At 34.9% G+C, this 144,179-nt stretch overlaps 2 pseudogenes; one reads left to right on the top strand and one right to left on the bottom strand.

Moving 5' to 3' along the window:
* Positions 1–1,410: 1,410 nt before the first annotated feature.
* On the bottom strand, positions 1,411–1,557 carry LOC150020077 (U1 spliceosomal RNA; annotated as a pseudogene).
* A 38,259-nt stretch (positions 1,558–39,816) lies between these two features.
* On the top strand, positions 39,817–82,548 carry LOC150020076 (small ribosomal subunit protein eS27 pseudogene; annotated as a pseudogene).
* The last annotated feature ends 61,631 nt before the right edge of the window (positions 82,549–144,179 follow it).

Genomic DNA, 144,179 nt, shown 5'->3' with positions numbered 1-144,179 from the left:
ATGAAAGAATGCTCAACATCACTAGCCATCAGAGAGATGCAAATAAAAACCACAATGAGATACCACTTTACACCAGTCAGAATGGCCATCATCAACAAATCAACAAACAACAAGTGCTGGCGAGGATGTGGAGAAACGGGAACCCTACTGCACTGTTGGTGGGAATGCAGACTGGTGCAGCCACTATGGAAAACAGTATGGAATTACCTCAAAAAACTAAAAATGGAACTGCCTTTTGAGCCAGCGATTCCACTGCTAGGATTATACCCGAAAAATCATAAAACACTAATTCAAAAGAACTTATGCACCCCTATGTTCATAGCAGCCCTGTTTACAATAGTTAAGTGCTGGAAACAGCCTAAATGCCCATCTGTAGATGAGTGGATCAAAAAACAGTGGTACATTTACACAATGGAATACTATGCAGCAGAAAGAAAGAAGGAACTCCTGCTATTTGCAACAACATGGATGGAACTAGAGAGAATTATGCTTAGTGAAATAAGCCAGGCAATGAAAGAAAAATACCATATGACTTCACCTAATACAGGAGACTAAGGAACAACACAAACAAATGAACTAAATAGAACAAGGAACAGAATCACAGTTATTAGGGGGAAGGGGGGAGGGACATAGGGGGGATAAGTAAGGGAAGGGTTTAGTTAAAGAACACATATAAATGACTCATGGAAATGGACAATGGGGGGATATGATTGAAGGAGAAGGAGTGGGCTGGGTAGGGGGGTAGCAATGAGGGAAAAAATGGGACAACAGTAATTGAAAAACAAAAAAAATAATTTTTGTAAAAAAAAGAAATTTGGCATGTAACATATAAGTTAAAGGTGTAGAGCAATTTACTTTGATACACTTATGTATTATATGATTATCATTGTAGTGATATTTATCACATTACATATTTATAGTACAATGAAAAGATAATTAAAAATTAAAATAAATAATTATCTAGCAGATATAGGAAGATAATTGATAAATAGAAGAAAAGAATCATAATTTTATACTGCACATGTAAAATTATTTTTTAAAAGACTGCAGTTTCAAATGACTTTAAAATATAGTAGTTTTATTGTATATTCCTCACCGGATATATACTACCAGCAAAACAATTGCAAAAAATTACTTTTTAGTGATCATTAAAAAATACATTACACAAATCTAATTTCTTCCTTCGGGATTCTTAAATATCAGTGTTAATCGTCATTGTTAAACAAACGACTTATTTAATGAGGAACTTTGTGTTGTTTAATTAACAATATGTAACATTTAAAGACCAAGACTGATAGCAATAAAAGCACAAAAGTCAAACTCATGAGTTAAAAAGAAAAATTATATATAGATATTGTTGGTGTTCTAGTTCAGCAATATACACTATTTTTATTTTATTTTTTTTATTTTTATTTTTTTCACTACCACAAATTATGCAGTTGAGTTTCCCACATTTGGGGAAATCGCAGGGGTCAGCACATCCGGAGTGCAATGGATAAGCCTCGCCCTGGGAAAACCACCTTCGTGATCATGGTATGTCCCCTGCCAGGTAAGTATAGCAATATACACTATTTTTAAACAAATGGAATCCTTTCTTCCCATGGATATTGTTAGGTGGGTATGCAGCTGGTTCCCCTAGAGATATTGGGGCTTCTACCATTTTCATCTCTTGGAGCTCATGTACCTCACTAGGTGCTCAGGAACCAAATGAACAGGGAAAAAGAAAAGTGAAAATATAGAAAAACAGATTCATAAAACAAAAATATATCCTAGCCACATCCAGTCTGAATGACAGATAAAAGCAGAACTCATTTGCTCTTCTGAGCACCTTTCCCAGAAGTGTCACATATCAACACTTTAGAGGTAATTTGGTGACAAGACAGTTATTAAAACTATGAAAGTAGAGGAAGTGTGTAAAAGTGAAACCTGGGGACTGTGAGAGGGTTGTGCTATTTGCATCTGCTTCTTCCTGGCCAATCAGTTGCACAGGCCCTGCTGAGATCTCTCCCTTGGCTCGATTTCTCTGATAATGAGACCTGACTGTCCTAAATCCATCACTTCTCCCCAGCCAAACACTGCAAAAGAATTTGGTGCCCCATGGGGAAAAAAAATCATGGTTAAAAACAAAGCACAGAAATCACTGTTTAAATTTTAGGCTTAGCAAATAATAGTTTTCTTTAATTTTTGGTGTTTGGAGAAATCTGAAATTGCAAATGTTTACATAACATATTCTTTATAAATTGTTCTTTAATTCATATTATTAATATCTTATTAAATTAATAATTGGGTTACTGATTCATTAATTTGTGTATCTTTTCATTTATTTAAAATTTAGTTATTGTATTAGAATTCTTAAGACACATGCACACAGAGATAGATACGGAGGTTGTGGGGAAAAGAGAGAGAGACAGATGGGTTTTAAGGAATTATGCGATTGTGGGAGCTAGCAAGATTGAAATTTTTTTGGCATCCGGCAGACTGGAGACCCAGGGAGAGGTGATATTATAGCTCAAGTCTGAAGTTAGTCTGGATGCAGAATTCCTTCTTCCTTGGGGGGCATCAGTGTTTTTCACTTCAGGCCTTCAACTTGTAGGACAAGGCTCACCATCATTATGGAAGGTAATCTGCTTTACTCAAAGTCTACTGTTTTAAATATTAATCACAACTAAAAGATTACCTTTAGAGCAACATCAAGTCTGGCATTTAACCAAACATCTGAGCCCCATAGTCTATCCAAGCTGATACATAAATGTAAACGTCACACTGAGTTTCAAATACAAAAAGCTTAAAAATCTGTTGAGCACATACCTTGTGGTAAAGATTGAAAAGGAAGGAAATGGAGACAAGGGACAGACATAAGGTCAAGTAACTAAATTGCAAGAGGAGAAGCAAAGTAACAGATACTTACAAAATGTCCAGGGAGCTGAGAATAGGAAGTGAATCATTTCACCTGAATCTAAGAGGTTCATTGATGCTCAAGATGCCTACTTCTTGTCTGGAAATTTGGCCCAGAAGAGCAATTGCTATAGTTAGAGAGAAATTTAAAGAGATGTGTGAAGCTCCACCTTGGGGCTCATGTGGAACTTGTTCTAGGCTCAGTTCCAAAATATTTGCAAACTTAAACTGGGATTCAATTTTATAGTGAAACCTAATATGCATTGGGATCTTTCTTAGTCTCAGGCGTTGTCTTAAAAAAATCTCTTTCCTTCAGAAAGATTTTATTTTATAATCATAATATATGACTATTTGTTTGATTAAATGTGCAGAGATATGGAAGACTCTTTTTAACTGCTTTAAACTGTGAGCTATGCAGTTTTTCCATTTGAAAATTTCATAGTAGAATCTTTGCTTCAGCAAATCACAAAGCATTTTTGTTGCAGAGTTTTGGCAGTTAAATTCACTCTGAGCACAGTGAGCTTTCTTCAGCACATTGAATTAGAGAAACAGCTCTATATCCTGAGGGTTTTTGGAGTTTCTTTGTTCAGCAAAGAATTAAATCATATTCCTGAAAGTGGATCTATTTCTTTCAAGGTTTAGTTTAAATGACCATTGACAAATCAAGCTAGACACTAATTAGCTCTCTCATTGAAATTAACATATTTTATATGCATTAATGTGCATATCAGAGGAGACAGGCTGTCAATCTCGATTTTATTAAGGAATGTTACATACCTTCCAAATAAGTTGTACTGGCAAATGATTCTGGAATGCTATCTCACCCTGAACTAGTCTCCTTGCTATTTGTTCACACTAGTCTTCTAAGTTCCTTGATCTCTTCAAGACTTTCCATCTAAGGCCTCTGTACTTCTGTTCCATTGAGCCTGGAAAACTACTTTCCTGATTCTCCTACAGCTGGCCCTCCTAAAAGAAGCTGTTTTTGGCTATCCATGTGTAGCAGGTTTTCTTACCACACATTTTCCATCTGAGGTCCACTGCTCTTTATCATAGCACAGTCTTTATTTCCATCAGTGTCCACATTATGATACTAAATTATTTTGTTTATTTATGTACTCAAATAGAGTCTGTTTTCTCCACGAGAAACTATGCTTCGCTAGAACAAAGAAAACCCTCCTTGGTCTTCTTTTCATAGCTGTATCCTTAGCACAAAATATAAACAAATTTGTGTTTCTTGATGAAAAAGTAGAAACAAAACAGTGTGTTCAAGATGGTCAAACAAAATGTTATTAGAAAGTAAAATTCTTAGAAAAAGCTAGGTATGTACTAATATTATAGTTTCTGCTCTATTTTAAATTAGATGTCAATAATGATATACATCAGTCTCCAAAGTAAATGTGAATTATGTGAATTAGAAACCTGACGTAGAATTTACAAAAGAGAATTGTCTATATATTTAGACCCTTTTGCCTGTATCCAGGGTACAAAAAAAAAAAAAAAAAAAAAAAGAGTTAGATCATAGAACAACCAGAAAGATTTTTTGAAGTTATTTCTTTAAGGAAACTTGTTTGCTCTACTGGTTCTTTGACCTCTTAACTCAATTACCTTTTTAAAGCTTAGATATGGACACGAATAAGATCATTTTGAGCATGGAAGATACATAAAACCAGAATTAACTTAGCACAAGAAATCCAGTCTCTGGGGCAGCAAAATGACAGCTGATAAAAATGACAACCTCAAGAGTGACTTACAGTCTCAGAAATTTTCATTCTAGAGGGGAATACATATCCCTAGGAGCTTAGAACAAAAATTACAATCATTAAGAATTAGATATACTTGCACTGAGGTCAATGAATTGACAGAAGAGTCCTTAAACATGGAACTCTCAGAAGGACCCAAGAAACCCCACAAAAGAAGGTGTCAGCTTTAAACATCCACTAGGTCCACAGAGCATAAAGCCCATCATCCAAATAAAAAGATGAGGATGAAAAATTGCTTTTCTATCCAATATCTTTTCTTAGCAACCCCCGACCCTGTGCACTCTCCTCACAACCTTTCCTTCCAATGCTTCTTTTAGCTTTAGCCAGGGTCAATCATATAGGCTAGGAAGAGGTAATGTGATAGGTCAAGGAGAGAGTGGAAATGCTGACCTTACCTCTTCCCCCCAAATAGGCAACGCCTATTATAAATCTTAGCTTAGAAGATGTTGAAAATTCTAATTTTGAGTAGAGATTAAATCATTTGAATAATAGCTGAGTTGTATTGCAAGTGAAAAAAATGTCTATTGACTCAAATGAATCAGCAATTTAATGAAGTATGACTAAATATGCAGCCATGGTGAGGAGAAGATTACCCACACTGAATAAAGTTTTTAAGAGGGTCAAAGAGAGAAATTTGTGTGTTGATCTCATCTCATGAATCAGGTATTCTGACATACCAGTTACAGGAAATTTTGTTAACCAAAGTATTCTTTTAAATTTATAGCCTAAATTTGTCTCTCTTTCAATCCATTCCCCACTCAGCAGCCATATTTTAAAAACTCAAATTAGATTATGACATTCTCCTGCTTAAAACCCTCCAATTGCCCTTTAATGCCTTTAGAATAAAATTTAATCTTTTGACCATAGCATAAGGGATCTATATATTTGGCTGTTGCCCAATTCACTGACACATTTTCTTGCATTCACCACTCCAATCCCTGTTTTTTAAACATATTCCTTACTTTTGATCCTTAGAATATTCCAGGCTCATTTCGGTGACAGAATACTGTTTCTCCACCCGGAAATGATCTGGTCCCAGCTTTTATGGCTGTTTTCTTGAACAACTCAGATCTCAACACAAATCATCCCTCTGTAGTTAGGCCTTCTCTGATCTCATAATTTAAATGTGACTCTTTATCCCTGGCCTCTGAGGGCCCACTGCACCCTTCTCCGCTTCATCAACTAGTTCTGTTTTCTTCGCATGATGTATCATTATGTAAGGTGATTTATTTATTTGTCTGCTTGCTGTGGTCTGTGGCTTGCATCAGATTATAAATTTCATGAGGGTAGTGAATTAGTTTACCACTGAAACCCTGGTACCTAGTATATGTTCAATACATTTATTGAATGAAGAATTAAAAACAAAATATTTACTTAATTAAATGTGTAATTATCATATAATTGAGTTTATTTCTTTTAAAACAATTTATAATCTTTACAAATCCATGCATGCAACTCAGTACTTCTTTTTGTTGCTATAGTAGCTTTAATTTTGTGTTTTTTAAATTTTTGAGATAGTTCAATTACTCATATAAGCTATGTCCAACATATTGATAAAATATTTTTAAAATCAAACAACTGATTTTCATAGTGTCAAAATTTTAAGTATTCTTAAACAGAGTAGACTTATGTTTAGCTAATAAGATAGGCTAATTCATAGAATATTTTGATAAACTAAGTGTTATCCTATAGTAATGGCATTCATGAATAACTTCTCTGCAATCAGATTAAAGAAATCAATTTAAAACTAACTGCATGTTAGTCTGTAGTTTTGACAACGCTGAATGCTGAACAGAATTCCAGAGTGCATTTAGGTATGCTGTAGAATCACAGGCATTGGTGCTGGGTAGGGTAGTGGGGTCCTCTGCATCCCTAAGGGATCACTTGTTTCTATTTCTCAACTTCAGATAAGTAAAACCTTACCACATGGGTGGCATTGGGGTAACACTACATTCCATCTTTCCTATCTTTACATTGAAATTGCTATATAATCTTAACAAAACAGCCTGGGAATATAAAGAAACGATTCTGCATAGGCAAATTTTATCCTTCTTTTGATTTCTTGATAGAAATTACTTAATATTAGTTCCCTCCCTCCAAATCTGCAAACATGCAACTGATAGGATGAGATATGAGTGTGCCTAGTAAGCATCTAAGTGGAAGTGCTATTAGTGTTCTAACTTGCTCTTGTCATTAATTAAATGATAATCTCATAAACTTCTGTATATTTATAAATGTCTTCTTAATATCAATCAAATAATGTGGCAAAAACATTATAAAATGGTACAGTGGCTCTCTTTCTATCACTTTATGGTTTCTATTATTTAAGTAAAAATGGAAAAGAAAGCACCAGTCTCCAACGTGATTTTGCATAAGGATCAAATGAGATAATTGTGTAATGTTTTGTTATTATAGAATGTATTTTCATTTAACATGCCTGCATTACACTGCACTTCAATTAATTTTTTTATTTAGTTTTCCAGTGCCGAATGTTATTAGGTGAAGTAAAAGCCCCTTTTATTAATGAATAGAAGATGTTATTATTAATAAATGGTTTTATTAATGATGTGTTCCTTAATATTTAACAATGGTCTTGGCCTGATATTTGAGAGGTAAGAGAGCTGATAAAGAATGACAACAGATCCAGAGTAGCCTTTAAAGAAAAAATAAAATACCCCCCAATTTTTGTAGGGGTGATAAAATATGAGTGGTTCAATATTATAAAATATTTTAAAGTATACTTTATTTTATTTTCTTAGAAAGTTGGATAGTGGGAAGCAATTCTGTCTGTAATGGGCTGTAATGCCCTCAGTAGTAGTATAGATACACGCCGCCACAGGAAGGGAGAAATCTGTGCTAAAGGGGAAGACTGGAGCAGAAAACCTGCACCATCTGACCTCCTGATAATTGTGAGTACAGGGCAGGGAAGTACCTGACAAGACATTTTTTGTCGTGATCCTTCTGCTCTGAGTCAAATTTCAGTTCCCATGTGGGGCTCTGAAGGGGCCACCAGCTCTGAGTGTTCCTTGGCAGAGCCTGGGGCACTGTGTGTCAGGCAGCGGGCATGCAGACACAGCAGGTTAGCGTGCCTAGACTGCCCTTGGATTTCAGGCAGTGTGAAGAGTCAGAAATTCCTCCAACTCCTGAAAAAGGATGAGGCAGTTGCTGAGTCTGACTGAGTAGATAACCAAAGGGAACCACTGAGAGGTGGGGAGTCATCCTGCTGCTGTGGCCTTTAAAGATGATCCGTTTTGCTTGGATAAAAATGAAAATCACAGTCAGTACTTGAGTTGTCTGTGCCAGGGAGTACCGAATAGATCAAGGGAAGATTTAAAGGAATGACAAGAACTTGTTTTGATCCATCTAAGATTTATCTCACTTGTTAACCAGTCTCAGATTTCAGCCTTGGATGCCAGTGTCACACTCAGTGGCCAGGTGAAAAGTGGCAGCTTTGGATGCCAGTGTCATACTCAGTGGCCAGGTGACAAGTGGCAGCATCATGGAAATTAAAGGAGCCATAGGATAGTACAAGCTCTCTCTTATGTACACTTGACACACATGCTCCTTACATAGGAAGTTGCTTAATTTTTATATATGTTACAAATGCCATCTGGTAAGACTACACAGAGGAAAAGGAAACCTCAACGATTAAACATTTATCAAGGGAAACAAAAAAGACTGGTATCCACAGTGACTACATTATTGAATGAGACTATGTTTACAAGATTGGAATACCTATCATCTATCTATGTATTTTTTTCCACACTACCCCTCCCCAGTGCCTAGTATAGATTAATATTAGCAAAGAAAATAAATGAAGAAAGATTATCTTTGATTATTTAAATGCTTCCCTGATTAATGTATTATAGCAAATAGATTTGTATTAGAGTAGTCTACCCAAACATCCATACAAGACATACAAGAATACTTGTTTGTATTTTTGACAATTTCTTATTAACATTAAAGTTGAAATTAGAATTGATTTGATGGAAAAGAACATTTTAAGAAAAGATGGTTTTGAAGAGCACTTAAAATTGAACATAATCTCACTATTTGTAAACTATTATCTCTTCTTATTTGTTTAAATTTTTAATATTTACTTTTTCAAAAATGTGCTGCAGAATAGGAATTTATATTTGCTGTATACTTTTATAATTTTCTGGTTATGATCACAAGTGGAAATTATTTAGTTTTCCTATTAATCAGTCCACTTGCATGTATTATCAAGAAAGATACAGTTAATAGTTTATAAAAGATGCTTCCAAGAAAGGTACTCTTTGCAGTGTTCAAGTGTAGTTGAGAAAGTTTGTGGATTTATTGTTAAGTTTAGCAATTTAGTAGCTTGGCATTTTGATTTTTCTATTCTTTCCTTGCACAACAGGCTGCTGTATTTGTGATACTTTTCCAAACACTGGAGCAAAATCCTGCTATCCTGTTAATTGAAAAATCTCCCTCATGTCACATCTCAGGTCATTTATCTGATATTCTCAATTCAACTTGCAAAGGAAACTGCAGTGATGGTATGCATATTTGAAAACCACAGACAAATGAATTAATATATTTATTCAATGATTCAATTTCTTTCTTCATTAAGTCAATTGCTAGAAATACTAATAAAGTATCTTTGAATTTTGTCCCTAAGCACCTGAGGTAGATGCTAATATGAAAATAAGCAAAAGAGCAGTTCCCAAAGGAGAGCAGTGGCGACAACTAAGAAGAAGATGCATCCGTGCATAATGAAGAGTTGGATGCATCCTATTTTAGCTGTAGCACAGAAAAGCACATCATAGGTCTGTGAGTTTGAGACAAAGGAAAGGTTAATTCTCATAAGGTCATCTTTCTCTATACTAACTGACTAATAATAAGCTTCATTAGAATTATTTAGCTACTGGTTATACAAAATTTCAATATTGTATTTCTCCTCTATTATAATTTGAGAATAATCTTATAGATGTCACAGATGGACCTCTTCTGTATAAAGATACTTAATTTAAATTAAGGTATTTAATTTAAGTAACATTTCTACTTAATAATTTATGAAATGTAGATTGGTACTTTTAAATGCTTGAGAGTAGAGAACAATAGAGAAAAAGAAAATCCAGGGGAGAAGATAAGAGACTACAGAAAACAATACTTGTTTTTCTATGTATGTTTGCTGCAGTAAATTCTCAATAACTGTTATGAAGCCAGAACACTAATATAAATTAAACACAGCCAAGAGATGAACTTGATAGGACTTTCAGTTTTGGAGAGACACCAGATTCATCAATGAAGCAAACTTTTTTAATAGCCACTATGGACAAATATATCAAGTTCAAGGAACTGTAGTAGAGTAGGGGAGAAAGACCTATGATAATGCTTACTCAGCATCAGGTATTGTTCTTAAAGGTTTATGTGAATTACCTCATTTGATTCTCATACTTATTCTAGTTTCATGAATGAGAAAAAGTGTCACACTGATCACAGAGGTTAACTTGTCCAGGAGAGTTGAGGCCATGATGCTATAGCCAAGAAATACAAGAAATGAAAGAGCTTAAGAGAATAAAGTGTTTTGGGCCTATTTCTTGCTCGTGTTCTAGTCTCAGATGGATCCGGAAGCCCTCCTTAGTGTGGTGGCTCAGGGGTCCAGGTTGCCTTCATCTCGCAGCTATCACTGTAACCACATTGTCAGGAATACCTACTTCTTAAGGTTGTTATGGAAAGGTCAGGGAGAATAAGGAATTGCTCAGGAAGATTATGACCAGATATGGAAATGGCAAACATGTCTTTCCTTATATCCATTGTCCATATCAATCACATTAAAGGAACCTGGGAAATGTAGTTGTCTGTATACTCACAGGAGGAAATAGATTGGTGAACATCTAACAAGTCTACCAAAGTTAACATGCAACATAGTCAAGATTTTAATCTAGACAGACATACAGGGCCCACCCTCTTAGCTACTAAATGATTTTTATGAGTAAATATTTACTATGCAATATGGTAAATAATGCTAAACAAAGAAATAAACATGGGAGAGCAAATGAGAGTACCTTGTAGTCAACATGTTCTCATTAAAAATATTAAAATTGCATGTAACACAACAAAGTTTGTCTTTCTGAATGAATAAGATGACATGTTAACAGCAAACTTTGTTATAATAGTGTTTCTTTGTAAAAAGAAGTATTCTTGCCAATACTTTTTATTTTTAATTTATAGGGTGATATTGATGAATAATGGTTTTGTTTATACTGGTGATTATATGTCTAACCTAAAAAAGGGGATAAACTCTTCATACATTTTCCTTATTCAACTTTAAAATAAAATGTACACATGAAATATAAACATCTACAAAACCAATAAAATTCAAATTAACAGTAATTCAATATGACAGATAAGATTATTTTGCTGAAACTAAATTGCACTTCCCATGGTGACTATGATTTTGATTGTTATATTGCAATTTTTTGATTTTCAAATGACTCAACTGCTCTTGGCCTCTGTGACTTGAAATTTCCTATCCCTTTTTTCCCCCTACTTAAACAAGGGAAAAACATTTGTCCATGGAGCACTTTCTAGTATCCTTTTACCTTCAATTAGCTTTGGTGTAAAATACAGTATTTATGTGTTAAGTTGTGCTCTGTCTTGTATATCCCTGTGACACCTAAAGTTGAATTGCCTGGAGGCAGTTTAATTATAAATATAAATGCAAATATGGGCACTAAAATTGTCTAACAATTCACAAATGCAGTGGATATATTTTTTTAATACGGAACTTGAATATTTCTAAGAATAATTGGGGACATACAGGACCTGTGAATAAACTGATAAGAAATGCCTTAGGGCATGGGATTTTTAAAAACAAAGAAATAACTTCACTTGTTTTTCTTTTCTTTTTTTTAAAGAAATCATGGGTAAGTGTCTCCACAGAAGACAAGGAACAGGGCTCTCTTTTTTGGTCCATAGAAGCAATGTTTAATAGCTGCTAGTTTGGAATTAAATTCTGCATTTCATCTTTTTGGCACCTTATTGCACCTTATTTATAATCTTTATGCTTATTTGCTATAAAATATTTTCTGGAATACATATGAAAATGTGAAATATGGGTTTGTTGAGCAGGCATTGTTAAAGTTATGTTATATACAATGCTATAATCTGATATTTTGATGGATACCTGAAATAATAGAAATTTCTAGTCTAATAAAAACTCAGTCTTTTATTTTTAGAAGTCTGAATTTCCTGAAATCAAACTATTATTTAATGAAATAAGAATTGAAGCCTGAATGAGAATTTAAACAAAGTACTTTCATTTTGTTTTCTTTCTTCAGTATCTTTTCTACATTTTTTGATATCTCTCCCTCATTTATTTTATTTATTCTCTACTCCTTATTTTCTCTTCCCTCATTTGATTTATCATTAAAAAAAGGTTATGAAATGCATACTGATTTTTAGCATTTTGCTAAGTACAGTGGATTCACAGATGTAGAGGAAGCAGTCTTGGTTTTCAAGGAGATTTCAGTCTATGAGGCAAAGTCAAAAGAAAAACAGTCACTAAAGTATTGAGGTGATGGGCTAAGTCTATACTGACTAGAGTTAAATGGAGAGAGGTTAGTGAAGGTCAAGGAAAGTCTTGAGGCTAGATAGGGGTGAAAGGGCTTCTAAAATCCCCCTTTCAGATTGAGTCTTTAAGGATGTGTAGGCTACGCAGGTGGTCATGGGACCTTGGGGAGAAAGACATTGCAGGCCTGTGAAAGGTTAAGAAGTGAATATATATGCTATATTTTATAACCTGTTAGTTCTGTTGGGCCTATATTGATGGCATTACACCAAGCACGTGAAGTGCTTAGTAAATAAGGAGTATCTAGATCCTCTCCCCAAACATTCAATGAGATCTGTATCAGGACTGAGGTGTCATCATTTTCAACAACACTTGTTGTTTCTTAAGTAGATGGTCCAAGGACTGTGGTTGTATAAACTCTGCCACATTTGGTTTGAAAGTATAACAATAGGTCAGTTGTGTTTGGGCATGAAGGTTGAATAAAGTAATTGTTCTTCATAAACAAGTGAGAAGAATTGTTGGGGTACAGTTGATAGGGGGTGTGGGAATACATTTATGGAGAAACGCCTGTGAGAAGGGAGAAATCTCTAAGAATATGAAAAGTAGGAGCGCTTCCTGAGGTAAAATGAATTGTAAAAACGTGTGAAAGTTACAGTAGTGCAGGAAAACAAGAACAGTAATAGATAATAGTCGACTTGAAGTGTGTGTGTTGTTTTATTTAAAAAATAATAATCCTTTGCTCCACCAAATCTTTAGTGGAAACCACTGCACAAAAAGAGTCTTCTTTGCATATGAACATTTTTGGAAGAAATTTAAAAAGATGCTCTGCCAGCGATGTGCTGGAACCAGACTGTACTTAGCATGAAAGAGCCAATTAGTAAATTTTCAAGGGTTTTCTGAGACGGTGGTTGAACACAGCAATCATTAAAAATTAAATTACATAAATTTATAAGCAAGTAAATCACATTCAAAACAAAGCTAAATACTGAAAGCATAACATTTTCTGATTCTTTTACCATTATTTTTGCTATTATTTAGTACTATTAATCATCATTGCTTTTGAGGCTATTATTGTCGATTGCATCTATGCACACGTAGATACAGTGCACAATAGCCCACCTCTTTAACTCTGCATTCAGTGTACTGATATATTGAAATTATTGTAGTGGGAGAATTTGGAGAATGAAAATTGTCAAACACTACAGAGAAAGACTTCATTATTTGTTTGTTTAGTCGCTTGTCAAACATTTATCTAAACACAATTATACTACTAGACTATTTTCTATTTCTTTCCTCCCTTTCTCTTTCTCCCTTCCTCCCTCCCTTTTTATTTCTCATTTTGCCTCTCTTCCCATCCTTCCTCCCTTTCTTTCACTGTCACCTCCTCTCTTTCCATCTTTTTGGCCCACCCAATATCCATTCTCATCTTCTATTGCTATAAAATGCCCATTTTGTTTCTGGGAACCACCGTCATGTACTAACGGCCTATCTACTTTAGATGGGGTAATTCAGTAGAGCATAGGATTTAGGGTAAGCCAATCCACCCATCCACATATTTTATCCTCAGCCACAGCTGATTCAGGACTTGACTGGACTCATGTGAGGCACAGTTGAAACTTCTGCTTAAAATTTCAGGATTTCTGTTCTGAAGATTTAAGAAACAGTCAATTTCTTTTCCTTGTATGTGATTCTCCAGGGTAATAGCTTGGGGATTGCTGCAAATAATTTAGTGGCTAAGAAGAAAGATGGGTCGAGATTAAAGCCAACACTGGAAAAAGAACTAAGAACACAAGAAAGCAAAGTAGGTACTGATTGCATCATTTGAGCCCTAGATTAAGCTACATCTGGATTATTCACCTCCTTGAGCCAATACATTGCTTTTTTTTTCATTAAGTGCACTTGGAAGAGCTTTTCTGCCTTAGTTATATAAAACCTTCTAACTGAGACAGATTGAGCCTATGTCTTAGTTCAAATAGCACAAAGCAGAGATCATTCCTATGGCCTGGTGGCATAGTCCAAAATCTGGAGGAGCAAGAGTCCAGACAGAGCCTGTGCTGATGGCAAGGATGCACACATGTGGAAAAAAGAATCTGTGCTCTCAGAATTGGCACTGGTGATGATTACATTACTTGCTGGGTTTAACTTGACTATCTATTGGTACTTGGCTTTAAAAAAATGATTACTTTTTATTTTATTCTTATGAAGTTATAAAACCTCTATTTCTTGATTTGTTTTATGTATTTTGTCTGCAAATTAGTTAAAATAGAAATTTATTGAGGTCAAGACCATGTATGTTTTCAACTTCACATCACTCAATGTGTTGCTTTGAAATATCGAGTGTTCAATAGTGTTGTTGACTGACTAATCACATCTTATTGCATCTTAGGTAGAAATATTATAATTTCAAATTTTTCCTCTATTTCCATTATTTATTATGACTTTTGAAAATTATTATATTACTCTAAAGTGTCTCAGCTAAAAAATGTATAATAAATTGGGAAAATTAGATCAATAACCTCTACCTGTGATAAATTATAAAGAAGGCGATTAAAGAAAATGATATAAAATAAATTTTCCTGTTAAGAAATTTATGCATTAACTAGACTTAAAACAGTTTATTCCTAGGGTGACTATACATTTCTAGTTTGTGTTTTTGGCTGGTGAAATTATTAATAGTACCATCTTTAATTCTCAAAGATGTCCCAGCTTGGATGATAAATTACTTTGCCCAGCTATTACTCCAAAAGTTCTCAAACCTAGATGGTGATTTGAATGATCTGGGGACAGTATTTTAAAATATTATAAAATATTTTAAATGTATAAAATAATATAAAATAACAGTAATATATATATCCATGATAAAAATTTGACAAATGTTAACGTGTTGTTAACGTATTTCCTTTAACTCTTTCTTTTTAAGCAAAACAATATTGTTACAGAAACAGGGTGTTCCAAAAACCCCAGAGTTTGTGGCTGGGGGATGGGGAAAAGGAAGCAGCTTTTAGAATGCCTGCACATGCCTGAGGCTGGTGGCTAGTGTCTTTTTTTATGCAAAATGGCTTTAATGCATCCAAAGCCTCAGGCAGATGGGAGGGGACTTGGACTAGGGGATGGTATGGAGAAAGCACACAGAGCCTGCGTGAGGTGCTGTGAATGGCCAGAACTGGTTACCGCACCCACTGCCTCAGAGAACGTAGTCAGGGATTTAAAAATAAGCGGCAGACATTTTAGCGAGGCTGACTGTGCGGAATTGATGGAGGCTGAGGCTGACTGTGCGGGTTACAAAAGGACTAACTATGCAGTTTACAAGTAGGCTGAGAATCCATAAGGTTCTGGATTAAAGCTGGTGGACCCCATAACACAGACAAGGTCTCCTCAATCAGGATTGAATGACTGGCAGCTACTGGTAAAGCTGAACTGTGTTTGGAAAGTAGGGAAAGGGTTTCTCTAACTTCTCTAAAACTAGCCAGGTTTGGTAGGGGGGGAGGCAAGGATATTTGTTTATAGGTGTTTTAAAGAATATAAGACTTAACAACAGAAATCCGCAAATAACTAAATCTATATAACTGTTAAATAAACAATTCTTTTTCTTTTCACTAAACTCTGATATGGAGAGTTATAATTTTGGCAGCGGGCAATCGGGCCCCTAACTAAAGAGCCCGTGGGTTTGTTTTCAATTGGAGCAGCCCAGGGGTTCTGTAACAATATTGCAGTTAGAATTAAAGGACTCCCTATCCCAGTCCTATTTCATTTTCACCCTCACTAGAGGTCACCATTAAAATGTTGGCATATGTCCTATCTCTGCATGCATTTATTTATATTTTAATTATGTTTATCCAAGAGTTAGACTGTAGTAATTTGAATATAGTAGTACATTTATATATGTAAAAGTTACCAAAACAAACAAATATGTATATATTCTCTTGGAGACATTTAAAAAATATGGAATTCTCTAGTGTATTAACTCAGAATGTTTTGGGGTTGTAGCCAGAAATATATGTTGTGCTGTTAAGACTCTGCCATTCCAACAGACTTGGGAAATTTGATTATTATCAAATCCCAAACTAATTTAAAATGCTTATTTAGATTTAAAATATCTGTTTCATGAGCTAGAGATTCATTATTGAATATGAGCCATAAATATCCCAAGATGAAATCTGATAATATTAAACAGGTCAATATTTCAGTAATCTTTTAAAATATAGCCTGGTATATTTTCCTTTTATAATATTAGTATATTAGTTTTTAGGGTTGAGAGAATCATGGAATTTGCTTCGATTACTTTAATTCCCAAATAAAAGTGAGCCAATTAAATCATGCGGTGATCAGCATAGATAATATATTAAAAATTAAATGTAAGTAATATGTGAATAAAAAAACAATGCTGATACATAACTGGATTTCAGGACAGGTCAAAAATATTTTAGAAACCATTAATGGTTTCAGAGACTAACTTTAGAGAAAATGCCCTTAAAATACTGAATAAAGAAAGAACATTATGGAAAGTACCAAAAATGGGTTTTCAGGAAAGTAGAATATAAAGGTACATACCTTAGTAGATCACCGATTCCTGTACACACTGGAATATATCTAATTTCAAAGAGTTCATTAAACTTATTGAAATACTTACTGTATAAAATATTTGACTTCCTTAATCACTGAATATTTGGTCTCTTTCTAACCAAAACCAATTGATCTGTTGTGCTCTGATTATATGGTGTTTATACATTTGTTCTTCAGTCCTAAAGTAAATTGTATATTCATTTCATACAATGCTACTAATGATAGGGAACAATTTAGAAGATAAACTTTTAGACTCTGCCAGAACATTTCAAGTGACATATCTTAAATATTCACATGTGTATTTATATGAGACTTCATTGACAGAGTCTCACTATGATGCTTCATCAACTAGGCACCAATTAAAGTTAATTGGAAAGACAGGGACACATTCCCTAAATTTCATCCAAGATTCATCAATGTCTCTGTTTCTGAAACTTACAGTGGATTTGGCACCTCATCTTTTTACTTAGTTTTTCAGAGTCCCAAGATAATAGAAAGGGAATAATGGAATGGATAGGGTAATTTGGGAAGGAATTGTGTTTGCAACTGAACTATCAAATAAATCACCCTCTCAGGAAGACAACAATAGAAAAGATTTTGTCTTTAACAATGGGATAAAGGTAAGCATTCAAAATGAGCCAACTAAGGCTAAGGGAGATAATAGCTTGTCCATCACGGGCAATTTTTGCCAATTAATGCTAATAGAAGTGTATAGAATTTCACAATATTGCTGCTAGCCATGGCTAGAATATTGTTAACCTTAGCATATGTATCCTCTATTAAACACCTAGAATGAAAAAGTGGGGAAAATTAAATCAAAGCTTCTTTATTGAAGGTAAGGGAGATCTTAATTGAGACTCACTTTTTAAAAGAAGTGTTTTAGGAGAAAAATAAGTGGTTTCACATTTCCCTTTATTATCCAGATGGTTCTCGATTGTGGTCCCACAAAAGTTTTGACCTCATTAATCTTCTAATTAAATATTACAAGTGCCTGGATCTGTATGAAGCACTGGAGATATAGAAGTGATTAAGACAGTTGAGACCACTGCCAATTACAGTACTTCATACTAAGCATGCTTCAGGGGAATTACAGGGTAATGTGGAAACTTTTAATAAATTTACTAACTCAGGCCTAAGGGTCAGGATATACTTGCTGGGGAGAGATAACTAAATGAAGAACTGAAAGAAAGGTGGGAGTTAAGCTAAATGAGTAGGGAGGATGACAGGGATGTGCGCGTCACAGTTCCTGGTAAAATTAAAAGCATGTGTGAAGACCTGTAATAAGGATAATATGTATAAATACCTAAGAGAAGTTTGCTTTGATTGAATCTAAAGAGGAGCAGACAGTGAGAGTGATCAGAAATATGTTGCTGATAAATTATGCAATGGTAGGTATTTGAATTTTATTATAGAACCTGTTAGTAGTTACTGAAGACCAGGCATGATCAGACTTGAGTTTTAGAGATAGTTTCAAATCATTGTGGAGAATGGTTTAAATGAAAGCATAAATGGAAACAGAGGGATCTTTCAGTACTCCAGGTTCATTTAGATAAGGGTATGACTGATAAGAGAAATAGGCAGATTTGACAGATTTCAGGGACAGTACTGACAACCATTGGGGATACCTTTGACAACTAATCAATTTGGTGATTAACTGGATGAGGTTGATGGTGAAGGAGTAAAATAAATTAAGAGTAACATATAAGTTGAATATTGCTATAGGTGAGTGGGACCACAGTATTGTGGTGCCGTTGAATGATGTAGAAATCATTGGAGCAGAATATTATGAAAGAAGATACAAACTGAGTAAGAAGTGAATGTTTGACTTAGGTGATTGCACATGGGATATCTGTTTGTGGGAGTTTCTTTGGCTGGGATTATGTTTATGGTGGTCACTACCATTTAGTTATTAACTAAATCTATAAAAGTGAGTGAGATTTCTTAGTACATGGAAAGGAAAGAGATAACAGCTCAGCATAAAGTTTTCCCTGGGAAAAAACTTAACAGAAAAGCATATTTCAAAAAGGAAAAGCCAGGCATGTGAAACAAAAGATAGCAAATAGAAAATTCTGGAAGAATTAATACACCTAGACAGGTCTGTTATGAGTTGGGGCTTCCAAAGAATGCGGTGGATGACACAGACACTTAAGTGGATCAAGGTTTTTGTTCTTCTAACCCTGAGACTGAAAAATTTACAGCACAATCTCCCAATCTCATCTTCTGGAAAGGAAATGACTTCAAAGCAAAAGCAGCCCTGAAGGTAGAGCTTGCTCTACTAATTCTTATGAGCATATTATTTTACAGTACAACTAAGAATTTTTATATTTAATTTGTCTCACTTTTAAAGTGAGACAGTTGGTCAAAATTATCTAGACAATCATTACTGAAAGTGGAATTATTCTGGATTTTTTTTTTTTTTCTTTAGCAGATTGATTAGATAGTATAGGGACCCAGTTAGATCTAGGGATGTTAACTACAATTTCTATCCTTACAGGCTCTTAAGTGCTTAATTTCTGAGTCCATTGACCAAGTAAATCTATCCTCAGGCAAATTATTGAGTTAAGATTAGATTTTGAGGCCCCTAAAGCTATAATGGCTTTGCTTAGTGAATTTATATCCCTTGCTTGATATTCCTTCTTCATTCACAAGGGAAATCTTTCTTCCCTTGCTCCTTCCCTTCCTCCCTCTTTTTCTACATTTCTTCCCTCCCTCCCTCACTCTTGTCTTCCAAATAATTCATGCCCTGGGCAAGTATATTCTTAGAGGTCAAAATAACCAGATACCTGCGGAGTGTAGCACCCTCAGGAGAAAGATAGCAGCTGTTGGATTCTTACATCATCTGAAGATGAATTTTTGGAATAGATGTAGTATTTGTGATATCAGTTAGAAGATTAAACTTCTTGTCTTTTTATTTTTGTAGTGTAACTCCAGTGCTTAGTATATTTGCTATAAGATTGAGCACTAGAAAGTAGTATGTGTAGAAAGAAAGTCTTCATTCAATGATGATGAGTTATCACTAAAGATATGCCTTGATGCCATGAATGCCATTGTTTTCATAGAAGTGTCTGTGTGTGTGTGTCGGGGGGGAGGGTGATAAAAAGAGTTACCTTATATGGAGTGCTCATGTATCTGGCATAGTGCTAGTGTGATGGTACGTATCATTTTAATCTTTATGTAAGTATTATCTGTTCAAATCAGGAACCTGAGGTTAAGAAGTTCAAGTGACTTGTTGAGATCCAAATGAAAAAAAGGGGTTTCTCATTTATCAACCTGGTCAAAGCAATTCTTAGGGAAACTTTACTATTACCTCAGGCTAAAAGTTCAGTTTGCAGATTATGAATAAGGTACTATTATTTTACTGTTACCTGGTAGTGATGGAAAATAGACAAAAAAAGAGGCTTAGCCTATCGATGCTAATAAAACAAAAGACCTGAAATACGCATAATTAAAAAACTTTCTCTATCGCCAAGCAAAGTCTTCCATCTGATCTTTGGCTATATAGTCCATTCTTGAGAATTTTCTGACTTCCAAACTTGCCTTTTGTATTCTTTTAACTTGCATTTATGACAGAGTCAAATTTTTTCTGGGCCCTGCATCCAACTAGAAACAATCAGTGATTTATATTTTGTTCACAGGAGTCTTAGAACTGTTGCTATTCAGCCTAAAGCTTAGAGTTCTACGGTGGCAATGGGTGTTGTGAGAAATGCTCACAATAAAAACCGGGACACAGGACTTGAGCAGTAAAGTGAGGCCTTTATTCATGAGTCTGCAGAGCCGGGCGCACCTTCACAGCCAGGAGAATGTGCGCGCCAAGTAGACAAAGGAAACTGGTTTTATAGTCTTAGCTTCCCCACCCTGAAATTGCCACCCTAAAGTGATTATCTTTCTTGCCCTAAAGTGAGAGCGGTTAGCTTCCGCGCCCTAACGCAATTAGCTCCCCCTCCCACTCCTTCTTCCCCGTTTCTCCATTTCCGGTTACTCCGGAGTTACAATCTAACATGGTTATCTAATTGCCCCTTCTGTGGTTTGTAGATATGCCAGTGCTGTCAGCTCCCTTCTCAGAGACCCTTTAATTACGTTTGCCCTTTGTTACTAATGACTTTTTACTGGTTTGGGAGTCACTATGTCCTTATTTCTAACAATGTGAAGAGATACTACTAACAAACGATATAAAAAAAATTAGAGTATTTCTGGGTAATAACTGTACATTTTAACCCTCTGGCTACTCTAAGTGGTGAAGGTAGACCTTAGCATGCAGTATGAATTCCTGTTTATCTTAATCTTCTTTGACAGCACAATATGTGTTTCTCTAGGCTATATACTACTTGTATTACCAAAAGTTAATTTCATGCCAGGAAACAGGTATAGTGATCAAAAGCAGCGTTACTGTTTTTCACAACTTTTGTTTAAAGAAATGTAATTATAATTTTAGTAGCACCAAAATAAGTTTGCAAAGTTTAAACTTGCCTTTGAAGACTTAGATTTAAAATTAAAATAAATTCTATATGCAATTAAAGGTTTTAGTTGAAAAGATGTTGTTGATAATATGTTGTCATACACTCCTAGCTGTTTATTTTGAGTTAAGTCATGATTTTCATGATTTAGCTTTGGAAATTAAACATTTATTTTAAAGGTAACATCTCAATTACATTATCATCTATAACAAAGTTTAAGGAAAAGCAATGTAAGGTGAGAAACACTGAACTATTTATATTAGACACTCAAAAGTTTCACAAAGAAATCTCTAAGGACTGCATACTTGTAAGACTGTATCCCTGAAACAATCCTTTGCTGTTGTTACCTGGGGGAATTATTTGTTCTACAACTTCAGGATTCAAGGATGGACAACTTTTTTGGTAAACATCCTCTGGCAGTTGATGTTTTGGAGAACAAATAAACCTATCTTTATATATTGCTTTATTTTAACCCCAGGAGGATATTAAATAGTATTGTAACAATCTGCTTGTGTTTGTCATCAAGTGCTTGCTTATATGATACCATAATAGTTGTATTAATAATGGCTAAGAATGTGATCACATTAAATTGTTTGTATCAAACTATGGTTTGTCCTACAGTGCTACTATTGTTTCCCTTTTTGTTATGTGTACGAGGTAAAATAGTCTCAAGCAAGCCATTGACAAATGTTCTTAATTTCATTGCTGGGATTGTTTTATTAAATGTCTCAAGGAAAATGCACACATCATGAGTTGTTCATTTCAGTAGCCCAAGTTATGAAATCAATTATGAATTGCTATTAGCTATAAGATGGTTTGATTAAAAAAAACTTACATGGCAGATGACTTAAATATATATAACTAATAATTTATATTTATATTTCTACTATGGGTGGAAATTCTCCCATCACACCTGTCTTTTGGAACCAGTGGTGAAAATGAAAAAACTGAATACAGTCCACCTTCATTCTGTAGCTGACACAGAGAGTTAAATTTACCTATTCAATGTATTAAAAACTCTAAGGAATTAGTTTGCTTTGGATTTAAGTCTTCTAATTAAAATAGGTGGTAACTACAGGGGGAAAGAATTTTGCAATTCCATCCTCATAATCCAGTAACCTCTGAACTAAACTGTAACATTTACTACCATTAACAAGAAAAGAAGAAAGAGAGAGGGAAAAGGTATGTGTATACTCTGTATATTGCAGTAATTTGTGCTGATTGTCATTATATAATTGTAATTAAAATACATGTAAAAAATTTGTGCATGTGTGAGTATGTCTTTTAATTGAACCAAAGGAAGTGTCCTTCTGTTTTAGTAAAGAGACTGAGATTTCAAACAACAAGACTCCTCTCTCCTTTCCTTAGACCAAAGAGGCAAATTAAATGAAGTAATAGATAATTTTTTCCCATGCATCTTTCAACTTTTTGATGTTGTTCCTAACCTTTGTAGTTCTCCCAGAAATGGGGTGTTTTTTTTTGTTTATTTGTTTTATTACTTTGGCATAGACATGTGGTTGCAAGAGATTCCACTTGCCTTTTACTTTGAAAATAACCTCCACTTCATGGGTTAAAGAACCAATATGATTATATCACCAGCCTGCTAAGATCACTGTGAGAACACATTAGACCAAACTCCATTAATTATTTGACCTTCATAAATTCTCACTCTCACTGCTGGATCATCATAACAGCCTATGTGGCTGGAAATGAATTGTTCGTTTAGAGCCCAGTGGTAGGCTGAATAATGGCACCCCCATATGTGGCCACACCCTACTCTCCACAACCTGTGAGTATGCCAGAGAATTAAGTATGTAGGTAGAATAAATGTTGCCAATTATCTGACCTTGGAATAGGAAAAAGTACTATATTATCAAGGTGGGCCCAATATATCACAAGGTTCCTTGTAAAGTGGAAAAGGGAGGCAGAGGATTGTGTCGCAGTGGTATGATGTGAGGAGGACCTGACCACGCATTGTTGGCTGTGAAGACATAATTGGGCCAGGAACCAAGAAATGTGGGAAGCTTCTAGAAGCTGGAAAATCAAGAAATATTCTCTCTTAGAGATTTCAAAAATGAAGTCCCTCTCACATATTTGTATTGTATTTTATTTTGCTACTTTACATATAACAAATATTTAAATTTATTTTAAAATTTTATTGAATTCAATATTATATTAGTTTCAAATGTACAACATAGTGATTAGACATTTATGTACCTTACAAAGTGATCAACACAGTAAGTATACAATATTACTGATGATGTTCGCTGTGCTGTACATTATGTCCCCAAGGCTTATTCTATAACTAGCAATTTGTAGTTTTGAGTCCTCTTCAACTTGTTTTGTTCCCTGATCCCCACTTCTGGTAACCATCAATTCGTTTCTGTATTTATGAGTTTGCTTCTGTTTGGTTTGTTTTACTTTTTTAGATTCCACATATAAATAAAATCATATGATATTTTTATTGTAGCCCAGTAAGAACCATTTCAGACTTCTGATTTTCAGAGCCAGAACTTTATGTAATTTCTTACATTAACAATAGAAAATTAACACAGAGCCTGTGTCAAATAAATCCTGGAAAGTCTAGACATTTTTGTTTTCCCAAGGTGCAGTTAGCTTGGTTCAGGTCGGCAAGTTCTTTTGTGAAAGAAAATTTACAGCAAGAACTTATGATGCTGTTTATTTCTTTCTCAGCTCTGGGTCCCAAACTGATTTAGGGGCTTTAGTTCTCTATTTTGACTGCTCAAATCAGGCATTGTTCATCTGAACTAGAGATTTTTCATATACGCTGGAACAGTGGGGCCTTGTTGGGTTTCTTATCTAGGTTGATCTTAGAAACCAACAAATATGCCTTCATGTCAAACAATTCTCTTAATGCTCTGCCCTTATTGTTTATAACAGTATCAGCACTCCTTGCCTCCACAGGTAAGTGTTGCTATTTGGCATCACCATTGAAGTCCATGATCCTCATGGAATCCATTTCAATGACACTATTGCCCATCTTCATCTATTCTGGAAAGCCATCCTGGTGCTTTTTAAGAACGCCACCAATATTATTCTTAATGGCTTTATGAAGTAAGGTCTAAGGTCTTATGAAGCCTTCGATTAGGCTGCTATCATAAAATACTAAAAACTGAGTGGCTTAAACAACAAATATTTATTTCTCACAGTTCTGGAGGCTGGGAAGTCCAAGATCAAGATGCTGTCAGATTCAGTGTCTGGGGAGAGCTCTTTTCCCAGCTTGCAGGTAGTGTTCTCTTGCTGTATCCTCAAATGACACAGGTGCACATGTGCATGCCCCTGGAAAGAGGGAGGGAGAGAATGGTATCATACTCTTGTCTCTTATAATGCCACTAATCCTATCATAAGGACCACACCCTCATGACCTCATCTAAACCTAATTATCCCCCAAAGGTTCCATTTCCTAACAGCATTTCAGTGGGGTTAGGGCTTCAACATATGAATTTTGGGAAGCACAAATATTCAGCCCATAGCATAGCCTCTATGAGGACAAGGCTAAGTGCTGTTTGTGTGTATTCATGATAAATCTCTTCCAACAATTCTATATCTATGGACCTCTTTAAAAATGTAGTCAGGCACCTCAATTTCATTTATAATAGAGCTCCTCAAGAACTTCCTGTTTCAGTTTTCTTAATTCTGCATGTTTCTCTTAGTCGTTTGTTATGACAGGCTCTTGGTCCACCAGAACTTTTCTTTAAGTCATCTATTTCTATGTGGCCACAGATTTAATGAAATTAAATAACTATATATAGTTTTGCATACTGTTAGTTAAGAGTCCCATCTTCTAATGTCAACTGGATCCTAACTACCTTTAAACTCATTTGGGCTAGAAAAATAATGCAAGTTTCTTCATTGCTTGATCTGTTGTTGGCAATCAGTTTTGTTCTTCATTGTCTTCTTGGTCTCTATTTATACTACAGCTAGTTTTGTCTGTAGGAATTGACCAGGAATTGAGTTACCTGACAAAATTTCTAGTAAGATCAAGGAACCACGTTTTCATAGCGCAGGAGCACTGTAGACACGAAAAAGCATCCAAATGTCATGTGATTGATTATCCAGACAAAATCTTGTTATTACTGCTTGCCTTTGGGGACTCATAAAATAGAGGGAAAATGAAAAGGTCACAAGGACAAAAGCACCTCAGTGCAACTGCTGCAAAATAATTAATTGCCTCTCCACAGTGCTCATCAAAAGAGCCACTTGTGATTGACTTGTTACCCTTTTGCCTTCTAATTCCCATGTAGATACATTTGCTTAATAAAACTCAAATCACCTATGGATATTGAGTTTAAAAAAAAAAGCTAGGAATTTAATAAAACAATTTATTTGAAAAAAAGATTGTTTTATTTAGGGGACTTCTGTTAGAGTAGCATAATCTATTCTATCCTAACTATAATAGAGTAATATATATGTTTGTGCATGCATTTATATACATACACAACCAGGCAGACATGCATAGACTGAAGGTATATAAGTAATATTCTTTTCTAGCCTATTTCATTTTTTGCTAAGGAATGTGTTTACTATTCAAAAGTTGTTTATTGAGTACTTACTACATCTTTGTATTTTTTAAATGCTGAGCAATGCCCAATCATATGAAGAAAATCATACATATATGTATCAAGTCAAACAGCTAAAATTAGATTAAGATATTCTAATAAAAAATGACATTACAAACAGGAACAGCAATTCAAATTTCAAGTGACCACTAACCTCTCTTCAGAGATAATGGCAATGTATGGCATGAAGTAATATCTTTAAACTGGAAAGAAAAGAAAAAAAAAAAAAAAAAAAAACCAAAAAACCTGTTAAACCAGACTTTTAAAACCAATGAAAATGTACTTTATAAATGAAGGAAAAATAAAGACCTGTGAAGGACAACATAAAAATATTCAAATGGTTATGTTAATGTGAGATAAAATACATTTTAAGATAGAGTATTATGAGATATAGAGAAACACTTCATAATGATCAAAGGATCTATTAATAGAAAGCCTTATTATAAAACTGTGGATGCACCTAATAACAAAGCTTCAAAATATGAGCCAAAATTTAACAGAATTAAAAAGAGAAATAAAATGTCATCCACGATAAGAATAATTAATTGCTGAAACAGACAGAAACATAATATGATCTGAATAACACTTTTAATTACCTTGACCTAATTAATGCTTATAAAAAATCCCACATTATAATTGAAATTACACATGTTTAAAGTGCACATAACACTTCTACCAAGACAGAATATATGCTGGACTATAAAACTGGACTCACTGAATAAAAGATTTAAAATTATATAGAATATGTTCTCTGATCTCAAAGAAATTAAATAAAAATTAATAACTATAAGATATCTAGGAAAACCTCGACACATTTAGAAGTTAAATAACATAATTCTCAATAAACCATAGATTAAGGAAGAAATCACATAGAAATTTATAAAATATTTCAAACTCCATGAAAATGAAAATGGAATGGAAGAAAATATGTCCTGCTGCCTAGTTTTCAAAACACAATCACTCTCACTTGTTTATGTATTTACTGGCTGCTTTCCTCCTGATGAAGAATAGAGTCATTGAGACAAAGGGCATACGGAACAGTCACAAAGTCTAAAGTATTTACCATCTGGTTCTTTACAAAACTAGTTTGTGGACTCTTATCTTAAGCCATCACTCAGAACATGTACCCCTTTTGGTGGGATGAGGATTTTAGCATACTGATTATCTTGTTTCCACAGCTGTAATATTTAAAAGTCACACATGTCAGTGTCAGTTGGGTGAAGGTTGTGGGTTTCAGGATGTAAGAGATCAAAAGAGTCATTAATATGTGCCAAGTACTAATATTGTTATTGATTGGGTTCTGAGTACAGACAGCATTGCTGCATAGAGCAACAGTGGGGTTCAAGGTACTAGCCATGCCTTATCTGAATGTTTTTGTTAATACAGATATAATTCTTATTTTAATTTAGAAAATACAAATATATATATAAACACAGAATTAAATTTTTTTCATAGAAAATGGTTACAAAAGGGAAGAAAGAGAAATTCAAAATTAAACTTTATATATTACGAAATATAATTCACATTGTTATTATGCTTTATAATTTTTTTTAAAGGTTGTTTTTTTTTGCTGGAGTTTAGTTTCCTACTAATTGATAAAACAATTGAAAATAAAATTACAAAGCCAAAGCAAAGTTTGATTTTAAAATTTACATAGCCAGTATGATGTAACTGGCTAATAATATTCTGCACCTAAGAGAGTCCAATTCAAACTAATTTAGATATCAACTACCTATGTATGATTTTTGTAAGACTTTGAGGTTATAGCATACTTGCAGAGTAACTGTTTGGCATATGGTAGGCATTCAATAATTATAGAAGTATTTTTATTGTAATTATTTGTATTTCCCTTCAACATACCAAGTCATTGCTACCATTCCCACTATTGCTACTAAGAGATGGTCTCATCAGTAAGATAGACTTTGTAAAGAGTCTAGAACAACAGTACTTGGTATGTATCAAGAATGCTTTATAGTTCTTTTAGTTTTGTCTTTTTGGGTTTATTCCTAGAAACAATGAGATATTTATGAAGTCTCAATATAGTTATCAATTGGCTTTATATTGACCCATCAATGAACTTTCATAGAGAGAATTACCCATTTGCATATATGTGTGTGATAGAGTCATGGTTCTTCAATATTAGAAGAACTCTCAGGGGAAAAATGGTAAGCACTAAATTTTTGTGAGAGTCACACAGCTTTTAGAAGACAGATTTTTATTTTATTTCACCATAAGGACTAATGTAGTGTTAGTGACATTTTGGAAACAAATAAACAATGCTTCTTCTGGGGCCACTGAATTTGATATCAGAAAAGAGATGATAGGTTGCAGTCATCATGTAGTCAAATTATGTTTACAAGCTATTGGGTGATAGAATGTAGTTTAGGCAATCAGGAAATTTTGCAGCGTATTTTAAATTTATTCAGATATTTGTAGGGATTGATGGCCATTGTTCCATTAGGTATCGTTGCATTATTTTAGGGGTGATATTATTAGCCACAGGCACAGGCAAAAATGTAAGAATTAAATGTTAAAAGAAAAGGTGACCTTCCTTCTTAGAACACATATAAATAGTAAATGAGCTCTATACCCTCCAACATTGATGTTTCAAGGTAATTTAATAACAAGACCCTTAACTAAAATACTGAAGTGTGATACTATATATCACACTTAGAAGCATTCACTGCTTGTAAGGCAATTAGTTACAGTGACTTTTCCAATCCCACCATATTAAATTCAATTAATCTATCATTGGTTGAAAGATACCTCGGTTTTATTAGACATTTTCTAGACATTTGCAGTCATTAATAACACTTGTATATTCAGAGTTGTAGCCTGGAGAGACAGGTGTTTATTCATTTCCAACACAATAGTTCAGACATTATATTTTGTTTCTACAATAGCTGTCTGTTGGTCAAGGTCAAGTGTGTGTGTGTGTGTATGAGAGAGAGAGAGAGGGAGGGAGACAGAAAGAGGGAGTAGGGAAGGGAAAGGAGAGAGAGAATGATGGAATGATGAATGGGAAGAAATAATTTTATTCTAAAATCTTTTTGACTTTCAGAATAATCCCTCCTTTTTCTGCCTCAAACCACGCTGGATTTTCATGCTAATGTGCTATTTCCAAGAAGGCAGAAACTAGATTTTTGTATTTATAATACACAAGGCACTTTTAACAGCTTTATGTTCTTATAGGTATTCTGATTCCAAAAGAACAGTAGTTGATATTAAAACTGTTACAAAGTAAAGATGGGAAATAACATGGAACAAGAATTCATCGCAATTATTTTAAACGGCAGTCCTCAAGTGACATTTAGGTATTGTATGTTAGTCATTAAGAACTCCATCTTTGGAGTCAGGGAAACATGTGCCTGAGTCCCAGCTACACTCAGGTTCTTTGCTGAGATGGCTGAGATGGCTGAAATTTGCTGATATTGGGCAAGGTAATTATATTCTCTAAATCTTATTTTCAGCACTCAGTAATGGGAAAACCAAAAAACCTATTGCATTGGGTTGTGTGAATTATTATTAACATCACCATGCATTTGTTTCATGGTGTCTAAACAAACAATTATATACATTATTGACAGTGTGTTGCATCTCTAAGATGTTTGAAGAATGTACAGCACTCTGCCTAGTATATGGCAGAGAGAGAGAGTACTAAGGAAATACCACCTGATGTTGCTAGTTGCCTACCAATTAGTCATTTCCTCTTTTAGTTTTGCAAACAAAATTCTGATTTTATTCACATTTCAGGGAAGCAATGTGCTCTGCACAGGATATAACTAGTTGTAGATTGGTCAATATATTAATCATGTGTTGTTGTTGTTGTTTTTTTTAAGCTCGTTTAGGATTAAGCATGTAATCTTGTTCCAGCTAAAATGACATAAAAGTAACTCTGTTGAGGGATTTTGAAAGAAAAAGTTTCCTGTCTAATTAAAAGAGAGAGCTGGCCCTTCCTACCTTTGCCTTCAAGCACAGTTATGTGCTACTGTGGAGTCTGAAGCAGCCTCTGGCAATCATGAGGGAAGAGTCCAGAAAATCATAAATGACAGAAAGGCCTGACATGGTTGAGCTACTGAATTAACCTCTGAACTTCTTGCTATTCAAGATTTATTAATATAACCACATTTTTAAGTCACTGGACAGTAGGTATGCTACTAGTTGAAGCTAAGAGCATTTTAAGGCTAGAGCTATATTTAAAATGCATGATTGTATTAACTTCTTTCTTTGGGAGGTCTCAAATGAAGAAAGAAGAAAAGAATACCCTAAAATGCTTAAATGTAATAATTGATACATTTCATTTATACATGTATTCAACACATGTTTCTAAGATCTAAAAGGGAAACAAAACAAATTAGGCACTGGATGGGGGCAGATGCTAAACAAATTGGGAGAGTTAATGATAGTTCAGCACCTGGTTCCAAAATCCCATGGGACTTGGAAGTTTGTAGAAGAAAATGTTAATCTGGTGTTGCCAGAACAAGCTTTCTCAGAGTCTCCGAAAAGTGAGGGTAAAGTGATCCACACCTCTAGTATTTCTTCAAAGATTGGAGATTAATGCTATTCTTTATTATTTAGTCATTATCTCTGGCCCCAATAAATGATAGCTGAATGAATGAGCAAGTGGTATATTTTCTCATTGCAACTAATAGTGATATATTTTATCTAAAGTTTAGTTCTCTAAAGAGAATGGAACATAATTCATTTTAGAAGACATCGCTTAAAAACCAGTTATAAGAAATTTAAATAACGTTGTTGAAATGTTTGTGAACCGAAGGCCCTTGGAAGAATAGCATTGATGTTTCACTTATTTTCTTGTGGATTTTCTATTCTGCATTATATTGCAACACTCATAATGTGTCTTTTGCTTCAACCATTTAGACCCAAATGAAATTTGTTTGTTTAAAAGTAGTAGCCAAGGATGATCAAATAAAATTTCCTCACTTTAAGAGTGTCAGGTGAGTATAGCTTCTCATACAAATGATAATCAATGCACATAGAAAATTTTATTGACATAACATACAGCGTATATAATAAGGACTCTTAGAACATCAATATATCTGTGTCATTATTAATTTTCACTGACATGTACACAAAATCATATAGGAGAAAATTAGGAATAGCTAATGAATTTGCAGCCATATTTAATTTAATCTGAAAAATAAGGTATATTCTCAAATCACTTAAATAGTTATTGACAATGATAATCAAAGTTAACATTTATTGAGCATCAACTATGTGCTAGACCCTGTTCTGAGCATTATGTGTATATTAAGTCACTTAAACCCATGATGTTACTCTTATTTTTTTACAGGGGAGGAAACTGAGACAAGGGCAGGTATATTAACTTGTTTAAATATACACAGCTAGTAAGTGGCAGATCTGGGATAAAATCTGGGATATATCTAGATACAACTACTCTATACATTCCATGCTATTAATCACATAACTTATTTGGAGGTGGTGAGATTTATATTAGTAAATCATTTGTAAGTGTTAATGGTGCTGTTCTTAAATACTTAGGGATTCTGAGAAATAAAAAATCAATAATACTTTGAGTAAATATTAGTAGTTTCTTGTAGGAGGAGGGACCTTCCTAGGACCTGAACACATTGTGCTTTTTAAAAAATATGTATTTAAGTTTTTTAGAGAGAGTGAAGGGAGGGAGAAATTGCAGTTGGGAAACATTGATCAGCTGCCTTCTGCATGAACTCATAACCCAGACACATGCCCTGACCGGGAACCGAACCTCTGATCTTTCCCTTTGTTGAATGACACCAAAACAACTGAGACACTCTGGTCAAGACTGAGAACATGCTTTTTATAAGCAGTACCTAATGGAGGGTGTGCATTTGGGCAGGACAAAGATCATGAGAAAAGACACCAGTGCCAGAATAAGCATGTAATATATATGAAACTTTAAAATATGTATAAAAATGGTCTCAGAAAAAGAATATTTGTATCACTTTTTTGTCTATTCCTGTTCTTTGTTGTCTACATGCTTCTCTGTTTCTCTCAGAAATTTCTTCTAATTAAATGATGTGACATACTTAATAATGACTCCCTAAAGATGTCCACATCCTAATGCTTGGAAACTTTGAATAGGTTATGTTACATGGCAAAAAGGACTTTGTAGATGTAATTTAGAGTATAAACTTCAAAACAGGCAGATTACCCTGGATTATTTGTGGGGGCCCAATCTCATCCTGAGCCCTTATCTCTGATTGGAATCAGGAAGATGCAAAGCAGCAGAAGGCAGATGAGATGCCACAGAAGGGAAATAGAGAGACCCCAAACCTGAGAGCAATTCCACATGCTGTTGCTGGTTCTGAGATGTAACATGTAAGGATTGGAAAGAGGCTTCTAAGAGTTCACGTGTCTCTGGCTGACTGTAAGCAAAGTAAGGGAACAAAACCCACAGTTTTTTTTTGTTTTTTTTTTTTTCAGATTTAATGTGTTTTATTGATTAAAATATTACATTTGTGCCAATTTCCCTTCCCTCTGCTCCCCTCCACCCGGTGGCCCCCCTCCCTCCAGTTGTCCCCCCCTTTTAGATTATGTCCATTAGTTGTGCATACAGTTCCTCCCAACCTCTCTCCGTCTATTTCATTCCCTCCTACCATGATCCCCAATTCCTATATCATCTCCCTCCCTCTCGCCACTCCCCCTCCCTGTTGACCTCTCCCCAATATGCTTCCCGTACCCACAGTTCCTTTTCCATTCTCGTTGCCTGTTTAGTTTGCCTTTGTTTCATCTCCCTAGCTTCTGTTTTTTAAACCAGTCCCTTTAACATCTCATATAACAGTGGTTAGGATCTAATGAACTCTTTCAGTTTTATTTTGTCCTGGAAACATTTTCTCTGTCCTTCTATTCTGAATGACAATTTCGCTGGATAGAGTATTCGTGGTTGTAGGTTTTGGATTTTCATTACTTTGAATATTTCTTGCCAGTCCCTTCTTGCCTGTAGGGTCTCCCTTGAGAAGTCAGCTGATAGTCTAATTGGGACCCCTTTGTACATAATTCTTTTCTTCTCTCTTGCTGCTTTTAAGATTCTCTCTTTATCTTTAATTTTTGACATTTTGATTATAATGTGTCTTGGAGTGGTTCTCCCTGGGTCCAGTCTCTTGGGAACTCTCCTTGCTTCCTGGACCTGCAAGTCTATTCCCTTCCCCAAGTCTGGGAAGTTCTCCTTTATTATATTTTCACTCAATTTTTCAAGTTCTAGTTCATCTTCCTCGCTCTCTGGCAAACCAATGATTCTTATGTTGGGCCTTTTATAGCTGTCCCAGAGGTTTCTGATCCTCTCATTGTTGCTTCCCATTTCCTCTCTCTGCATTGGTTGACTGCTTATTCCTTCTCCATATTCCAGTTTGTTGAAATGAACTCTGGATTTTTTTTCCTCATCATCTGTCTCGTATGTGGTTTTGTTCCTTTCGTTATGAATGTTTTTCGCTTCTTTCTTATCTTTTTCCTGCTCTTTTGTGAATTCTGTAAGCCACGTGATAACAATGGCCCAGAACTGAGCCTCTGACAGGTTTCTTATCTGTTCATCTGTCAGGTTCTCTATCTGTTGCCTGGTGAGCTGTGCCACCGGGATTTCTATAGTTGTCTGCCTCATTTTGACAGATGCGTTTTGTTTTCTTGGGCCGGCTGTAGGGGGCAGTGCCTGTGTACGCGTCATAATTCAGCAACCGGCGCCTGTCCGCGACCTATTTCGCAGCCCTGTGGTGCTTTCTTTGGGGGCGGGGGTCCAAGATGGATTCACACAGTTATTCAGCTAGGAGACCGGGATCCGTCCTCCCGCCCCCCCTGGGCCTCACTGTTCAAGGCGATGCGGTGGCCGCTTTCCCCAGCGCTGGGGTCGCGCACTGCCAGGGGCTTGACTGCCGCCGGGATTTTTCGCCGCCCCGCCACTCTCCCAGGTGCGAGCGCAAACAGCGCTGCCCTCTTTAACTCTTACCTGCCCAAATGGCACCGCTGGTTTATAACTTCATATGTTGGGCTTCCGTGTAGTTTTATTTTCTGGAATTTCTAGTTATCCTTTGTTTTGAAGTAGTTGTATTCCTCTCTAGTTGTAGAGGGAGACCTAGCGTGTCCGTCTAAGCCTCCATCTTGGCCGGAAGTTCAAAACCCACAGTTTTAATGGAACAGAAATGAGCCAACAATATGAATGAGCTAAGTGGCTTCTGCATCAGGACCCACAATAAGGAACGCAGCCCTGTGAACACGTAACTCCTTGGTTTTCTCCCTTTCAGGTTTCTGACCTAAAGCTTACAAATGTTGTAAATTACCAAATTTGTGGCAGTCTGTTACAGCAGTAATAGAAGATGAATATAGTTGATGTGTAGATTATATTTGGACTATTAGGGAGGCAAGGAAGGAGAAGTGGTAAAACTTCTATCACTTTCCTTTCCACTTCAATCCTGATAACAGTAGGAATATATGAGGTCTGTTTGGAAAAAGCCCAGCCATTTTTAATATGATGAGAACTGTTTGCGTGACATCGATGTAACCTGGCAGCCAGGCAGAGTGGACTGGAATGGGTATGTGTGAACAATGATGACTTCACTATGCTAGTCGGGGTGGGTGGGTGGGTAGTAGACACCTTTAAGTGAGCATGTGCACTGTGTGGCTGTCATATTCAAAACTACTGAGCAAGTAGAGCAACAAATCTGCATCAAATTTGCTTTAAGCTTGAACATTCTTCCGTGGAAACTATCTGGATGATTCAGAAGGCCGCAGCTGTGGGCAACTGGTGATTGGCAGCTTCACTATGACAACACACCCGCTCATGCATCATGTCCCACAGGGGGTTTTGGCAAAACATCAAATTACCAAGGTGATTCAGCCCCACTACAGCCCAGATTTGGTGCCCTGTGACTTCTGACTTTTTCCAAAACTAAAATTACCTTTGAAAAGGAAGAGACTTCAGACAGTTGATGATATTCAGGAAAATATGATGGGGCAGCTGATGGCAATTGGGAGAACTGTGTGAGGTCCCAAGGTGCCCACTTTGAAGGGAACTGAGGAGTCCTTGTCTTATGTACAATGTATCTTGTATCTTCTTTCATAAATGTCTCTATTTTCAGTATTATGAGGCTGGATATTTTATGGATAGACCCTGTATATAAATCCAAAAAAAAATTTTTTTCATATTACTATGGAATCTCATGTTAAAAATTGTCCCGACCAAGTTTTCTAACCAGGTTTTTAACTAAAGTCATTATTTCTTAAGGTGCTTTTAAAAATGGTTAAGTAGATTTTCTTTCTTAATTTTCCTTTCTGTTTAGCAGGAATTTTCATTTAACTGCAATATTTTTTTATTTTAGACAATAGTTACAGGAAAACAATGAAAAAAGGATTGTGCTTACTTTAAAAATTCTATATGATTAGATCCTTTACGGCCTTTTATATGAAGGGATGAGAGAAAACAGTTTTGCTCACTTGTATGTTGAAATATAAAACAAATTATTTATTAGTCATGAGAAAACTACTAGTAACTCAGGTTAGTTGTGGTTCTGAAATATAATGTTTATGCCTCTTTCCAAGGGAAAAAAATCCAGAATTGAATATGCTTTTTCTCTTGGTGCATCTCTGTATTACATTTCATATTTCAAGCTTTATCATAGTCTACTGCCCTCATGTGGACTGAAAACAACTGCTTAATTAAAGATAATACTCAAGTTAATAACTTCATCTCTTCTCCTTTTACCAGTAATATGTTTAGTTTTGTGTCTATGAAGAAAATGAAAAGAACACTTAATTTTTGGATAATTCCTTTTCAAAATCAAAGATGCAAAATTTATTTTAAAAAAGCATTCCATCCTAGACTAATTTTCATCAGAAATTTAAGAAAATAACCAGCAATCCTACTGAGCTTAGAGCAGAGGCTGAATTTTCTTTTACTGATTGAATTTGAATACTTTTTGTTGATTAACTAGTTTTGTTGTTATTACATTCAAATAACTGAAACTGTGTTAAATAGAAATGTTCTTATTACTCAAACTGCTAAAATTACTTGGCACTAAGAGAAATATAGAATTTAAAATGTTACATGCTTAATTTGAAGTAAAAAAAAAAATACAGAGATTGTCAGGGTTAGCTGAATTCTAATGATTTAGCTTATGCTTATCTAACTTCCTTTGAAAATAGCTTTCATGTTTTATTTCATGTTGATTCCAGAACCTATACCACTGATTACCTCAGTGTTTAAAGAAAAAAATTGCCTAAATAAATAAATTTTATTCTATTTAATTGTTCTATTTCAGAACAAATTATTATAAATCCTCAATGTTAGCTGCAGTTAGTGCCTCTTTATGTGACTTCATGGTTTAAACTATAGAACCCAAATCTACACAGATATACTAAATAGTTAGTTTCCAGATTTTTAGATTTTATAAAGTATTTTTATTATTTTTAACCTGGTTGTAAGCATAATACATTGTTATTCTAAGATGGTTGGTAAAACTTGTATAAAAAGGTAATAAAAATCACCTATGACAACACCATCAATATAGTGTTCACATTTTGGGGGAATGCTCATTTTAAGACATTTTATTATGTGAATGTAGTGAGATAGACACATTTTGAGAGAAAATTAGTATATTTTGTGTCCTTCTTATCACAAGAGCTTCCTCTTTGTTGACCCAAGAACTTTTTTTAACTGAGGGAAATATACAGATTGTTACAGATGGTGTATAGAAAAAGAATGAATAATAATAAACTTTTGACATTCAAAATAAAATTTTCAGAAACTCTTCAAAGTCAGTCTTCATAAAAGAAATTGTTTCTTCTAAATTTATTTTAGCTTATATTTAACCTATCAGGGGATAGATCAGAATTTTTATTAATTTGAAGAAGATACTTAAGTCTTCCATTAAGACAAGATTTTAGAATTGGGAAGAAGTTGGAAATGTGACCCAGGAAATGTGGGAACATGAGAAGGACATGAGAAGGACATGAGAGGAAATAAAAGAGGAAAAAGAGATTGAAGTAGTCAGGACCCAGGGCTAATTATGTCCCCTTACTTCTTTGTCTCCAATCAAAGCCAAGGGTTAATCTCAAAACGGGTAGGGGCAACAGGGAATTGGAGATGATGAGGGCATTGATTTAAAACAATATAAAGTTAAGGAAAGCACTGAGGACAGTTGTAATTGAACTAAGGTGGGGTGATCATTTAAGGAGACAGAACTGTGAATTAGACAACTATCAGCTTAGGCAAAGAGAGAGGGAGTGTACATAATTCATATGTAAAACTTCCTTAGTTTCTCTATGGTGCTGTGCTGAAATGAGTGTCAGCATGCCAATAAGGGCAGCACATTTTCGTGATAAACTAGACTCATAGCAGAGGTTGCAAGTGGGTCAGAAGGTAGATGTAACATATGGTAAAGCTTCAAATATCATTTTAGCCAGTGAGAGTTATGTGGAGGCAACATCAACAGGAAAGGCTACTGAGAAAAGACTGAAGGAGTAAAAAAGTCATGAATTACATCTGTGGTATGAGTTACATTGTCTGTTGACATCAACCTTAAACATTAACATGAGAGCCAAGAAAACAGGGGTGTTGTTAAGCCCAGAGTAGCCACTGAGCATATTGCTGATCCAACAACCTGCTTGTTCTAGTCAACAAGATTACGTGAACTTTTTGTTCACACTCTTCAGGACACCATCTTGAAGGGCAGCAGGAATTTTATAAAGCACATAATAATGTATACAAAATATTAATATATCTATTTAAGTATAATTTTTATATAAGTGTATGTGAATACACACACAGACCCATGTGCATGCATACAAAGGAAATGCTGCTATTTTATCTAATATTATGAGTTATATTTTTTTTTCAAGTTTAATATTACACATTTAAAAGTGCTATGTTTGTATTGTGTAATATAACATAGATAATTATAAAACAGACATTTTTGTAATAAATTCACAGTTCAGAAACCTATCTTACATTCTTAGTTATAACCCTCTCTCTACTCCAAGAAGTATTCACTAACATGCCTCTTATGAAAATCATTCTCTTATTATGTATACTTTATCACCTTTATATATTTCCCTGAACAATATGGTGTAGTTTTGCTTTCCTTGGTCTTTACATAATAAAATTATACAGTATGTTTTGTTTTGTCTCTTTTTTAATAAAACATTTTAAAACATATTTAATCTATTGTATTGTATAAAGGTATAATCATTTTATATGTACATAGTATATCACGACTATATTTCAGTTTTATATATTTACTATCTTATGGATAATATGTGGGTTATTTTTAGTGCTTTGCTATCACAAACCAAACTGTCCTGACTATTCTTGTATCTTAAGCATAACTGCATGTATTTCTATAAGGTATATAATGTGGGTGGAATTGCTGTATCACAGAGCATGCATATTTTTCACTTCATTAAGAATGCCAAATTATTTTCCAAATAGACTAGACCAAACAAATAATTTTTAGTAGTCTTTTTTTTTTACTTGAATATATAACCTATTGTTTTGTATCTATTTTTTAGTGGAGCATTTAGGTTGTTTTCTTTATGATTACATATAATACCACAATAAATGCTTTTGTCCACTTTATTATTTGTTTCTCCATTTTATTTACCTATTTTTTCTATTTAAAAATCATTTTTATTATTCAGTCATAGTTGACATACATTATTATGTTAGTTTCAGGTGGTGTATACCTCAATGATTAGACATTATATAACTTACTAAGTGATCATTCTGATAAATTTCACACTCATCTGACACCATACATAGTTATTACAATATTATTGACTATATTTCCTATGCTGTTGCTTACATCTCTATGACTATTCTGTAACATCCAATTTGTACTTCTAAATCTTTTCACTTTTTTCACCTCTCTCCCCAGACCCCTTCTCATCTGTCAACCATAAAAATGTTCTGTCTCTATGAGTCTGTTTCTGTTCTGCTTGTTCATTTATTTTGTTTTTTTAGATTCAATTGTTGATGCATATGTATTTATTATAATTTCATTGTTTATATTCTTCTTCTTCTTCTTCTTCAAGAAGACCCTTTAACATTTCAAATACTAGTTTGGTGGTGATAAATTCCTTTTTCTTATCTGGAGGCTCTTTATCTGTCCCTTGATTCTAAGTGATAGCTTTGCTGGGTAGAGTGATCTTGGTTGTAGGCCCTTGCTTTTCATCACTTTGGATATTTTTTGCCATTTCCCCTGTCTTGCAAATTTCTCTTGAGAAATCAGCTGACAGTTTTATGGGAGCTCCCTTGTAGATAACTAACTGCTTTTTCTTGTTGCTTTTAAGATCTTCTTGATTTTAAACTTCTGTATTGTAATTATGATTTTCTTTTTCCTTTTCTTTTTTTCTTTTGGTGTGGATATCTGGGATTATCTTGTTTGGGATTCTCTGAGATTTCTAGACTTGTATGTCTATTTCCTTCACCAGGTTAGGAAAGTTTTGTGTCATTATTTTTTCAAACAGGTATTCAATTTCTTGCTCTCTTTCCTATCCTTCTGTCACCCCCATGATGCAAATGTTGACACCTTTAAAATGGTCTGAAAGGCTCCTCACACTATTTCCATTTATTTGGATATTTTTTTTCTGTTTTGATTTTTGTTTCTTTTCTTTACATTTCACATCACTGATTAGATTCTTGACTTAATCTACTCTACTCTTGATTTCCTGTAAATTATCTTTCATTTCAGTTAGTGTACCCTTCATTTTTGATTGAGCCTTTTTTCATGCTATTAAGGTTTTTACTAAGTTCATTGAGCATCCTTATAACCAGTGTTTTGAACTTTACATCTAGTAGATTGCTAGTCTCTATGTTGTTTAGTTCTTTTTCTGGAGTTTTGTTGTGTTCTTTCATTTGGGACATATTTCTTTGTCTCCCCGTTTTGTCAGCCTCCCTGCCTTTGTTTCCATGCATTAGGTAGAGCCGTTGCATCTCCCAGGCTTGTTAGGTGGCCTGATGTAGTAGGTGTCCTTTAGAGCTCAGTGGCACAGCCTGGCATGAGTAACAAAACAATTTGAAGATGGCTGCTACTTGTGCTGGGCTTGAAGGTTCTCAGGTGAGGCAAAGTTGTAAACCAAGATCAGTTGCTACTAATATCAGTCCTGAAGCCTATTAGCAAAAGGTATGGGCCAAGTTGAGCCCAGATGTGGCTTGTTTGAGAGATTTTAGGAAAATCTGTAGCATAATCAAGATAGTTCATTTGTATAGAAAAGCTACTGGAAACAGTTTGGGTGGGCCTGCAAGTTAGTGTGGTAGGGCCTTAGGGAATCACCAGGGCAGGGCAAACAGTATCAGTCAGGTTGATAGAATCTCTATATGGTGCTCACTTGCTAGCTCTTGACAGGAGGGGTCTCAGAGAAGGAACAATGACCTGTGCCAGCACTTCCTTCTGGGGGAAAGCTGTCTGCCCCAGTGCTCACCCTGATGTCAGACACTTCAGTTCCTCCTCATATATCTCTGGTGCTTTTCCAGCACCCCAGTGGTGGAGCTCAGAGGGAGTGAGTCTGAGTAAGTCTGTGCATGAGCCATTTAAGAGAAACTGCCTGGGACTCCATAAACTCTCGATTTCCCTTGCCTCAGTTCTAGCTGGTTTTCATAGCCAGAAGTTATAGGAACTTGTCTTTCTGGCACTGGAACCCTGGGCTGGGGAACATGGTGTGGGGCTGAGATCTCTTGCTCCTCAAGGACACTCTGCAACTGATATATTCCTCCTAATTTTTATCTGCCACATGTGAATGTAGGACCAGCCTTGTTCTGCATCTCTGCCCCTCCTACCAGTCTTTATATGGCTCTTTTGTAATTCTCTAGTTGTAGGACTTTCATTCAGCCAGGTTTCAGGTGGTTCTGAATGATAGTTGTTTTGCAGTTTAGTTGTAATTTCGATGTGGTTGTGGAAGTGAGTGCCACATTTACCTATGCTGCCATTATGCCCAGAAGTTTGTCTTTAGCCACTTTATATACTGTGTCAAATTTTCTGTTTTTTCTTACAACCAGTTCTCAGATTTTTGATTTCTTTAGTCAAGGGTTTGATCATTGTTGTGGTCCCTGACATAGGTTTATGTTTAAATTTAGTCTTTTTAAATAACATTTTACATATATCTCAGCCACCTTGTAAAGTGTAGTACGTTAATTGAAAGTCAGTTGTGCCCTGGCTGGCTAGGTCAGTTGATAAGCGTGTTGTCCTGATATGCCAAGATTGCAGGTTTGATTCCTGGTCAGGGCACATACAAGAAGCAACCAGTGAGTGCATAAATAATTAGAACAACAAATTCTTTCTCTTGCTTGCTCCCTCTCTTTCTCTAGAAATCACTAAATAAAAATGTTTTATTTATGTGTAATAGCATTAAAAATAGATTTGTCAGAATCAAGTATATTATTCATATTTATATTATTTTCTTTTGCATATCAGCTATTTCTTATAAATAGAAATGTTTCTTAGTTTTCCAAAATATTAGAAATGCTTTTTGTCTTTAAATTATTTTCCTTATAACATTGAAATTATGTTAGTTTGAAAACATTTTTTTTAATTTTACATAACTTTTGAGATTATTTTTTGTTAAAGAAAAACTCTCATGTTAAAAATTCTCAGAATCTTGTTCTGGTGCTCAGAAGTGTCAAGAGTTTTTGTTCTTATGACTAGAGCTAAGCAAAATACTAGATGTAAAATATGTTTATATAAATAATCACATTTTTATGTGAAATTTTTAGGCTGCCAATATAAAAGTATACCTGGAAAAAAAAATGAAGCTTTATTTCTAAGAGAACCTCAAATATATATCAAATATACAATTGTTTTGTATTGATTTAAATGACATTGGCTATCCTTAAAAATATTTTAAAAGTTTTTTAATAACCACATGTTTTTTATAAAATTCCCTGAGGTTTTTTTTTTTTTCAAAGTATCTTTCCCTTTGGATGCAGTTAATTTTAAAGGGTTAACTATGCAGAAAAGTAGGCTGTGACTCAAGAATGACCATGCTGGTAGTTAACCTCCAAGGGAAAAGGTAAATCTATTGAGACCGTACAAGACGGAACTGTGCTCTTGCCAGTGCATTTTAATTGGATTGAATTTCCTACAACTAGAGCTGAATTAACCAGAGCCCTCAATGTTTTTTCCCCTTTAGTAGAGGCCTGACTGATTTGATTTCAAGTCACTTGGGGTTTTAAGAAACAAAGTCCTTCCCCCATTAAAACTGCATGGTGTTTATGACCACCACTGGGATGGTTTAAAAAACAATGATAAAAGTGGACTTATGAAAAATAAAGCTGGCTAATTACAGCAAATGGGCTTAATTTAAAAACCACAGGTGCCTCTTTTATAAGCTTTGTTGAGCTCCTGCCCAAGGCATGTTTATATGACAAAACTCGATCTGAAGTTTTTGCTGTGGCTAGTTTTAAATGGGAAACATTTGTTCACCTCTATTTACAGTTTAGACCATTCAGACCACATATGATGTCACAGAAATGATAAAACCTTGGAAAGCTTGTTTCTGCCTTGAGGAATATTGTATTTGATTCATTATTTATAGAATTTAAGTAAAACAATTTCAATTAATGCCCTGGCAAAGAACCACTTTGCTAATATATTTTATTTTAAGTAGAACTATAAAGGTACTTGCTCCATAGTTCATCATATTTTACTATTAGAAATCTGTGATATGAGAAGCATTAACATATATTTAATGAAAATATTTTTTGCTGAAATAACTTTTGGTAAAGTGGATATCTATAAGATTATAAATAAGATGTGTGTCATTTTATATTCTAGGACCTAAAACATTTCTTCAGGTATATGTACACATTTTTGCACTGGCATTTCATTTGCAAGTTTACTTTATTTAATTTGGTTATGTTAGTGATGTTCAATGCTTATAAGTGCAATATATTTTATTCAGAAGAACTTGTAATCTCCAGAAATGAAAATATGTTTTAATCTTTGCCTAACTCCTGACATGTATATTTTCTTGATATATTTTTAATAGATGAGATCAGCCTTTAAATCTTCTATTCTAGGTGGTTAGAGTTTAGGTTAGTTATTGAGGTCCTTGTGCTTCTAAAACAAGGAGGCATCTAATCTTGTTCATGAATAAGTTAGAACTTCTGGGCTATAATCAAAAGATTTAGACTAGAATTACTTAGAGAGGACCAAAGAGGAAACCAATGAACCCCAAAATATACCCCCTTGAAATTGGCCTAAAGAAGTAGAGAGAACAGAAAAAAAAAATTAAATTTTACCAATTACTTTTCAATACAAACATTATATCATAAGCACATCACCTAAAATTCAGTAAATGACACCATTTCAGACACCAAATTGAATTTGTGCATAAATTAGAATGAGTTATGATATCCTATATACTGAATATAATTATAGATGTGTATCTATTTGCTTTTTATATTTATCAGGGAAAAATTCATGCAAGCCATTTTGGTTTGATTTTCTTTTATATTTGTTTGGAAAGCATATACTATGTCCCAGAACAAGCTCTTGAGTTCTTTATCTCTTCAATCAAGCTGACAATCCTCTCTTGTAGAATTCTTGGTAGAATTTCAGGGACTCAGTAATTGGTACATGTATGTTGTTTTTGCATTAATATATACATTTATAGCATTTTTATTTAAAATATCGCTCTGCTTTACAAAATTATTTTTTTTTATCAACAATTACTAATTAAACAGGCTTTGAAACTCACTCACACATGTAGGTCAAACATGAGCATATATCAATAGCAAGTAGTATAACCCAGAATTACTGTTCTTTAAGGAAAATTATATGTAACTTTATTTCTATCAAAAGATATTTCCAGGGGAAGGGTCTGGTTAAGGAAATAGTATAAATGACTCATCAACATGGACAATGGGGTGGGGATTGACTGTGGGAGAAGAGGGGGCATGGGTTGAGAGGAGACAATGGGGGAAAAATGGGACAACTGTAAAAGTAAAAGATATTTCCATTTTATCATTATTTTATATTTTTTAAAGGACAATCCTGACTGTTGAAGAAAGACAAATAGGCAACTTCCCCATTATTATGATTAATTATTATCTTAATAATAGCAGCTTATTTGGCACATATTACATTGAAAATAATATCCATAATAAATATGATTACTAATCTTTGCAACATAAATATTACCTTAAATTTTAATAAGATAAAGGAAGAGTTGAGGAGGTTATGTATTTTGTCCAAAACATGAAGTAAATACAGGTTTCTCTGACTCCTGCTTTCCCAGTTTTTCTAGAAATTCAGTCACATTTTTCCTTGAGGAAGCTCAATTGGCCAACTAATGTGTATAGATTTTTATGTCTAGAACTAGGTTACCTTTATTTGCAAAGTTTAAGAATAACAATATTGCTTAGTCTTTTCTGTACTACTGTTGCTACAAAAATATTTGATTCAGTTTGTTTACACGACACTTAAACACAAATTATAAGGCAATCATAGAGTAAGTAAGGTGAATATATTCCTGAAGGACATTCCAGGCAGAGAACCACTGTATGTACAAATGCAGTGAAGTAGGGATAAATTTTATGTATTTTTTCCTCATTTTGTTATAAAATGAAAAATAAGAGTTAGAATTTCAGCTTTATACATCTGATCTATATTTTTGATAGAAGTACTCATATTTATATATTATTATATATATGCATTTATAATTAAATTTATAATTTAAAAATATATTGCAAAAGTTTTAGTCACTGTATATTATAAGGTCTAGTAAACTTTGAAAAAGGACACTACCATTCTTAAAGTGGAAGAATTACAGTAGTAATTCCAAAATTCTGCCAGATAAATGTTAAGTTGTACCTCCGAACTGAAGATAAGAAATATTCTTTGTTTAGGACATATTTCTGCATCTGCCCTAGCTCTCCAATCCATTGTTTTCCATGGATCTTGGCTCCTCCTTCTAGAAATTCTGTCTTTTTCTATTATTCACTTTGGACTCATCTAAGGAGTTTACTGAAGAATATCCCTTCCTCAGAGGCTGAAGAATATCCTGCCCATAAATGTTTGGGGTCTCAAAATTCCTCTTCAAAGAATGAATGTTTGCCATTAATAATTTAGTTTTACTATAGTGAGTAATAACTAACATTTTGGTTTTATTATTTATGTATCAATCTATGATTAACCTAATATTTCCATGTTTTTATTATTAGCTAAAATATTTTTCCATAAATATGCATATTTAAGATTAATTAAAGTTAGCATAGTGGACACAAAGTAAAAGACACATTGAATATCTCAAAAATATTCCATGAAGGAGATTGATAAGAATATTAAGAGTTAAAACATTGCATAACAAGTATTGTACAATTGTTTATATTTGTTAAGCTTTGGGAAAGTGGAGGAGCACCAGTCTAGCACCGTAGTTCAGAGACAGGTTCTTACCTATGGTAATTTTTTTCTGAGACCCAATAATAAAGATTACCATATTTTTCACTCCATAAGACACAGCTGACCATAAGACACATCTGACCATAAGACTCATCTAGGTTTAGAGGAGGAAAACAAGAGAAAAAAAAAAATTCTGAACCAAATGGTGTACAAAAATATTTTAAAAAATATAACAGGATGATACCTCAACAATGCAACGTGAACAGCAGTCAACAGCGGTATTAAGAACCATCATCTTTGTCATTAACAAATGAACAGAGACTTTAAGGTTCAAGTACTCTTGTTTTCTGGAAACCCCGAGAACTCGTCCTCGCTAGTGTCAGAATTTATGAAGCTCAGTTGCTCATAATCACTGATATTATTTTCTTCACTATCTTCATACTGACCAGATGCCCTGAGATTCAGCAGCAAAGTGGGACACTTACATTACCCTGTCCCCAGGGGTTTCACGTGGGTCCACCGCTTCCCCTTCTAACAGCTGTTACCACCGCTGACAGGTCAGGTAATACACATCATGGTCTGTGATGCAATATTTACTCCATAAGATGCACAGACATTTTTCCTCCACTTTGGGAGGAAAGAAGTGTGTCTTATGGAGCAAAAAATGCAATAATTAGTAAGACAATAAAGGATGTTCCAACAGAGAATGTGTAAAAGTGCCCTAGGAAACAGACATTCATTTGAGAAAAAGCAAATGACCTTTCATGGCTGGCCCACAGCCTGTCCACTGGGAAGTGAAAGGAGGAGAGTTTAGCTGACATAAGTATGTTAAGCAATTTGAATTTTATCTTGATCATAGGGAAGACAAATATTTGTTGAAAATAGAGATCAAGTTTAAATCTGAATAAAGAATTTTCAGGTAATAATTAAAGGAAAAAAAATGGTCATATTGGAGCCTGAAGGTAAAGGTAGAAATCTAGATATTTAATTAACTGAATTTAGGTAGAGACAATAAGGCAATGTGGAGAGAGACTGAGAATGTAGAGTTTAGAAAGCTTTTTGACTAAGCGATGATAGGGGACAAGGACCAGAACAATTCTTAGCTCTCTTATTTCACAAAGAATATTTGAAAAGGAAGAAATGATTTTATGTGATGAGATTATCCATACCGAGACTAAATGGTCTGTTTTATCTAAATGATTAGGTAAGTATAAATTTGGATATGTTTATACCTAAGGTTCAAAAAAAAAAAAAAAAAAAAAGAAGCAAGCCACCTATATATGGGTGTTGTGAGTCCAGGGAAGAGTTAGAAAGAAAGGAACTGGTAGAGAAGCAGAAAATGGTAGTGAGATAGCAGCTGTGAGTAAACCTTTTCTATGGAAGTGAAGAGAGGAACTACTGTTAACAGAAAAAGTTGTGAATGGTATTGAAGTCAAAGATAGGTCAATCAGGAAAAAGACCAATCCAATGGGCCACTGGGAAATAATTAATGACTTTAGGGGGAGCAGTTTTAGGACAATGTGCCTACCTAGATTCCTGGGGAATGAGATGGGAGTGTAAGGCAAGGAAATGGAGACATGGAATATTTATGTCGTCATACTAATACTAATAACTGGATTGGGGTACTAGTCAACTGGATAATGAAAAAAAGAACATGTTAGGGTAAAACTAAAATTGTTTATGTTTTTAAAATTTTTTAACTTATTTTTTATTGTTTTTCTATTACAGTTGTCCCATTTTTCCTCCTTTGCTCTCCCCTGCTCCCCCCCAACAGTCCATACCCATTTAGTTGTCCATGTCCATGAGCACTCATATTAGTTTCTTTTTTTTTTTTTTTTTTTTTCAGATTTAATGTGTTTTATTGATTAAAATATTACATTTGTGCCAATTTCCCTTCCCTCTGCTCCCCTCCACCCGGTGGCCCCCTCCCTCCAGTTGTCCCCCCCTTTTAGATTATGTCCATTAGTTGTGCATACAGTTCCTCCCAACCTCTCTCTGTCTATTCCATTCCCTCCTACCATGATCCCCAATTCCTATATCATCTCCCTCCCTCTCCCCACTCCCCCTCCCTGTTGACCTCCCCCCACTATGCTTCCCTTACCCACAGTTCCTTTTCCACTCTCGTTGCCTGTTTCGTTTGCCTTTGTTTCATCTCCCTAGCTTCTGTTATTTAAACCAGTCCCTTTAACTTCTCATATAACAGTGGTTTGGATCTAATGAACTCTTTCAGTTTTATTTTGTCCTGGAAACACTTTCTCTGTCCTTCTATTCTGAATGACAATTTCGCTGGATAGAGTATTCGTGGTTGTAGGTTTTGGATTTTCATTACTTTGAATATTTCTTGCCAGTTCCTTCTTGCTTGTAGGGTTTCCCTTGAGAAGTCAGCTGATAGTCTAATTGGGACCCCTTTGTACATAATTCTTTTCTTCTCTCTTGCTGCTTTTAAGATTCTCTCTTTATCTTTAATTTTTGACATTTTGATTATAATGTGTCTTGGGGTGGTTCTCCCTGGGTCCAGTCTCTTGGGAACTCTCCTTGCTTCCTGGACCTGCAGGTCTATTCCCTTCCCCAAGTCTGGGAAGTTCTCCTTTATTATGTTTTCACTCAATTTTTCAAGTTCTAGTTCATCTTCCTCATTCTCTGGCAAACCAATGATTCTTATGTTGGGCCTTTTATAGCTGTCCCAGAGGTTTCTGATCGTCTCATTGTTGCTTCCCATTTCCTCTCGCTGCATTGGTTGACTGCTTGTTCTTTCTCCATATTCCAGTTTGTTGAAATGAACTCTGGATTCCTCACCATCTGTCTCGTACATGGTTTTGTTCCTTTCGTTATGAAAGTTTTTCGCTTCTTTCATATCTTTTTCCTGCTCTTTTGTGAATTCTGTAAGCCACCTGATAACAATGGCCCAGAACTGAGCCTCTGACAGGTTTCTTATCTGTTCATCTGTCAGGTTCTCTATCTGCTGCCTGGTGAGCTGCACCACCGGGATCTCTATAGTTGTCTGCCTCATTTTGACAGATGCGTTTTGTTTTCCTGGGCTGGCTGTCGGGGGCGGTGCCTGTGTACTCGTAATGACCCAGCGACCGGCGCCCTTTGGCGTCACAAGTCAGCGCCCGGCGCCTGTCTGCGACCTATTTCGCAGCCCTGTGGTGCTTTCTTTCTTTGGGGGCGGGGGTCCAAAATGGATACACACAGTTATTCCGCTAGGAGACCGGGATCCGTCCTCCCGCGCCCCTGGGCCTCACTGTTCAAGGCGATGCTGCGACTGCTCTCCCCAGCGCCCGGAGTCGCGCACCGGCAGGGGCTTGATTGGAGTCCCGCCAAGCCTCCGGGCTTTTTCGCCGCCCCGCCCCCGCCGCCGCTCCGCAGACAGCTTTGCCTTCTTTAACTCTTACCTGCCCAAATGGCACCGCTGGTTTATAACTTCATGTGTTGGGCTTCCGTGTAGCTTTATTTTCTGGAATTTCTAGTTATCCTTTGTTTTGAAGTAGTTGTATTCCTATCTGGTTGTAGAGGGAGACCTAGCGTGTCCGTCTAAGCCTCCATCTTGGCCGGAAGTCTCATATTAGTTTCTTGACTAGACCCTTCCCCTTCATTCCCCACTTTCCCCCTGCCCCTTCTCCTCCAATTACTGTGAGTCTGTTCCCTGTTTACATGCCTCTGGTTCTATTTTTCTCATTTCTTTGTTTCATTCATTTGTTTTTTGTATTAGGTGAGATCATATGATATTTATCTTTTGCTGTCTAGCTTATTTCACTGAGCATAATACTCTCAAGTTCCATCCATGCTGTAGCAAAAGGTAGGAGTTCTTTTTGTCTTTCTGCTGCATAGTATTCCAGTTTTTTGATCCACTCATCCACTGACGGGCACTTAGGCTGTTTCCAGCACTTGGCTATTGAAAATAGTGCTGCTAGGAACATAGGGGTGTATAGGTTCTTTTAAATTGGTGTTTCAGGATTCTTTGGGTATAATCCTAGTAATTGAATTGCTGGATCAAAAGGCAGTTCCATTTTTAGTTTTTTGAGGAAACTCCATACTGTTTTCCATAGTGGCTGCACCAGTCTGCATTCCCACCAACAGTGCAGTAGGGTTCCTGTTTCTCCACATCTTCCCAGCACTTGTTTGTTGATTTGTTGATGATGGCCATTCACACCTGTGTGAGGTGGTATCTCATTGTGGTTTTAATTTGTGTTTCTCTGATAACTAGTGATGTTGAGCATTCTTTCATGTGTCTATGGGCCCTCTGTATGTATTCCTTGGAGAAGTGTTTGTTCAGGTCCTTTGTCCATTTTTAAATTATATTATCTGTCTTCTTGGTGTTGAGTCATATAAGTTCTCTATATATTCTGGATGTCAAACCTTTGTCTGAGATATCATTGGCAAATATGTTATCCCATACAGTTGGTTCCTCTTTCATCTTGCTAATGTTTTCTTTTGCTGAGCAAAACTCTTTCGTTTGATGTAGTCCCATTTGTTTATTCTTTCCTTTATTTCCCTTGCCTTAGGAGATATATTGGCAAAAATATTGCCATGTGGAATATCTGAGATTTTCCTGCCTATGTTTTCCTCTAGGACTTTTATGGTGTCATGGCTTACATTTAAATCTTTCATCCATCTTGAGTTTATTCTGGTGTATGGTTTAAGTTGGTGGTCTAGTTCATTTTTTTGCATGTCCCTGTCCAGTTCTCCCAGCACCATTTGTTGAAGAGGCTATTTTCACTCCATTTTATGCTCCTTCCCCCTTTGTCAAATATTAATTGACTATGGAGACCTAGGTTTATTTCTGGGTTCTCTATTCTGTTCCATTGATCTATATGCCTATACTTATGCTAGTACTATACTGTTTTTATCACACTTGTTCTTAATATTTCTAAATGTTTGGAGAGACTCTAGAATTCTGCTGGAAGGGGTAGGGTGGTAAGAAAGGAAGTAGTGAATTGAGAAGTGATGCTTCTTTGATCAAGATGCTAAAAAGTGGCATGGCTTGACCATGGGAGAAATATGAATCAAGTAATGAAACAAAAGATGTTTCATCTTTTGAAAAGGACGTAGACAACATATTTATGAGAATATACTTAAAACTTATTACTAAGTTTTAAAGTGGTAAAATTAAATATTTTTAGCTTTCAATTTATCTAAATATTTTGGTTTTGTTCATTATGCAAGGATTTTCACTGTTGAACTAAACAGCAATATAAATTCTTTGAAAAAGACTACCATAAAAATTAACAAAAACCAGTAAGTATTGATTGGATATACTAAATCAATTATCTTGTCTCAGAATAGAACTGGAAAATAATTACTGTGGGAAATTATACTCTGACCTATAGAGCACAATGTGATTGTCACATTTAACCCACATTCCTATATTTTATGTGTTGTCAGGCTGATCTTCTTGAGGTTATAACTTTTTAGTTATGATTTATGAAGAGGAACAATTTGATCTCTTTTTGATAACTCATCTCTAAGTATAAAGTACAAAGTGACATTTCAGCACAAAATAGTATTTTACTTTTGCTATATATCAAAATATACACCCAGCAAATAAAATATAATTTTGTTTTGGCAATTATTATTCTTATAAGAAACATTTCTTATTGGACAAGACAACAATAATGACAATGTTAACGAAGACTGTGTGCTACTGCTAAATTTTCACCATAACCTTCATAAACCAGTAGTAAATAGAAATAATGTAGATTAGATACTGAGAGAGGGCAAGATGGCGGAGGAGTGAGGAGAGGCTGCGGTTTCAGGCTCCGGAGACCCATCTCCAGTTTGGGCTAATTGCAGACAGAACATCTCAGTGAGCAGCTGGACACTGGCAGGAGTGGAGAGAAGGCACTGCTGGATTAGAGAAAATCCATCTGGAAACAACCTGTTTAGTGAGGATAGCGGAGGAAAAGGAGACGAAACGGGATCCCTGACTGGGGCGGCTGCCCGAGCTGTGGCGGGAAGCACACAAAGGCTTTTTGGGGACCACAGGCTGCCCCGGGAGAGGAGTTGGGAGGAGAGCGGATCTCTGCCCGCTGGCAGAGACTGGACTCGACCAAGTGGCATTGGCACTGAAGGACAGGAGACAACGTGCTGCCGGGCAAGTGAGAACATAATTCTCCTTTATATTTTTCTCTTGTGGACGGTGGAGAGGGGAGGAAAGTTTGGGGGTGGTAGGCCATTCTTGAGGAGCGCAGGCACAGTGGTGCGCTCATCCACTCCCCAACCCTCCCCTTGGGTCATGGGGGCGCGCATAGGGAAGTGCCCTCATTCACTGGCCCAGGTGCACAGGGCTGCGCGTCCAGGGGCTCCTTGGACACACGCCAACAGACATAAAATCAGTGACCCAACGGGCGCAGGGAGGGCCCACTGGACACGCAGAAGACTGTGTGCAGTCACCCCTAGCCAGCCCAGTGGGCGCCAGGCCGAAGTACCAGGCAGGAATCCGGAGCACAGAGCACTTGCCCAGGCTCTGCGTGTGCCCACTCAGGAGGTGCAGGAATGGTGGGCGGCTGCGGCGTGGGTACAGCGGGCAGCAGCGACTCAAAGACACTCACCTCTACTGAGCACAAGTGTCTGCGGCCCCGCCCTAAGAGGCGAAAAACCAACTCCCGGAACACGGCGCTGCAGGCCTGAGGCTAGCTCCCCAGCCGCTTGGGTGCACACCGGCACTCAAGCCAAAAAACACCTCAAGGGCTTTCTCGGAGCTCAGCACGGCCTGCTTTCCTGGAGCGCGGCGTGGCAGACCTGAGGTGGGCTCTTGGCTGCCTTGCATTGCGCCCTGCCAGCCACCTCGCGCACACCACTGCTGCAAGGAATAGAAATCTCTGACCCATCACATTAGACCAGCTGTGGACGCAGAAAAAGAAGATGACACAAGAAGGCTGAACTGAGTAAAAACATTCCTTTTTTTTTTTTTTCTTTTCCCCTTTTTCCTTTTTCTTTTCTTCCTGAAAGAGGAGGGGAGGAGGGAGGAGGGGAAGGAAGGAGGAAAAAACAAACTGTATCTCTAATCTGTTCTATATAATCTTTCCTTCTTACCCCTGTTTTTCAATTGTTGTCTATTTGTTTGTGGGCCTAGTTTAGCCTCCCTTTGACTCTAAATAAATAGACTATAACTACTATATAAATCCGATACTATATAATTCCACTTTCCTACTATATTCTGCACTCTTCCCCCTTTTTTTCTATAGTTTTTAACATACAACGTAAATATTACCTACTGTCTTGCACAGTCTAAACTATTATTAACCTATTATCCCCTCTCTCAAAAACCATATTTTTCCTTCACTAAAACAACTCTTATCTATTCTTCCTATAGTGCAAAAGCTCTAATCTCTCTACATCTATATTAATACTGGCTCGTTGGCTGATGATAGCAGGATAGGGGGTGGGGGATATTTTTGAGGGTGCGGGTCTCCTGCTGGGGCTGTGTGTTTATGTTTTTAACAGCATCTCCACAAAAGAATTTGAGATAAAGTGGATAGAGGGACTCTCAATCAACAAGCCAGAAGGAATATCCTAACAAAAAATAAAATCTGATATATAACCAGACAGCATAAACAAATGATATAAAAGGTACCCCAAGAACATCAGGCTCAGAAGATCAAAGAGACTGCACCACTGAAACCCCCAGATCGACCATAAAAAAATCTCATACCACAAAGGTGGGAAGGCAAAGCAGACAAATCCAAATAACAAAAACAAGAAGAATCCAACATGGTAAGACGCAGAAACAACCTTTCAATGAAAAGAAAAGAGGAATCCCAGAAAGAGAGGTAGATGGAATAGACATAGCCCAAATGTCAGACATGGAATTCAAAACTATGGTGGTGAAGAAACTCAATATGCTCGAAAACCTCAAAAACAACTATGACAACCTCCAAGGAAGTTACCAACAGCTCCAAGAAAATTAGAGGGAACTTGCAGAGAACTACACCAGCATAAAAAAAGACATAGAAACTATGAACAAGAACCAGAAAGAAATGAAGAATGCAATCTCTGAATTGAAAAACACAGTAGAATCAGTCAAAAGCAGACTAAATGAAGCAGAGGCTTGGATTAGTGAGTTAGAGGATAATGTAGGTAATAATTCTCAAATGATACAGCAAAATGAAAAAAAGATTGAAAAAATATGAACAAGATGTAAGGGAATTACAGGATAGCATTAAGAAAAATAATTTAAGGATTGTCGAAATACGAGAGGGAGAAGAAAAGGAGCATGAAATTGAAAATCTGATAGGAGAAATAGTGACAGAAAATTTTCTGAACCTGATGAGAGAAAAAGTTATGCAAGTCCAAGAAGCACTGAGAGTTCCAATAAAGAGGAACCCCCCAAAACCCACTCCAAGACACATCATAGTTAAAATGGCAACATTCCAAGACAAAGAGAGAATCCTAAAAGCAGCAAGAGAAAAACAGCAAATAACTTACAAGGGAGCTCATATAAGGCTATCGACCGATTTCTCAACAGAAACATTACAAGCCAGAAGGGAATGGTCAAAAATATTTCAAGCAATGAAAAACAAAGGCCTACAACCAAGAATACTCTACCCAGCAAGGCTCTCATTCAAAATAGAAGGTGAAATAAGGAGTTTCTCAGACAAAGGAAGACTAAAAGAATACATCTCCACAAAACCAGTATTGCAAGAGATGCTAAAGGGAATATTCTAAGAAAAAGGAAGAGAAAAAAACAAAAAAAGAGTAGAGGAACAGAGATACAAAAGGGAAATGAATAAATACATGTCAATAATAATATTAAATGTAAATGGATTAAATGCTCCCATTAAAAGACATAAGGTAACGGAATGGGTAAGAAAACAGGACCCACATATTTGCTGTCTACAAGAAACACACCTCAAAACAAAAGATTTACACAGACTGAAAGTAAAGGGATATAAAAAAATATTCCAAGCAAACGGACCGGAAAAAAAAGCTGGGGTAGCAGTCCTCATATCAGACAAAACGGATTTCAAAGCAAGGGCAATAAAAAGAGACAAAGAAGGACATTTCATAATACTTAAAGGAACAATCCATCAAGAAGATATAACACTGATAAACATATATGCACCCAACATAGGAGCACCCAAATACATAAAGCAAATACTAGAAGACCACAAGAAGGATATCAACAACAACACACTCATAGTAGGGGACTTCAACACTCCATTATCAACAATAGACAGATCATCCAAGCAAAGAAACACCAAGGATATACAGGAATTGAACAACACACTAAACCACATGGACTTAACTGATATATATAGAACTTTTCACCCCAAAGAAGCAAAATATACATTCTTTTCAAAGGCACATGGGACATTTTCAAAGATAGACCACATAATGGGACACAAAACAAGCCTCAACAAATTCAAGAAAATTGAAATCATATCAAGCATCTTTTCAGACCACAATGCCTTGAAACTAAAAATCAACCTCAGAGAAAAAAATCAAAGATACACAAACTCATGGAGGATGAATAACACGCTCTTAAATAACGAATGGGTTAACAATGACATCAAAGAGGAAATCAAGAAATTTCTAGAAACTAATGACAATGAACACACAACAGCCCAAAACCTATGGGACACAGCAAAAGCAGTCCTAAGAGGGAAGTTCATAGCGATACAGGCATATCTGAAAAGGCTAGAAGAATCACAAATAAAAAACCTAACCATAAAGCTACAAGAACTAGAACAGCAACAACAAACAAAGCCTAGGGCAAAAAGAAGAAAGGAAATCATCAAGATCAAAGCAGAATTAAAGGACATAGAAACGAAATGAACAATCCAAAAAATCAACAAAACTAGGAGCTGGTTCTTTGAAAAAATAAACAAAATTGACAAGCCTCTAGCCAGGCTCATTAAGAAAAAAAGAGAGAAGACCCAAATAAACAAAATGAGAAATGAAAGAGGAGATATCACAACTGATACCACAGAAATACAAACAATTATAAGAAATTACTACAAACAGCTATATGGCAAGAAATTTGACAACCTAGTAGAAATGGACAGATTTCTAGAAACATATAACCTTCCAAAACTGAATCAAGAAGAAGTAGAAAGTCTCAACATACCAATAACAAAGAAGGAAATTGAAACAGTAATCCAAAATCTCCCTGCACACAAAAGCCCTGGACCGGATGGCTTCAGAGCCGAATTTTACAAAACATTTAGGGAAGAACTAACTCCTACCCTCCTCAAACTATTCCAAAAAATCCAAGAAGAGGGAAAAATCCCAAACTCTTTTTATGAAGCCAGTATTACCCTCATCCCAAAACCAGGTCAAGACACAGCAAAGAAAGAAAACTACAGGCCAATATCACTGATGAACATAGATGATAAAATCATCAATAAAATTTTGGCAAACAGGATCCAACAATACATCAAAAAGATCATACACCATGATCAAGTGGGATTCATCCCAGGGATGCAAGGATGGTTTAATATTTGCAAATCAATAAATATAATACATCACCTGAACAAAATGAAAGACAAAAATCACATGATCATATCTATAGATGCAGAAAGAGCATTTGATAAAATACAACACCCATTTATGTTGAAAACACTCAGCAAAATGGGAACACAGGGAGCATACCTTAACATCATTAAAGCTATATATGAGAAGCCTGAAGCCAACATCATAGTCAATGGACAAAAACTGAAAGCATTCCCCCTGAAATCAGGAACTAGACAAGGCTGTCTACTCTCCTCACTTCTATTCAACATAGTCTTGGAAGTCCTAGCCACAGCAATCAGACAAGAAAAAGAAATAAAAGGCATCCAAATTGGGAAAGAAGAAGTAAAATTATCACTATTTGCAGACGACATGATAGTATACCTAGAAAACCCTTTAAAATCCACTAAAAGACTACTCGATATAATAAGTGAATTTGGCAAAATAGCAGGGTACAAAATAAATATACAGAAATCTAAGGCATTTCTGTACACCAACAATAAAATATCAGAGACAGAAGCAAAAAAGAAAATACCATTTACTATAGCAACAAGAAAAATAAAGTACCTAGGAATAAACTTAACCAAAGAGATAAAAGACCTGTACTCTGAAAATTATGCAACATTGAAGAAAGAAATTAAGGAAGATAGAAATAAATGGAGGCAAATACCATGTTCTTGGATGGGAAGAATCAACATCATCAAAATGGCCATAATACCCAAAGTAATTTACAAATTCAATGCAATCCCTATTAAAATACCAATGACATATTTCACTGACCTAGAACAAATCCTCCAAAAATTCATATGGAACCAAAAAAGACCCCGAATAGCAAAAGCAATCTTGAAACAGAAGAACACAGCAGGGGGAATCACAATACCAGACATCAAACAATACTACAAAGCCACTATGATCCAAACAGTCTGGTACTGGCATAAGAACAGACATACAGATCAGTGGAACAGAATTGAAAGCCCAGAAATAAACCCAGGCCTCTATGGTCAACTAATCTTTGATAAAGGAGGAAGGAACATAAAATGGAGTGAGAAGAGCCTCTTTAACAAATGTTGCTGAGAGAACTGAACAGGGACGTGCAAAGAAATGAAACTAGACCACCAACTTACACCACACACGAGAATAAACTCAAGATGGATTGAAGACTTAAATGTAAGCCGTGATACCATAAAAGTCCTAGAGGAAAACATAGGCAAGAAAATTTCAGATATCACACGTAACAATATCTTCATGGATACATCTCCTAAGGCAAGGGAAATAAAGGAAAAAATAAACAAATGGGACTACATCAAACTAAAAAGTTTCTGCTCATCAAAAGAAAACATCAGCAAGATGAAAAGGAAACCAACCATATTGAAAACATATTTTCCAATGATATCACAGACAAGGGACTGATCTCCAAAATATATAAAGAGCTTATACAACTCAACATCAAGAAAACAAACAACCCAATTAAAAAATGGGCAAAGGACCTGAACAAACACTTCTCAGAAGAGGACATACAGAAGGTCCATAGGCACATGAAAAAATGCTCAACATCATTGGCCATCAGAGAGATGCAAGTAAAAACCACAATGAGATACCACCTTACACCAGTCAGAATGGCCATCATCAACAAATCAACAAGCAACAAGTGCTGGCGAGGATGTGGAGAAACAGGAACCCTACTGCACTGTTGGTGGGAACACAGACTGGTGCAGCCTCTATGGTAAACAGTATGGAATTACCTCAAAAAACTAAAAATGGAACTGCCATTTGAACCAGTGATTCCACTGCTAGGATTATACCCAAAAAATCCTGAAACCCTAATTCAAGAGAACTTATGTATCCCTATGTTCATAGCAGCCCTGTTTACAATAGCTAAGTGCTAGAAACAGCCCAGGTGCCCGTCTGTGGATGAGTGGATCAAAAAACGGTGGTACATTTACACAATGGAATACTATGTAGCAGAAAGAAAGAAGGAACTCCTGCCATTTGCGACAACATGGGTGGAACTAGAGAGAATTATGCTTAGTGAAATAAGCCAGGCAAAGAAAGCAAAATACCATATGATATCACCCAATACAGGAAACTAAAGAGCAACACAAACAAACGAACTAAATAGGCAAAGACTAGAATAGTAGTCAGTAGGGGGGAGGGGGGAGGGATAGAAGGGGGATAAGTAAGGGAAGGGTCTAGTCAAGGAACATATATGAATGACTCATGGACATGGGCAACGGGGAGGGATATAATTGTGGGAGAAGGGATGGGCTGGGAGGGGGAAGCAATGGGGGAAAAATGGGACAACTGTAATTGAATAACCAAAAAATAAAAATTAAAAAAAAAAAAAGAAATAATGTAGATTAATCATAAGATATTAGAAATTGTCAGAACATTTAAAGAATATTATCAAATAAACTGAAATATATAATACATGGATCTGAAATTCCTTTTATTAAAATATTTTATTTATTTATTTTTTGAGAGAGGGGAAAGGAGGGAGAAAGAGAGGGAGAAAAATATCAATGTGTGGTTGCCTCTCACAACTGGGGAGTTGGCCTACAACTCAGCCATGTGCCCTGATTAGGAATTGAACTAGTGAACCTTTGATTCTCAAGCTGGCACTTAATCCACTGAGCCATACCAGCAAGGGCTGAAATATGTGATACCTCGGAAGACATGGCTAGGTTGAGAGAAAGAATTAGAGAGGAAGGCTGGAGGGAAAAGACAGGTATCAGGGCTGTGCAATTTAAAATCTGGATGGAAGAGTGAAGGTTGATTCTCCTTTAACAGCTCCTAAAATGAGGAGTCTATAATGGTCCTAGGCCATCCCTCTGGCTAGTCTTTTGTATGACCATACTCCCAGCATTATTCTATAGTGACTTACTGCATGAATCACATGGCTTATTCTCTTCTCTAAAGTATGCCCCATTTCCTTGTATTGTTAAAAATGCCTTTACCAGAAGAAAACATAAAAGTCTTTTGTTGTAAATGAGCATTAACAGACTTAAAATGCAAATATGCCCTGAAAAGACAACACTTATTTAACATAATTTTATTTAAGATAATAACCACAAGTACTGGTTGGTGTTAGATTTGCTTTGATTTTGAAACTTAGATTAAAAAGGGATTGATTACATTCATTGGATTCATGAAATGAGGTATAATTGCATAAAGGGAGAGTGGGCTTACGAAAGACAGGGTTCTCATTCAATTGCACCTGGGTTCCTTCTGAAATTCAACAGGTCAATAGAAAGACAAATATGAAAGTATTTTTTCCTTGTAAATTTTTATTAGATATAATTCTTTTTTTGCTTGCCTTTCACTAGTCTCATGTCATATAGAGACATTTGATACCAGGGATTTGTCAATACACAAAATAATTTGTTATACAAATTTCATCCTAAAATCTTTTTTTTTTTTTTTGCATATAGAAGTAAGTCATAGATAAATCAGCACTTTTATCCTTCTGTGAGCACAACAGGCTTTTTAATGTTTTCTGATCCTTGACACATTGAATATAAAATAGTTATTTACAAGCGAAGAATATACTATCCCAAATGACCACAAATTTAAATACAAGTATAATTTTCTAATGTATAAGATTGATACTTTAGTGTTAGAAAGTTCTGTCTTTGAATTTTATTTTCATCTCTTATGAGTTATAAGACTTTGGGTAACTTATGATGGATAAGCCTCAGTTGCCATATACCATGTGCACTTAGTAACAATTTCATGTAGTTTTAATGAGTATTAAATAATATGATGCACATGTAACATATAGTAAATACTTACTAAATGTTAATGAAAAAAAAAGAATCTTGCCAACCATAAAGTAGTGAGTTGCTTGCCTTTTAATAGTAGAATAATATGTTAGTTATTAGTGTCCCTTGGAAAATGAGCCTTTTTATGGATTTAAAATTGGTTTAAAAGAATAGCTACAAAGATAGAATTGTTTTACTACATACAGGCATTATATTCATGTATATATGAGGGAGACCCGAAAATGGAAATTATTTATAAAAAATTGTGCATTTATTATTACATGTTTAAACTTCAGTCACCTTCAAAGTATTCTCCATTTAATGCAAGTCCTTTCAGGACTTGTTTCACCCATGGAAACAACAAAAATGTTACTTGGGGTTGGATAAGGTGGATACGAAGTGTGGGGGAAGGGGGTCATGCCATTTTTGGTCAAAAACTGCTGAATACTCAGAATGGTGTGGGCAGCTGCACTCGTAAATCATCCATCATGAAATGGGCTAACGCATTGAAAGAGTCTTCAAAAAAGTTCACTGAAGCTGAACACAGCCTCTCACAACAATGCCACCTGGTGTACAGATACAGATGGGTTCTTAGAACACTCACCTAGCCAGGGGAGCCTATATTACAAGGGGCTCACACTCCAGAAGAAAATTCATTTTCTTTTTTTATCCCCCCCCTCATATGTGAAACCGATTTATTAGCAATAGAAAATTCTCCCCTGGCTGCTGTGGCTCGATGGATTGAGTGTTGGCCTGCGAGCCAAGTGTTGCTGGTTTGACTCTCAGTCAGGGCACATGACTCGGTTGCATGTCAGTCCCCAATTGGGGGTGTGAGTGAGGCAACCACACAGTGATGTTTCTCTCCCTCTCTTTATCCTCTCCCCTCTCTCTAAAAATAAATAAATAAATAAGGAAATAAATTATAAAAAAAAATCTCAGAAAACTAAAACTAAAAATAAACAAAATAAAAAGGAAATTCTCAGTTTTTACTAGTTTCTATACTTAGTTTTGACTAAAATAGTATCTTTGCCATAAAATTCTATTTCCTTTATGCTATTTTATTTTTAGTAAATTGTTGTAGATAATTGGAAAGAGTCTACACACCCGGACTTCTGGAAATGGGTGAGATTAGTGACAAGGGTACTCAAGAGTTGTAGGCACTCAATATTTGGATCTGGAGAGCTGGTATGGCAGGAACCAAGGGTACATAAACTGACATCCTGTTCTAAGGTCAGATCTGGACCCTGATCTGTATTTAGTAAAGTGATTATTCTACTTTTTAGGTATTAAAAATGGAAACACTTCAAGAGATTATTGATTTCTGCTTTCATTGAATCAAACTCTTCAGACATGAAAAGCAGACTTATGCTGTCTTAGATAAATGAAAATATATTCTTTCATAATACATTTAGATAATGAGTTAACTTAAAAGAGACTGTTGCAAGAAAAAGTTTTTCTACATAACCAATCTACTTCATAACTAATCATTTATTACTTATTACACATTATGGTCTGTGCATTTTTGTACCATGATTCTATTAGATCATTATAGCATCTATCTGAGGGCAAATTTCTTAGTCTCATTTTAGTAATGGAAACTGCGCTGTCCAAAAATATGGTCTGTGGGCCACAGCTGGCTTAACTTGATAAAAGGTCATTGATAAATAACCAATTATATACTTCTTCCTCTGTGCTAAACATTTAAGCTAAACTACCAAATTCTAAACTTTCCCCAATCCAATCAGATCCCTACTAATTGATAAATAACACACACACACACACACACACACATACTTATACACAAGTAAACATTTAAAAATATTACATGTATTAATTATTTAAAGAGAATTACCTGTTTTATCATTTGACATTGTTTCATCTTTCTTTTAATGTAATTCTGAATTTGGAATAAAAGAAAGAAAGAAGCTGCAAAAATTAGGAAAAATATATTTTACTAGGTTAGGTAGCTTTCAAAGATTGTCACTAGACCCACAATGAGAAATACCTTTTAGAGCATGTTCTAGTAATCATTTCTGTTAGAACATGGAGGCAGCTAGAATGTACACCTGGACTTTTGGTATATGCTAATCAACCTGGCCCTGGACTTAGCTGTTCCCAAAAGATATGCTGATGGACTGAACCAGTTCCCAAGGGATATGGCAATGGATCTAGCCCGATATGTTAACTAACCTGGTGTGGGAGGGGAAACAATGAGATGTTAATGACCTACTGAATATGTTGATAGCACACTCACCCTCACCAAAATGTGTGGTTGACAAGTATGAAAAAGGTGTCTGCAGAAGTGAGGGTGACTCCTATGGGCCCACGAAGAGGACTGGGAGTCCCCAGTACCCAGTCTTGAGTCCCCATTCCTAATTCCCCATTCCCCTTGTTCCTACTGGCTCTTGAGTTGGTCCAGGAGTTGCCACCCCCACCACCCCCTTCCCCCTTTACCCTCAATAAACCCATTGCCTGATCCCACAATGGTCTCCGGGTGATTTCTCAGAGCAAGACTGCCCTGACAATTTCCACACACACTCTGATCTACTTCTATTCTATTCTATTCTATTCTATTCTATTCCAATTTATTCTATTCTATTTTATTCTATTCCACGTCACCTCATTATATTCTATTTATTTCAAGTAAAAGTAACAAAATTATACTCACTAAAATGACTTCATAATCTAATGATTTATAAACTACAGTTTGGTGAGTGCTAGCATAGAGATATGGAAACCCACAGGAAAGACCTGTGGATTCTTACCCCACACATATTGTCTATCATTAAGTCTGAATAATACCACATGTCATAAAATGAGAAATTAATGCAGATCAAAACCATTCACTAAAAATTAAAAAATGTATATTCACCTGAGAGAAATATTTTAAAAAATAATAAAAATTCATTATGGAAAACATCTCTTCTATCCATCACCTTGCTCTAAGAATTCACCTGGAGGCCACTGTGAGATCAGGCAATGGGTTTATTGAGGAAAAAAGGGGAAGGGGGTGAAAGGGAGAGGCAACTCTCTGACCGACTCAAGGGCCCATAGGAACAAGGGGAATGGGAAATGGGGAGCAGGGAGGCGGGAGCAGAGAATGGGGGAATGGAGACTCCAGGTCCACCTTGTGGGCCTGTAGGAACTGCCTGGCTGGACTTCTGCAGGCACCTTTTTATACTTGTTCAACACACATGTCAGTGAGGGTGAGTTTGTTTATCAACAAATTTAGTAGGTCATTTACATCTCATTGCTTTTCCCCCACCAGGTTATGTAATATATCAGGCTAAGTCCATCAGCATTTCCTCTGGGAACAGGCTAGGACCAGGTTGATTTGCATATGTCAAACATCCAGGTGTGCATTCTAGCTGCCTCCATGTTCTGACACTATCCGCCACCCACTCTAATTTCCAACTTCTCCCTTACTGAGGTGATCACTTGAAACAATTTTTGTCTGCTTTAACTTCCATATCTATTTATTTTTTTTTAAATTTCTTTATTTGTTTATTTATTTATTTATTTTTAGAGAGAGGGGAAAGGAGAAAGAGAAGGAGAGAAACATCACTGTGTGGTTGCCTCTCACTTGCGTTCCCAACTGGGGATCTGACGTGCAACCTAGTCATGTGCCCTGACTGGGAATCGAACCAGCGACACTTGGCTTGCAGACCGACGCTCAATCCACTGAGCCACAGCAACCAAGCTTATGTTTCTTGATATGTTGATTTTGAGCATTATCTAATTGCTTCCTGTCAAGGAAATCACTATCACCATCTTCCCTGACTCCATTTTTTCTATATCTTATGTCACAATTAATATGGATAAAGGCGAGAATGGATATCGGGAAATCTACAGGGTTTCTCCCACACAGAGCTCTTGTCTTATCCTGAGATTTCTAATTGTCTTTCTTCTTGTAATACTGCTTTCTAGTAGTCTTTACTTTTGTATGTGTTTGTCTGTGTGTGCGCTTCTACCTCACATATAGTATGTCAAGTATTTGAGTTTCATTATTATTATTTTTCTGAAGTCCTCCTTTCTAGAGTCCTCATCCTCTAGGTCATCTGCATCTACTTTAGGCAGTTTGTTTGTGAATTCCATTCCATTCTCCCCTGAGAAGCGAACATTGTCTTCAGATCTCGTGTCCTCCCTTTCTTTTCTACTTGCTCATTTTGCTGCAACTCAGTGTGGGTGGGAGAGTAATTCCTGTTTATTTAGCAATACTTCAGTCCAGCATTGTTGCTTTAGTAAAATTTTAAAAGCATTTTTGAAACAATTATAAGTTTGCAGAAAGTTTTAAGTACAGTAGAAATAACTTTCTTTCTCCCTCTATGCCACGAGTATCTGTTCATGAGCTAGTCTTTCCTATAAGTCAGTCAGGCAACTGCTGGGCAAGCTGTCTGCTGTACAGCCCGGCACCAAGGAATAGACAAGAAGTCACATAAGTTAACTGCTATTCACTCAGTTTTTATTGAATTCAGTTTTTATTCACTCAAAGTAGAACATCAACATGCATTAATATCGTACTCACACTTTAACAATCTAAGAGAACTGTAACACAAAAACACAATAATCATTGGGGGAAAATGCATCCAAGTCCTAGAGTCTCAGTCTGCAGGTCTAGGAGACAGCACAGTGGGCAGAGGAGTTATCAATGTATTGCAAGGAAGGATCTCAGAGCCAGGTGGGCAGCAGGGCAGGCAAAGTCCTCAGTGCAGCAAGGCAGAGGCTCCAGCGGCCGATGCCAAGGGAGATCAGCATGGCACGGAGCAGCACATGGTGTGTGGAACTCAGCTGTTTCAGCAGTGGCCTGAAGCCTGACTCAGTTATACCTGAAAAGGGCTGTGCTGCACCTTTCTAGGTCCTTTAGATAAATGTCTTGGCACTCCTTTTGCCAAGTTTGGAATTTGTCCAGCCACCTGTGGGTGGCACATGGCTGTTTTGCTTGACACCCCTGCTAGCAAGATTGGAATTTCCCCAGGAGGGTATCTATGGGAGTCCCTCTCTGCAGGCATGGTATTCGTATCACATGGGCAGGTATCTTAGCTGTGCTTCCTTGCCAGATGTGTCTGTTCTGACCATGTGGGCAGATATTTTAAGTGTGTCCACTTGCCAGATGTGTCTTTAAGAGTTTTCCTCTTGAATCGAAGTGTCATGGCTGAATGAAAGTTATTTTAGTTAACATGAGTGACTCCACTTTGTTTTATATACTTTATTATGCTATTTTGATAGGACCAATGTCATTTTATTGGTCCTGCTCTCTACACTCTACCTCTCCCTTCCTTTTCTCACATTTCATTTCCTTCTTTCTCCCTCCACCACCTCTGTTTATCTCTTTCTTCATCTATGCTAAACATTTTAAGCTAATCTAGTGAATTCTCCAATCAGATTCCTGTCTTAAAAATTATTATTTAAATCACTTGAGTTTAGATCATAAAATCTTATAAATAGCTCCCTTCCTTTAAATATCTGTCAAGGTGATGTTCTTTAACAGTGCATTCATTTGTATAAACTTAATTTTGATTTATTAGTAAATTGCTGACATTTTGAGTATGTTTATACACACACACACACATTTACAACTACATTAATTTATCCATCTATTATCTATCTACATTTGCATGTGTATATAAATCCATGTGTGTAGATATGGGTAGTGTGTTTGGATATACATATATGTATATAGAATGTGCATGTGTGTGTATATATGTATATAATATAAAACATGAGTGTTCCTCAGGAGTTTGAAGTAGAGGTGTTCTAACCAAATTGCTGAGTTTGAAATAACTACTATATCAAACTTTTATATTAACCAGGAAAAGTGAGGCACAGATGACCTATTCTTGCAGGTTCATTTGGTATCTATACACCAGAAACTTCATAAGGCTAAGAAGATCTAGATAATACCACAGATTGCACTGTTTTTTATTTTCATACTGAATTATTAAATGGTTATTTCAAAGAGCATTAAATGTTTGAAAATGAGGATACCATAAAATCTATATTACTGCACATTTTAAAATGGCACATGTATTGTATAAAATAAATAAAATCATATAATTATGCATTCAATTGTTAATGTGTGCTAATAAATTTACTTATTGTTTATGCTCTGTTTTTCTTAGGACAAATGATAGCTCTATTCTGCAGATAAGGAAACTAACCTATAGATTGCTGACTCACACCTATAATTAGAAAAATTATCTAGATCATTTGAATTCTTTTTAATCATAGAGTAATTTTTATGTTAAACTGCATATTTTAGTCATTCTTTTATGGTTAGAGATATATGATTTATTTGTTTTGTTTGGAGTCTAAGAATTATAAATGCCTAATAAAGTTTAAGATAATTTAAATTTTAATAAATTTTGCTGATGTACTTATACAACATTTATTTTAAATACTTTCTTATAATCTGAGTCATGAATATGCAGAAAATTATAACACCTTCAAGTGCTTCAATACTGTGTTTACTGCTTTTTTTGCATTTGTAAAGTGTTATGGGCTTTAAAAGTAATAAAATCCAGGGCACAGTTCTCTAGAAATATGCATCTGGAATAAAGATTAAGTATTATTTGCAGAGATACATTTAATTTAATTCATATTATGACCCACAATTATGAGTTAAAATGTAGAATAAAAGTGGATTTCAAGAAGGTTGCTTAGCTAAGACTTTTTGAAGGAGATGAGTTTTCAGCTACTTTTAAGAAGAGGAGGAGAAAATACTGTTGGAAATTATTAGTATAAAGTTATTTTTTGTTACCTGCCAACTGAACCAGAGGATAAAGTCCCACTATTAAAATACCTTTTTATATATTTTCTCAACATTTTTAATACATTTAATATTTGAAGATTATTTATTGCCATAAAATCATTTCCTGCAGTCTTTTTGATCAAAGCTTTCATAGAAAAATTTAATAATGGTACTTTGGTCCTTTATCCTATATTATATATGGAGCTTCCACTCCTTTGAAGCATAAAATTTTTTATCGAAGATTGAAGGTATATAATAGCCTTCTGTTACAAGCAAATCATGATGATGAAAATATCACCTATATTTTGGTACCTGTGTGAAGTTATCAACAGTAGATGACAAGTATGCATTGACACTTAAATCTATTATATATTTTACTTTTTTCTATGTTTTTGATTTAGTAACATAAATCTTTATACAACTTTGTTTTTTAGTCTACATATTATAATTATAGAGAATAAATTGAGCTCTAGTGGAAACTTTATTACTGAAAACATCTTCTTCTGGGGGAGAATAAATAGTATATAATCTCATAACTGCATAGAAATCATAATATTTGACCTTGGGCTAAGCTAATGTTATACTCTCAGATGCTGTATTTAAATTCAGGCTTTGAGTATCATCTATGTTATAACCCCAACAAGTCCTGCACTGTTGTTCTGTTAAGTGTCTCAATGAAAGAACTTTTCAGTTCTCCACAGTTTTCCTCATGATAAAGAGGTCAACTTCACTTTTAGATCTAATCTTATGTTTGAAAATATTTGTTATGTAGGCCTTTGGAGCAGATTTGTTTCTCTGTAGAATGCTTGGAGTCAGCCATTGAATAAAATAAATAAACATATTTCATAGAAGCTGTGCTTGTGTGTAAAATAAGACAGGAGTTGACCTTTTGTTGTTGGTTTTTTTCAAACCTTTGATTTTTTTTTTTTTTTACCTAATTCTTGTTGTTGTTTCTTTTGTGTGTGTGTGTGTGTGTGTCTTTTTAAGTAGGTCTGTGAAAGTTTAGTAAGCAGTTTATGGAATCCTTAAAGAATGCAAACTTTTGTATGTTTTGCTGTTGAAATACAGAACTGATTCTCACCTGATGTCAGAAGTGCTACCTTTATTAATAATTTGACAACTGTTTTAAAATACGTCTTTTAGGAGAACATTTTTGATTTGGACAAACACACCAGATAGAAATATAAATAAAACAAAAAGCAAAACATTAGCCCTTTCTGATTGTCTACTTTTTGCCTAGTGGTAATATGAGACTAAACAGTAAGTTTGTTTCTTTTAACCAACCTCTATTTTTTTTTAAATTCATAAAGGTTATTTCTGAGAGCAGTTTCAGGCTTACAGAAAAACTGAGTACTAAGTACAGAGGGTTCTTATATAATCCTTCCTCTCTCTCACCTGTTGCCTCCCACTTAAGTTTTTCTCTATTCTAAACATCTTGGACTGATGTGGTTTGTTACAGTTGATGAACCAATATGATACATTATAATTAACTAAAGTCAGTAGTTTACATTTGGGTTCAACCTTTCTGTTTTAGAGCTCAACAGGTTTTTGACAAATACATAATGTCACATACTCACCACTAAGGCATCATACAGAAGAGTTGCACTGTTCTAAAAGTGCCATGTGTTCCACCTATACGTTTCTCTTTCTCTTTTCTCCACAACTACTGATCATTTTACTGTCTTTAAAGTTTTTCCTTTTCCAAAATAATTGGAATTATACAGTATGTAGCCTTTCCAGAGTGGCTTTATTTGCTGAGTAATATGCATTTAGGTTTCCTCTGTATCTTTTTTGTGGCTTGATAGACCATTTATTTTTGTGGAAGAATAACATCCCATTGTATGGACGTACATCAGTTTATGTTTCCATTCACCTATTGAAAGATATCTTGGTTGCATCCAGTTTTTGGTACTTATGACTGAAATTTCTATACATGTTTGTGTATAGGATTTAGTGTGAATGTAACTGTTCTACTTATTTTGATTGATGGATTGTATGTGAAACAAAACAAAAAAGTCAATCAAAGCCAAACAAAACAAAACAAAACAAAAACTGACAAACTGTCTTCTAAATTGGCAGTACCATTTTTGCATTCCCACCAGCAATGACTGAGAGTTGTTTTTGGTCCACATCCTCAACAACATTTGGTGCTGCCAGCAGTTTAGATATTACCCATTCTGGTAGGTGTGTAGTGCCATCTCATTGTTTTAATTTGCAATTCCCTAATGACCTACGATGTGTATATGCCATCTGTATATCCTTTTTGGTCAGTTCTTCTGCCTTTTTAATTGGGTAGTTTCATTTCTTATTGTTGCATTTCTAGAGTTCTTGCATATTTGGGGGATATAAATACCTATTTTTACATCAAATATCTAGTTTGAAAATATTTTCTCCAGTGTGTGACTTGCTTTTTCATTTTCTTAGCAGTGTTATTTTTGTAGAACAGAAGTTCTAAATTTTAATGAAAAAATATTAATTTCTCCTTCATGCATTATGCATTTGATATTATATCATTGCCAAATTCAAATTCACCTTGGTTTTCTACTCTTTTCTTCTAGAAGTTCTTTGTATTTTCTATATAGACAAATTGTTTTATTTCTTCCATTCTGATATAGATGGATTTTATTTCCTTTTCTTGTATTATTGCATTAGCTAAGACTTCAGAATGATGTTCAAGAGGAAATATGAGAGGGGACATCCTTGCCTTCTTCCTGATCTTAGAGGGAAAGCATCTAGTGTCTCATCATAAAGCATGTTAGTTGCTGGTTTTTTGGTAGATGTTCTTTCTCAAGTTGAGGAAGTTCCTCTCTAATATATTTTCTTGGTTTCCCAATTTCTAAAGTCTCCTGAATTTCCTGATCTTCCTTCATCTTCATAGTGCATCACTCCAATATTTACTTCTATTGTTGTATCTCCTTTTTATAAATTTGCCTTCTTAACTCCCTCTTAATAAGGTCCTTTGTGATTACCTTGGACCTCTGCAGAAAATTCAGGTTAACTTAGTCATTTCAAGATTGCAAACATAATCATATCTGCAAAGGTATATGCCTTGTAAGGTAACAAACATTGCTACCACTTTTGAGGATTAGGACCTAAACATGTTTGGGAGGCCTTTATTCTGTCTCCCACAGTAACTTCCCTTGCTTCCTTCTTTGCTTCTTAAACTTTCCACATTTTTTTAAATTCAAGTGAACTATCCCTTCCATGGTGAAATTTTCTCTGAACCTCTTAATAACATTTGTTTTCTCCTTTTTTTATAGAAGTGTATAAATATTTCTTCCTGGACTTATTATTTATATTTATTTTGCCTCACAAAAAAAAAGTGTTTTAGCTTTTCTTATTGTCTTCAGTATTACTTCTTTTTAGTAGTCTTTCTTCTTTTTCATTACTATGCAATCTTAAAAATATTTAACAAATATTTATTCTCCGGCAGCTGTCCGTCTCGAGAGACGATGGTGTAGCTTCTTAAGAGTCTATCTGCACCACCGAGAATGGCTGTGCAGTCCGACTCGGGAGTGACACGGTATCTGTCTCCTCCCGTGTTAAATCGACATCTTGCGATGACGCTGGAGTGTCCTCTCCAGTGAAGCTGAAGCTACAGAGCCTGGGCAGGGTGATATGGAGGGTCTGCTGTTGCCCATGCAGCAGACCCCTCCTCTCTTCGCAGCTGAAGGGTCCAAGGGAAAGACGGAGTCAATACAGCTTGGCTTCAGGTGCGCCGCAGGAGTTGCCGGTGTTGACTACAACGTCAAACCGCCTTAGGGACTCCGGCTCCGGATTTTCTGTCGGGGTTTACTCCCTTAGCCTTTCCCCTGAAGAGGTATGCCGCAAGGCAGCGGAGGTTTTTTGGAGTCAGAGTTTTCCTTCTCTGATGTGCCCTGACTGGAAGATCGAACCAGCGACACTTAGCTTGCAGGCCAACGCTCAATCCACTGAGCCAAACCAGGTATTTATTATACTCTTATTATATGTCCAGTCCTGTGATAGGCACTAGAAAAAATACTGTAAGCAAAGAGATATCTTTTTGTCTCAATAAAGCTTACAAATCACAAACATATTTAATTATAATGTGGGATAAATTTAATGGAGATAAGATGATATGAAATTATATAGTGGAACTGAGCTGGTCTAGTGGGGGCAGGAGTCATGGTTAAGGATGATGGTGGTGGAATTTAGAGAAAGCTTAGACTTTTACAAGGATATTAATATGATACTTGGAGTTTGAGAGATGTTCCAGGGAGCGAATAACATATAAAGAGGTTCAAGGAATTGAAAGAAGGTCAGAAGAACTGAGTAATGAGAAAAGAGAAACAACTTTGGAGGTAGCAAAGTTTCATCTCAAGAGGCTTTTTAAGCAACGTTACTAGTTCTCACTGGTATCTGTGGGTTTTACGCAGTGAACTACCATTATTATATCCAAGTTTTAAAAGGTATCATTAGAGAAGTGCGTTTCTTTTTTAAAAAAAATATTTGATTCTTCCTTATAATTTGATTACATTCTACAGTGATTTTTCATACTACCTTCTATATATAGTCTACTGGTTAAGAAGATTTTGTGACTATTTACTCCTGGCAGTCTGCTTTTAGTTTAAGAAAGCAATCTTTTAAATTTTAATAAATTTAAATTTTTGTTTAAGTTGAAGGGAATGTTACAAGCATCACTTCCTGTGCAATCACTTTTTACTTTAAGATTATCAGTCTAACAGTTTCTCCCAAACAGACTGCAAAAAGGTCAGAAAAGGTATTTTAGTGATGTTTGTACATATACTGAATCACCAGGAACATAGCAGGTGTTCAATATATTTAAATTAAGTAGAAATGTTTAATTTAATTGAAAATGTTACATGAAGAGTATTTGTTTATACTTATTGCAGGAAGTACAAAATATCACAGATAAATTGAACTTCGCGAAAAAGAATTTGGATATTTGTTCTCTTTTTTATTGCCATAGTAACAACACATTTTTTGGTGTGTCTTTATAATAGTCACCAGTTCTCTACTTTGCTTTCTTTAAAAATAGGAAGTGAACACACTATCCATCTGGAAAGAAAAATAACAAAAACAATATTAAATATAATTAAAAATAACATATGTCCTTATTTTACTGGGTGTCACCATGGCCCAAAGAGTAAAAGGTGTATTTTATAATATGATGTTAATCTGAAAGGTAATGGGAAAATTTATGACATGTCATGTATTAATCACTCATTAGGATTATTTTGACATTTTATGACTCCATTTCTATAAGAAAGAATGATCATTTAGGTACTGGCTTTTTTCTCTGATGATCTCACAAACCTTAGGTTATCTGTAGAGCTAAAGTATCCTTTCTATAATCCCCTGTCTCATTAATTGTGCCAGATCAATATACTTTTGTTCTCTTCAGAGGAATGTTGGCCTCCAAGTTTCATTAATTAATGTTAACATGTTTGGTTTCATCTAATTTATTATGTGTCTCATTTGAAAGACTACTTTTCATTTTTGTAATATATTGTGCATAAAATCAGGAACAAGTAAATTTAGTATATGTAAGATTAATTGATTTATCACAAAGAGAAAAATGCAAGTGTTCACAGGGACAGTGAAGGAAAGAAATTAATGTTAAGTATATAGTATGTATGCGTACATGCATGTATATATGCGTGTATATACACATATGTGTGTTTTGCTATACCTGTACATGTATACACAAAATAATATAACAAACATGCAAATTAATGGCATGAGACTAATGAATAATAATTTATATAAACAATTATCCATCTTGTCTATAAGGCAAATATTCTCTTATTATGATGAAGGCCAAAAGAAAAATGTAGTAGTTATTATATGATTATTTATATTATAATGAGGAGTATCTCTTTTTAATAACTTTATCCCATATTAATTGATTAACCAAGGTGAGAGAGATAGATATCATATATGCTAGAAGCCCAAATATTATGGAAGTAGGTATAGTACATTTGACCTATCCAGGGTTCCTAATTGCTTCATATGTAAAAATAGATGATCATGATGGCAATCCTGTAGCATTAGTTATTATGAGGATTAACTGGGAAGGTGTTTATAAAGTGATCAGAGAATGCTATTTCCTTTAAATTTGAGATCAAGAAACAAAGAGGTTAAGAGTTATTTGGTGATAAATAATAATCTCTAATATCCTCATGGTTTTAGTTTATATTAAATAAATGGAAAAAGAAGTTGCTTAAATGGTGTGATTATAAAGTTTCCAAGAATGTTTATCCATGTTTTACAAAATGTTATCCAACAACAGGGATAATGTGTGAGATTTTCATACATATTATTTAGTTTCTTGGTTTTTAAATGTTGTAAGCAAAAATAAATTGGTAATTATTTACATTCATGTCATGTCTTAGAATTTACAAAACTTTTTATATTTATTACTTATTTAATTTTTATTTAACTTGTGATTTAGGCATTTTAAAGATAGCTATTTCAAAGTTGTAGGCTTGATTCATGTCAGACTTGAGATAGGAACTCAATGCTTTTGACTCCAGTGAGCATGAGCAATAGTCTTTTCACATTGCCATGCCTGACTAAAAGTAATATTTGGAAAAGTTTTCTACCATGATGAATTTAAGGGAAGTTAATTTATCCCCCATCAGCAAAGATAAATCCCAAGGTAAATGGACATAGGTATATTATGAAGGGAAATTACATCACTAGTATCCCAGAGCTGGGAAGGGCCTAAACGAGAAGGGAAAGGTACAAAAAGGGTCACCAAGGAATATTTCAAAATACTTTGTGATCTAGTTCTAATCCAAATTCATGATCCTCTGTGCTTTGGCTTGCATTTAATAATTTAATTATTAATGCAATCATTTATTCACCTAATAGTTACAATGAATCGGGCACTGTTTTAGATGCTGGAAATGCATCTGTGACCAAAAAAATAAAAAGGCCTGCCTTTATGAATATCAAATTAAAGTTAGAAATATTAAAATGCCTATGGATCTTTCATAAACACTATCTTTTTCTTCTAAGGCCCTGCTGCCTGCCATGTTTTTTCTTATTCACCTAATGTTTACTAATTTTTAATATTCATTTTAGTTTTCATATCTTTCAGGAAGTCTTCCTGAATTAACTTACAAATTAGATGATAATTCAATATTACATCTGCCTCTAATGTTACAATTAGCATATTTCTTTAGCATTATCTTTTTTTGTTTTCTTACTTAAAGTCAGGGTCTTGCTCTTTTTTGTACATCTATCATCCATACATAACCTAATGTCTTACACACCAGCACAACAGGTTTGTGGGACAAAATAATAAACTTCCTTTGCAAATAAGACCAAGGGTTATCCTTGCTTTACTATAATATATTATATAAATGTTTATATATATATGTATATGTTTTTTATTGCTGATTGAATTTTAGTATATGTGTAACTAAATTTTTAGTGTGTTTTTCTTCATTGGTCAAATGACTAGATATGTGTCCAATTTTTATATCAACTTGGAACCATGTAGTCATATTTTCCCCATCTTTGAAAACTGTGAAATAAACAAAAATATATATAAATAATTATGTTAATAGGAAGATAAGGCAGCATGATATTCACAGTTAATATAACTAACACTAAATAACTATTGTCTCTATACATTTAAATTTTTAAAATCCCCTAAGTGGTAATAATAAAATAAGAGTTTATGAATTAAATAATACAACCCCACATTCCTTCACTTCTCACACACACAGCTAATGACTGACATTCTTACTACCATTTTTGATAACTTTGAGCAGCACTTTAGCCCAAAGATAATAAAAAAGAACAAATTCCAAACCCATTAGGGAGAAAAATTACCTGTGGAGCTGGAGTTGATCTGATATATCCAGCAAAATTGGGAATAGCAACTTGAATAACGACCCGGAAGAGTGGCAGGGTGATTGATAGACTTCTATAAACCCATGGGGCTCGTGGAGGATTTCTTTGCTCTCCATCTGTAGTCACAGCAACTGGCATGGTTCTTTTAATCTCAGCTGACGTGTATTAGAATATATGATGAATTAACATGTATTTATCTTCCTTTTCTCACTGTCAGTTTTATAAAAATAGGAAAAATACACTATGAGACACATATATTATTCACATTGTCATTATCCCTTTCCTCTGTGATTTGTTTACTTATTATCTATTACTCCTTCTCATCAGCTTAGTTTTATTTTGTTCTGCTAAATGAACAGACATTTAAATAATTGCTCATAACATCTCTTAGCCTATTTTTCACCCTTCCCTTTATAATTCTTCAAATAGTCCTTTTCTGTCATTAACACCATTAGTACTTCAGAAGTCATGTGTAGAGTAGGTATGTGAGCATGTACCTGGACTGAATTTGCTGCTCAGTCACTTAACAGTTGGATGACTGTGGCCATGCTACTTACCCTTTCCGTATATTTGTACCTGTGAAATAAAAAAATGCCTCACAGTAGTAATGAAGAGTGACCGAAACTGTGAGCAAATCATCTAGAACTCTGTAAGCACTCAGAAGTGTTCATCCCTGCCCCATCCATGAGTATAGCTCTTTTTGTGACTGTGTCTTCACATTTTTTATTATAAGAACAACCATAGAAGAAAGAAAGCATATATTTAAAACCCAATTTTATACATAAAGAAATGCAGTTACTAGCCTGAGTTCACTTACCTAGGATGACCTAGAGACAATAATATTTTAATTATAACTTGGGTATTCTATCTCTTACTAGTCATAGAATTTTAGATTAATAAAGGGGAATAGGTGAAGAAGACTGTTATGTTTTGGTGCTTACTAAATATCAGTTTTTGTGCTAAACACTTAATTTTCATTATTTTACATAATTCCCACGACAATACTGAAAGTGGATGCTTATATTCCAAGTAAATTTAGACTCATGATGGTTAATTTGTCATTGCTCACCCAGCCAGTTGTGATGAATTTTAGATTGAAACCAAGGCAATAAAGACCTTAAAACCTGTACTTTTAAAATCTTGCCCTGCTTTTCATGCTTAGAGAGATCTTAAGGATAATTTATACCAACCTTCTTTTATTAGATGAAGTTTGGTCTATGGAAATCAACTTGTTCAAGACAACTCCAATACTTGTCTTCTCAAACTATGCTTCATATTGTTCAATTAGAAATTTTTAGCCTTTATTTGACTTGTTTACATATTTTAACAATTTTCCTTTGTCACTAGTCTCTCATTAATTTTTTTTTGCAAATGTATGTCTATAGTCACCAGATTAATTAATTTATTCTTTATTGAAAGGAGAGAAGAGAGGGTTTTCTTTTTCTTTATTTTTTATTGCTTATGCTGTTACATTTGTCCCCTCCGCCCCCCCTTTTCCACATCCACCCAGCCCCTGCTCCCCCATCAGGCCATCACCCACATCATTGCCTGTGTCTCTGGATCATGCATATATTTTTTCTGGCTAATTCCTTCACCTCCTTTCTTCTAGTCAGTCAGTAAAAATCTCTCATTATTTTTGAGTCTACATGTTCTCAGACTGTTTACCAAAAATAGAACCCTGAGTTTTCATCCTCAGCTGACGTGATGATATTTGGTAACAAGCAATTCAGTGTCTTTCTCTCTTTCTTCTATTGGCTTATCCAGTAAAAATCCTAGTGACTGATTTTAAAGCACTCTGCCATGTATTAAGCAACAAAAGTGATCATAGTTGCATATATCTAGTAATAGCCTTGACAGAACCTCTTAAAGCTATTTCAAGTATATGTACAAAGAAATATGATGATTATTTCAAAATATATGTATGTATTTTATTCTTTTTATCAGAGGGTCTATATTTGTCAAAGTATGTATTTTATAGTTGTCCCTATTTTAAAATTTCCCCTTTTTATTCTTTCTATGCTGTTTTTTAGATTCCCCCAAATTATTCACCTTTTCAGATCATCTGCTTTTAGGTTGGACTGTCTTAGGAGCCCTCTAGATCCTCAAAATAATAGTCAAGGGTTTCAGATATGACCCTCTTCTTAGATATATAGTTGTAAAATATAGCTGTCATAATGGCTGATTTTTAATACAGATGACATCATTTAACATCATAATAGAATTTAGAATCTATAGTTCTGTCAAAATAAAAGAGATACTAGAAAGTTCACTTTTTATAGCAGACACAAAATGATAAAACCAAACACACTAAAAAGCTTATAACTGACTGATCTTAGATGTCTTGAAACAATGACAGCTTTGGCAATTTTTTTATGATAATACCATGTAGAAATATACCTAGCAGTAAGGAGAAAGCAGGTTTTTCTTAGGAATGCTCTGCCATTGACGTTAAATCTATCAGCATTGATAAATATTTCCTTATTTGAACAGAGATATGTTTATTTCAAAACTTTATGTTTATGAAGCTTCTTTCTGTTTTCAACTTAAATTTACATTTTCCCATTTGATTTTTATAATATAGAGTGGGACTTCACATTTGTTCAAATGGAAAAATAATACAATAATTAACAAATATTAGTGCAAGAATAAACTCTGTATTTTACTTACTCACAACAGGAAACCTACTTTTGCCCCACCTTGTATACTTTCAGAAAAAAAATAAAAAATAGATAGTAGTATTCCTATTTCTAAAGTAAGGGGAAAAATATTGAAGTTAATTAAACTAATTAGTTTCTTGGTACTAAGGTAGTGAATAATTATTTTTGCAATAAAATTAACTTGCCAAATATTTTTTACATAATCCATCAAAGTATTTTTTAAATGTAAACATATATGATTATTCATGATAACATTTAGTGCATGTCAGGGAGGTGAATTTTTGGATCTTTCCAAAAGGCCGTTTTTCTAAATGGATATGCAATATTATTATTGTTGTCATCAGCAATAATTTTTTTCTTAAGTATCAGTCTCTTATCTTCAGATTCTTCATGCTCTTGAGATAACACAGCAGCCCTCTTGAGTAAGGATGCAGTCATTGTATATTTTGTGGAGGAGATGTAAGCTGGAGACAAAGGAAAGCTAGTGCTGTGTTTCATCTGGCTTCTTATATATAAGCATGCTAAGATCAAGTAAGTTTTGATTCTCCTGTGCTCTTTATTATTTGCTTTAAATTATGATAAGAGGCCAAAACACAGGGGTCATTCTAATATATTTCCTAATTATTATATGTGTGTAAACATAATATTTCAAAAGAAAATGTCAAAAAAAGGTAATTTGTAATAAATTTAAAGACAAGAAATGGGCAAAGAGACATGTTGCTTTGACAGCCAGAGTAGTTTTATAGAATGGCTCATGGTGATGTCAGAGGCAAGTTGACAGTTTGAAGGAAAAAATTTGAAATTCATAAAACTATTTAGTTTACAGCCTTAAACAAATCTGAGATATAAGTTTACTTCTGATTTGCGTACAAATCTCATTTTTCATGCAATTATGATAATTATGCCTTCTAAAGTTATGCATGTCTTTTTAAGGACCACATTGGTTTGTGTGTCTGTAAATATTTTGCTAAAAAGATACAGTTTGTCTCACCTAATATATTTTCATGCCATTTTCATGCTGTTGTTAACATTATTAAATTTGTAATTCTGTTTTTATGCTTGTGTGGCATTATATCCCCAATTCTCAAAAATGGACCCATGACTAAAATGTGATTCACTGAAGCATAAAAATTGATGAAAAGAGTAACATAAATAGTACAGCCCAAAATAAAATCATAAACAAAGAGTGAACTGGTCTCCAGCGGTGAATAAAAAATGCAAATTTGTATATGCTGGGACACATCAATCTGCAAGTGTCATGATTTCACATATGCAGCAGGAAAAGAAAAGTGCAAATAAGAAGCACATTTATGAATACCTAAAAAAATTGAATTATATATGACTGGAGATTAATCTACCACAATTCCCAGTTCTTGTTTGGTTATAAAACCTTGTCAAATGGGCATGTATGTCTGGAAGGATTATTACTTGAAGGATTAATGGATGTGTTCTCTCTACTTCCTTGTGAAGTTTCTCTCTTGTACCCTGAGGGACAGTCCACTCTCCTAGACCATAGAAGTAAAGGAAATCACCCACTTTGTCATCATCAACAAAGACTAAGATGATACAGAAAGGGAAGAAAAGAGAAAAGAAGAGAAAAAAGGGAAGAAAGAAAGAAGAGGGCAGAGAAGGGAAAAAGAAATGAGGGCAGAAAATAGAGCTAAAAGCCCTTGATATTATGAGGTGTTAGGCAGAAAATACTTTTTTTTTTTTAATGCCAGATGCCTGCATTTATCTTTGCTAAATACTGAGCTCTTGTTTTTGTTTCCCATGGACAGGTCCACCAACAGATGGACTGCGGTCCTTTGATTTGAACACTAATGAAACCATCCTGTGACCTAGAAGTGATACTTTGGTTTTGCCCAATTCCGTTTATATCATTACCTGTGACTGAACAACTATCCTTTATTCTATGCTTATATTCTACACTCCACCAATGGTCTTAAACACCAGGTTGTCTGGTGGAGTGATGGTGGTAGTGGTGATGGTTGTTTTCATTCATTGCATGATTGGGGTTTGGGGGGAGCTGAAAGGAATAAATTGGAAATCGTCATGCAACCTGGGGAATCTATGAGCATAAGATACTATTTTAAAGTCATCCATTCTTTTATTCTTGATCCAGTAAACTAAGGGAGATATTTTTACAACATGCATAAAATTATTTTGATGAAGTAAAATTGATTAATATTGTTACTGAAGGTACAGGAGAGACAAAATGCAGGAGAGGCATTTAAGGTTTTATTCTTTACAGCAAAAGCAGCTTATAAAACTGTATAGTTTACTGCAATATTAATGACAAATATTACTATCTAGGAGAAAGCAGAAGAAGCTATTGCTAAAAACCTTTTATGAAATTATATTTTGGAGTGATGTGTAATGTAATTATGTATTAATGAAAGATGAACAATTATGTTGTAGGTGCTGTGGATGTTTTGCTAAGCAGTTGAACAAAACCAAATATGCAGACCATGAATTAATTCCTGTCTTATGCACACTGTAGATATGAGAGAATTGTAGTTCATGAATTTTAATTGTGTTTATCATTGAGGAACTCGTGATATTGGATAGGAAATATTTTCTTTGCTTACTACTTATTTTGTGGCCTTGGCTTTTTTGGCTGTGGCCTTGCAAGGGTGATTGGGGAGAGGAAGAGGGGTTACTCTGTGTAACAATTTGAATGTACTTAACACTAAACTATACACAGCTTCACTCACAGTGAATATTTTGTGAACATTAAAATGCTTTCTAACTTTCATTTAATCTATCAAGAAGGAGTGAAAATGTTAACTCAGTCGCATTGTGGCCACCCAATCTGTTGTTTATTGAAAGAGTGAGCAATGAGTTCAACAATCTGCTTTTCCATGTTAATGTCTGATCTAGGTAATGTGCTAACATGACTTTTTAAAATTTTTGTTTATGTTAAATGCTGTGTCCACACACTAAATAACATTCACTTATTTCAATAAAATTTCTTGTTAGTTTATCCACCACATATATTAAGTATGTTAAATTACTTGAGCCTATCTTTCAGAGCTGAAATAATAAAAATTTAATATTGAGGATAAGATGTTAGGAATTCCTAGGTTGACTGTGCAGCAAATTCTTCATCTTTGATATTTTGATTAATTTATCAGTTGATTGTATTTTTCAGATGTTGAAGAAAAACATTAGCAAGATAATATCAAGTGAACATAAAGATCACATTAAAACACAGTAAGAAAAAATGCAAAAAAAAAGAAAACTTTAGTAATGAACCTAATATACAGTGAGTTAGGGATTCACCCATTGATCTTCAAAGATACAAGGGGCATATCCATTTTTCTCTTTACAATAAGTTATAAAATGAATATTTAAAAACTGGACAGTTATAAGTCTGTAGCTAATTTAATTTAGTCTTTACTAAAACTAGGAGGACTTTTAATATTCAATCTTAACGTGCACATCTTATCTACTAACTGCTTACCTAACTGAAGACTCGATATTTCATAGAGGGGAACAAGAGAGCATTTTTGGTTGAACAACAGGAAAACTTAGTCCAGAATTGAGCCATTATTGTGATAATGACAAAATTATCAAGCGTTGCCTTAAAAGCAACCCTAAAGCCTAAGAATTCATAGTAAGTGCTACTGGCCTGCAGGGATGACCTGCAAAGTGTTTGTTACAGATACCCGGAAAGCTAAATACAGAAATTGAGAAGATATGTTTGGAGTTTTTTAGAGTAATTTGACAGCCTATTGTGTACAAGCATGTGATCAGTGATTTTACTTATTGAGCATGTGTAAACCAATTGTGGTGAAATTAATTTTGTACAGTAAGTCAATGTGGAGCGAGATGCTTATGTGTAGTGGGTCACAATTCAACATGTGGTATTTTAAAGTTAGTTTTTAAACTAACTCAAAAGATTATATAAATCAGAGAGAAAAATTATCATTTGTTTGCTTTTCTAGTGCCTTGTTATTTCTGCATCATTTTGTGAATTAACTAAGCCTGGTTTTTATTGTGCAGTTTAACAGTATTATCTAAGATTAGGAAGGGACATTTATATTTACTTTTACCCCTGAATTCCAAATGAGGAAACACTCTTCAAAGATCTACTTTAGTAAGAAGAAAGAAAACTTTTCTGAAGTCGCAGAATAACAGAGTAAAAAAAAAAAAAATCAAAGCTTAGATAAAAAAGAAGCTTTATTAAGTGAACAACTGAAATAGAAGGAAGGGCACTGCTGCAATTGGGGAAGGGAGACTCTTGCAATAGAGAGAATACTCTGACCATATGATGTACAAGTCTACAACATCAGACAGAAAAAATAATTTTTTTTTTTAAAACAGGGATGAATAACAAGGCTAAAAAAAACTGAATGAGAAGTGTGGGATGAGTGGTGGTGTGATCAGACTGTTAGTCAAAAATGTTTTTCCTTGAGGTCCACTGATTCTTGATTCCTCAGAGGGGCTGTTAAAGGGTTTGCCTACATTTCAATGTTGGATCAGGGTAGGCATGGGTCAAGTTCAATGCATTGTGTTCTGAAGGGAGAAAGAAACTGAACTAAAGTTTACTCAAGTAAAGCTAACAGGTATGTTTTCCAGCTTGGTCAGTGAGTACATGTAGTTCAGCTAATCATATATTAGACAAAGTCTGGGAACTTGGTCTGCGTCTAGCCTTGTCATAGCTAAACAGATTGGTGGCATCCTGGACTCTTATCTAAGTCACATGAGAAGGGGTGATTCTTTGCAGTGAGTTTTAAAGAACACAAAATTATCAGGGGAAATTTTTTAACTGTCATGCTTTCCAGGAGCACAGGACTTAAGTGGTGTTTAATATTGTCAGTTCTCCCATTTGCTCAAGTCAAATTAATATTATCCATCACTCAACAACTCAGAGGTGGTTATAAATCAGAGTGGGCAAAGTGGGTTCTAAGAAATAGACTCCTGAGGATTTTTATTGGCGTTTCTTTGTATAGCCAATTAAACCATGTGTTGAGAGGTTGTTGCAACAATCAGTTGCGTTAGGTTCAAACATCTTAAAAGAAAAGTGTCTGAAATGAAAAAGAGAGATATTAATGTAAAAGGTTGTATTAAAATGAAGATCCAAAAGTAGAACTTTGGAAATTATCCAGAACAGTGAATTCCAAGAGGCTTAGAGGTAAAAATATTTCAGTTTTGCAGCACGAACTGTTAACTTTCTTGATGCTAATAAGATGTTGATGTTCCTGGTGGTGTTGTCCAGTTATCTCTCCTCTAACATCGTGCATGACCAGAACATTTTATGAGACTTCCTGAGGATCCAAACAGCAGACTGTCCGGGGATGAATCTGACCATTGCATAGTCTTTTTAAGTCTCCAGAATGTAGCTCACAGTGTTTCTTCAGATGTTGAGGAAAATGGCCTGTTACACGACAACCTAGAATTCAGTAAAAATTTACTTAGTCAGGTTTTAGCTCTTGAAAATACCAAGTCAGGAAGGAAATAGAAAACTGGGAACAGTTGAGGCATAACCAGATATTGAAGGAAACTAAAAAAGTTGGAATATTTTAAGGATTGACAATGTGTGCCATATGAAAGGATCTAGTCCAATTTACATGTAGATAACAAAACTGATTTTTTATGTCCATCAATTACTTATAATTATCAAAATAATGCAAGATAGCTCAAAAATAATTAATAGTATCAGAATAGCCTTTCTGGTCATGATGACCTCCCCACAACAGAGTGCCTCTTTTTAGGGACCTCCTTCATCATCTCCAGAAGAGGAGAGGAAACATGAGACAAAGCATGTGGTGCAGAGCCCCAGTTCCTATTTCATGTGTGTGAAATGCCCAGACTGCTATAAAATCAACACCATCTTTATCCAGGACCAAATGGTAGTTTGATGCATTGACTGCTCCACTGCCTTCCGTCAGCCTTTGGGGGAAAAACAAGGCTTAAAGAAGGATGCACCTTCAGAATGAAGCAGCACTAAAAGCACCTGAATCAAGACCCACATAAACACATTTTGGATACAAAAAAAAAAAAAAAAGATGAGAATATGGTAACCTGCATGACTGAGTTATAGTTTTCAATTGAAATACAAAATTTCTCCCTGTAGTCATTTCTCAGTTGATCAAAATTAATGACAAATAAAGAATATCTTGAAACTTGGAAGCCAAGTCAAGAACTCACCATCAGATTTCACTTGCAGTACCTATAGATTTGGATTAATTTTTCTCTTCTAAACATCCTTAACATATCCTGTTTCCTATGCCTGCAAGGAAATGCCCTTCCTTATTCAACAGCAAGTCTGGGAGATCTGTAAACTAGGTATTTCATTAGTTTTTTTTAACAGGACTATGGCTCTATAAAGACAATTTCAGCTCCTTGAAAGTGCCTGGTCATATCTGATTGAAAGCATCATTTTCAAATATGACAGTTTAGTCAAAACCAGTGTTTCCAATTATGTCTTGTTGATAAAGGAAGACAGATCCTTATTGAACTTAAGCAAAACTTATATAATGATGAAATCAGAATACTTAATCAATAAGTGTTTCCAAAATCAGAAGTGATCCACTAGAGAGAGAAGGATAATTGCTTCATTTCTATTTACAAGCACACAATCAATTAGATTGTTAAGATTTATAGAGAACATAAGAGAAAAAAGAAAGAAATTCTTTATATGCATAAAATAAGATGCTGAAGTATCAGCAATACTCCAAGCAAAAACCATAATCATTCTTCATCATTTATATCATTCCTATATAATTAAATCTTGTTCTGATTGATTTGAGGTTAATAGTGTCATGAACTCAACTGCCTTTATACTGGAATTCTAAAAATCCTCACTCAGTCCAATGGTATGGTCTCAGTTATTTTAACAATGCCATCCGAAATCTATGTCCAAGGGTACTTGAAAAGGTCATTTTCTGAGGGTCTCTGAGACAGTCCTTTTTTTGAACACAAAGCATTCTGGTTTATAGATGGTTTTCAAGTGTTTTCCAGGAAGCATAAAACAAGAAACTATATAAAGAGTACACAAGAGTTTAAAACAGTCATGATTAACTTACTGTTGATAATTTTCAAAGGCAAAAGATCTGATGAAAGTTCACTAAAAAATAGTGCAACTGGCAAGAACCTTTGCTTGTTTTGTAGCATGCAGAATGAAGTCAGACAAAAATCAGTGACAATAAAAGATTTTAAAGTATGCATAAGCTGATTGTAAAGAATCATAGCACAAAGAAGGAAAAGCTTATTTTCTCAAATAATTAAGGTCATGATGAAGTCAAAATATAGCATTAAAAACAACTCTAATATGACACAGAATTTTTGCCTTCCAGGCAGTTTGTTCAGAAAGTAACGATACACCTTTTACAACCTATTAAGGGCAGACCAATAATTCAAGAAAATGTGTTATTCTAGCAGAGAGAAAAACAGATTCTAATGTTGCATCAGTATATTACTCTATACAAAAGCACTTTTCAAAACATTATTGTAAATAAACCCATCAAAGCTTTGATCGCTCTGAGCACAACAACTGAAATTGCCTCTTCATGAAACTTTACAGTCTTCTATACTCTCAGGTTTCCTCCTACGCTTTCCTCTTTCTCATATGGAACAACTAAACATTTAATATTGGGACAGCACTCTCTCTTTTCCCTTAAAAAATAAGTTTGGTTTTATTTACTTTGAGTAAAAAGTTGTTTTTCTCTGCTACTATTTATTCTAGTAGCATCTCATTAACATATGTTAATGATATATTTTACTACATTAACTTTTATATCACAGAGAAAACTATAAGGTGGATAATTGTGAACTGTCTTACAGATCAGAATTTTGTAGTAGAGCTTAGAATATACATTTTCCAAATTTTAATAACCATTTATGTCCTTATAATATAACTTGTTAATGTGGCCAAAAATGAACACATTTCTAAACAAACCTAAATACATAGGACCTGAAAAATAAGGCTTACTAATTTATATTTCAGTATTGTATTATCTTTCTTAGAAATGACTTAGTTATCTCAAGAATAGTCATCAATTAATCTAATTTAATATAAGTCTAAGATTTTGTTACCAAAAGATCTTGGGTATTATATCTTCACATACCATAAAAATAATTACTGTTGATATAAAAGTTTGTCAAAATAATGATTCAACTGATTAATCATAAATTTACATGTTTATAACCTTTTTCTTAGAGAGAAGGGAAGGGAGGGAGAAATGGAAGGAGAGAAACATCAATGCATCAATGTGAGAAACATTGATTGGCTGCCTTTTATACATTCCCTTTCTGGAAACCAAAACCACAGCCCAGGCATGTGCCTTGAATGGACATTGAACAGGTGACCTTTTGCTTTGTGTCACAATGCCCATCCAACTGAGTTACACCAGACAGGGCCATTTTTTATAATCGTAAACATCTAATAGATGTAGTGAAAGTGTATTCAACCAGTAAAATGTGTAGATTTAGGGAGAAGATATTCATATAGAAAAAAAAATATGATGGCTTTAGCCTAATTTATGACCATTTTAGGAATATCCAACTAATATAAACATATACTTATCCCTAAGTCTATCATAATAGAATATCTTTAAATTTTATAATTTAATTTGGCAAGACCCCCCACTGGCAGGAAGTATTGGAAATATATGTTTACATACATACATACAATATTAGTTTGATCAGGCAGACAGAACAAAGTCCTCTTTGTGGTTCTTTCCATTAGTCCTGCCTTTATGGTTTTTGTTTCTGTGGCTTTTTCCTGAGGCAGCCTGGCCTACTGAATACTAGGAGGTTGTTTATTCCTTCAGAAATTGGGGAGGAACTAGCCTTGACTTCCAGGCCATGAGAATAGCAGCCCTGATGATCTCTGGATTACCTTTCATGGTAGTGGTGGTGGTCATTCTTTTCTTTTCTTGAAAGATAAAGCATGCATATCATAACTTGATAGATTTATGGACCTGTCCTGTAGAATCCTAGAAGTCTGACAGCTTTTCTTCATTCTGTCTTACTTTCTCTGTTCCCATTAGTTTCTGGTGGTATAATCCCATCTCTAATCCTGGCTTCTACTGAGATGGTTGATTAAACCCAGGAATTGCACCCATGATTTCTTTATCAAATTGTTGTTCAGCTGTATCCTTAGAGTTCTATTCAGAACCTGCTTCCTCAATTTTTGCAATATGGATAGCTTGAGAATTTTTCAAATCTTCAATTTCGGTTCTTTTTCTTTTAACAATTCCTTCAATTTACCTCTCCTCTTGCATTTTACTATAAGTGGTAAGGGGAAAGCAATCCTCTCCAATATTTTGCTTGGAAATCTCCTCAGCTAAATATCCAAATTCATCACTTTCAAATTTCTACCCTCCACAAAACACTAGAACAAAATATGGCCAAGTTCTTTGCCACTTTCTAAAAATGATTGCCTTTTCTGCACTTTCTAATTATCTGTTTCTCACTTTCATGAGACCATAGCAAAAGCACATTTACCATTCATGTTTCTATTAACAGTTCCTTTAAGATGACCTAATATATTTCTAGCATGCACCACAAAACTCTGCTGGTATCTACCCATCACTTAGTGCTAAAAGAACTTTCACATTTTTATGACAGTACTCTATCTCACAGTATCAAAATATGAATATTAGTCTGTTGGGGTTGGCATAAAAAATACCACAGACTGTGTGGCTTAAACAACAGAAATTTATTTTCTCACAGCCTGGAGGCTGAAAGTCTAACATTGAAGAACCAGCATGGTCAGGTTCCGGTAAGAACTCTCTTGATGGTTTGCAGATGGCTACCTTTCACATGGTCTTTTTTCCTCATATATATGCATGCATACATGTACTGACAGGCACAAATACAGAGCTTGCAGTTTCGAGTCTAAGTTTTCAGCCATGAGTCAGACATAAACACAGAAATACAAAGCTTACTGGTTTATAGAAATGGTTGGTTCTCATCTTGGCTCCATATTTATATATTTTACTGGAATTGTGTTTCTGACAGATGGGAGAATTTGAGGTTACCTGCTCAATATTGTAATATAAACATAATAATACAGAATAAAATTCACATATGGGCAACTTAGGAATCTGGAATTTTTCTTTTAACCATACAGTAATTTAAATTTAATCATCATTTTTACCAAATAAATTATTGTAATTGCTACTGATGAATAATTGAAAATAAATTTTGAAAAGCAGCATAACTTGCTTCATTCTGGATAAAAGTTAAAAATGAGCATTCTGGGATTGACTGAAATCACTTTAAATTTCATCTTTCATTTAATTTTACAAACCTCTCTGAAGCAAGATTTTCTGCTCATACTATTAACACAAAGTATAAACATCATGTAGATAGATACGCATTGTCCCATGCAAGTCATCAATCTCACCATAAACTAACAAGCAAGAAGCAAGCTCATTTGTCACATTAAATACTTTAAGTATTAATATGCATGGTATTCATCAAAATGTTTGTAAAGAGATTTAACATAAAAAAATAGCCATTTCAATCACAGCTTTTTGTAAACATACAGTTTGAAATGACAGAAAGGCAGGAGTGTAATAGTGATTCTCTACATCACTGCTCTTGAGCAATCAATGACCATGTGTGATTTTTTGCAATTCTTCTTCCCTATGTTGGTGGAATTTTTTTTCCATGCAATTTTTTTCTAGTTAATGTTATATTTTATAAAGCTCTTTAGCTATGCCAAGTCAGTAATTTAAAGAGAATAAAACTAACACTTCACTGAGAGTAGTTTAAAAAACATGAATCTAGAGAATTCTTTGATATTCTGTTCCTATTTCTAGGCTCTTGCCCAATACCCTTGCTTTCATAAACTTCTATGAATTAAAAGCTAATGCTGCAACCCAGGATACTTTAGCCTCCTTTAGTGAACTAAAAATCGCCCCCAACTTAAAATCATCTCTGATAACTTGCACATTCTCTTTGCCATGTTAAGATTTGACATGGTTCTTCCCACTAGTATTCTGACATGAGCTTCAAAAGGTAGCCGCAAATTTGCAAGTCTGAAAGGGACAATGGTTGTCTAAGAACACAGGTTTCATAAAATGTACTAAAATGTTTATTTTTGCCATTTGAAAATATTTTCAGGACTTCAAAATATAGAAGTCATGGTTGTTAAAACAGATCCACTTTCTTTTATATGTCAGGCATATATATATATTTAATGTATTCATCAATAATAGAGCCAAGAGGGAAAATAAATAATAAGTTATTACAAATAATTTGATTCTGCAAAGACATACATGTTTTGGATTATGAAAATACAGGATATATATCGGAGCATATAATGGGGACTATGGTAGGATGAATAATGGTCCCTAAATGATGTCTACACCCTAATCTTTAGAGCCTATGAATGTTACCTTTAATAGCAAAATAAACATTGTAGGCATGATTAAGCTAAGAATCTTGAGATGGAATAATTGTCCTGGTTTATCTCAGTAGTTCTGATGTAATCATAAGGGCACTTATAAGAAGAGGATATCAGAGTTACTAGTAGGAGATGTGACCATTGAAACAACCAGTTGAAAAGAAGGGAGAAAAAAGTCATGAGCCAAGGTATGCAGGTGGCTTCTAGAAGGTGGAAAAAGAAAGAAAACAGACTGGTCCTTAGAAATCTCTCTTAGAAATCAGCTGATACATTGATTTTAACTAATTAAAAATGATTTTGGATTTCTGACCTCCAGAACTGTATATTGTTCTAGGCTATGAAGTGTGTGATAAATAGGGAATTAATACAAGGATCTGATGTTTGTAGTTGAGGGGCAGAGAAGATTTTCCATAGGAATTGATGTTTCATCTGAGGCATAAATAAAAAGTAAAAAAAATAAAAAAAATTCAGATTTACCTGGCAGAAATTTCCAGGTATGGGGCATATGGTATATGGACTTTGGACATGACTATATCTGGACATATTTCTTGGTTATTTGGACTAAAATCTTAAGTCACATGGCTGACCCCAGAGTAAGGAAAGGATGATACTACAAAATTACTTGGTGAATGGAAAGGCTGTAGGGAGGGGTAAATAATTCTGGGCTATTTTTGCAATGGAAGGAAAGAATAAGCACTGGGGTGTAACCAGAATCTCAGCCACATTTCTTATTTAGTATGCTTTATTTTCTGTGTTAGTCAAGAGATTTTACCATATCTAAGTTGTTGTACTTAGTGGAATAAATTTATACACAATACTATCCTACTTTCTCTTTAATATCCATAAGATCAGTAGTGATATCCCGTCTTTCATTCCTAATATTGGTCATTTAAAAAAATCATTTGACTAGAGATGTATAAATTTTACCAATTTATTAAAAGAATCAACTTTGGTTTCATTGATTTTCTTGATTATATTTCTTCTTTTTTCTATTTCATTATTTTTTCTCCTTATATACTTCCCTTTGCTGGTTTTATGTCCTTTTTTAAATATTTTTGTTAAAAGGAATGTTAGATCATTGATTTAAGCACCAATTTTCAAACATAGACATTTAATGGATAAATATCCTTCAAAACATGCTTTTTTTGCATCTCACATATTTTTCTATACGGTATTTTCATTGAGTGAAATATAGTTCAGTGTATTTTCTAAACTCTGTTGTGATGTTCTTTGCCTCATGAATATTGGAAGTATCTTGATTAATTTTCAATTGTTTGATGATATTTTAGTTATCTTTATGATATTTAGTTTTAGTCCACATAACATAGTATAATTTCAACCCTTCGACACCTCAATAGATGTATTTATGGTTCAGACGATTGTTTATACTGGTGAAAATTTCATGTACAATTGAAAGGAAGATGTCTACTTCTGTTATTAGGTGCATATTTTTTTTTTCTCCTTTATTTTCTTTCATTCTTTTTTACCTCCTTCTCTTTTTTTTCTTTCATCTTTCCTCTATCTTGTTGATCATTAAATTTTTCTCTTTATTTTAGCTTTCAGAAATTTGATTATGATGTGCCCAGGTATGTTTTCTTTGAATTCATGCATAAACATTTCTTGGTGTGCTGTGAGCTTCTTACATCTGTGGATTTTTTAAATTCATTAATTTAGAAAAATTTCAGACATTATATCACATACATATTTTTCTTACTTTATTTTCTTACTCTTCTCTTTCCTGGATTTCAAACATATGTATATTTTAGGGTTTTGGATATTTTCCCGGGTCTTGGATTCTCTTTTTATTTTAAATATTTCAATTTGGATCATTTTTATTCATATATCATAAATTCAGTGATTTTTTTCCTCTATTATATCCAGTTTTATAACAAGCCTGTTGATAGATTTTTTTACTCTATGGCTTTTTATTTTTTTACTTGTATTTCCATTTGACTCTTTTTTTCTCAATTGTTCCTTTTTTTCCATACCTGTTAGTGGATTTTATCCCCCTTTTCCATTACAATATTTAAATATTAATAATAGCTATTAAAGTTGTTGATATTTCCTTTTTAAGTATATTTTATTGATTATGCTATTATTACTGTCCTAATTTTTACCCCTTTGTATCCCTCCATCTGGTACTCCATTTCCCTCCATCAACCCCTGCCCATTAGTTCATGTTCATGGGTCATGCATTTAAGTTTTTAGGCTTCTTCATTTCCTTTTTGGGTAGGCCTGTGTTGCCATGAGCTTCCCTCTCAGCACTGCCTTCTCTGTGTCTCATAGGATTTGGGCTGTTTTGTGTTCATTTGTCTCCAGGAACTTCTTAATATCTTCCTTGATCTCATTGTTAACCCACATTATTTAATAGCATGTTATTCAGTCTCTATAAATTTGAATGTTTTGGAGTGTTTTCCTTGAGCATGTGGTATATTTTTTAAAATGTTCCATGTGCTTCTGAAAAAATGTATATTTTGCTTTTTGGGGATGAAAGTTTCTGTATGTATCAATTAAATCCATTTGATCTAGAGTGTGGTTTAATGCCACAATATCTATGATGATTCTTCCCTTGGAAGATTTATCCATTGTTGACAATGGAGTGTTAAAATTTCCTACTATGAGTGTGGCTGTTGATATTCTTTCTAAAGTCCTCCAATATTTTCCTTATATATTTGGGTGCTCTGATGTTGGGTGCATATATGTTTACAAAGGTTATATCTTCTTGATAGATTATTCCTCACATATTGTGTAATGTCTTTCTTTGTCCCTTTTATGGCCTTTGTTTTGAAATTGATTTTGTCTTAAATAGGTATTGCTATCTCTGCTTTTTTTTTATGTTTGTTTTTCTGGAATATTTTTTCTATTCCTTCACTTGCAGTTCGTGTAGATCTTTTGTTCTGAGATGGGTCCCTTGTAGGCAGCATATAAGTAGGTCATGTTTTCTTATTCATTCAACTACCCTATGTTTTTAGGTTGGGGCATTTAATCCATTTACATTTAAGGTTATTACTGATAGGTACTCATTCATTGCAATTTTTTCCCTTTTTACCTGTGTCCCTCTTTCTCTCTTCATCTTCTTAAAGCAGTCCCTTTAGCATCTCTCGCAGTGCTGACTTGGTGGAGATATATTCTTTTAACCTTTTTTTGGGGGGGGGCGATGTCTGGGAAACTCCTTAGATCACCTTCCATTTTAAATGAGAGCTTTACTGGGTAGAGTAGTCTTGATTACAGGACTTTACTTTTCATTACTTGGAATATTTTTGCAATTCCCTTCTGGCTTGTAGTATTTCTGTTGTGAAATCAGAATATGAACTATCAGAGCTCCCTTGTATGTTACTAACTGTTTCTTCATTGATGCCTTTAAGATTCTCTCTTTGTTTATAGATTTTGCCATTTTGATTATGATGTATCTTGGAGTGGGCCTTTTTGGGTTCATCTTGATTGTGACACTCTTTGATTACTAGATTTGCATGACTTTTTCTCTCATGACATTAGGGTGTTTTCTGTCATTGCTTTTACAAACATGTTATCTATCCTTTGCTCTTCTTCTCCTTCTGGATCCCTAAGATAAAGATATTATTATGTATCATGTTTTCCTGCAGCTTCCTAAATCCCTCTTTATTCTTTTTGAGTCTTTTTTCATTTTCTTGTTCCAAGAATTTTTTTTTCTACTTTGTCCTCCAGCTCACTGATTCAATCCTCTGCTTCATCTAGCCTATTTTTAGTTCCTTCTACTGTGTTCTTTATTTTAGATATTGTATTCTTTATTTCCTCCTGGCCTTTATTGATAGTGTCTATATATTTTTTTCATGCTGGTGTAGTTTGCAATATGTTCCTTGTAGCTTACCTGGTGTTCCTTCTAGTCCTCACTAAGCTCCTTGGTCATTCTTATAACCATTCTTTTGGACTCAATATCTGATAGTGTGCTTGTTTCTACTTCCTTTAGCACTCTTTCTGGGGATTCCTCCCTTCCTTTTGATTGGAAGTTGTTTCTTTGTCTCCATTGTAGGTGATTCTTCTTGTTTATGTGTTGTAGATTGATCTTCTTTGATTCTCTGTCTTTGTGGTGTGACCTTATGTGGTAGGAGACCTGTGTGATTCAGTGGTAAAGTCTCCTTGATCTCCTGAACTTAATGCTCTTGGGATGCCTTTTATGCCATATATGTGGTTCTCTGGTTACAATTGGGATTTGGTTGTTATTGGGTCATTCTTTGGTGGGTCCTTCCTTCCAAGTGGCTGATTGAAAGTCACTTCAACCACTACATCTTATATACTGCTAAACAGGTGTTACCAGAACAAAACCAAATAGCCCAGAAACAAACTCACACCTGCAAAAATAACTCCTATCCACAACCACAGTATCAACAGCAAATAAGCCTATATTAATAAAAGTATAAAGTGATTTAGACTATTATAAGAAAAAAAAATGAACATGAGGAAACTAACAAGAAAAAATAATTTTGAGAAGGTAGAGGGAGGAGAAATAATAAGAGTAGGGAATCGAGACAAGGAGAAGAGAGAAAGAAAATAAAATTTACAACATAAATAAAAAAGGGATGGAAGAAGTTGGAATGAATAAAAAGGAAGTATATAGTATTAGCTTTAAAAAGAAATTTAAAAAATATAGTAAATTGTTCTTTTAGTTTTTATGTAATTTAATTCTGCTCTGATCTTGATTATTAACTTCCTTCTACTCACTCTGGGATTTGTTTGTTGTTGTTCCTCCAGTTATTGTGGTTGTAAGTTTAGGTTGTTTATTTGAAATTCTCCTATCTTCTTTAGGTAGACATATACTACTACGAACTTCCCTTTCAGGATGGCCTTTGTTATGTCCCATACATTTTGTGTTATGTATGTTAATTTTCATTTATTTCCAGAAACTTTTTGATTTCTTCTTGATCTCATTCTTAATCCATTTATTATTTAATAATATATTATTAATTTTCCATTAATTTAAATGTTTTTGAGTTTTTTTCTTGATGTTGATTTCTAGTTTCAAGTCATTGTGATCTGAGATGTCTAATATAAAAGATGCTCAACATCACTAGCCATTAGAGAGATGCACATTAAAACCACAGTGAGATACCACCTCACACGGTTTAAAAAGGCCATAATTAACAAATCAACAAATAACAGGTGCTGGGGAGGATGTGAAGAAAAGGGAACCCTAGTGCACTATTGGTGGGAATGTAGACTGGCACAGCCATTGTGGAAAATGATATGGAATATCTTCAAACAACTAAAAATGGAACTATCTTTTGACTCAGCAATTCCACTGCTGGGATTATACCTGAATAATTCTGAAGAACCCATTCAGAAGAACCTATGCACTTGTATGTTCACAGCAGCGCTATTTACAATAACCAAGTGCTGGAAACAGCCTAAATGCCCACCAGTGGATGTGGTACATGTACATAATGGAATACTACACAGCAAAAATGAAGAAGGAACTCCTATCCTTTGTGACAGCATGGATGGAACTGAAGAGTATTATGCTGAGTGAAGTAAGTCAGGAGGCAAAGACAAATACCATATGATCTCACCTAATATAGGAACCTAATGAACAAAACAAAGAAATGAGCAAAATAGAATGAGAGGCATGGAAAAAGGAACAGACTGACAGTGGCCAGCAGGAAGGAGGAGAAGAGGGCAAAGAAGGGGAAGTGTCTAGTCAAGGAACTAGTATAAGTGATCCATGGACATGGACAACAGGGAGGGGATTGGCTGTGGGAGGACAGAGCAATGGAGAGCAGTGGGGGGGAAATTGTGACAACTGTAATAGAACAATAAAAAATAAAAATAATAAAATAATAAAAAATATACTGAAAGAAAAAAATTGGGAACCAAATTGGAGAGAAAATTCACCACAGCAATATCAACAAAAAATTAGCAAAGATTAATATAGGTAGGATGGGAATAAGTGGGAAAAGATAAAGAAAGAAACATTTTAGTGAGGATAGAGAAGTGCTTTTGAAAGCATAGAAGGAGAAGAAATACTAAAAGTGTGTTATAAAAACCAAGCTTAAGACAGAAAAAAATTAAAATTTAAAACGAAAAAAATAAAGGGCAGGAAGAAGGCAAACTGGAGTAGGAGAAGAAAACAATAAAATCTGACGTTTTAAATACAAAAAAAATGAATATTTAGAAATAAAATTGAGAAAATATGACAACCACCATATCCACAACCAATGACCAAAAAGACTGATAAAGATGGAGAGAGAATGAGAGTATTTTAAGAAAAGGAAAAAAGAATGTGAGATGACTAATGAGAAAAAAAATAATTTTAAAGGGAGAGAATAGTAAAAGTGCAGAATAGAAACAAATCATAGCCAGAGAGAAATTTAAAATGAAAACAAGAAGAGGAAAGAAGATAAAATGAAATAAGAGAAATGAGGAGCAGAACATGAAATTTAAAATAAACTAATTATAAAAACTAGTGATATAATTGGCACAAACTTGAAGGACAAGTTTGTTTAAAAGCTGTGCAGGAGATAAAATAATGCAAATATTGAAGAAGGCCACAGTGGAATTCACCTCAGTAAAATCTCGTGTTTACCCTCTTTCTGGATCCATCCCTGGTGATGTCAGATGATGTACAGTTCTGGCTCTAGGCAGCCTGTTTGAGACTACAGGCAATTCAAATTGTGTCTGTCTTCTTCAGTTGTCAATCTAATCAGTCTGTAATCATCAGTCAGGATTAAGTAAAACAGGATGGGGCAAAGTGATGTCTATAGGTGGGGCTGCTGCTTCCCCTCAGGCTGATGCTATTCACAGAGGAGTGCTCTGCCTGATAAAATGGCTCCTGCAGTATGGGGAACGACTCAGCACAGGGATCTTGGTGGCTGTTCCTTCATTCTCTCCCCAGAGCCACCAAACTCAGACTCCCCTCAAGTGTCTCCAGTTCACACTGCCCTCCCTTTGTCAGATCCCAGGGTAAGTGACTACAAATAAAATTTTATGTGTTGGCCTTTTAAAAGTCTCTCTGAGTCTCCAGCTGTCACTTGCTAGCAGACAAAAACCCTGCTGCTTTTCACAGATGGATGTTTTCTGGGCTCTTTTCTGGCTCTGGGAGCCCAGCCCGGGGTTTAGATCCCACACTTCTCAGGGGAAGCCCTCAGCTGCTGACGTATCCTTCTAACATGTTAGCTGCTGCTTGCGTGCTGCCTGTGGGAGCCCAGCCGGCCCTCTCATGTCTCCTCCACACTCCGTATCAGTCACGTGGTGAAGTGGCTCCTTCTATCTGTCCTTGGTATAAGGCCTACCCCCAGCCACCGCTCAATAGCAGTTCCAGAGAACCTCTCTACAATTGGCTGCAGTTCCAGATTGGTTCTGGACAGAGGTCAGTGCAGCTTCCACTTACTCCTCTACCATGTTGGATCCACAAACAATTAACTTTTTAGTCTAGAGAATCTCATGTGTATCTCTGTCTTTGTGTTTCATTCTTCCTGCTTCTCACTCTTGTTTACAGCTGTCAGACCTCTTTATAACCGATCGCAGGCAACAAAGAAGGTTGTCTAGGTTACATTTTTAAGGTTAAACTACAAAATCTTTCCCTGATATAAGCACTTTTCATTTGAGTTTCAGGATAATCTTCTTTTTATTCTCCACTGCAAGACTTTTGTTTTTCTAGTGTCACCACATGTTTATTTTCACACTATTCTTTGTTTAAAACTGGCATTTACACTCAGGAATCAAGTGTGTGACTTATAGCTTTGCTAAGGGTTCTTTGCATTGGATAGATTTGTCATCCCATTTCTATAACATGACCAGAAGGCAAATTGCATTATACAAATTATGGCATAATTTCTAGCAATGTCCTGATCATAGTTAGGAAATGGGTGTGAAATAATTTAGCCAACACCAAAAAGCATCTATGATGTTGAGTACTGGTTTGCTGCCTTCTGATTAAGAAATTGACTGTGAACTGGAACCATTTTCTATCTATTTTCAAGATCAGAGCAACAAATTTGCTTTGTTTCACAAGCTAGAGCAGAAAACATGGTTTAACTAATTAGGTTTGTCAATGTAGCCCTATGGCTTTTAGTTTCTCTTTATTTTTGGCAGTAAGTTCAGTGACTTGATTTTAATATTATATAACTCCTTTCTGAACATCCATAGAGAAGTTGAAAAATTTGGATCAGAGACAACTAGTGAGACTCCATTTTTAAGCTAAAACCTACCATGAAGTTTTCAGACAATGACATGTTATTTCTGTGGTCATCATATTGATGTGGAAGTTGGTGGTTTTTGATAAAATAAGTAAACAGCTGTTTGTTACTGATACAGCATAAGAGGTGTGTAGAACCTAATCATTGAACTGCATCTGTGGTTTAATCAATTGTTGTCAGATATTTATTGAGTGCTAGCAGGGGTCTGAGCTATCGAACCTCCACCATGGCATCATTGGATGAATTTCAGAGCTTTGAAATTTGACAGAGCATTCTTAAAGCAGCCTTACTTAAATTCAGCTTTCAGGCTGTTACCTAGTTAGATAAAATAGAACTTTAGTCTATTTTAATCTGTGCTAAAAAAGAACATCTAAATTAAAAGCAAACAAAAATGGTATGCTCATTTCCCATTTAATTTTTCTCCCAGTTTAACAGATACTTTACTCTTTGGAAGTCTGGAATATACATAGCATACCTCTGTGCTGTGATACCTAGGTTATCTGTTCTGCATGTCTAGGGACAGTCACATTGGGTCTGAGTGCTTTGATTTCTGATTGGGATCTGGTAGGGATAGCAATGGGATATTGAATTCCTGGTGAAAACAATCATGGAAAGCGATAAACACTCTAAAATCATAATCATAAATTGAAACAATGCGATAGGTATGGGAACTCCCAGAATGGACCAAACCTTTCACGTGAAAACCTTCATATGTTTTAGAGTTTTAGGTAAGTGAAGTGAGATTGATAACTAAGAGCTATTAAGCAAATAGTTTGTTCCAAATTTATCAGGTATTAGTACCTACACATCCACTCTTTTCTATCCTTTTAAATATGACTTATTAAGGTGTAGAGAGTTATATTAACCTGTACTACAAAAACTTCCAATTAGTAGGGTCACATTTGGCACTTGTGTCTTTATGAATGCAATCCTGTTCTCTCTCTCTCCTCTAATATATCACCTACCATATATAGGATACCAGTTAGGTTTTTGAGTTACAAAGGACTAGTTTAACTTTTCAAGGTTTAATGTCTTACTAAGGGATTTCAATATAACAATTTAAACAGCAAAATTATATAAAAGAAAACACATGAAAGGAGTCATTCCAAGAAGGGAAAAACATAGCAGAGAGTAATCATGACTGGAGCAGCTGGGTATATCTCTGATTTGGCAGAAACCAGTTAAGGTATGTAGTAACTATCAGGTTAGCCTGAGAGTCTGAAAAGTAGGTTCATACACCAAGAAACAAAAATATTTAAAATTATAATTTAAAGTCAAACAGGAGCAAATAATATCATAGTAATTATCATTAGGACTAAGGGAAATTGAACAGTCTTCATCTCTGTCTTCTGTTTTCACATGAGATGCATAACATGCAATTGCTTTTAAAATGTATAGGTAAGAGAGTAAACACAGTTAAAATGCTACTGTCTTTTTGGAGCAGCCTAAAAGTGCCATGTATGTAGAAGCTTTTTAAATCATATTAAAAGGTCACTCAGCATTTGCAGCTTACAAGATTGCAGGAGTTAAGGGTAGAAATTACCATCACCCTTTGGTCCCTATATGGATGTCCACAGCCTAATCCTTCTACAAGGTTACAAAATGCGTTTGATGTTCTGCACAGGAAGTGACTGTTATTTATAAATATTTAAAATTTTTCAAATATTTATCACTCAAGAGAGAGAATAAGAAAGGTACTTTCAGAAAAGAGGTGAATAATGAGCTACAGGGTAAACCAGGAAATAAATGATTAAACTATTTGGAACAATGAATTCATTGGTGTACTGAAATAGTTTCTTTTTAGGTGTATTTGAAGATATGTCAGGAAAAGTAAGTAGTAGCTACGTTGTGAACAATCTGGTTAAAATGTTTGGATTTTTCACTAGGTGATTGGGAACAATGAAACACTTGAGGTGAAAAGGAAAGTTCCAACAGTATTATAGGAGGTTAAAAGTGGCAGAGCTACATTCTATTAAACAGAGGAAAGAGCCTAAAGGCAGAGTATTTGTTTTTGTTATACAACAAAAAGCCTCGAACTATCAGTGGTTCACAGCAATAAACCTTTATGGCTTCTCTTTCATAGCTTGGCATGTCTTCTGAATCACTTTGAATTGTTATAGACCACAGGTTGGGTCCAGGTCTGCCCCACAATGTCTCCTCCTGGGACCAGGGACATTTGTCTTCGAAATGACACAAGCACAAGCACATTTGCTGACTTTCAAAGCCTCAGTTTAGGACTAGTTATTGTCTCTTCTTTTCATATTCCATTGGCCAAAGCAAGTCAATGGCCCAGTTCAACATCAGCGAGGTGGGAAAATATACTTAGCCCATTTTAGTAGTGCCACAGCATCACATGGTGAGAGTGTTCCAGTATCATTGTGATTCAGAGATGGAATGAAGAACTGGGGCCAAGGACCAAATCTACCACAGGTTGCAGACTTACTTAAGCAATCTAGATTTATAAAGACAAGAGCCTTGACTAGTGTAGTAACAGAAAACAAAATTTAATTGTAGGGGGAAAAGAATACAAGATACATTTCTAATAAAGAATGAAGGGATTTGCAGACTGATCTGATGTCATGAATCCTGAACTTAAAATCAATATTAAGTTCCAAATGTAAGGGACTGAGTGGATGACACAAGGCAGGTAATTTGTATGAAGAGTATGAAATATAAAAGTTGCATTGATTCTAAAAACCAAGTGTGACTAACTACAAAATTCATAACCTCACCAGGATGTATTGTTATCATTTTTTTTTTTTTCAGAAATAAAGCACAATGTGATTCAGTGTATGGAAAATTGGTCAAGTCATCATTGTTCTTATCTAGATCTGTTAGTTCAGTCTCTCCATGTACCTAACAGAATCTCTACATGTCACAATCTAAATTTCTAAGAATCAAATCCACACATTGTTTTCAGAAATGACTGGGATCAGAGATAATGCAAAGTAACTAGAGGTTATGAGAACTTGCCCCGTGAAAATTTTACTTTGCTCTAATTTGGCTTAATTCTACAGGTTTCATTTAGAATTAGGCAATTTAACTCACTTATGGACTGTGTAAATTATTCTTTACTTACAGCTTCTTCATATTATAAATTTGAATGTATAAATTTTTCATGACTTCAAACTAATTTCTTCATGTGTATAAATGAGAAAATATTAAAGAAGGTGATATGTGAAATAAAACTTATTGAAATTAATGAAACTTGAATATGGTAATTAACTTTTATTTAAATGGATCTTAGTATATGACAATGATGTATATATAAAATACACTGTGGAAAAAAATTAAATATTAAATGGATATTTTGATACTAAAAATGTTTGATAGTTTTAAAATAAAGATCAAATTGATTTATTTGATGAACAATTTTAGTTATATTTAGACATTATTATTAATTTAGTAAATAAATTTATATGACTTATTTTTTCACTCTGGATTTTTTTAAATAAAGTATGGTCGAAATACAATATTATATTAGTTTCAGATATACAATATAATGAGATTACACATTTATATATCTTACAAAGTGATCACCATAAAAAGTCCACTGTACATCTGTCACCATACGAAGTTATTGTGATAGTATTGCCTGCATCCCTTATGTTGTACTTTAAACCTCTGGTTTATTGTAACTGTAAGTTTGTTCCTCTTAATCTACTTCACCTTTTTGCCCATACCCACAAGCCCAGCACTCACTTATTCTTTATCCATTCACCTATTGATGAAACTTAGGTTGCTTCCATTTCTTGGCTATCGTAAATAATGATGCAGTAAACATAGGGGTGCATATCTTTTCAAATTAATGTTTTGTTTTCTTCATATTAGCACCCAGGAGTGGAATTACTGGTTACTTCTTTGTCTCTTCTTATAGCCTCTGCTTTAAAGTCTATTTTGTGTAATATAAGCATTACTGTCCCAACTTCATTTTTGTTTGTTTCCATTTTTATAAAATGTTTTTTCCATCCTTTTACTTTCAGTCTGTATGTTCTTTTCAACCTGGAGTCTCATGTAGGTAACATATTTAAGGGTATTGAGTTTATATCCATTCAATCACCCTATATTATTCAGTGGAGCACTTAGTCAATTTACATTTAAAGTAATTATTGTTAAGTATATTGTCGTCGGCAGCCGTCCGTCTCGAGAGACGATGGTGTAGCTTCTTAAGAGTCTATCTGCACCGCCGAGAATGGTTGTGCAGTCCGACTCGGGAGTGACACGGTATCTGTCTCCTCCCGTGTTGAATCGACATCTTGCGATGACGCTGGAGTGTCCTCTCCAGTGAAGCTGAAGCTACAGAGCCTGGGCAGGGTGATATGGAGGGTCTGCTGTTGCCCATGCAGCAGATCCCCCCTCTCTTCGCAGCTGAAGGGTCCAAGGGAAAGACGGAGTCAATACAGCTTGGTTTCAGGTGCGCCGCAGGAGTTGCCGGTGTTGACTACAACGTCAAACCGCCTTAGGAACTCCGGCTCCGGATTTTTCTGTCGGGGTTTACTCCCTTAGCCTTTCCCCTGAAGAGGTATGCCGCAAGGCAGCGGAGGTTTTTTGGAGTCAGAGTTTTCCTTCTCTGATGTGCCCTGACTGGAAGATCGAACCAGTGACACTTAGCTTGCAGACCGACGCTCAATCCACTGAGCCAAACCAGCCATTTTGATTGTTTTCATACTGGATTTATAATGGTTGGTCCACTATCTTTACTATATGTTTGCCTTTACTAGTGAGCTTTTTTCCCATATATTTTCTTATTTCTAATTTTGGCCTTTTTTTCACTTAAAGAATTACATTTAACATTTATTGTAATAAAAGTTTATAGGTAATGAACTCCTTTAGCTTTTGCTTGTCTGGGGAAATATTAATCCTTCCTTTAATGATAATCTTGATGGGGGGAAAGTATTCTTGGTTGTAGTTTCTTTCCATTTCATCTTATTGACTATATTGCCTCAGTCCCTTCTGGCCTGAAAAGTAACTGTTGAAAAATCAGCTGACGGTCTTATGGGAATTTCTTCGTATGTAACTAATTTTCTCTTGCTGCTTTTAAGATTCTCTCCTTATCTTTAATTTTTAACAATTTAATTATAACGTGTCTTAGTGTGGGTCTCTTTGGGTTCATTTTATTTGAGACTCTAAGCTTCCCGGGACTTGGATGTTTGTTTACCAGGTTAGGAAAGTTTTTAGCCATCATTTCTTGAAATAGGTTTTCTGCTTCTTTCTTTCTTTTCTCCTTCTGGGATCCCTATGATTAGACTCTTAGTATGCTTGATGCTGTCCCAAGGTCCCTTATGCCATCCTCATTCTTTTAAATTCTTTTTTTCTTTCATTTTGACCTTCCAATTGGGTAATTTTCATTATTCTGTCTTCCTGATTGCTTATCCATTCTTTTGCATTATCTGATCTGTTGTGGATTCCCCCCATTGTATTTTTCATTTCAGTTGTTAAATTCTTTAGTTTTGATAGATCTTTTTAATTTTTTTTTAATATCTGTTAATGTTCTCACTGAGTTTATCCACGTGTCTGCAGAGTTTGAAAAACATATTTATGACTATTCCTTTAAACTTTTTATCTGGTAGATAAGTTACCTCAGTTTCATTCTTTTTTCTGTTTTTGTTTTTGTTTTTATTTTATCTGTTTGGAACATGTTCTTTTTTCTCCTCATTCTTCCTGTTTGTTTTAAATGCATTGGATAAAACAGCGATTGCTCCTTGTCTTGAAAAAGTGGCCTAATTTAGAAGCTCTCCTGTGGGGCCCAGTGATAGAATCCCCTTTGTTACCAGAACCAGGTGCTCCAGACGTGTTCCTTGGGTGGACTAGCATGCCTGCTGTTGTGGCTGGGCCATGACTTCTATGGACACACTGGCAGACAGGCCTGGTCCCTGGCCTGCTGACTGAGAGGCCTGGATACACAATCGCAGGTTCACTGGTATACAAGGCAAGCCTTCACTGTGGCTGGTTGCAAGGCCCAGCCATACTGTTATGAACACATTACTGTGTGCTGGTGTCAACTGAGACCACCAATTTGGTGCTAGCATTGGGGGAATTCTCAAGGAAATACCAGGATGGGGTGAACAGTGTTAGCAAGGTTGTCAGAATGAAGAATGTCAGAAAGGTGTCTGTCAGTATAATACCAACTAGATTATAGAAAGGGAGTGACATGGCGCCCACTAATACCTCTTACTCAGGAGAAATTCCAACAGACCCTTGTCCCTCCAACACACACCCTAAAATTAGTCAATGTATCACCTTCACATATGACCTAGGTGCTTTACATACTGCTGCTTCTGTGCTTATACTGAGAAAGCACAACCTGAGTTTTCTATAGCTATATGGCTCTTCCAGACATAAACCTTGCTAGTTTTCAAAGCCAAATGTTATGGGGGCTCCTCTTCTTGGTTCAGGTCTGCTGGGCTAGGGCTCAGACCCCTTGCTCTTTGGGACTATCTCTGTAGTTGTGATATACCTTCCACTGTGAGTCACCACATAGGGAGTTATGAGTAGGATAGGTCCTGACAAGACTTAGTCTCTATCCCTTCCACTTGGCTTTTTCGTTATACATGTAGTAGAAAATCTGTTCTGCTGGTCTTCAGTTCATTTTCAGAGATAGCTATTCTATATGTAGTTGTTATTTTGGTTTCGATGACAGAAGTTAAGCTCAGGATCTTCCTATTCCACAGTCTTAAACCTGGAAGTTAGGAGCCTTGCTCTTGCTTGCCAGTTTAACTTGTCTATGAGTTGTCATTCCTTATGGTTGGTGCAATGTACCTGCAATAAACATGTCTCCAGGTGGGATCTCCAAGTCACTCTATACCAGTTCCTTATGACATAGAAATTATTATGCCTATGAACCAGAAAACAGGTAATTTAGTGAAAAAAATTCATAAATAGTATCATGTGAAATCATGTGGAGAAATCAATAGGTTTTTTCAATGTGTTTTTCAATACAGTCATGCACCACTTAACAATGGGGTTATGTTCTGAGAAATATGTCATTAGGTAATTTTGTCATTGTGTGAACATCATAGAACATGTTTACAGAAACCTATATTGCATAGCCTACTACACACATGGACTATATAGTATAACCTATTGCTCCTAGGCTAGACAGAAGCCTATATAGGATGTTGCTGTTAAAATTACTTGAGATTAAATCAAGCAGAAAGAAAATGATTCAAACAAGGACATAGTAAGCACAAGGTGTATGAGGTTACTACTGGCATGACAACATACTGGTTTACAGTCAACTTTCTTCTTTAATAAATAGAAAGAACACATTCTAAAATAATGATAAAATTATAGTATAGTATAGCACATAAACCAGTAACACAATAATTTATTATCATTACCAAGTATTATATACAGTACATAATGGTATTATACTTTTATGTGACTGGCAGTGCAGTAGCTTTCTTTACACCCCAATCAGCACAAACACAAGAATAATGTGTTGCACTATTATGTCATGGAGGCTACCATGTCTTAGGTGATAAGAATTTTCCAGCTCCATTATAATCTCATGGGATTATAAAGGCTTTCCATCATTGACAGAAATGTTGTTATGTGGCTCATGACTATACTTATTTTGGTCTAGCAGTGTAGCAAAAACTTTTCTGTGTATTTTTCTCCTCTCTCTCAAGCCACTGAGCATCCATTGCTCTGTTTTCCAATTATTAAAGTATAATAAAAGAAAATAAAGAACATCATGTGATATTCTCAGAATATCACATCAATGATCTTTCTTATTTACCTTTTCTGTCTTATAAAGGAAGACATATCATATAAAGAAAAACTGCCTATGGGGTAAGCATTAATAAAACATCAAAAGAAAAAAAAACAAAAAAACAAACACAAACATTTACTATAAAAGAATAATTATAACAATAATTTGCTTGAAAACTATAATTAAATTAAATATATTTACCATATTTGCATTATTTTTACTAAGCCATAATTTGGAAAAGTGAAACACACAGCTCAATGAAAATATAAGTAGAAATTTAAGTATTTTCCAGGCAAAGAGACATTAAATTATATAAATGTAAAATGTTTACCTCCTCAGGGCTGTTTGAAAGGAATAAAGTTGCTTAGTGGCTTCAACTTAAATTTTAAAGTCAAACTCAGGAGGTGTGATCCCTTCCCAAGGGAGCTAAATTTAAAGTTTAACCTTGATATTACCTTATAAGGAAGGGTGAAATGCCAGGGTGAAGCAGGAGAAAAACAATTGATTGTCATCAAAATATTAATGTGTTACATTCACACAACATGAACAGGGTCTATAAATTCTTAAAACTCACCACACTATGGGTCTATATATGAAGATGGGGTTTAGAAAGAAAAAATAAGTAAATAGCAGGATTACAGCTGTAGGGGGAGGATAGGAGGAGGAAGGATTGAGCAAAAAGTAAAACAGGCTCATGGGCGTAGACAACAGTGTGGTGATTGCTGGGATGCAAGGAGTACAAGGGGACTAAACAGTAATGGAAAAAATACAGGAAGCATTAAATAAGAAATTCTGTTTTAAAAAACAGTTATTTTTCCTTGAGTTGCTAACAACTTCTGTTGAATAGAAAAACTCTTAGGATCTTCAAAACTGCCACACTTTGAAAGAGATTAGAGACTGTGTTCTTTAAATGAATGTGAAAAATGGAGATGTCTGTTTGTTTTTTATTTGTTTAAAGTCCCCTCATTAATATAAACTAACACAACGGAGACTGCTGTAGCTAATGTAGTTGTTGAGTATAAAATTCTTCATCTTCGTGTTAGACTATAAACATCTTGTCCTATTTCAGACCATTATATTTCTCTCCATATTTTATAATTTCTATCACTGTTAAGCCATCAGGTTTACAAGGTAGAAGATTTCTTTTTTTTTTTTTTCAGTAATTAAAGAAAAATGCAATTTGATGTCAAGGAAGAAATAATATTTTTATTATTTATTGTATGAAAAGGCCTATGTATTTTTTTCCAAAATTTCCAAATATATGTTTTAAAATTAAAGAAAAACATCAGTTATTAAGGAGACTCAAGTTCTGGAATGATGAAACAAATGAAGAAAATTAATAATTCTGATCAATCTATGTTATATAAAGTATTCTAAAAATTATTTTTGTTTTAACTTTTTGTTATATTATCATATATGAAAATTACGATGTGAAAAATATGTACCAATATGAGCAATAGAAAACCATTTTAGATTTGAGCATATGAAAACTTTTATAAGAAAAGACCAACACAAATTAGCTGGAGTCATACAGAATTAAGCCAAAACTAAGGTTTTACCAGTCACTGCTTACATGGTTATTATCTGGTTACAATTCTCTTTTGCAGTTATTTTCTTACTCTTTTTAATGAAGGAAATGAAAAAAAGCTTCATAGATTTAATCTGATAATGAAATTAGATCATACGTATGTATAGTTTAGCACTATAGCACAATACTTAGCATCTAGTAAATTAAATAAATAATCTCTGTTATTATTGTTAGATTATCTCATTTCAGAAAAATTCTGAGTGCCAATACGTAACACCTGAGGCCTGATGAAGACCATAACATTAATTTTAATAATTTAGCACAAGTGTTCTATGTAACATTTTTATAACTTAAAATAATTAACTCATTTACACTCTAAAGCTGTGTTATTATTAGGTATTATTATTTTATTTCTATGCTAATGTTTTTATATTTATTTTATTATCTCTAGACTAAGTTTTTCTAAAAATTCCAAACTCATATCCAATTGCATATTTGACATATCAGCTTGCATATCCCTCACATACATGATCAAAATTGAACCCTTGATCAGACATATGAATTATCTTCCCTCTAAAAGCACACACACACACACACACACACACACACACCCTAATGAGAAAAACACTATCCAAGCAACTGTTCCAGTTACTATGGCTACATACCAAATAACTCCAAAAGATGGAGGCTTAAAGCATGATGACATTTATGTTGCTCACAAGTCTACCTTTTTGACAGGTCTTGGTAGTGATGACTTGTGTCTTCTGCACTTGGTGTCAGCTGGGATCATTCCAAAGTCTAGGATATGAAATTACCTGAAAACCCATTCACTATCATATCAGGTGGTTCTTGATGCTTTCAGCTGAGACCTTAATTGGAACCATTGGTTTGAACACCTGCACAGTCCCTTCCATGTAGACTTCACTTTCTTAGAACCTGATGGCTGGCTTCCAAAGGTGAGCCTTTGGGAGTGAGGTTATTTTTTACAACTTACCCTCAAAAGTCATGCAACACCTTTTCTATTGCGTTTGATTTGTTGGTGCAGTCATGGTGATCCAAACCAGTTCAAAGGAGAAGAAGGGGTCTTTACCTGTAGCTGGAGGGTTGCAAGGTTCTGAAGTGCACATGGGATCAGAAATGTTGCTATAGCCATTTTTGGAAAATACAGCCTGCCGTACCAACCAAGAAACAAAATTTAATTTCTTTATCAGCCAGTCCAATCTCAGCACATTTAACTATCACCCACTATTTGCTCAAACCCACAAACAAGAAATCAATATAAATTTTCATTTTCTTTCACTCTGTGCATCAACAAGTCCAGATGGTGTTATTAGTATTATTTATCTTGAATCCCTCTTCTTCCATGCTTTTCTTTTGTCCCTACTAATCCCAACATATTTTCTTTTTCCTTTTTTGTAAATGTCACAAGTAAAAACCTGACATATGAACTGATTCTCTATGGCCTTGCCCATGTCATTCTCCACATATATGTGTTAACTTTAATAGCAAAAGTCAGCTAATATTGCTTTCTTGCTTAAAACAGCCATACATAAGCATGGCATAGTTCTCTTATCTTATTTAATTTTTTTTTTAAATTTATTTTTAGAGAGATGGTACCAGAAGGAAAAACAGAGGGAGAGAAACAGCAATGTGTGGCTGCCTCTTACATGATCCCAACTGGGCACCTGGCCCACAACCCAGGCATGTGCCCTGACTGGGAATCAAACTAGTGACCTTTTGGTTCACAGGCTGGTGCTCAATCCACTAAGTAACACCATACAGGGCTCTCAATCTTCTTATATGGAAGAATAATATGGGCATATGCAACATTCAAGTGGTGAGAGTTGTGTACAATGAAAAAGAGTAACAAAAACATCTCAAGTATTTTTTATTGTTTAAAGATCACAGAGTTTATATTCAGTTACTTTCTGCCTTGAAATGATATAAAAGAAAGATTAAATGTGTTTTTTAAACACTCAGAACATCATATGTTTTATTGTTACTTCTCACAAAGTATATTATTATTTTCTCCTATAAATAAGAACACAGGTCATATGCTTTCTTTTTCTCTAACCATATCTTTATATTAGGTCCTAGATCTCTAATTTTCTATTAAATGTTTCCAGTATATAATTATGTAAGGTAAACAGCTACCTTGAAAAGACACAGACTGCTTATATATTATTTACTGTGTCTATTGTGCTGCTTCCTGTTTATATAAAATGCATTTACTGTATTTTCATATCAACTGAGGATAAGATTTAAGATAAATTAAAAACATACTTCAGTATCCTCTGTATTTTATCTGTTTTTCAAGCTTTATTTTCCTTATGTTCAATAGTATCTGTACACAATCAATATGATTTCTTCAAATATAATTTATAATCTATAATATAAAACAGTATTTACTTATCCACATATTTCTTCAGCAAAATTTTAAATTATTGCATTTTTTTCTTTAGCTATTGTACACTTTATGTAATAAAATTCACACAAGGAGCTTGAAAACAGTGTAATTTATATTATGTGAAGGCTTATTTTTCTATTTTTTCCCTTCCTCAAGGCAGTCTTCTTAGTGACAGTTTTTATTTTTCTTCCAAACTGTGAAATGCCATGTATTGTGTATGCCTAAGGCATACATGTATACCTTTAAGCAATATGTGAACTGCTCTTGCTTGATCCATGCAAAACATACTTCATAAACTTGTATATTATCTTAGTTTAATAGAAGGCACTTTATATTTAAGTTATTGATGCAAACGACAAGCTTTGGGGAAGTGTTCTTACCTCAATAAATCTGGGACTTTGTTTTAAAAAAAGTGTTTTTTAAAAAAAAATTCGTTGTGTTTTTCATCCAGTGTTTTTCAGGATGTTTTTCCTAATCACTATAATTTTGAAATATTATTTTTCAAATTAGTTTCTATTTATAAATGATCTTAGCAAAACCTTACATTACACAGAAAGTTTTTATTTATTTATTTTTTTTTTGAGTTTCAAAGTATTTTCTTTTTTGTGTGTGGAATTTTATTATTATTTTTTTTATTATTATTTATTATGCTGTTACAGTTGTCCCAATTTCCTTCCCCCCTGCTCCCCTCTCCCTCCAGTTGTCTCCCCCCTTAGTCTATGCCCATTGGTCCTGCATATAGTTCTTTTCAACATCTTCCTGTCCCCTCCACTCCCTCCCACTATGCTTCCCAATTCCTGCACCATCTCCCTCCCTCTCCCCCTCCCCCTCCCCGCTGACCCCTCCCCTCCATGCTCTCCTTACCTATAATTCTTTTTCCCTTCTCGTTGCCTACTTAGTTTGCCCTTGCCTCAGTTCCCTAGCTTCTGCTGTTGGTTGTTGTAATACAGTTTTCATTTTAATGTTCATTGTCCTTATCCTCCTTCTTCTAAACCAGTCTCTTTAACATCTCATATAACAGTGGTTTGGACCTAACAAACTCCTTCAGTCTTACTTTGTCCTGGAAACACTTTCTCTGCCCTTCTATCCTGAATGAGAGCTTCGCTGGATAGAGTAATTGTGGTTGTAGGTTTTTGATTTTCATTACTTTGAATATTTCTTGCCAGTCCCTTCTTGCCTGTAAAGTCTCCTTTGAGAAATCTGCTGATAGTCTAATTGGGACCCCTTTGTTCATGATTCTTCTCTTCTCTCTTGCTGCTTTTAAGATTCTCTCTTTATCTTTAAATTTTGACATTTTGATGATAGTGTGTCTTTGCGTGGTTCTCCCTGGGTCCAGTCTATCCGGAACTCTCTGTGCTTCTTGGACCTGTAAGTTCACCTCCTTCCCCAAGTTAGGGAAGTTCTGCTTCATTATTTTTTCACATAAATTTTCAATTTCTAATTCTTCTTCTTCACTCTCTGGCAATCTGATAATTCGAATGTTCATTCTCTTATAGCTGTCCCAGAGGTTTCTGAGCCTCTTGTCATATTCCTCACTCTTTGTTTCCTCTTTCTGCACTGGTTGACTGTTTGTTCCCTCCCTATGTTCCGATTTGTTGATTTGATCCATGGTTTTTCCTTCCTCATCACTTGTCTTGTATGTGATTTTGTTCATTTCAGCAGGGCTAGCCTTCCTTCCTTCTCTGTCTTGATTCAGCCCCGCTGGTAGGTCTGCAAGCTGTCTTATAACTATGGCTCTAAATTGAGCTTCCGAAAGATTCGCTATTTGTTCCTCAGTCAAGGCTTTTATTTGTTTTTTCATTAGCTGTGTGATTGGTATTTCAGTCATTAATTCTGCCATTCTGACCATTTTGTTTATCTTTCCCTCTTGGGCGGGGCGCTGTCACAACTCCTACACTGTATTGGGCGGAGCCCCATGTGCTCATCACAACCTGGCAACCTTTCTCACCACACTGTGACGCTTTGCGTGGGGGCGGGGGTCCAAGGTGGATTCCCGCTGTTACTCTCCTCTAGAGAACAGGGCCGCTTCCCAACAGGATCTGCCCTCTTTGCTGTTGGAATTACGAGCCAAAGGATTTGGTCTGCAGCCGAGGCCGGCCCCCAGGCGCCTCTCTCCTCCCCGCAAGCACAGGCGTCTGCTCACCAGGTCCTGCCATTTGCTGCTGCGGCTGCCGCCTCCAGCACAGTTTGATCTTTCTCAGCCGCGGGCTCACACTTCCTACACATCTGGATGAGCACCACTTGCTTATGACTTCATATGTTGGACTTCCATGTAGCTTTATTTTCAGGAACTTCTTATTATTTTTAGTTTTGCATTATCTGTAATCCTTCTTAGTTGTAGAGGGAGACAGAGCGTGTAGGTCTATGCCTCCACCTTGGCCGGAAGTCGAGTTTCAAAGTCTACACAGAAAGTTTTTTAAAAGTGGAAAATTAATATTCTCCCAAGAGATAACTTTATTAGAAACAATTAGTAATTTATAATACACAATTTATATTGTATAATAATGTATGAGAAAACTTTCATCAAAAAAATTATTTAATATCTGTACTCTAGATGTTTTTGGTAATTGAGATAATCAACATACAGCATTATATTTCAGGTATACAACATAATGTTTTGCTGTATGTGTATATTGTAAATGACTTCAAGTTTTGCCACCATATTTACAATTTGCTTTATTTTGTGATGAAAACTTATAAGATCAATCTATTAGCAACTGCTAAATATATTGGGTTTCCCAAAAAGTCTGTATGGTATTTTCCATTAAAGAAAAGACACATTTTTCATTTTCGCCAATAACTTTATTGATTTGGATATTTTTAGTATGTCAGCTATCTCCTGTGTGGTATAATGTTGATTGTTCTCAATTAATGTTTCCATTTGATCATTAACTTCAACTGGTTTACCCAACCATGGAAAATTATCCAGAGAGAAATCCCCATCAGGAAACTTCACAAACCACTTTTGACATGTTTAACCAATCACAGCACCTTATCATACACTGCACAAATCTTCCTTTGTGTTTCAGTTGCATTTTTACCTTTCTTGAAATGACAAAGCATATGCTGAAAATGTTGCTTTTTTTTTCCATCTTCAATATTAAAATGGCTACACAAAAATTCACCAATTTTGATAAGTTTTTTAAAAATGTACACTGATATGACAGCAGCTGTCACAACACAATCTAACTAAATTGTTTTGAATGTAGTTAAAGACAACTAAGCACTGCTAGTGCCATCATATGAAAAAAAACAAACAAAATGTTTGGTCAACCCAATTTAATACAATATTATTAACTTGTACTCTAGATTTTGAAGTGATTGTATTAGTTATTTATTGCTTAGGAACAAGTTACCACAGACTCAATTGTTTAAAATAACACATACTGATTATCTTGCTATTTCTGTGGGTCAGGAAGCTAGTCATGGCTTAGCTAGGTCCTCTCCTTTAGGTCCCCTCATAAGATGTCAATCAACCTGTTGGCCAGAGCTGGAATCTCATCTTAAGGTGTGAGCTAAGGTCTGCTCCTTAATCATGTAATTTTAATAAAATTCAATGTTTTGTATCCTATTTTGTCCCAGCTCCTCATTGGCTTTTGCTTGGCAACCTTTTTCTGTTACCTGTTTTATTATAGTATGCAAGCTGAGAAAGCAATAGAGAATACCTGCAAGAGAGAAGTGCTATCTTATGTGAAATCTTTATTGATGTTATCTTGAATGTACATATAAGGGATTCTGAATCGAAGCAAATTTTAAAATTTAATATTTAGCAGTAAATAAGTGTCAATATCCACATGTTCTAGTTCTTATCAATTGGACTAAAAAATGAAAACATGTCAATTGTAAGGGAAGAAGATCCTGACCCCTCATAGTGAGTGGAGGGGAACAAAGGATTGCTCTGTTTACCCTAGCCCTTTGTTATGTAAATAAACACTCTCCCCTGTGCCTGGTCTGCTCCCTTAGAGAAGTCTATAAGCTTGTGGGCCTTATTCTTCCTTGAAATGTAAATCCTTAGAAAGGTAACCATTGCAGTCCTCCTGGCACCTTGGGGGAGTAACCCAGAAACCTACTCTTGGCTGTCACCATTTAGTCCACTAAGAAGATAAGTTTTATTATTCTTTTGAGTTAGATAAGTTACTTTGACTAGTGGCTACAGATCTGATTCTCAAGGGGTGCGAGCAAGTTTTCAGGAGGCTAAGGCTTTTGCATGAATGAGGGGAAATTGAGGACAGTTCATTTTTCCATGATAATGTAATCATGAAACTGATATGTCACTACTTTTGTCCTTTTCTGGTACACAGAGGTAAGCCATAGGTCCCAACCACACCCAGGGAGGGGGGATACACAGCGCATGAATACTGGAAAGTCCTACGTTGGGGAGATGACTGGGGGCTGTCTTAAAGTCTACTCACCACAGCCACCTTGAAGATATTAAATGCTTTGAAAATTAACATAGCTAAAAGAAATTGCATCAGCTTATATTCATAACAATAACTTTCAAAAAATTTACTTTTACGTTAACATAGCTGGAAACAAAAATTTTGACTTAATGTGTATAAAAATGTTTTAGATTGCTGAATCTACAATAGACCTGTAATAAATTTACATGACAGTACTCTATATTTGGGTTATTTCAAATTCAATTTTAGTTGGTTTTCTTAAAAAAGTCTTGTTACCATCTTTCTAAAATTAATAGAGGTTTTTAAAATTAATGGTAAGCTGTCTTTTACATGAATGTAATATTTTACAGTTTATAAGGTGCTTGTTTTCTACATAACAATATAAGGAATATAAGGATTTTTAACTATACTTTGTCTTCAAGGAAACTAAATTTAAGAACACCTTTCTAACTTCAGGTTAAGATAGAGGAAGGTCTTTTAATCCAAGTTTACCAATCATATGATCAAATTTTCTTTTATACATCTTACAGGTTTTTTAAATTAGCATTAAAAAGACCAATAAGAAATAGGCACTGAAATTAATTTTCTGGGAAATATTTTTTTCCACACTGGTGTTTCTTCCCTCTCTTCTTCCCTTCTTTCCTCCACCCCCCCTTCTTATTTCAATTAAACAGTCTTCTTAAATCTATGAAAAATTAACTTCTTGCAGAAATTGTTTTACTCTTCTTGTTAATGTTATTGATAGGCTTTCCTTAAAACTAAAAATGGTAGAAAATGAGAATTTTATTGAGGACTTCTTTTACATTAAACCATTAAAATGAAAAGTAATGCATAGCAATGAGTATGTTTCAACAGGCCAGGGATGCCCATTTCTGTAAATTATCTTATTTTACTCCTGAGAATCCACCGAAGAACTCTTCAAAACAGAGAAGCAAACCTGGGTGACAATAGTGAGAACAGAGAAGTAAACCACAGAGCCAGTTCTTCTTTAAGACTGCAACAGAGTTTATTGAAAAGCCCCAGAACACATAGAATACCATCAGGTTTCATCACCCACATGCTTGTGGCCAATGAATGAAAATCAGAAAAGAATATTCCTGCCTAATACACAAGTAAATTCCAGGTTACCAGAGCTGGCCATGAACTTTCCCTGAAATATGAAAAAGTATGCATATTTTTTATTTTATAGTCTAATAAACAAATAGATATTTGCTTCTTATGGTAGGATAATTTTAAAGTTCGCATTCTAAGAATTGTTTTAGATGAAATTTTATTTTTTTTTAAGTTTGTTTGTAGAAGAGCAGTACTAATTTTTGGGTAACATTGTTTTTAATGTTTATTGAATCCAGAGGATGTTATTTGATTAGAATAGCAGAGATAATTTTATATTTTTTCATCTCTTGGACTGATAAGTGGCTATTCTTTTAATGGTTTAATTTTTTCATTGTTAAATTACTTAGTTTAGGGGTGAACTTCAAAATACTTAAAATCCCTTTATTCAACTATGTATTGACTTTCATGCTCTTTACCTTTTGAAATCCGTATTTGTAAGGTTTATATTATCCTCCTTTTCTTTTTCTCTAAGATTACTGGAATATGGATAATCATGTTTTTCAAAGACAATTACATGACCATGCAAGATGAAAAATATATTGCACTTTTAAGTATGATTAGACATAAAATTTTATGAAAAATGAACCAGGTGAGTTCTCATTTTAATTGATGTATTAAGCAAGAAATTAAATACATTGACTTACTTTACAGATGTAAAAATATATAATTCATTTGCTCCTACAAGAGAATGCAGAGATGTTATGATGTTTTATCCAGACAGTGCTCTCTCTCTCCACAGAAAGTAGTTTTATTGGCTCTATCTGTCCTCTGCTCTTGTGCTGGTAATGACCTACATGTTTTCAAGTCTTTTGAAATTTCTCATTCTTTGTTTGACTTCTCACTAATATTCAATTTGTTGAAGATCTTGACTTTTTTTGTGTGCATTAAAAATAGTCTTTAATTCAATTTCATGTTCTTTGACTTTGAGTTTTTCTTTCTTCATGTTTTTTTTCTGTTTCCTTTACAGGTTTCTTTTATACAACATCAGGATTTTGTATTGCGCTTTTGTTTTCTCCTTATGCTATATACATTTGCCTTGTAAAATCACATAGTCTCCATACCTTTAGAAGCCATTCATGTGCTGATCTCTCCCAAAATATTTATCAGTTCTTATTTTGCTTTTGAATTCTAGACCCTGTGAGCAACAATCTGCTCTTTATCTTCATTTGTGTGTCATTCAATCATCTTGGTCTTCAAAGGACCAAAATGAATTCTTCACTCTGCAAACAAACCTGTACCTCTTCCAGTTTTCACTGCTGTAATAAATGACACCACCAGCCACTAGTTGCTCAAGGAAGAGAATACAACGAGCTACACATACTTGACATCACATCTGATTTTTTAGCTCAAAAATAGCATCACAAATTTGACAATTTATCTCCAATTCCATCCCATGCCCCTTCCTTAGTCATCTTGCTTTATTGCCTTAATAATTACTCTTCCACTTTTACCCCTAACCAACACACTCTGCTAACAGAAGCCAAAATAATCCCAAAATATAAATCACGAGATATCATTTCTCTGATTAATTATTCTCAATGGTTTCATATTGTAATTTTTGACCTTGACATAATGATGTCCTTTTAGCTTTATCTCCAGTCACTCTGTTAACACACTCTCCACTTTGGCTTTCAGGTGTGGTCTGGACAATTTCTTTGTAACTTCATTTATCTTTGCTTGAAGCATACCTTTCCATTATTTGACTCCCTCTACATTATGCTCAAAATTGTTTTGTCGGATTAATTCATGCTCATTGACGAGTTTTGGCAAAACAAACAAACAAACAAACAAAAAAACCCTTCCATGATCCTCTAACCTAAATGCATTCTTTTAAAAATAAATCTCAGAGCATAAAAAGTATCAATTTCTAAGCATGACTGTTCATTTCTGTGATTTATTTGCTTCCTTCTCTCATTGGACAATAAATAATGACCGTTGTTTCTCTTTTTCTCACATTTTATGGCTCAGTTTTAGTACAGTAAATAGTATACAATGAATAATAATTATGATGTAATATCCTCCTCAAATTTTTTTTTCTAAAATCCAAAACAATATTATGTATGTTTATTTGCATATTCCTTATTCTCTTATGGCTCATCTTTTACCTCTTATTCTTCTAAAGCTCACTTATCTTACCAGAATGTGCTTATCAGATCTTTTCCAAAATACTTCAAATCTCTTTGCTGATCAGTTTGTTGTGGAGACATGCAACACCTGTGAAATATCATAGCCAAGCGTCATAATTTACTTTTTCTACTTTAATTTTCCCTACTTATAGATAATACATTCAAACATCTATCCTTAACCTTCTTCTATGATTCCTTCCAAGATTTTACACCAACTTGCATTCCTATGGTTTTCTAATTTATCCAGTAATTGTTCTTTACATTTTAAATAATTTCCATTTAATAAATTTAATAATAAGCACATTAGCACAATAGTAATTTTTCAAAATTACATAATACATTTCTATTTCAATAACCTCTTTAATTGTGCATAAAAAGAGTGCTTCTGTTTCCTAAGTGCATATCTGAACTCAGCTTTTGTGTGTCTTTTTGTTGAGAAAAAAGAGCAAAATTAGTTAAAAGATTTAACCTCACTTTGCCTGAGTGAGAACTTACACAATGAGATTTTAGATAGGAAGTTGACTACCAGAATTGATTTTCTTTCCTCCAATAAGTAAAAGTGTTTTTTGGGGAAGGGTTGAGAAGAACAGATTATTTAACTGAGCATCAACTCAAGATATGCATCAGGTCTTTTTCTTGATATGATTTCTTCTGAAGAAGGTGTCAGAAATTCTAATTACCCAGTCATTAGGTTTTATAGGCAAAAATGACAATGCAATCAAGTAGAATTGTAAGTGATAACTTGTTTTATATCATGTAACAATTCATTTGGCCAATTTCTATTTGGTGATTTTGTCAGCAGTAATTTGAAAAGAACTCATTCAAAACCATAGAAAACAAATTCCATAAACTTTTTCTTCTTTTCACAGATAGTTTTGTGTAATGTGGTATCACTATTAAGATCAGTTTGGAGAGACTCCACAGGAAGAAGGAAAGAAATGTAATTTTTGGTGGGTCAGATGAATAAATAATTAAGCTTGAGTATAAATTGGGTTGGCCAAAAAGTCCATTTAGTTTTTTTTTCTCCATAAAAAAAATATTTTTTTATTTTCACCAATAACTATTGATCTGGATATTTTGAGTATGCCGGCTATCTCCCACTATTGACTTCTAGTACCCACTAGAGGCCAGGGGTGCTGCTAAACATCCCCAGTGCATAAGATATCCCCACAGCAAATAATTATTTGGCCAAAATGTCAACAGTACCAAGAAACTTTGCAAACCACTTTTGATATGTTCAATCAGCCATAGCACCTTCTTCATACACTATACAATTTTTTTTTTTGCCTTTCAGTTGCATTTTTACTTTTCTTGAAATAATAAAACACAATTTGCTGAAAATGTTGTATATCTTCTTCCATCTTCAATATTAAAATGGCTGCACAAAAATTCACTAATTTTGGTAAGTTTCTTTCTTTTTTTTAATGTTTGCTGATATGACAGCTGTCACAGCACAGTCTAACAAAATAGTTTCTAATGAAGTTAAAGACAGCTAAGCACTGCTAGAGCCATCTTACAGAAAAAAAGAAAGAAAAAAGCTAAACAAACTTTATGGCCAACCCAATACATTATTGTTATCAGTGTTTATACACTTTTTCTTTTTCATGTATTATTTGTACAGTGTTTCTTTTACAAAATTAATCATATTTTTAAAATAAGCATTGTTAGGGGCTCAAACAGAGATGAGTCTTATAGTGACAGGATTTGTAGGTGGTAGCCCTTATTTATTATTGCTTACTTCACTTTAAAACTCATAAAAAATTTACCCAGTTGTCCATATACTAAACACTTAAAAATATTTTTAAAAATTCAGTTATCAAATAGATACCAGATCTATGGAGAATAATCAATCATACTCTGTGATGGGAAAATTCATATTTTAACATATATTATTATAATAAATACATAAAATAAAAATCACTACCATATTCTAATAGTCAACTTAAAATTCTTAATAGATGAAGGACATATATTATTTTTCTGATTCAGTCAAGATTTTCCAAGTTTTTGCTGAATATCTTTCAATTATGACCAATTGTTCTACATTGATATGGTTAATTGCTTGCTGTAGGCAATTATCTCACTCTGCAATTTTGCATAGCTCCCTGCAGTAGGGCCTCTTGTGTCCACCCTGTTTAATATGCTCTGCACAGCTCTGTGCTTGCTTCATCCTATGAAGTGTCAATATTGGAAAGTATGTTAATCTTTGTGAGTGTCCATACCATCAAACATTTTAGCCCTTTGTTTCTATACCCAGAGTTCCCTTTGCTTTTCTATGCTGGGCTCTTCTTTCTGATCATAGTAACAGTCTTTCCTTTGCATCCAAGAGCAGAATGCTGAAAAACAACTTGAATTTGAAGCACTAACTTGTAACTTAGGTTTCAGGCTAAAATGGAATCATTCATACTACTTAATCATTATTATTCTGTTTATATCTTTCTACTGGAAGCAAAACCTAGGCTTTAACTGTTCTGTCATACCTTACCCTGTATAATGAAGGTGACAGATATGTATGACTTGTCTAAGATTTCTTTTTAATTTATTAAAATATATGCTGTAGAAACATTACAAAGCCTTTAACCATTTCTTAATCCAAATCAGAGAACTAAAATCATAGTTCTAGTTTAACTTTTTAATTTACTTATATTTTCTGTAAATATGACAGCTACTTATAAAATGTATGTGTGCATGAATATATAATATATAGTTAATAAGCCTCATAGAAAATCAAATACCTTAATATCATATGTGAAAACTATTTAAAAAATAAAGTCACAATGGTTATACCTGCATTAAATATTTCTAAATAAATACTGATTATTAGAAGTTCTTTCTAATAGATAACTGTTGTCCTATCAGTGTATCTTTTTAAATATCCCATATTTAAGAATACACAGTGTATTAATTTATCATCAAACAGCAAAATATATAAAATGGAGAAATAGGTGAAAGTCTACTTATATCTATTTATACTTTTTCCTTTGTGAATCACCATTGTTTCTCTTGTTTCTTAAGCCTTTGGACTTTGACTGAAACTATATCACCAGCTTTTCTGGATTTCCAGTTTGCAGACAAAAGATTGTGGGACTCAGCCTCCATGATAGTGTGAGCTGATTCCTTATAATAAAACTCATTAGATGGGTAGGTTTAGTTATAGGTATGGGTATAGAAATAGGTATAAGTATAGGTATATATTCTATTGGCTCTGTTTCTCTGGTGAACCCTGACTAATATACAGCGGGTGAAGTATAACTATTACCATTCATGCACATTACACTTACAAGTAAAATGCTATTTACTTGAAGAAATGTAAAACAATTTATTGAAAATATGAAAATAAAAGAAAGTATTTTCACAGTTATCAACTTAGTCACCTAGAATATGATGCAATTATTTTTCTTTCTCTGAGGATTTTATTGAAAGAAAGAAAGCGTAAAAGAGGTAATGGAAAACAATGAACTCTAATTCTATTTGCAAAATATAGAGCTCCTTCATATTAACAGAGCAAATTGTATTTTTCAAGTATCCAAATGCCTAAACTATCTGAGTAAAAAATGCATAATTTAATGAATTAAAAAAATTAAAGGTATTTAAATGTGATATTATTGGAGAAAAACCTGTTTTGTGTAGTTTATGGTGTACCATGGTGGTCTGACCTACAGTGCTACCATTAAAAGGTGCATGCTGTCACAGTGGCCACGTTCAAGAAAATGGACAGTGATATGGATCATAACGGATCATGGTGAGGCAGAAATTGTGAGCAGGAATCTGAGCATTTTTAACTTTATATGATTTTATAGATAACTATTTTAATTTTTCAAAATTAGTTTGAGAAAGAAAGAGAGGCATTGATTTGTTGCTCCACCTATTTATGTATTCATTGGCTAATTTTTGCATGTGCCCTGATCAAAGACAAAGCCTATAACAACCTTGGCATTTTGAGATGAAGCTTTAATCCACTGAGGTACCCAGCCAGGCTTGATAGATAACTCTTTTAGAATGAAGAATGGGAAAATGAAAATATGTGTTACATATCTAATTTCTTTATCTATAAAACAGGAGAGAAGATGAAGGTTTTCATAATGTAAAGGTAAATCAGGAGGCTGAAAAAGAGGTCTGTTGCAAAAATCTAAGTTCTAGACATATTACTAATCCAGAAAAAAAAAAAAACAGTTAAAATGTAAACTTTGGACTATTGGGAAGTTCTATATAATGGAGAAGTTATTAAAGAGTATATTTTTACACCCAAAGAGAATTTTAACAGCTTATAAAAAAAGCCACTGCTATTTGCTTAAATGGCAGAAAGCCAACTAGATCAACATCATTTGAACATTTTCTAACAATGTTATTTTTATTTTACTTAAGAGTGAAACACATAATATCAATATTTGAGTTCATGTACCCATAAAATTATTTAATGTTGATTGCAGGTAGTATTTTACTTCAGTAAATCTATTGTTATATTTACAGCACCAATTAAGACCACTTTGTTCAAATCAGTTTGATGCATTCCTGCTTAGACCTAATGCACTTTTTAAAAATATACAACTTATTAGAATTGACTTATAATGACTATTTTGGTCACTTTTTTGCAAGATATAGAGTTTTTTTCCAACTGTACATCAATGAAACTTAAGGAAAACAATTAAATCTATAAAATGTAAGCTTGCTTTGATCCTCTCACTGATTTCAATAACATTCAATAACCTAAAAGGGTATTCTTGATACTGCTTTACAATTTCTGTTAGTACGATATTCTAGAAAAGAGATAACTAATATATGTATTCTTTTAATATTAAAGATCATTGCTTTTTTTGTTAAAAATGACTTTTCTGATCATTACAGAATGGTAATTTTTCTTTGTGTCATCACTAGTCCTGACAGTATTAGTACAACCATTGTTTAGAAATCAGTTAATAAATCAGTGAGACTGAAATACGCAGGAAATCTAGTACTGCTCTCTTTGATGACTATACTTCACAACATGTGATTGGAATGAATGTAAAGCAGGCCCGAAATGCCAAGCACGCCTGCAACTATATAGAGAAGGCGACTGCTGCACTTGATAGCCTTGCTCCTTTGCCATATCCAGAAAATTATTAAATCTGTAAAAGTACTTAGATTTTTAAAAAGTGAGCTTAATAATCAGAATCTGATCTCCTTATGGAAGCACAGGTCTTTATCTTTAAAGACACATTCCAAATTATTTCTGTATGCACAATTCTTGTAGAAGAAAAAAAAAATACTCCTCTCTCTTCATTGGAAAGTAAAAAGCCATCCTTAGATGGAATCTTGTCCTTTTATTGCATTTTGCCTTTTATAATCAAACGATGTTTATATTTTTACTATTTGTCAGTGGTTTGTAGTATCATTTTTGACCCTTACTATTATTTCTATACTGGAAATAGACATTTTGAAGATTCTTTTCTATTTTATTTGAGAACAAGTTTACTGAAAACAAAGGGAAAAAGAAACAGATATTCTTGATGCTTTGGCAAATGGCCCATGAAGGCCTTTATGAATTAGCAGGTGACTCAGTGTCTGGTTCCTTTCTTGTGAGTCTGCCACCAAGACATGAGTTCTTGTTTTTTTCAGTGAGATGATCTTTATAAGGGGTAAGGGCTGATGACACTTCAAGGAGGTACTGTTTTCTAATGGTTGAGTCGAGCAAAGTTACTGAATTATTAAAAGGATGTGAAATCAGTGACCAAATAATTGTAGTTATAGCTGTTTCTCAACATTATGGCAGAAGTGTCTCTAATGACACAGGATAATAAACCAGGAACATCTAATGGACTGCTTGGTGTCCCATTACCCCATTCTAAAAATTTCATGAACATTTTATATTCAATGCTATAAAGCATCAGTGTTTTATAATAAAAAATAATGTTTTATATTATCATATGAGAATACATATCTTTTGCTTAATGGCTAAAATAATTCTCCATTTACTGAAAACCTAGGTTGAATGGAAAAACATCACTACTTATCAGATTCCTTGTCTGGTCAATTTCCATTGTGAAAAAATATTTACACATATAAACATATCGATATAAATGTGAAACAATACTCCCAGCTTAATGAAGTATGTCAGAGAATCTCTGCAGAGAAGTGCTAGGATTATGTTTCCGAAGAGGGGGGTCACCCTTTAACACTGAAATTTTCAATAAATGAATCTTATTACTGGGAAATTTAGTTAATTGTGTCATACCAGTGAATGGTTCATTGACTTAACTCCTCAGTCTTTTTCTCTAGATTAGACATGTTCAGTGAATAATGTAACTAATAATTTTTAAACCATTCATATTACAATTTTAGTTACATGTAATAATTTAAAAAATTGTTTATATTACCAAATGATCAAGCCTCTTTTTCCAACTCTTAATTTTTATTTATTTATGTATGTATGCATTAATTAATTAATTAATTTATAGAGAGATGGGAAGGGAAGGAGAAAGAAAGGGAGAGACACATCAATGTGTGATTGCTTCTTGCGCACTCCCAACTGGGGACCTACCTAGCCCACAACCCAGGCATGTGCCCTGACTGAGAATCCAACCAGCAACCCTTTAGTTCACAGGCCAGCACTCGGTCCATTAAGCCACACCAGCCAGGGTCCAACTCTTAATTTCTGTTATATGGATATCATTAAGTACATTGTAACAGTTCACAAGCTTACAGTTGTTGAATGTGAGTGCTCAGCCTTGAATGATATCTGCTAAATAATTCCAATTGGTGAGCCATTTGTTAGGTAAACAATAAATCAACATTATTGTCATGTTTACTCTTTGTCAGGATATCATTAGTGTCTTCTTTAAAGAAAAGCAGCAAATACATTTTGGCTAATGTATTCTCTGTGCCAAGTAAAGATTTATCTCTGTATATGAAAAAAATCTTGTCACTTCAAATTCCATTATAAACATAGCCAAAAAGCATTTAAGTCATTATTTTAACTTTTATCATTTTACCACCCAACTGAAGACAAAAAAACAGGATGCAAATAATTTAAAGCTCAAGAATCTCAGTGAGAGATATCTTGCTGTTGCTGAGTTCAGGATACAGAATGGGCACAATGTGAACCCCCACCCTTGCATTTTATCTGTTATAGCTTAGTCCCATATAAGTATATATCTCTACTTTTCCCAGTTGCAAAAATATATAAATATTTTAAAAATTATTTACAAGTAATTTCATAATTAAATCTGTCTTCATAGATATATATTTCTATATGTGGGGAAATAAAAACAACAAAATGATCAAAATGCTCAATGTTCATTTATATAAGTTGCTATATTACAAATTTCAGCTGAGTGAATTTAAATATATAACTGATTTTATTAAGCAATTCAAAATATTGTCAGCGTCCCATTTTACAACCAGAAGGATTCTTGAAGGTGTTATACAAATTGAAAGTTTTTTTATAGGAAGAAGAACAAGTCAAGGGAGCTCTTAAGAAAAGAAAAAGAAGATTATTTGTTAGACTAGGATGTAGTTCTTTTGTGGGGAATATAAAAGCAAGGGTTTTTATCATGCAATTGCCTTTTTTTTTTTCCTATAAGGGAAGGAGAGGGTCTACTTGACTAATTACTGGTGCTTGACTAGAAAATTCCAAACTGCTTGATTAAGATTATATTTCTGGGAAAGTTTGAAATAAAATTAGGTCAGGTATAAAATCTAGGTTTTTTATCATGAGTTTTAACACAAATTGTGCCATTTTGGGGCTGTAGTAGATGGGAATTAAGTTCTTCTGTGGGATCATGAGAAAAGCACTTCAAGAAACCATGCACAGGAGATTGTGGTGTGGCATAGTTTATTCATGTGGAGATAGAAGCTGCCCCCCCTGGGTTTCCAATGTCTCATCTCCCTTTGTCCCACCATGGGAAAATTCCAACTGTGTCCTCAGCAAGGCCAAGACAAAAACCAGTGTTCAGAGTTTCTACTTGATATTAAAGTGCAGTTCAGCCCAGCATCTGGGTAGCTTAGTGTGTGTTTCCAGCTGTAGTCCCCTTCAGGCTGCCTCTTGGAGCCTGCATTCGGAGTTTCATGGAAATGGGCCACCTGGCTGCTTTGACCACGTGGAGAGAACAGGGGAGTGCACAGTGCTAATGCAGGGAAAGGGAGAGGAAGAGGGCGAAAAAGAGAGAGAGAGGGAGAGAGAGAGAGAGATTAATTCTTTGTTCCCCTGGTTATATCAGCTTGGGTGTGGGGTGGACCAAGTGCTTTCTCAAAATGACCAATAAACTTCTGAAACTTTCCTGGTCTTTGGATGGTTCCACCTCCCAACCAACCAATCCTTTCTTTTCCCAGAGTAGACTGACAGGCCGCTATGGTCAAGCACCACACCTCCCCCTGCACCATTTTAACTTCTCTTGGGCCAGTGCCTGCTCCCACCTGGCAATCTGGTACCAGAGGGAGGAAGGGAGGAAGGGAGGAGTATTAATCCTCTTGGTAGGGCACAATGCTGTGGTCTCCTGGAGTGTGAAGCTGTAGCTCCGTGGTTGAGCAAGCAGGCTTATGCTTCCCGGTTTATTAAGCTCACTACCTAAATCCCCTTTGCTCTCCTTTCTCAACGCTAGCTGAACACTAATGGTAAGAAGGCTTTGGTTCTCTCTTTAACAAAGTTCAAGTTAACAGTCTTACTGATTTTAACCTTTCAACCAATTATTCAAAGTATTCTTTGAGCATTTTAAAATAAGGTCACTTTATTTTGTTTTCAAAGTTGGCTTTTAATTTTTCTTCCAAAAATGACTTATTCATAACTTTTCTGCAGTGTTTCATAAAATTTTCTATTGTGCACAAGCTTATTCTTCAAACATGAGTGTAAAACTGATCTTGTAAGAAACCTCAACTATTTTTATTTGTTTGCTCCAAGCAGAAATATCAGTTTATTAATTCAAATGTGTAATAAAGTTATTTATTTACTTTTAAACTGTAAATAATTATTTTCTATTTGAGCCCTATTCCATCAGAGTCAAACTTTTAATCTAAATTATTTCACAGTCTCCCCTTTCTTATTCTAGGTATGGTGACAAGGTTTCCGTGGGTTTTATATTATCCCAAAACATCAGAGGTTAAGTAGGTCATCTAGTCTTAAGTGTACTCTGTCCACACTGACTTACAACGAGTCATGCATTGTCTTGCTTATTTCTCAGTGGTCAATGTACACATAATTTTTCCCTTGTTCTCATATGGTCCATTAATGTCAGGAAATCTCCCCCCACCCCTCTCATTTTTGTTTTTCTGCAATATCACACTCAGAGAAATCCTGTTTGTTCCTTCCATGACATTGTGCTTTGGGAACTTTTTTGAGCTTGACTAAACCTTAATCTGCCTAGAAATTCCATGCAGCTTTTTTATTTTTGTCCCATTTTATTTTGCATGGATATTATTCTGCTGTTGCCGTGCACCTAGGGACCTAAGGAGCTCTGTGACCCTTTCTAAGGCTCTATTTGCATAACATACAATTCAGTAATTTCCCCCTGGAGACTCACTACTTTGCTAAGGTGTTACTGTGAGATAAGGTACAATCACACTCTGGTCTCAATTGCCTCAGATATGTCCAGGATGAATGGGTTGTATATAATAACAAAATGTATTACAAAATAAATTAAACTGACCATTTATCTGCTTCCACATCCATGTTTTCTTTTCCTTTGTTAATAGGAAGATATGTTTTTTTTTTTTTCTTTCAATTGCAGACTTTTCCTCTTACCTAGGGTTTTTATTCCACCTCTTACTTTCTAAGGTGCTTATTTCTGCTTTTAATTCATTTCTATGTACTGACTCATTCTGATTACAATGATAATGATGACAGTGATGATGATAGCTATATTAGGATAAAGTCAGGAAGAAAGAACCCATGTCAGGCAGTTTAACAGAGGGAATATAACCTAAGAAACTAGTTGTAAAGGTCAGAAATGACATGAAAACCAGTTGGGTGATAGTGTGGCACTCAGACCCTAACAACAACTGAAAGCTGCTATCACTCCTATAGCTGGAGATACAATGGGATAAGATGGTGCTATTAGAGTTCAGGGACTGATGGTCTCTAGGGGTCCTCATACCCTGAAGTAGAGGCAGCTCCTGCAGAGACATTGCATGGAGCTGAAAAAGGAGACATATAAATATCTTGACTTATTTTAAGTGTGTCCAGGATCTTGAAACTAATTATGAGCCAATTGACAAAAGTGCCTGGGGGAACAGGGGAGTCAGATATCTGTGGTGTGGTGTACAGCAGAGCAAGGGACATCAAGGAATGAATCTGAGAGTAAACAAACCAGTTACAGGACCAATAGCCAGGGAATTGCACATGTAATTTTAACAACCATTGATGTCAGTACTAATATTACCTATCCTTTACAGGAGAGAAAATTAAAATAATATCGTGTTAAAAAGTGGTAATAACAATGAAGAATGGGTTGTTTAGGGTGTAAGAAAAATGAGTGAGGAATGGAAAGAATATTAATTACACTGAGGAACAGAGTTCATTGAGTTTGATCTGACACTTGTTTTTGACTAACTTTTGGCATCTGAATCCAAAAATCACCTCAGTTTTTCTCTACCACGTCAACTTTTTAAGGTACAGGATACCCTTCTTTAATCCCCAGAATCATACAAAATGTACATACAAAGGAAAATAAAGAAAAAAATTACCTGAATATACTATTTATATAGAGTTATTTTATTCATATAAAGCCTACATATTGTTACTGTAAGTCAAATTGTGTACAGGTAGTAAAGTTCTGCTACCAAACATACATATTAAGATATTTTATCTTTTCAGATGACAGGCTAGGAAATGCCAAAATAAGATACTTAAAACAATCTCCTTAAGTTGGCAAAGCTTTAACGAATGTCTTCTTGAGACCAGTTCTATGTGCAGAAGTGGGAATATAATGTTCTTTCTGTCAACAAGTGGCTCTTGTAGAATGTTTTGATCACCAGGTTTGAGGTCAGGTCTTGGAGGCTAATCTGACTCCACCCAATGCTTCTCATGGGCTCTGCTGTCCCGCATACACAGAAAACAGGGATACTTGGTATAGCCACGTTGCTGACCAAGAAGGAGGCGGACCATTTGAAGGTCAACACAAATGATCCAACTGTGCCTGTGATATTGCAACGAATCAGTGACTCTCTTTATGTCTTCAGATTCTTCAAGAAAACAAACTGAATAGCCACTTGGGATTGCACCAAATAAATTGCCATTGTGGAGGAGGACACACTTCAAGCTCCACTTTGGGCTATCAATGAACAGTTGACATTCAATTGTGTTCTAGATTGGAATTCTCAACTCCTCCTTTAAACCATGTATGTTACAGCAATACACAAAGCCACCATAACTTTGAAAGTACTGCAGAAATTCACTTTCTCTTGATCAAAAGTAGGATGCCTTCTCTCCTTTTTCAATCAAGTTTTTCCTCATGCAGTCTTGATGCTAGGAGTTCTGAAGCCTTTTGGATAGTCCCAAATCTTGTGTCAAATTATTCAATTCATGCTGATCAAATCCCTTATGAACTGAGTCATCTCCAGTTTCAAAATCTTCACCATACTACTGTTTTTTTGAAAGAAGGTAGTTCAGTGAAAACTGGCACTAGGATTTCAGCTGAATGAGGCACTGGGCAATAGCTGATGGTAGACTAGGATACTCTATTTTACATTTACTTTTCTTGTTATACCCTAATGTTTTCACCATACAAAAGTAACAATCACTTGAATGATCTCTGGGCTCTCGCCAAACCATAGGTATACAAAATGGGAATTTATCACATGTTCCCTTTGTCCACATCTGTAAACTCTCTACACACTGCTTGCACACCTTGTGAGGGGCCCACGGCTTCTCTTGACCACCAAGTTTTATTTTAAAATATGCAAAATGGGCTTGCCTGACAAATGCACTGATGTTTGTCCTTGACTGGGAATGGTGAAACTGCCACAGATAGAACAAAATGAATCAGGGTTGTTTAAGTACTTATGATGAGAAATAGCAGAGGCAGACATAATCTGAAGGAAAGGAAATAAGTACACATGTAAATAAAATAAATAAATTCTGCTAACTTCTTGTATACAGATAAGAACTCAGACTACACTTCGGAATACGATTCACTCTATAGAGCAGCATATAACCTCTCACCACACTGTCTCATATGTAACTAAATAGCCTAGACAAATACGAGCCTGTCACTGGTCTCCAAGGTTGTCCCCCACCCCTCCCCACATGAGGTAGGTTTGCTGTCAGACAATACAAGAGCACTAGTGCTTCCCTCTATCCAGGCTTGATTCAGCCTAGTGTGGTCACATTAAGATAAGCTGTTGAGAAAAAACCTGAGGTGATAGAAGAAAACTAACCGCAGTTTTGAAATCAGCATGCCTGTTTAGGTCTAAAACAACTGAAAAATCAAACTCAGCAAGTATATTAAAAATTATTCCCCTGTGTTATTTTTTAGTCACCTTTAGACTAATTTGCTAAAAACATATATTGTTTCAGTAAATAAAAACTAATGTGAAAATAATTAAGTACCTTCCATCAAAATATTTCTTAATTCCCAGTTCTTCTTAGATTTACTTCTCTATCTCTCCCAACTGTTTTATAGACAGACGTCTTGAAATATTTGTAAATTGGCTTCCTCTAATTCCTTACATTTTCCTTACTTGATTCCTTGTAGTATCTTCTAATTCTCCCATGTCATTGAAACAGTCCTTGATGAGGACCTGAAATGAAATTTTTTACCACTACATACAGCTGATATTTTTCATTCATTCTTACCTGTCTCATTTCTTCTTTTCTTGAAAATGTTTCTGCCTATTAAAATAAAAGACATTGCAATTTATTTATTTATTTATTTGATTTTTTTTTTTTTTTTTTTTTTTTTTTTTTAGGAAGTAAGATGAGGAAAGTAGAAGAGAAGGCCACGTCCATACCTTTAATAAGCCTTATGAAGGTATCGTGCATTTCTACTTATATCTCCATGGCTAGAACTAAGTCATAGGGCCATATATTAGCTTAAAGATATACTGAGAAATAAAATCTTACAGGAGGGTGGTAATACGCTTTTCTAAAGAATCAAGTCCTGTTATTAAAAAGATGGAATAGATCTTGTGAGATAGCTAGTATTCTCTCTCAAAGAGGTTATCTTTGATATATTCAGTTGTCTCAATAAAATATTAAGTAGATCATTAACACAACACAATGAAGTTGAGTATGTGGAGAGTGGACATGCTAAGTTAACTTAGATTGTGGGAAACCAATACACTTAGAAAACTTCATAGGAATTTAAGAGTTATTTATTTTTTGCTCATTTGAGGAATTTGACTGACTTTAATGTAAAATATGCCCAGTTGCTGTTTTTCTTTCCCTTGTAAATATTCAGGTGTTCAATTATAAGTAGCAAAATGGTCAAGTAGAATTCAACTATTGTTTCTCTACAGTGATAAATGCAGGGAAAAGGAGCTAAAGAAGTTTAAGGTACTTGCAAATGAGTGATTATAGTGACATATTGTGTAATCAAGCTGGACAAAAAAGAAAAAAAATTGGGAGAAGGCTATTAAAAAGACAGTTTTAGCAAGAGGGTGGGAGAGAGCTTAGGAATTTTAATGTCTGAAGTCAAAATTTTAGATATGGTTGAATTTCTAATGAAATCAAAGCTAAACATAGAAAGGCATTTCTCCTATAGAGTAGAGATGAGAGCTCAAGGATCAGAGAGATTGGGTGCTGGCTAATTCATCAATGTTGATATTGAAGAAGCTAAATATGACAATGAAGTAAGAAAAATTGTTTGTTTTGAGAGATGATTGCAACAAATGATAAGACATAGTTTTGTAGATGATATCAAGATACAAGAGAGGGTAGAGTAAGAGAATGTTATACACTTTAGATATCATTAATTCTTCCAAAAGAAGTTTGTGTGGAGGGGAGGTAATTAGTAACCTGAATCCAAGTATTAAAGAGGAATAAGAACACTTAAGTCAGCTTTTGGTCCTGTAGTTTGTGAACCAAGAAAGAAAATAAAAATAATTTTTGTTAAGATCAATTTTGTTTAACAATTTCCAAAAAGGGGAGCCATGCTTTAATGAAGGTCAGACAGTCATGAGAAGATTTAGAGAAGAGATGGCAGCCCTGGGGGCTTTGCTGGTCACAAATTAGAAGACTGAATGCATGAAGGAGAGTTGAGGACGGTAGGGAAGATAAGAGTGTGTATAAAGTAACGTGGAAACTGGTGTTTATTGACACAGATAAGCAAGTGATGTATGGCATCAGACCCCACAGTCTGAAATGAAGGTGAGCCAAAACATCTGTTTACCCAGACTTTGTGCTTTTCCAATGACTTACTGAAAGGCGGGTCCTTGAAGTTTTCATTTTTTTATGGTTAAAAGGGAGCTTTATTGTGATTGATTCTTTAAATTTATACCTTGTATAGTCATTTTATATATTATATTTCATTATTTCCAGTAAAACAATCAATTTTTCAGTGAGATTACTCTTCTTTCAGGAATGCAATCAATGAGTGAAGAACACTGATATGAGATTATCACACTCTGTTAGCTATGGTGGTCTCTAAAGAATTTCCATCTTGATTTTTCAAAAATATACTTAAAATATCTCAAATTGAATATGACCAAATTGAGATTCCTCCCCAAACAAAAAAATCTTAAGTCAATGTAAATGTTTATTTTACATAGAAAACTATATAAAAAGTGTTTTCAAAAGCATAATTTATTTTAATAGTAGGAATATATGTATTAAATATATACATATACTATCAGATTTCCATAAGTATATCTTGTCATGGAAATAAAATCTTTGGTATTTTGAGGTGTCTTCTAACTATGTTAGAAAAAGAGTGAAAGACTATACATGAAAATGGAAAATGGCCAGACCACATATAACAGTAAAACCCTAATTCACAAAATATCTAGCAACCGGTCCAGGAAGCCAACCTACAACCTCTTTACAAATTAGCTCCACATGGTAATGACTTGATCAATAAATAACAGCTTTGCTAAGTTTGCCCCAGGTTCTAACTTAGGACAAACCAGAGAAAGCCAACTATCTTACCCTAACCAATCATTCAGGGTGCTCCAGAACTTCTAGTTAGCCCACCTCCAGCATTCCTAGGCCAGCAACTTCCAGTCTAACCCTTCCATGTTCTACCATGGAGCTTTCTTGATCCCCTGTCTTTGAGTCTCAGCCAAAGGCTACTGATGGTGGCAGACTCTCTTGCTCTATAGCAAGCCCTAAATAAATGGCCTTTGCTTGTTCTCTTTTCTGTGGTCTTCATTTATCTCTGTAGGAGTTACATGAAATTATATTTTTCAAATAAATACAAGTAAATGGAAAATGAATATTTACTCTGAATCAGCAGATCTATGATATAAAATATAGTAATATTTTAAAAAATGATACGTTATTGTTCTTTTATATGCTAAAAGAGAATTTCTGCCTCTTTTCACACAAATAGGAAGGAAATACTTTTAAAATAGCTAAGTTCTTTGACTACATACCTTCATAGTGATTTTAAGGCCTAGTGAAGGGCTTATATATCAGGGAGAAAAAAATTGTTTCCACTGTCAGTACAAAAAGGATAGGAGGAAAATGTTATTGCTTAAAAAAGAAAAAGAAATGGTTTCCTGTTTGAAATTCACATATGAATACAGCACATTTGACCTTCCATTTGCCAAAATTTAAAAAGAAAATTTACCTTTAAAAACAATATTTACTACAGTAGAGTGTGAACTCTAATAAGGCTTATATTGGCAATAATGAAAACAATGATATTAAAAGCAATTCAAATAATAACATCTATTATTTATTGATTGTCCACAATGTAATAGCTTGCTTTTAAATTCATCTTCTCATTTAAGTCAAGCAAAAGTCCCATGCAGTAGAGTTTATCCTTGTTTTAAAAATGAGGTATCTGAAGTTTAGAATATTCACATGACTAGTGGCAAGACTGAAATTCAAATCCAAGGGTCAATAGCTTATACATCATTTGCTCATTTGCTTAGTGGTTCTGAGATTTTTCAGATCCTTTTTGAATAATTATCTCAACAAATACTTTTAAAAATGTCATGCTTGAAAGAGGTTCTCTAGCAAGTCCTACCTTTTTTGATATTAATATTTGTTTTTTGTTTTTAGTTTTGCTTTAAGGCAGTAAGGATTTTAATACCTCTACTGTTTTATTCAATATGTATTGAGCATTTATTTTCAGTGATGCAATGTCTTAGGCATAGCAGATAAAAAGTGAAAAATCCTTTGCATACCAATTGCTTGCATTCCAGTAGAAGATATATTCACAAAGAAAGCAATAGAATTCTCCATACTTGAGAGAAAGAGAGAGAGAGAAAGAAAAGGAGAGAGAATGAAGAGGAGATTTCAGGAAGGGGGTGGCGATACTTTTTTCTTTCCTTTAACAGAAGTTTGCTAAACTTTGATTATTCATTCAGAATTATTCTTTTTTTTAATTTTATTTTTTGTTATTCAATTACAGTTGTCCCATTTTACCCACATTGCTCCCACCTCCCAGCCCATCCCAGAATTATTCTAAATGTTGGAGATATTAAACAGTTTCTGGGTTTAAACTGCTTACATGCTAAAGGAGACCAATGTGCAAACAAATAATGGGAGTGTTAAAGATTCCCAGGGGTTGCAAAAAAAAAAAATCCTTTACTTTGCTTAGAGTGCCAAGGAAAACTAAGATGTAAAAAATATATATTAGTTAATCAGGTGACTGAGTGGGGGAAGGGAAGACCTGTACATAAAGGGACCACATTCTGGTTATTTTTAATTGTTGAAGTTTTCATTCATTATTAAAACTGAGGAGAGAAGTATTAAGAGAGGTCTTATTGAACACTCACTTGGGTTCTTAAGCATATCTTGTTTCATATAAATAGCAATATATTCATCTGACGATCAGGATCCATCAGCCAGCCTGGTGATTCCTTTCCTTGACATCCAGATCCTTAAGTATTGAGCAGCATCCATAGCTTATATTTTATTGAGACTACTGATAGGCTTCCTCCTGGAAGGATTCTGGTCTGGGAACATAAAATCTAGAAGCTAAGGCTGAAGAATGAAAAGTATGAATCATTCAATTTGGTCACTTGGATAGATGAGGAATAAGGTCACTCCTAAATTCATTCTTTGGTCCCAGACCTATTTTTTAAAAATTATGTTCATTGTACCATTTAATGGTTCTTGATTTAGGGTGAAACCCACAGTCTGGGGTTTGATGACTTATTCTTGCAGCATCATCTCTTAAACTAGCACTTCAACCATGTATTCAAAATGCTGTCCCAGTGCTCCATTAAACTAGCAGTCACAGGGAAGTGCAATATGTCCTTGGACCAGTGGATCATGCATCCACTTGCCCATTGTCACATATCATTTGCTATAGAGTGGCTTCCTTGGTTTGAGATTATGTTATGCATGATGGTGTCCTGTTAGATTAAACATTTTGCAACTTTGTCAGGGCTTTATGGGTAGAAAAAGAAAATTTATATCTAAAATGTGTGTCAGTTCCATTCAAAATAACCCATTGTCCATTCCAGAATCAAAAAAATACAATGAGGTCAGCTTGCCACCAATTGCTGTTTGGTCTCCTGGAGAGATGATTTTCCTGGAATTACCTGGGTTCTGCACTGAAGGTTTTGTATCCTAGATAACCTCTCAGTGTTTGCCAAACTAGAACTGTTGATCACCCTAGATGGTGCTTTATCAAGGGCTCTGTTTCAGTCTCTAATCATGGTAGGCTGGACATTGGACAGCAGCAGTGGCTAGATTAGATTTCATAACAGGAGCCCAGGCTGTTGGGCCCATGCACAGGCTTTGTCTTTGTCATTATGACTTGTTCATTTATAAGCCCAGGGTGCCATAATTGAGATAACTGATGTTAGAAGCTGGCTTAGTCAATTGGCTAAATCATTATGTCTATTTGTTCATTTAAGCTTTTTATATGATAGCTGTTCACTCATGGGCATTAACAAACAATACAAAGATCGTACATTATTACTCCCATAGGTCTGTCCATAGATTTCTTACCTTTTTTTCCCTTGGCTCCAGGTCCCAACTAACAAGCTGAGGAATTCGTCAATGTTCATGATTCTATTCAAATTCTTCTTTCCAGATGCCCATATTTAAAGTTCTGTTCTCTTTAACTGAACTTCTTTTACTGTATCAATTATTTATTTCTGCATACAAAAATCTCCCCTTCCCCAAATTAGTGGCTTAAGACAGAAAGCATTAGTTTTTTTTTTTTTATGGTTTTTCTGCTTGGTGGCTGTTCAAATTATCTAGTCCAGGCTGAGCTCCTTTATGTATCTTTAGTCAGCTGGTGGGTTTACTGGGTTCTGACTTTTCAAGGATGGCCCCAGCAGGCATGATTTTATTCTCCTTCACATTCTATTTTAGCAGATTAACATAGGCATATTATCATAGGAATAGGATGGCTCCATGGGAACAAGCAGAAACATTAAATCCCCTGCTTTCATCAGAACTGCTTCTGTGCATTGGTTAAAACTAGTCCATAACCAGCCAAGCATCCATGTGGGATTGCACTGTGAAAGAAGTAGATACAGTGAAACATGAAAAATTGGAACCAATAATAAAAGCAGTCCACTTCAGGCACTAATATGTTTGTCAGGGTTCAATTGGGAAAAAAAAAATTACTTGGAGTTATTTTGGAAGTCAGAAGTTTAATATGGGGATTAAAGTTATACAAATGTGTGTGGAAATAGAGAAGTGAAAGTCTGGATGGGGGAAGTTGAAGGTTTGGAGAGTAATCATTAACCTTATCAACCTGAATTATTTGTATGGGTGGGCAAGTGAACAATCAGAACTCATGGAAATGTCTGAGAAAATAAGGTAATCTGGCCACGATAGTGAGACCAAAAAAATGTGCTCATGGCCATGGCTGTGAAAACTACTTCCTCTGTGGAAGGTGTTCCCAAATGTGTGTTGGGGTATTTGAGGCTGATTTTGGTTGGCAACGTTAGTAGCTAAGGAGACTGGTTAGACACAGAGCAAGAGTGGGGCTGAGGATAAATTGGGACTTGCCACTTCTCTCACTTTAGTACTCAAAGAATATAAAACAGTCTCCCATTCATTTCTTTTCCACATAGGCTGTCTCTGCACAATGGTCACATTGGCATAAACATTTCTTTCAAAATTTATTAGGTTTACTCACTCTTTATTTGTTAACTAAATATAATGACATTCTCTTTCCAGTCTCAATACACTACACTCCATCTTTCCTTTGTCTTTTGCTCTCAATATTTTTATTCTACTGCCTTAGAGTCTGTACCCTGAATTCTTTTAACAATTCCCTTTTCCTGAATGTTGTCATTATGTTCTTTATAGTAATATAAATCTCTCTCTGACTTGTAGCCAATTCTATTAAGTCCCAGTTCTCTATAAATTAGATGTTAATCAGTAATAAATTGAGCCTGCCTTCAGTTGAGTGGCTTTATAGAGATCTTATGTCCTAAAACACAGGATTCATTCTAATGGGGAATATATCAGCAAAGATGTTTTGGTACAAGAAGTACACTTGTATTTCTTAAATAACATGATGCATGTAAGCGCTGGCCTCACATATGGGTAAATCTTCTGAGAAAACTACAGGTTGCAATTTTTTGTAAATTAAAAAGTTGCTTTGTCAGGAGCTGGTCACCAGACAATAACTTCTTGGAAGGGACTGATGCATGTTTGCACTATATAACTTCAAAGGCTGGGTGGTACAGCAAAGGAGTGGAATATAAAATAATTTTCCTTTTTAATATATCCTTTTAGAACTTTCAAAAGTCTATTTTCCATGATGCAAGACACAGAATGATTCCTTTGTGAATAAACATTTCAAATTGTGAATATATAATGTGAATTAACATATTATAATAAACTCTGCTTCTAAGCTTAATGTATTTACTAACAGTGGATATATATGTTGTTATGTTTCAACAAAGCACTAATGCTTGTGTACTCACCCAGGTCATAGTTGAATATATGTAATACTATTAAATGATTAAGCTCCAGAGTTTTATTTACATCATAAATTACATCAAGACTATACATTTGAAAGCATAAATAGTAAAGGAACCAGCAGTATCTATAATATCCCAAATAGTGGAATACAGCTAAAGAAATAAAATTTCCTCATGACAAGAAATTTTATCTCTATATTTTAAAACAAAATCATTTTGGTGAACTTGAACACATATAGTATTAGGACTCAAATTTGTTAGCTTTCATTACTTTTCCTACTTCATACTTTTATATTTGTGTTTTCTGAATGAACACGAATCTCTTAATAACCTGCAAAGAATATGTTGCTCATAAGAATTTTTTTTTTGTCAAAAATCAGAAATTTGATTGTTCTTTAGTCTTTCTTTCTTCCAATGACAAGAAAACCTTGGAGTAAATTTTATATTGTTTTCAATGAGCTTTATTCATGCATAAAACTGTAGGAAAATATAAAAAGATCTAGTACTGGAACATTAGAACACTGCTTCTGTTAGTCTGAAGTGTATAAGGGAGGGACATAAGAGCTCATGGTTGAATGGTTTTTAGGTAGAAAGGCAACTGAGAGGCATTGTATAGAAAGTGTTTTAAAAGTTCTTAACTCTATGATACAAATCATGCTGAGTCAGTCACTGATTTTTATAAAGGCATAGCTACTTTTTAAAAGGGACTGAAATAAAACAAAAGTCACCAATGTATTGAATAATTTTTTGTGATACTATTCAACAATTATTATATTAATATTCTTAAAAGTATTAATTTTTCCCAGAAATATTTTATAAATAATATAAATAAACTCAAAATTAAAACAAATCAAAAGAAGTGTTCTTTTTTTGTCCATGTACATATTTCTCCCATGTACACACTTCATGTGTAAAATATCATAAAACTACAGTATGATTCTAATTATTAATGATATTAATAATGTTTGACAAGAGGCAAATTACCTTCAGCTTCAAATTATTGACCACAATTCAGACAAACTAATTTATAGCTCTTTAAGTATCTTTCCATTACCGAATTATTATATGCAGAACTATCATGCCATTTTTTCTCTTCTTGTCCCTGACCTTAGCTTTCTCTTCTCATTCCAACAACATGAAGTCACTGTTCTGCTTACTGTGTAATTTGTTTTAAAATAATGATCTGTCAGCATATCTGGTTCCATCAACACCACTGAGAGTTTATGTGAAGTTGCTTGGCCTTCAAAGCAAGGATTTTTCCAACCCTAGACAGATGTCTTCAGACTGACTTTTAAACACAAAACAAAATGAGTACTTTGTTTTTCTTATTAGGAAGGTTCTGTTAATATACAATATTTCCTTAAGTTGTCCCATATACTATTTTCAATTTATATTTGTGTATCAGACAATCAGATACTCACTTCTTGTTGTGTTAGTTTACAGTTCAAGTAAACATGTATAATGTTAGCCAAGCATGTTTATTTTCTTGGCATTTTCAGTGTTGCTTACAAAACCAAATTAATATTAAAGAAGATGAAACATTACCAGGTTGGAGCTGTGTATTAGAATTAGTGGTGAAATCTCAGAGAATTTTTTTTCATGTTGCTTGTGCAGGAAGTACTTAATTTTTTATTCCATGTTTTTTCTAAACCTCAATAATTTTTTAATACCTCCCATTCCACAAGGAAAATTACATAATGTAAAATAATTTTTTCATATAAATGAGTACTTGCTTGTTTACTCAATAAAGAAAAAGAAGGAAAAGATGAATTTGAAGAGGTAAAAGGTAAATGTAAAATTAGAAGAAAACAAATATAATATTGGAGAACTTATTGGACATTAATGCAAAGATGGAAATGACTTAACTATAATCCACTTCATGCATTTGAATCTACAAATGCTCTAGATTCCAGGTCTTGTGTCTAAATTACAGATTATGCTTTTGCTATCAGAGGCATGGACTGTCACATCACCATCTGGTAGGGACCGCTGCACATTGGCTGTGAAAAGCAATGACTACACTGGTTTCTGGTAACTAATTTGACCCTATTCTGCCTTATTTATTTGAATTTTTTTTTAAAATAGTTGATTATAATTAGAGATCTCTGGTGAAGTGATTTTGCTACATATCAGCTGCCTGATCTTTTAGAAGAGGAAATTTTTATGTGATAAGAATTATGAGATACTGTCAACCAGAGGGTTAGCCTGAGATAAGATATGAGTATATTAAGTCATTTATTGACAAAAAAATGTGTGTGGTTTCTGCATCTCAGTGAATTTGACAACAGATCGACATTTGATGATCTGTGTTAACATCTTGTGTTCCTTAGTTAAGGTGTACTTACCTGTGCATTATTACTTCGCAAAGGTAATTTATGAAGAGCAATCATTTTTACTTAAAATTAAAGCAAAAATATAGAATTTTGGCTTTCCAAAGCATGGATACCATGATATTACATATATTTTGAAGTTATGAAACCGAATACTTGACTATAGCTATTATGTTTTGACTTCTGGTACCTTTTTTATCTAGGGTTCTAAGCCAACACAACTCTTTTGGCTGATCACACAGGACAAGGAAATTAATTCAAGAACAAGCTGCTACATTGTCCACAGTAACCAGCCACAACATACAGAAAGATGACTTCTGTTCCTAAATCCAAAATCCCATTCTGTAGGTAATGCTAATAACTTGAACAGGTCATGCAAAATGAATGTGCAACTATTTGATTTGTTCCAACTATCTGCAGCAGGAGATACCACAGATGTGGTCCAGAACTGTACAGCACAGAGGTCTAATTTCACCTGTTTATTCAAAACACAAATTCTTTCTTTTCTAGAGTCAGTTGATGTCTGTAGATGAGCCAGAGTGCAGTGGTCTTCAGAGAAGGTGTTAGATGTGCCTCAGGAGATGCTGATCTCTTCAGCCCACAAAGAAGCTGTGCAAGCCCTGGGAGACAGTGAGCCTGGGCCCGTTGCCCAGCCTTATTCATTTATCCTGAGGTGCCATGCAAAAGTATCTTCTAAGTATGCCATGACATAATAAAATGAGTCTCAAAGTTTTGTTTTCCTGGACAGAGTTTCTTTTAATTTGGGACTAGCTAGACGCACCTTTCACTTGAGTAAGAATTACCTAATATGCATGTAGTATTTCTCATTATATAATTCCTATAAGATAGAGGTGGGGTAGAAGAGGTTTGTTACAAGTTCACAAAAGAGTCATGATAGTGCTGTTTTCCTTTATGGAAACCTAAATTCTTTTTTTGTATCAGGGTTGTTCTCTTGGTTCCTCTCCTTTCTGCATTTTAACAAACGTAAAATGTGATACAATTTTCTATTCCTATTTTTTTGTTTGTTTCTACACAAAGGTTACATTGATGTGAACACTTTTTAAAATTTGCGGGCCTAACCCACTTTTATCTGCTTACTAAATTTGATGTCTTTCTCTTCTCTGATACAAGTTATCTTCTCACCAGTACTGCTCACTCAATACTATACTGTTTGTTTTTATCTGTAGATCAATAGAAATGGCTTTTTTTTAATTTGAACCTCTGGTTAATACAAGAAGCTTTTAAATGAGAGAATAACATTTTGGACTTACTCTCCTCATATTTAGGAGAAAATATATGCTGTCAGTTGGTAAATGCTTGTCATATAGTAGATGTTTTGGGAATCATCTGTATTAGTTGTGAAAATTGGCTGCTTTTTGTTGTTTCTAAAAGACTCATATTAGCAAAAATAAAATCCAACTACTAGATAAAACTAAAAGGCTGACATTTCTTTTAATTCAAATCTTCTGTACCAAAATAACTCTTAGTGTATATAGCCATAAGTGTAATTTTCATAAAATGAAAAATGGTCCTATATTGATTGATTGCTTATAGTCATGTTCCCTGCCTGTTTTATGTAAGCTTCCATGATAAGAGCCTTGAATAGTTTCTTAGCCAGCTGTAACACTTGGAATATCTCTTTTCCTCTTTGAAACATGAGAATCACCCAGCAAAGTTTCTATCAGAATTATTATTAAAACATTATGTTCGGCAGAAAAAAAGTTAACTTTTTAAAACACTAGTAGGATAGTTTTAAATGTTGACTGAACATGGTAGAAGGAGTGAAAGACTTGCTCAATATAATCACAAAAACACTTCAGAGATTGAGAACCATCCCCAGAAAATTTCAAATCTTCAGGGTGGCCAAATTCAGGTGTGAGAAGGAAATAAATTAATGATGTGTGCTATATACCTACTGGCTGAGGTGCTAATGCTCCACAGTTCACTGTAATAGAACCACTAAGGTCAGAAATCATAGCATACCTACAAAGTATGAGAGTCTTAATGTAAATACCTCTGTAACATATATTTTTCACAGCAATTTGATTCCATATGGCTATGCCAGTGTTATATTTTACCCAAGGGAATTACCATAAAGAAACAGGATTGAAGGAAATTACATTTTGCTAGACACTCTTCTATATAATTTAAAAGTTTTGAATTCTTCAGGACCTATATCACTCCAACTATTCCACCCATGAAACTTGACCTGTGATCAACACTTTCAGATTATTATAGAAACGTAAAAAGAAGCCATAGGTAAAAATATTCACCCAAACATAAATATACAGCACAATCTATGGATCTTGGGAAAAAAATATGGAATCTAAAGTAAATCATAAATATTTATGATATATTGAACCTTGAGAATTACCTGTAGAAATAGAAGTTTCTACCAAGGGAACTGTGATTGTACTTTATCATATTTATTATTATTGATTTATAGTTTGTGTTTTTATGCTCTGCCTTTAATAAACGTTGACGTGAACATAATGTGCTCTGAACCCAAGTGGAGACCAAAATGACTGAATAATTGTGACTTAGTTCTGTCCTATTGCCCTGGCTGGTTTAGCTCAGTGGATTGAGCGTCGGCCTGCGAGCTAAGTGTCGCTGGTTCGATCTTCCAGTCAGGGTACATCAGAGAAGGAAAACTCTGACTCCAAAAAACCTCCGCTGCCTTGCGGCATACCTCTTCAGGGGAAAGGCTAAGGGAGTAAACCCCAACAGAAAATCCGGAGCCGGAGTCCCTAAGGCGGTTTGACGTTGTAGTCAACACCGGCAACTCCTGCGGCGCACCTGAACCCAAGCTGTATCGACTCCGTCTTTCCCTTGGACCCTTCAGCTGCGAAGAGAGGGGGGGTCTGCTGCATGGGCAACAGCAGACCCTCCATATTACCCTGCCCAGGCTCTGTAGCTTCAGCGTCATCGCAAGATGTCGATTCAACACGGGAGGAGACAGATACCATGTCACTCCCGAGTCGGACTGCACAGCCATTCTTGGCGGTGCAGATAGACTCTGAAGAAGCTACACCATCGTCTCTCGAGACGGACGGCTGCCGACGACGACGACGACGAGTTCTGTCCTATTACAGCTAACTCTACTGAGAAAAGATAACAGTATAGGTTTAAAAAATCAGAAAGGCATGACTATTTTTAGTGAGGGTCAAATGGTACCTGAAGACTAGCAGAGCTTTATGAATTAGAGATTAAAGCAAAAGCAGTTGTAGTTGGGGAAATCTTCTAGGAAATGACAAGACTTAATTGGATCATTAAAGAATGAAGAAAACATTTCTAAACTGAGAGGAGGTGAGGAGAGCTTTGCAGGAGGTGGGCAGCCTTCCAGAAAAAACAGAGAGCACAGGATTTGTGGTAAGTAGCTGAGTTTGGCTTAAACAACTGATTTCCAATGGCAAACAGCTGTGAGAACACGGGAAAGGCAGGCTGGAGCCATAGGGGAAGTGTGGGCCCTCCCCACAGATAGCTGTTAGAGCAGTGGTTCTCAACCTTCCTAATGCCATGACCCTTTAATACAGTTCCTCATGTTGTGGTGACCCCCAACCATAAAATTATTTTTGTTGCTACTTCATAACTGTAATTTTGCTACTGTTATGAATCATAATGTAAATATCTGATATACAGGATGTATATTCTTTGTTACAAATTGAACATAATTAAAGCATAGTGATTAATCACAAAAACAATATGTAATTATATATGTGTTTTCCGATGGTCTTAGGCAACCCCTGTGAAAGGATTCGTTTGACCCCCAAAGGGGTCGCGACCCACAGGTTGAGAACCGCTGTGTTAGAGGGTTCCAGGCAGCCTCTCTCCTCAGCACTGAAGGTCTGAGACAGAAAGGTGACACCAGGCAGGACTGTGTGAAAAATTATCATTGTTAATGTCATTTTCTTCTTCTCTTTTTGTTCATTTGGTGGGACTTAAGGCATATGGAAGTTTATCTATAATTTTTATTTTTTAAAAACTCCATAGAAACTGCCTGAAGCCTTATTTCCACAAAAGTCTTCCTGATCTATCTGAAATACAGGTACCTCTTCCTCTAACTTAGACCCTGAAAAAGCCGAAGTCCCATCCTATTTTTATTGTCCTGTGCATAGGAAAGCAGTTCTTTAAGACTCCTTCAAAAGAGGAAATAGCTTTTTCTATTCCTGAGGACCTAAATTGTTTCTATGACAACTAACTTTTCACTATCTAAGAACCCTCTCAATGGCCCTGAAGGTCACAAAGGCACCACCACATGTTGGCATGTGTTTTCTAACAACAAATCACTTTAGTCTGTGGCCAATAGGATAAAATTATAACAAAGTTTGTTGATGAATGCTCTGGGATTGACTAGAATCTTCAACTTCAGAGTACTTGATTATCTACCAAACATCATGTACAGCCTCCAGCTTGATGAAATATAGTCTGGAATTGCCTTCACAGAGTTTGCTCTGGAGGCTATATGAAATCAGATAATATGACACTCTATTACCAGCCCCAGTTGTATGTTGGATAAATGCAGACTATCTGGATGCATGGGTTTCAGGGATAAGGCAAGTTAAATTTCTCAAGCACCAGTAGTGGAGGTGACCTAGGAAACAGAGAAAAATTAGAGTAGCAGAAGAATGAGGAGAAAGTAGTATCATGGAAATGTAGAAGAGATATTTCAAGAAGAAGGAAATGATCAATGTTACAATCAGAAGATAAGACACATGCATGCACACACACAGAAGAGAAAGATATTGTAAAGTTATAGGTTAAATAGAGTAAATAGAATATTGTTTTGTTTACATCTATTTTTTAAGGTGAAAGTGTTATGGTTTTGATTACAATTTGAAAACAATAGCAGATACCATAGTCCCTCCTTATCTGCAGGAGACGCATTCCAAAACCCCCACTTGATGACTGAAACCATTAATAGCAAATCCTATATATACTGTGTTTTCTCCTATACATACATACCTATGATAAAGTTTAATTTAATATTAGGCACAGTATGAGAGTAACAACAATAACTAATAATAAAACAGAACAACTATAACAATATACTGTAATAAAAATTAGGCAAGTGTGGCCTCTCTCTCTCAAAATATTTTATTGTTCTGTACTCACCTTTCTATTCTTAGTGATGATATGACATGATGCCTACATGATGAGATGAACTTAGATGATTGACATAAGCATTGCAATTTAGCGTTAGACTACTCCTATAAGGGTTATTTGGACACAAGCACTAGGGTAATGTGACAGCAGATCTGATAATCATGAAGGCTACTAAGTGATTCATGGGCTGGTAGTGTGTACACTGTGGATAGACTGGAAAAATGAAGGAAAAAATCAGTTGTGAATGTGTGAGAAAGTGGGGCAAATATTATAGCTGGTAATAAGTTAGAAAGTTGATTAATAATTTTTCATAGTTTTTGGCAACCTGGGGGTTTTTGGTTAAATTGAAGACAATAACTATTGTAGAGTAGCCAGGATAAAAGTGTGACTGGATTGGGTTTGGAGAGGAGAGGAGACAAATTGGAAAAGATAGGTATAGATGTTATCTTTAAAAAGTTTTATTTGTAAAGGACAGTAGAGAAATATGCTGTTAGGTGGAAAGGGATGTGTGGTCCTAGTTTTAGAAATAATTATTTTTTGATATGAAAAATATTGGCTATGATTTTGGCTTATGATTATATTCGAGGTCAGAAGAAAGAATTAACAATACAAGAGACCCTGGCTGCTGTTGCTCAGTGGATTGAGCGTCGGCCTGCGAGCCAAGTGTCGCCGGTTCAATTCCCAGTCAGGGCACATGACTAGGTTGCATGTCGGGTCCCCAGTTGGGGGCGCAAGTGAGAGGCAACCACACAGTGATGTTTCTCTCCCTCTCTTTCTCCTTTCCCCTCTCTCTAAAAATAAACAAACAAAACAACAAACAAACAAACAAATAAATAAATGGCACAATGCAAAAGAGAAAGGAAGATCAGCAAACCAGTGATAGGGTCTAGGGAAAAAGTAGAGGATTTGGCATTGGATGGGACTTTGAACAGTATGTCCCTGGCAACAAAAGGGAACTCATAGGATATATCTATGGAACCAGATCAAGTGGTAGATGTGGGGGTGATAGGAGACAAGATTGTGAAGATCTTTTCTGATTAACTTTTTCCCCCAAGAAATATAAATAAAGGTCAAAACTAGGATTATAGAGGAAGTATTGGATGCTCACAATGAGAACAAGCTCTATTTCTTGAAATAGTAACTGTTTTTTCAATCTCAACATGATTTCTGTAGTTTTTTTCATCATCTATCAGCCCTCTGCTTGCTTCAGTCCTTTCTCATTCCATGGCATGATGTTCTAATCACTTACTGGAAAGAGTTTCAACTCTTTATGTCGCCTGTGCTTTGCTCACCTGTTGGTTTAATGCAAGGATATCATTTATTTGTGATTGTATTCATGCTGCTGAATGCTATAGGAGGACA

This window comes from Furipterus horrens, unplaced genomic scaffold, assembly GCF_987537825.1.
Source record: "Furipterus horrens unplaced genomic scaffold, mFurHor1.1.pri manual_scaffold_2, whole genome shotgun sequence".
Classification (NCBI taxonomy): Eukaryota; Metazoa; Chordata; class Mammalia; order Chiroptera; family Furipteridae; genus Furipterus; species Furipterus horrens.
Note: the sequence above shows the minus strand (reverse complement) of the source record. Positions and strands in the feature narration are given on the sequence as shown.